At 41.4% G+C, this 144,179-nt stretch overlaps 2 protein-coding genes and 1 pseudogene across 21 annotated transcripts; 2 read left to right on the forward strand and 1 right to left on the reverse strand.

The window, feature by feature from the left end:
• Positions 1-636: 636 nt before the first annotated feature.
• Pabir3 (PABIR family member 3) lies at positions 637-64,269 on the forward strand. Of its 11 annotated transcripts, XR_005498084.1 has the most exons (12): positions 638-748; positions 4,910-5,111; positions 9,684-9,762; positions 21,153-21,209; positions 22,038-22,081; positions 22,182-22,236; positions 30,976-31,071; positions 34,004-34,056; positions 55,594-55,665; positions 56,468-56,517; positions 59,055-59,105; positions 64,152-64,269. XR_005498084.1 is itself a non-coding variant. In XM_008773644.3 (9 exons), the coding sequence occupies exons 2-8, from the start codon at positions 4,927-4,929 to the stop codon at positions 34,028-34,030; spliced, it is 543 nt and encodes a 180-aa protein (XP_008771866.1). In that variant the 5' UTR covers positions 638-748; positions 4,910-4,926; the 3' UTR covers positions 34,031-34,056; positions 64,152-64,269. The 11 variants fall into 11 exon arrangements, 6 of the variants coding, with proteins under 6 accessions (XP_038956070.1, XP_008771866.1, XP_006257713.1 ...); XR_005498083.1 differs by lacking the exon at positions 59,055-59,105; XR_005498085.1 differs by lacking the exon at positions 34,004-34,056.
• Positions 64,270-80,665: 16,396 nt separating this feature from the next.
• On the reverse strand, positions 80,666-108,422 carry Mospd1 (motile sperm domain containing 1). 10 transcript variants are annotated; one of them, NM_001014107.1, is made up of 7 exons: positions 108,299-108,320; positions 103,417-103,455; positions 94,946-95,199; positions 94,783-94,858; positions 92,925-93,142; positions 83,795-83,956; positions 80,666-82,094 (listed from the first exon to the last, which is right to left on the reverse strand). In NM_001014107.1, the coding sequence occupies exons 3-7, from the start codon at positions 95,097-95,099 to the stop codon at positions 82,063-82,065; spliced, it is 642 nt and encodes a 213-aa protein (NP_001014129.1). In that variant the 5' UTR covers positions 95,100-95,199; positions 103,417-103,455; positions 108,299-108,320; the 3' UTR covers positions 80,666-82,062. The 10 variants fall into 10 exon arrangements, with proteins under 10 accessions (NP_001014129.1, XP_063136110.1, XP_063136107.1 ...); XM_063280040.1 differs by having other exon boundaries at positions 80,669-82,094; positions 83,904-83,956; positions 108,299-108,399; XM_063280037.1 differs by lacking the exon at positions 103,417-103,455 and adding an exon at positions 106,899-106,965 and having other exon boundaries at positions 80,669-82,094; positions 108,299-108,364.
• Snrpe-ps1 (small nuclear ribonucleoprotein polypeptide E, pseudogene 1) lies at positions 143,604-144,030 on the forward strand (annotated as a pseudogene).

A 144,179-nucleotide genomic window follows, 5' to 3' on the forward strand; every position in this document is an offset into this window, starting at 1 on the left:
ACTGCACATGTACAATTCTATTGTACCAGTGAGCATATCTTGCCAGGCAGAACATTACTGTACTCCACATGGTTCTCTGTTGGGTAGAAATAATGATTATATTTCTCTCCTAGTAATCTTCATAGCACCTTTCAGCACTATGAAAACTTGTACCAGATCGACTGCCCCATGTTATTTGATTCTAGTATGTAGTTTTTTTCAAAATTAGGATCTTACCATCAAGTTCTGGAGAGTAAGTAGGAGTGAGCAATGGCAATAGTTTATAATGTTTGAGATTTAGTGTGTGTGTGTGTGTGTGTGTGTGTGTGTGTGTGTGTGTGTGTGTTTTCATGTGTCTGAGAAGGCCAGAGATATCTGTTCCCTCAGGGCTTAAGCTACAGATAGTTGTGACCAGCCTGATGTCAGTGTTAGGAACTGAACTTAGAGCAGTACAGGCTTTTAACAGCTGAGACTTCTCTCTAGTCCCCATGTCCAGTTTTATTCATACCATCAGTGTCTACCTAATTTTTGTTGCCTTTCATGTGAATCGTTTAAGAGGTATGGGTTATTTGTGGTTGGTGACCAAGGATTTACTTGGCTTGCTCTTGTGGGAGCTAAAGGTTGAAATGTTACTTTAAGGTTGCTGTGACAACCCACCAAATAAAGAGCTGTTTATGACACGTCTGTGGGACAGCTTTATCAGATGAGGCAATTGGCATATGGGCAGCAGACTGGGACATACGAAGAAAAAGATAGTATAAGTTTTAAGGTAAAGGTCCAAGCAAATCATTGATCTGAGACCATGGCCTATTGTAGAAGAGAAACCACTGAGGGCGAGGATACTAATGTGTAGGCAGAGGTGTAAAGAAGTAAGACTAATCTCTTTAAATATTTTTGTTGGCTGTAATAGGGTACTGTGTTTCTTTGGCTTTGTAGTACTTGATCCTTTTGATAGTCTCACCTGAGGATGTACTGGGGCCTGTTTGTGTCTTTATAGGCTTTCAATTTCTAACGTGAAAATCTTCTCTTGAGAAAGAGAATTCTTCTTTTGAGTAATAGAATTAATGTCTTCTCATATAGTCAGTCATTTTCTATTTCTTTGCCATCCCTTTCTTTTTCTATTTTTAAGCATAATGTCTTTTTATTATTTGAGAATTTCATACATATATAAAATGTACTTTTATTATTCTCATACCCTAATCCTTCCCCCAACTCTTTTCATGTCTTCCATACCACTTCAGCTTCCCACCTCCTATCCCCTTCAACTTCACTTTCTTAATTTTTAAAACCTATAGAGTCCAGTTCAGACTCTGGTGTGGGGCCAACCACTAATGTATGGCCAATCTACTAGGGATCACATCCCTAAAGACAATGGACTCTCCCTCAGCCACCAACTGTCAGTAGCTTTTCAGTTAGGAGTAGGTGATTGCTATCCCTTCCCTCCTGCTGGAATGTGGACTGGCTCAATCTTTAGGTAGGCAATCACATCTGCTTAATTTCAAAAGTCTATCAATCCTGTCCTGTCTAGGAAACACTTTCACTCAAGCCCTTCCAAGGTGCTGGTACTTAAAACTGCCACACCTCTTTCCCAATGTTCTTTAAGGCTTGGGTTGAGGGGTACGGTATAGATGTCCACTTTATGTCTGAGCACTTAAAAAACACTTAAATCTCTACATTTGGACCAGTTGCAAGTTTCCACATTAATTGTTGTTCACTGTACAAAAATGTTTCTCTAATGAGAATGGAGAGTACTGATTACATACCAAGAAACCATATTTAATGGGTAGTTTATTTAATTAAATATAGCAAGTTCACCCCTGACATCTATGAGCTCCACAGACATGGGTTCTTGGTCAGAATTACAACATATGGCATGGATTTCCTCTTGCAGAATGGGCCTTAAATCCAATTAGAAAGGAATGGGTAATACCCACAGCATTCATGCCACTATTGTACCCAGGAGCATATCTTGACAGACCAAACATTACTGTGGGTCATACCATTCACAGTTAGGTAAGAGTGTTCATGACTTTTATTTTTTAAACCTTAGCAGTCTATATAGCATGTTCTAGCACTATGAAGCCTACCCAGTGGGCCTGAAGCTTCTCAGTCAGGATCAGCTTCATTCCTCTATGTACTGTGACAGAGGGTGTGGTATTTTCATCAACAGGGTCTTAACATCAAGTTCTGGTAGGAAAGAAGAAGCAATGTGTACAACACCTTTTTTTCATAGAAACATAGTTTCTGTTACATTTTCCTTGTTGTTGCTTCATGTTTGTTTCTTAGTGTTATTGAATTTAGATATTTAAAAACTGTGAAATGCAAAGGTATATGAAATTTTGTCTATTTATTCAAAATACAGTCATTAAAACATATTAACTCCAAGGATATTAATATACAACACGAAAATTAAGATAGAGGCAGAAACTTTTGTTCATAGTTTGGTTACACAGTTTTATCTTGACCTATTCTGTCTTTAAGCACCACACTTTTCCTATAATCTCTGATTACTCATTTTTTTGTTTTTTATTCTTTTTTTAAGATTTATTTATTTATATGTATATGAGTACACTGTAGCTGTCTTCAGACACACCAGAAGAGGGCATCAGATCTCATTACAGATGGTTGTGAGCCACCATGTGGTTGCTGGGAATTGAACTCAGGACCTCTGGAAGAGCGGTCAGTGCTCTTAACCTCTGAGCCATCTCTCCAGCCCTCATTACTCAACTTTAAATAATCATTTTTTTACAAACTTTCCAAATACTCTGGGAATTTTCACAATGCCTTTCAGATCATGAGTGGTAAACCGGATTTTACTGGTTTAATCTTTTGGGATCTGAATGAACTGTTAAAAAGTAGTAGTGCATATGTTTTGCAAGACAACTATGAAGCATAGATTATTTAAATTTGCATGTATGTATTCATATAACAACTTAATAAATATGTATTGAATGCTTATTAGTATAGAAATCCTGTTTAGACAAACATTCAGAGGTGCCTCGTCTATGTTTTTACCTTACCAGAAAGGCACAAGAATCTTGTCTTTGCTACTCAGTAATTGGAATTTGAATAACCTCTCTGATCTTTGGCTTCCTCCTTTGAAATATAGGCATTGCAATGGTGCCTACCTCACAGAATTATTGTAAGCTTTAAATGTGACCACATATTTAAAGTGATTAGGATAGTACCAGGCACATAAGTGCCCAATAAATGGTAGCTATTATTAACCTGTCTTACATCAGGAGTGGAGACTCCAAATCATCCTCATGTCTGGGATTTAGATAATTTAATTCTGCTGAACATAATCAAGTTTTTCTTCTTCTATTCCCAGAATGAATGAAAAATAAGAGATTATGATCTTACATGTCATAACTTTTCACAAACTATCTCAAGACAATTCCATTAGTTTAAACTCACCACTGATTAGCTGAGCAAGGCTGATGACTGAACCAATTGAGACATATGAAAACATTTTATAAACTCTAAAATGATATTCAAATATTACAGCTATTTTAATTTTTAAAAAATCCCATTTCACTAGGTTTATTTACTTTTTTGGCCAATTCTGTTTATGTTTCCTAAAATGTGCAGCTATATATTATTAACATGCTGAAGTTATACCTTAGCAGTGAAGCCTTTTCCTAGTGTCATGCTCTAGGTTCAGTCCCCAGTATTCCCTCCTTATCCACACACACTCAAACACAGAATTAATTGTGGACATGGTGGCTTACGCTGCTAAACACTCTTGAGGCTAAGTAGGAGCATTGCTACAAGTTCAGGATCAGCCTGTGCTACAGGGTAAATCCCCAGTGAAATTGGGCTACAGTGTGAGACACTGTCTCGATAATCAAAGAAACTTCCCCTAATATTACTAGCATGAAGTTAGGATTTTAGCACTGGATAGGAGTCATTACATGATGCTGAACAAGTCTAGATGAAAAGTTAAATGTGAGATGCAGAAGCAATGCTGAAATGAACACAGCATCAATAATACATAAAATGAAACACTGATTTCGATGTATTCTGAGATTTTTGTTTTAAGAAAAAAAATAAGCTTCGCTATGTTATATCTGTAAATCAGCCGAGGACTTGGGCCAACAGTCAGTTCTAATACACTGTAAATATTCATATCAGATTATTGTAAAAAAAATAGTTACAAAACGATGATTTATCTGCACATTTGGTTCACTTGGTAAAGCAATTTATCAAAGCCATAAACACTTAGCATTTTGCTCTTTTCTCTTTCTGGACTTGAGTTGTGCTTTCTAATTACAGAGGTGTAGTTTGTTATAGGAAACACACATGCATGTCATTAAGCAAGTTTGTTGGTTTCAGAAAGGTAAGAGATCAGTCCTGGAAAAACTGAAATATGGGGCAAAAAGCAAAGAATTCTTCATAACACACACCTCTGAACTCTTTCCTGAATGCCATAGTCAGCATGGGAACAGATAAATGACCTTAGCACAGCACTAGGAAGAACACAGAAGAAAGGAGTCATGGACGGACTGTTCCTAGACTGCACATGTGCTACTCTGCTACTCTGGTCTTGAGCCATAAAGGATGGTAATTGCTTTCGTAGATAGTGTGTATCATCTTGTATCATCTGACTTGACAACAGACATTGGTGGAGGCAAAACTGCCCTGTTTCCTCAGGACGGTAAATCTGTAGGGTTTTTTTTTTTTTTTTGACAGTTACTTGTTGCCATGGCTTAGAAAAGGGAGAATTTACTCAGTCATTTGTATTAGTGATTTAGACTTTTTTGGCAATTAGGGGTTCAGGTGAGAACTAGGAGATTTTAAGGGGGTTCTGTCCAGATTTATGTCCATCGGTATAAGGGACACCAGGGCTTCAAAGGTGAGTGGCCCTACTCACCTAATGGCTTCTGCCACAATTTTCTCACTCTTCTGCCATTGGTTATTTTCTTTACAGCGTCTTACCACCAAGACATGTCCTTAAATGAGCAGGAACCAGATACCATCCAAAATTTCCAACTTGGCAGAGGCTTTATCCTCAACACTGATGTGACTCAGGAGACTATGGAAGTGGATTTAGGCCTGGTACCAGCTTCCAGCACCGTAGAAAACATTCACCTTAGAAGATCCACTAGCATCCCTTTGGTCAACGGATTTGGGTGAGCATTATGTACCCGAGGGCAAAGGTGGGGGGTGCTGGATACAATGACATCCAATAGAATTTCCTCCCATATCCCTGGTGTCTAAAGACCCCACCTCAGCCTAGTAGAGGAGAGGGTGTGGATGGGGCAAACTGAGGGGCAGCATTCACCCCATCTTTACCCATCCTTAGCTTAACACATGTCTGAACCTCACCATTCTCTTTTGATGGGTCTATATGGACCCAACTGTAGACACCAGTTGGTGTGGAACACTACATTCTCGAGATTTCACTTTATCCCTCAGCTACTCCTCTGAAGAAGCTGACCAACCCTCCACTCACACTGCTTTTTCATTCTCTCAGCTCACTTGTTACCTTTGTTTGACCTTCACCTCCTGCACACTGAAGATGGAAATTGTTGTCAAGAAAATAAACCTGGACGTTTTTAAATACCTAGCTGTTTTTTTTTTAAATTTAGATCCTACAGAAAGTTGACCTCTTAAATTACGCAATCTCAGTGGGTAATACCCCCCGTGCATGCGCGCATGAAGCACAGGTATACATGTGATATATGAGCAGATAAGCAGCACATAGGTTGTTGTCTTAGTTCTTTCCTATTGCTGGGATAAAGCACCATGACCACGGCAACTTAAAAAGGAAACATTTGAGGCTGGCTGTTTCATATTTGAGAGTCCATGACTATCCTCTCAGGAATCGTGCCAGCAGCCAGGCAAGCCTGACACTGGAGCAGAGCTGAAAGCTCACATGGAGACATTCCCCAAAGCAGAATGAAAGAGACACTGGGGATTGCTCCAGCCTTGACACCTCAAAACTGGCCTGCAGCAACACATCTCCTTCAACAAAGCAGTATCTCTTAGTCCTCCCCAAACAATCCCACCAACTAGGTACTAAGTGTCCAAACTAGTAGCCTGTGGGGCCATGCTCATTCAAACCATCACAAGGTCATTAAAGTTTTCTCTCAGGGCTGGAAAGATAGTTCAATGGGTAAACTGCTTGGTACACAGACATGAAGATCTGAGTTCAGATCTCCAGAGCCCACAATAAAAGCCAGGCTTGGCACTTAGACCCTGTAATGCTAGCTAGCACTTAGGGTCCATAAACAGGTAGATCCCAGGGACTTGCTAGCCAAGCAGACAGATTAGCTTAAATGATAAGCTTTGTAGCTTTAATTCTTACTAGATAAATTGCCATTAACTCAATTTTCTATACAAATGTTACTTCATGCAATAAGACCTTGAGTGATGGAATTTATCTCAAATTGCATATTGATATTAAATAAAACCCTTTAATCCTGTGCATGACAAAGGAGACTATGGAGAAATACCCCCCCTCTCTTTGTGTATGTGTGTGTGTGTGTGTGTGTGTGTGTGTGTGTGTGTGTGTGTGTGTGTGTGTGTGTGTGTTGGTGTTGGATATCTTGCTCTATCTCTCTCCACTTTGCTTTTTAAAACAGGGCCTCTCACTGAATTGGGAGCTCGCCATTTCACTTAGCCAAAACTTTTGACCTTGGTATTTTTACTAATAAATGATGTTCATAAAGCATGGCAGGATGTTTGACTTGTTTGTTTTGAGAGTCCCAGGAATGAAAACTAGAGCCTGTAACATACTAGGTAAACTCAATACCACTGAACAATTTCCTCAGCCCAGGAAATTCGCTTCTGTAAATAATGCTTCCAGAAAGATATACTTTTCTATAAACAGAATTCGATGCAAAATTAGACAATCACTTGGAATCCATGTGGCAGTGTTGAGCAAACTGAAGATAGAATTGTTCACTGTTAGGTGTAGCTTAGAGAGTAGGAGGACACTAAGAATTTGAGGCATGAGTAAAGGAATATAGTGCATATGCAACTGGAAATCTAAGACAGGGAAATGAATTTGACTAAGGCTCAGTACGGTCCTGCTTTAGACCAATTGTCCCTTCAGAGTAAGACTCTGACTTCACCCTAGTTCATAAATATGCCATAAACAACAAAAAGTCCTCACGTAAGCAAGTCTCTGACTTCGTGCATGTCAGACGTGATTCTTATGGTGTGTCAAATGCTTTGGTAGCTGAGTGAGGTGTCTCATACTTGTATTCCCACACTTGGAAGGCTGGGGCAGAAGGATCCTCATGAGTTCTTTATACCTTCAATCTCCACTTACTTAATTTCTAATGTCAAAACTTTGGGCAGAGTGTTACAGAACAGGCTGTGTTTAAACTGATGATCTATTCCCTCCACCACCTAAGTGTTGGGATTAGAGATAAACACCCCCATACCCAGCAGATAAGGTAGTTTTTCAACACTACACTTAAGGTGGCTTTTCAATACTATATTGGAAAGTAAGGTTTTTAAATAACCTCTTTTCTGGCCCTTATTTTAAAGCTTAGACGGTCGGAGAGGGGAATGACTCCCCAGCAGAGTACTCACCTAGCATGTATGAGAACCTGGGATCGACTGCCAGGATTACACACAGGCAAACGAAAACACAAACCTACCCAAGCTGCAAAGTGAGGCCAAACCAGCCCAGGCAACTCAGGGAATAGAAAGAGGGCTGAAAATAGAGCTCAACAGTAGATCCCTTGGCTAGCATGTTCTAGGTACTGGGTTCAATCCCACAATCTAAGTATAATAATAAATAATTAAACTTGTGGTCAATAATATTTAAAAGAATTAATTACTATTAATTGTACATATTTGTTGGCTACAAAATCATTCAATATTTGTGGATGATATGTAATAATCAAATCAAGGTAGTTGCTATTTGTATTTCCTTAAAAATTTTAAGTTTAGATTAACACAAATAATTGCATTTTCAGACTATATATATGTATATGTATATATGTATGTATATTATGTGTGTGTGCTGGTCAAATAAGACTAATATTCTGCACTCTTGGCTACTTTGTGTCTGTAGCCTCTAAGCTCCTCTCTTGTAGTTGGTTCAAAACTACAGACTAGGTGGTTGTGAACTCTGCTCACTTCACTGTGCTATACCCGGCAAAAGAAAAACAGAGAATCTATGTTTATGTCTACATTTTGTTCGGAAATTCTCCTAGCCCCTGAAATCCTGAAGTCTGTAGCCAGAGTGTGGAGGGCTTTGAAAGTCATAATAAAGACCTGAGTGTGGCAGATAATAGCCACTGGAAATTGTGAGCTAGAGAGCAAGCTGTTCTTTAGGAAGGTGACCCTGGCAGTCTGCTAAATAGCTTGGAATAGGGAAAGAACAGAGGTGAGGAGGCCAAAGAGACTATTGTGCAGTTTGTGTATAAGGAAAAATGTTTTGAAGTGTTTTTGGCTACAATCCTAAAAAAGAATAAGATGGATAGAAAATAGAGTTTATGGGTACGGCGTAAAAGACACTTGATTGGATATAAACAGCAAGCAGGAAGTGTTACAGTTTTTGTTTTTTTGGTTTTTGTTTTCTTTTTTGGGGGGGAGAGAGAGGCAGAGAGACAGAGACAGACAGACAGACAGACAGACAGACAGACAGACAGACAGAGACTGAGACAGAGACAGAGAAGGTTTCATGTAGGTTCAAATTCAGTATGTAGCTGAGACTGGCATTGGATTACTGATTCTTACTGATTCTCCTGCCTTTACTTCCCAAGTGCTGGGATTATAGGCATGTATTACCAGTCCTGGCTAAAGACTAAATTATTTGTAGTCAGTGGAGAAACCTGGATAAAGAGTACATGGGAACCATCTGTATTCTTTTGTGACTTCTTTGGAGTTAAACTGAAAAGCTATGATAAAAAAGAAACATAAAAAGTAAAAGATGACTTCTTCGGGGTGACAGGGTCAAATAGGATTGAGGCCACCTGTGAAGGCAACAGTCAAGCTGGGAACATAGGCTCCATTTTCAGTGGGCAGTAGTTGGCTGCTCAACTTGTCTGCTCTTGTTTGCAGTGTGGGAATGTGGCCCGGGGTTGAACAAACTTGCAAATTTTCTATTGAAGACAGAGATATTGAGTCTGGATTTTTTCATGTGAAATCTTTTAGAGTACACAATGAATTTAAAACCATTTTAATACCCTAGGGCAAAGTTTACCTGCAGACAATGGCAGACCCTGTGAGCCCTGCTATTGGTTATGGTTCTTTTTTGGAACAGTTCAGATATTAAGAGAGAATTTGTGCTTGTACATTGTAGCACTGATCATAAAATTAAATCAGTTACAGGTTTACACACACACACACACACACACACACACAAATGACATATTTCCAAGGTTACAGTAAATTATGCTTATTCTCAGGAGAACAATTAGAGGTAAAATGGCATCTCTGAGAAATTCTTACCTTACAAGGAAACTTGTTTAAGCTTAGCTGAATAAGTCCCTTCTCTCCTCTCTCTCTCTCTCTCTCTCTCTCTCTCTCTCTCTCTCTCTCTCTCTTTCTCTCTCTCTCTCTCTCTCTCTCTCTCTCTCTCTCTCTCTCTGTGTGTGTGTGTGTGTGTGTGTGAACATCTGCACAGCTATCTCCACCAAGATGTCATTTACAGTCATAGTGTTCCTCTTTAATTATAAGATATACTTGTTTAAAACATTGGTAATGGACTTTATATAGCAAAATGTTTTCTTTTGTCTTAGTGATAATTCACAGGGACTCCTTCTTAACCCCACAAGAATGAGAAGGAACAGCTCACCATTTGCGAATCAGCATAGTTTGGTAAGAAAATGCTTACTATCCCTAAGTAAGACACACCTCTTGGTCTTCAGTGGTGGCTCTCAGACTTGAGTGTAGAATATGGAAGGCTAGATCTCACCCTGCAAAGTTTGTGACTTACAATGTCTAGGATGAAGCCCGAGAATGTACCAGAATGTTCTAGAAAATTTTGGCTTTGAGAAACAACTTCTCTCAACATTACTAAGGGAAAGCAAACACATTCAATATACTTATATTATATAAAAATATATTGGGCTGGAGAGATGGCTCAGCGGTTAAGAGCACTGGCTGCTCTTCCAGAGGTCCTGAGTTCAATTCCCAGCAACCACATGGTGGCTCACAACCATCTGTCATGGGATCTGATGCCCTCTTCTGGTGTGTCTGAAGACAGCGACAGTGTACTCACATACATAAAATAAATAAATCTTTAAAAAAAAATATAATTATTTTTCTGCAGCTGCAACTGAATTAGCTTTTAAATTCCTTATGTAAATCCATCTAGTTTCCACCTCAGGCTCTCTTAAAAGTTGTTTTTAGTCCTTTTTAGTTCAACTTCTCTCTCACATTCATCTGAGATTGTAGTTAAAAATTCCAATTTGTGGTGTTACCATACAATCTCTAAATTATAACTCCTTTTCTGATAATTAAAGCTAGGAAAATAGAAAACATTCTTATAGGTCACTAAGTCAAAAGAATAAATGATTCATCATATAAAAAAATTCTAGATGATGTAAATTGTTGTTCACACAACACTCAATGAGCTATTTTAGGGAAGCTGTGAGCCATTCAGTGCATTCACCCTGTGTTTGAATCACCCTCTCTCTAGTTTCAACAAGTGCATATCTTTGTCTCACTGATGGAATGGTGGGCGGCCTTTTAGTATTCCACCCTGGACTAATCTATGAAGGGCCTTTGTCATGCTAAGGAAGTTCCCGGCTACTCCCACCTGTTTGAATTGTTGTACTTTTTCTGCATCATTTGAAATAATTGTGTGTTCTTCCCCTTTGTGCTATTAATAGGGTATCTTATGCAGATTATCTCATATTGAATCACCTTGAGATTCCTGGGATAAATCTTCTGTCATTAGTCTACAGTTTTCTTTTCCCCCTTCCCCCTCCCCCTACAGTTTTCTTGTGATAGTTCTACTGGTTGGGGTATCTCAGGAATGCTAGCCTCATAAAACATTGGCAAGCTAGTGATTCTTCTTTGCTTTTCCTAGACCCCTAATGCCCCATCCCCCCTCTCATCTCCTCTTCCCTTTCCTCCACATATGCCTTCGTCACTTACCTCCTCTTCCTTGCTCTTTTGCTCTCTCCTACCCTTCTTCTCTTTTCACTCTTCCTTTCCTCGTCCTCTTCTGCATCCTAAAACCTCCTATTCCCCTCCTCATTTCCTTTCTCCTCACTTTCCTTCCTGGTCTCCACTCTTCACCCTCCTCTCCTTCCAATGCCCATCCACTCTCCTTCCTCTCACTTTTCCTTCCTTTCTAGCCTACCTCCTCTCTTCCTCATCCCATCCCTTCTCCATGTTCCTCTCCTTTCTGCTTCTTCCCCTCATCTCCTCTCCCCACTTCTCCATTCCCCCTCCTCTTTTCCAGTCCCCAACCCACCCCTCCTGTTCTCTCTCTCTCTGCCCCCCTGTTCTTCCCAATTCTACACTCCCTGATCTTCTACATCCTCCCCTTTCTCCTCCTTCATCCTTTTATCTCTCCTCCTTCCTTCCCTTTCCTCTCTTTGCTTTCCCATTCTCTAGTACACCTCTCCTCCCCCTCTTTCTCCCTTTTTCGTTCACTCTCCTGTCCCCATTTTCCCTCCCCTTTTCTCTGGCCCCATCCCATCTCCTCCTTTTCCTCCACCTTTCCTCATTTTTCTCTTGATTTCTTCCTTCCCCTCACCATCTCCCTTTCTGTCATCCTCTCTCCCATCTCCCTTGTTTTTCCCACTCAACTTCTCCCTCCTTTCCCTTCTCCTCCGTATACCCTCCTCCCCTTCTCCTCTCCTCCCTGGCTCCCTCTCTTTCTGCTCCTCAACCTCTCCCCCCTGCTTCTCCATACCTCTTCCACTCTGCTTCTTCTTTTCCCTTCCCCTTTCCCTGATTCTCCTCACCTTTTCCCCTCATCCCCTTTGTCTTTCTCTCCCCTACCCACTTCTACCCTACACCTCTTGTCTTTTCTCTTTCCCCTCCACTCCGCTCTATTTCTTCTTTCTACTCTCTTCTCTCCCCCCTCGCTCTTCCTATCTCCCCTCATCTTCTCCCCTTCCCTCCCCTTCTGCTTCCTTCCCTTTCTACTTCCCTAGTCTCTTAGTCTCCAGAGTCTGTCATCCTGCGACCCTAGGACTGAGGAAGGGCAGAACTGACTCTGAAAGTTTTTCTTTGACCTTAAGATTCTTGTGCAATGGGATACACCCACACACATACACAAATAACAAATTAACAATTAACCATTGAAGAAATAGAGGCCATGAATTTGAAAGAGAGTAAGGGCATATATGAGAAAAATTGGAGGGAAGAAGGGAAAGAGAAAAACAATGTAATTATATTTTAATTTCCAAAAAGAAAATATTTAAAAAATTACGAAAAAGGAAAAAAGCGTATTTGGTGAGCTAGAAGTAAAATATGTGGAGACAAGAGCATATGAACAGCTTTGGAAAGAGTACTCTGTAGGTAGAACGCCTGGAAGGTGGGAAGACATGGGAACCAGTAGACTTAGCATAAGATCTTATAGATTGAGGTGTGGTAGCACATGCCTGGAATTCCAGTTTGTCGGTGCCTAAAGTAGAAAGATTGGGAGTTTAAGGGCAAACTGGGATCTATAGCAAGGTCAAGCTGAATTATACTGTAAGATTTTGTCTTAAAACACACACACATGCATGCATGCATACATGCACACATACTTCTAACCAACAAAACGACAACACAGGACCTTTTTGTTGCATTGCACTCTAAATATTCTATATCTTATTTTATGCTCAATGAGAAATCATTGAAAAGTTCTATGATCAAATTCGCAATTAAAAACCTCACCCTGGGGGCTGGGTGGTGGTACACACCTTTAATTCCTGCAATGGGGAAGCAGATCCAGGTGGGTCTCTGAATTCCAAGCAGGCTTGGTCTACAGAGCAAATTCCAGGACAACTAAGGCTCCAAAGGCAAACTGTCTCAACACAACAAACAGACAAACCAAAATTCTCCTGGGGGCTGGATAGAGATAGCTTGGAGGTTAAGAGAACTTGCTGCTCTTTCAGAGGATTGAAGTTCCTAGTACCCATATTTCATTCCCAACACAACTCCTGTTCTTGGGGGTCTAACATCTTCTGGCCTCAAATGGGGAACTATACTGACATGCACAAGCACACACACACACACACACACACACACACACACACACACACACACACAGAGAGAGAGAGAGAGACAGAGAGACAGAGAGACAGAGAGAGACAGAGACAGAGAGACAGGGAGAGAGAGAGAGAGAGAGAGAGAGAGGTTGGAGGTATAGAGTGCTAGCCCAGCACATACATAGCCCTCAGTTTGATCCTCAGCACCCTATAAACTGGGTATCATGATTCCTACCTGGAATCACAAAGCTTGGGAGGTGAAGCAGAAAGATCAGAAGCTCCAAGTCTTCAGTCATGTGCTCAGCAAGTTCAATGCTAGTGCAGACTGCATGAGATTCTTCCTCAAAATAAGTAACATATATTAAAAAAATGTTTAAATTACCTTGCCTTTAGACTCAAAGGTAGAGTAGAAGGCAGCAAAGATAGATGGGAGCATATCTAGCATCTTCAATAGGAGGGCACTTCTATAGTAACTATGGCAAGCTGGTTGATGGTGAGGCTCGAGAGATGTCTCAGTGGTTAAGAGCACTTGCTGTCTGGCAGAGGACCTGGGTTTAGTTGGGAAATCAATTTCATTGCAGAAAAGTGTGAGATTCAATGAAGACAGATTGGATTCTGTTGAAGGATGGAAAGTAAGGACACAAATAACACTGACTGGGTAGTGGTGGCATATGCCTTTAAGCCCTGCCCTTGGGCGGCAAAGGCAAGCAGATCTGTAAGTTCAAGGCCAGTTTGCTCTATGGGGTGAGTTCTAAGACAACCAAGGCTGCACAGAGAAACTGTCTCTAAAAACCAAACCAATCAAACAAACAAACAAATAACTCTATGCATATGAACTCAGTTCAACTGTTTGGGGTCAAATTACCTTTTCTAAGCCTTAATTACATCATCTATAAGATGAGAATATGACAACATTGACATTATAGGCTTTCTGATAATTACATCGAACTTAACAAAGCATTTTGCATAGCACTCGCACATACTGAAAAGTCAATAAGTATTAGACGGTGTTTGTGTTTACAAGGGTGCATGTATAGGTGCATGTACTAGTGTGTATACATAATTGGGGAGGGCAATGTTTGATATCAGTTGCCTTCCTCAATCCTTCTTCACCCTCTTTATGGGAGACATGATCTCTTGCTGAACCTGGAGCTCACCAAGTCAGTTAGAATGGCTGACAAGCATGTTCCAGGGATCTCTCTGCCTCTGTCTTTCCAGCTCTGGGATGACAGGTGCACACTATCACTCCGGACTCTAGCCACCATGTGGTCGCTGGGAATTGAACTCAGGACCTCTGGAAGAGCAGTGAGTGCTCTTAACTGCTGAGCCATCTCTCCAGCCCATCACTCCGGACTCTAATGCACAGGCTAAGGAACTGTACTCATGCTTCTATAGAAAATACTACAAATTGATCCATCTTTTCAGTCCCAAGATGTTTTTACTGGTTTACTGGTAGTGTGTGTAGACAGTCACCATGTGGCCAACATTTTAATGCAAATCCGTAGGGATTATAGATTCTTAATTTACATAAGGTTCAGCTTAATATAATGTGCATTTAAAATAAACCATCGTATATAATGGATCCTCATTGCAAAGAATTAAAGTCATCTAACTTATTTAATGATGGGGATTTCAAGGCTGATGGATTTAGCTTGCTATGATAACACAAGGCATATGTTTTTATTGTGTCAAGGTATCAATTCATTATTAGTATAAGACATATGCAAGTATATGTTTACATTAGTACAGAAATGCTGTTATCTAAGAGAATGACATGATTAATTACAGGGCTATAGGCAGAAGCAGCAAAATCCAATTAGAAGAGGCTTAGCCTATAAGATGTCAGATGATAGAAGAGGTTCCAGGATTGGCTAATTCAATCGTTCAGTGATGTCATTAGAGACCACATTCCTTCCATCTCTGCACTCTCCTTTCCTCAGTAGTCTCACTAACAATCTATATCTCCAGCACTTAGACCCTGGCTCAAGATTGTATATAACAAAGGGTTGGGGATTTAGCTCAGTGGTAGAGCGCTTGCCTAGGAAGCGCAAGGCCCTGGGTTCGGTCCCCAGCTCCGAAAAAAAAAAAAGGAAAAAGAAAAAAAAAAAGAAAAGATTGTATATAACATGATCATATATGTGTTTATCAAACTGTTCTTAGTAGCTGTCTCTGGAACATACCATCAAAAGACAAATTTAACTTCTACTTTCTACATTTCTATAGTATCTAAATGTTTTATCTGCCTTTTCCCAGACTCTCACAACCCTATTCTTTCCATGTTCATGGATTCTCACTATGTAGCCTAAGATGGCTTCCAACTTGTGATCCTTCTGCCTCTGCCTCACTAATTTTTTTATTTCCTCTGATAAAACATAGGTCTAATGTGTGACTAGACATTTTGTAGAGACCTTCAAACTTTGGGGTTGCGGATTTAGCTCAGTGGTATTGCGCTTGCCTAGGAAGCGCAAGGCCCTCGGTTCGGTCCCCAGCTCCGGAAAAAAAAAAAAAAAAAAAAGAACAACAAACTTTGGTCATAGACCTAAAATCTCCTGGTTTCACAGTATAACAAACCCTTTGTGAAATGAGCATGATTTTCTAATCATCCTATCCATTTTCTTCTTCTTTTCTTTTTTCCCATTTTTGTCTTCAAACTTGAGATCTTTGGGCAAATGTTGGAATTGCAGGCTTGTGCTACAAGAGAGGACTCAAACATTTTAACTATATGATCCTTAATACCTATCTGATCATCAGCTTTATACATTGGTGGCCACAAGTTCCAAATCGGTTTATGCCCCCTTAATAGCAAGTGCACCATGCCATTTCTACCAGCATTCTGTGTTCTGTCTATCCAGCCTACATTACTTCCTGTACAAGCTGTCTTGAGTCATCATTTCTGGAACCAGGCAGAGTGATCTTAAGCATAGCCCACAAACAATCCTTCCTTCAGGATTATCTAAGCATTTCATCTGTGACAACTGTAATAGGAAATGGGTTAAAAATCGTGAAACTAGAATATTTCTAAATTAATTAATTTTTAAAATATCCATTCACTTTAGGTTTTATTTTCCATCTATATTTCTTATTTCCATGTATAGGATGAACTCAAAGTCAAGACCCTGCCCCAACCTCTAGAGTGCTGGGATTCATAGGCCATCATATCCAGCTGTGCTTTTCAGAAAACAAATCCAGACTTCCTTAATTTCTCCAGTGAAATGCACTCTTTGGGAATGAGTTTTAACTAGCACATCCTCCAATCCCTTCCCCCTCCACTTCCCTTAAACATCCATAAGCATGCACATACTCCGCCCTCCTGACCTCATTTCTTGGCACTGGAACTCTTGCTTCCTTCCAAGGACTAGGAGAAAAAGACACAGTAAGAATTTACACAAAAGACACTCCGGAAGTCAATCAATATCTCAGATAATGACTGAAAACTGAACTTAGAGCCCTGAGCATGCTAACCAAGACTTCTTAACCACTGAGCTTCACAGCCCAGTTCTGTTCCGACTTCTGTTCCACATAAGAAAACACAAAGCACTTTCCTTGCCAACATCACCAGCAGTTTCTTTGAGGGAAACTTGCTCCCACCCCGCCCCGCTGGAAGTAAGAAAATCTCTGGTTTTCCACTACTAAAAGAAGCTGCCAATCAAATAATTGAGCTACATGTATCCAATTTAAAAGTCTTCCAGTGGCTTATGGTTCTGTAAGTCTACTTTAGTCCCACTCAACACAGTGGGATTCATTTCAGTCGCACTGTCCTCTCATGATTTCCTGGACAACATTTTCCAATAGGAAATTTTAGATCTTTGTCTCAAACAAAACTGTCTCTTCACCACCTATTTGGTATCAATTTAAAATATGCAATTGAAAAAATTTGCATAATGACTTTAGAACATTTTGCCACCTCACTCACTCAATCACTCACACATACTAACATGTAATGAAAACTCAGCTAATGCAAAGTTTTCTAAATAGAAAATATGTATATATTTACGTTCATGTTACCACAACTTTTCAATTTGATTATAAATATCATAAACATTAATGTTTCACTCTATATATTGAGAACTGTGTTATAATTTGAATTACAAAAACATGACTGTGTGTAAGCTTTTTGTAAAATTGGGCATCAGGAAACTAGCAAATGGGCCACTAAGATGACTGAGGAGGTAAAAACCAGGCTTAACAGTGCATGCATATAATCTCAGCACTCAGAAAGCAGAAGGTAAATCTCTGCGAGGTCAAGGCCAGCCTGATCCCTTTAATAAGTTCCAGGCTACCTAGTGAGAACTATTTCCAAAAATCTGTCTCGGTCTCTGCCTCTCTGGTCTCTTTGTCTCTCTGTGTCTCTCCTCCTCTGTATGTCTCTCTTTTTCTTCCACACACACACACAAACACACACACACACACACACACACACACACACACACACACACACACACACACACACTAACAATGTTGTTGAAACATCAGGCCAAAACCAAGACTAAAAAAGACTGGCCCTCTGGCTAGAAACTATAGCCTGCTCAGAGCTGACCCTCTGCTCATGTTCATCCCAAAGCCAATAAGGAGTGCTTCTGGATATAACCTGCTGCTTGCTCCTGTCCTGTATTTACCGGACTCAATCATTTTTCTGCACATAAAAATCTGAGTGCAACTTATAAACTCTCCATCTTCTTAAACTCTTTTGGCATCAGAGCCTTGTCTTCTTTCCCTCCCTTCCTGGATGCACAACGGGTTAGTAGTCTTACCTAAAATAGAGCAAACACTTTCACATTTCTGTGGGCTATGCTACCAAATTCCTAACTCCACAAGGCCCAACTCAAATCAAATACTACCTTAAGCCGTTCTCCCTGTCTCCTACTCTGCTGCACATCCTCTCACCTTTGTGTGTTCTCTTATCCCATTCTGCTTCCCTTACATTTGACATTTACTTCTTGTCTCTTTTTGTTCTTTTTGTGTGTGTAAATGTTTTTTGATGTATGTGTTTTTTAAACATTTACTTTACTTTTTTAAGTGTGTGTGTGCCTGTGTGTGTGTGTGTGTGTGTGTGCGTGTGTGTGCACATGTTTGTGAATACTCAAGGGGTTCAGAAAACAGTGTTGAATCCCCTGGATCTGGAGTTGCAGGCAGTTGTGAACCATATATCCTGGGTGCTGGGAACTGAACTCAGGTCCTCAGCAAGAGCAGTGCACACTCATGACTGCTGAACTCTCTCTCCTGTCTCATTCTAAATGACTCTATTTGAAGAAAGTATTTGCACTGGGTAAGACTTTATTTTCTTCACTCCAAAAGAAAACAGCACGATGGGAACAAACTTTGTTTCAGATGGAGTTCTATATTTCCCCAGGGTCCTACTGTGTGTTCCAGGTTATTCTGAAACTCGCATCCTCCTGCTTTAGGTGCCGAGTTGGTGATGCAGGTGTACATCATCATGGCCAATAGTCCTTGTGGTTTTGTTTTTTGTTTGTTTGTTTGTTTGTTTGTTTGTAGTATTTGCTTCCATTGTTGGTTTCCTAAAGGAATCATAAGGTTAATATCTATAGCTTATAAGCTGCTGTTTTAATCTCTTCTCTTTCTTTCCGATAAGAAACACAACTCCTTAAATATAATAAGGGTATGACAAATACTAAAATGTATGAGTTAGCCATACTTGTACAATGGAGCACTATGGTGAAACAGTGATGCTAATCTTCACATGTAATTTCGGTGGGAACTCAAAAGAGTTCCCTTTAAAAGAAAAAATTCTTGGTGAGACAGGGTTTCTCTGTATAGCCCTGGCTGTCCTGGAACTCACTCTGTAGATCAGGCTAGCCTTGAACTCAGAGATCCTCCTGCCTCTACCTCCCAAGTGCTGGGACTAAAGGGATGTGCCACCACATCTGGTATCACCAGAAATTTCTATGTTTTGAATTTGCAATTCATATATGACTGTTGTGTTGTCGTTTTTAACACTGTTCTTCCAGCTTTGGACAAATTACCACTAAGTGAAGTAATGTGCTCCTGCAAAGGTCACATGGTAACATTTGAAAACCTAGTAAAACATGAAATCATCTTTCATAAAAGCATACATTTATTTGACACGTATTCATCTTCCCTCTTTTTCTTGGCCACAGTATGCCTATGATTTTCCACTTTGAGCCTTCGGCTGATCTCATCATTCCAACCCATTCCTGTCATCCCAAGACCCCTTTTTAACATTTAGACCACGGACAATTTTTTTAGATCCTTCTTCTTTCACACGAAGCTTTCCCCACATACTGCTGCTACCTTTTTCTCTCACCTTTCACAGCACACAGAACCCGTTCATCTTAAAGACCGATAAGATTTAGGAATGCTGACAAGCCTATACTTTCTTTTCTATTGAGAACAAAGGCTAAATTCCAAAATTTAAATTACAATTCAATTTCAGCCACTTTTCATCTAATTTATTTTCTGCCAACTCCTCCCAGTATGTTTTCAATACCTTAAGCTTGTCTGGGTCTTAGACACGGACCTCGACCTGACTTGTTTTCCCAGTCACTGGAATACCTTCTGTACACAGTAAGAATTCCTACCCCAGGCTGCAGTGTTGCTGCAGTGGTTAAGAGCAGTTGCTTCTCTTGCCCCCACATGGGGGCTTGCAGCTTCTGACCTTGAAGGGCACCAGGCACACGTGTAGACTCATATACACATGCAGATGAAACATTCAGACAGAAGTAATAAATCTAAAGACAAAAAGAATTTCTGTCTACTCTGTGAGGCTCTGACACTTACCTGGCCTTATTTATTGTTGTTGTTTGTTTGAGAGCCTCCGGTCCTAGCAAGTGCTGGAACACATAGTAGGTTCTCACTAAGTATTTTTTAAGTGCTCCACTTAATATATGTTCTTAATATATGCATACATATACTTAATATATGTATATGTACATATATTGTCTACATACTTAATATATGTTATTACTATATAATGAGGCTGGGTTGTAGCTCAGTGGTAGGACACATGTCTATCTTACACAAAACCTTAGGTTTGAGTCTCCAGCACTACAGATAAAATCAGAATGTGAAAGCCAGATATGATAAATTCAGTCGCAAGCATTTCAGGAAACAGCCAGGCTTGTTATCTAGTCTAGATAAATTCCTAGGGTAATTTAAGCTTTGTGTCCATACTTAGCTTTAAATCCCCTCATTGTTTCATTCTCCTCTTACACGGGCTTTCATAAGCTTTGAGACAAGACAAAAAAGGAGAAAGTAGCTCTGAAAAAGAGAAAGGACCTAGGCAACAAGTATCTTAGCAACGAAGAGGAAAATGTTGTAAACTACTTGAAAGTGTTTGCCTTAAGTCAACCCATATTATGAAAATTAGTTGTCACCGGCAACCTTCTAAGATATTTGATGAAATTATTCTGTTCATGTTTTCTTTGTATGTGAGGCAGCCTGGCTGCTGATTTAATAACTGTTTGAGCTTTTTGCTCTGGTAACACCTCTCAGTAAGCTTTAGTGCTTGGCTAAAACCTGCAGGAAAACTGAGGTCTAGTATCTTAGGAAAGGAAAGTTGGGGATGGGGCTGGATGGGGTAGTGTACTTGAGATCCAGGCATGCAGGAGTGGAGGGGCTTCCCTGTATAAGGAATTTGAGGCCAGCCTGGTCTACATGAGACTCTATGTCAAAAACAGATTAACTTCAGAGGTAAATAAAACATTGTATTGATGATTTGTCTCGTGTTTCTTCTGTTACCAAGTGTAATTTATTCATTTATTCGTTTATTTTTGATTTTGGTTGTGGTTTTCTGAGACAGTTTCTCTGTATAGCTCTAGCTATCCTGAAATTCTCTATATAAACCAACCTGGCCTTGAACTCACAGAGATCCACCCACCTTTGCCCCTCCAAGTACTGGCATTAAAGGCATGTGCCACTGTTGCCAAAACCCAATTTTAGTTTTGGAAGCTTTGAAGTTAGCAGATGCCATTGCTGCTGTACACTCAATAAGTATTTTAGACAGTATAACATAACTTCCTATTTTAAATTATTAATCAAAAACATTACCATAAATCTGACTCATATTTCAATTTTTAGTTGTTTCTACCTTCCCGCAGTCGTACATCTGCCAACCGGATTTTCCAAATCAAACAGGTTAGATAATTTTCAAAATTAAGTTGCCCATTTTAAATTAAGTTTGTGTGGATTTATTTATTTATTGGAATGTGTGTATGCATGCATAAGTGTGTGTGTTTGTGTGTGTGTGTGTTTGTGTGTGTGTTTGTGTGTGTGTGTGTTTGTGTGTGTGTGTTTGTGTGTGTGTGTGTTTGTGTGTGTGTGTTTGTGTGTGTGTGTGTGTGTGTGTTTGTGTGTGTGTGTTTGTGTGTGTGTGTGTGTGTGTGTGTGTGTGGGTGTGTGTGTGCATGCCATGGCATGTGTGTGACTATCAGAAGACAACATGTAGAACCTAATAGTCTCCTTCCTCTTTGTACTTCCTGACAATCAAATAGGTCATCATCAGGAGGCTTGGAGCCAAGCATCTTCCACCAATGCACCAGCTCACCAGCCCCACTATTACTATTGTTGTTGTTATTATTATTATCATTATCATTATCATTATTGTTATTATATCTGTTTTTATAATGCATTACTACTTTTTTTGGGGGAAAGTAGCTACGGTGTGGGAAAAAATAATAAATAAAAAACAAAGTTTTCTTTAAGCTAAAAAGAAGAGCAACATGTAAGTGTGTCAGATAAATCAAGGACAAAGAAATAATAATGTGGAGCACTTTGTAGGGTAACAAAGAGAGACAGACACTTGTATAAAGGTTTGTTTATAAGGAAACAATGTAGCTCTTCCATAGCCTGGAGAATTACAATAAAGTGCATTTTAGTGGAAATCTGAAACTCCCAACCCAAGTGCAATTTCGTAGAACAGTAGTCGATTGGCACTTGGTTTACTATGTTTTCCCTGCCTTCTAGGAAGAAGGGATGGATATAGCCATCAGAGAAGCAATGCATGAACGGTGAGCACTATACCTTCAGTTACTATTTTCATCATTTGTATATTCAGTTTCATGTTTTCCTTCAGATGGGCTGACTACTGTATTAATTTCTCTTCTTCAGGGACATGCACACTGCAATGCAGATAAGTCAGAGTTGGGAAGAGTGTCTAAATCTGGTACAGTATTCACATTTTATTTTATTTTATTTTTTTTATTAACTTGAGTATTTCTTATATACATTTCGAGTGTTATTCCCTTTCCCGGTTTCCGGGCAAACATCCCCCTCCCCCCTCCCCTTCCTTATGGGTGTTCCCCTCCCAACCCTCCCCCCATTGCCGCCCTCCCCCCATAGACTAGTTCACTGTGGGTTCAGTCTTAGCAGGACCCAGGGCTTCCCCTTCCACTGGTGCTCTTACTAGGATATTCATTGCTACCTATGGGGTCAGAGTCCAGGGTCAGTCCATGTATAGTCTTTAGGTAGTGGCTTAGTCCCTGGAAGCTCTGGTTGCTTGGCATTGTTGTACTTTTGGGGTCTCGAGCCCCTTCAAGCTCTTCCAGTTCTTTCTCTGATTCCTTCAATAGGGGACCTATTCTCAGTTCAGTGGTTTGCTGCTGGCATTCGCCTCTATATTTGCTGTATTCTGGCTGTGTCTCTCAGGAGCGATCTACATCCGGCTCCTGTCGGTCTGCACTTCTTTGCTTCATCCATCTTGTCTAATTGGGTGGCTGTATATGTATGGGCCACATGTGGGGCAGGCTCTGAATGGGTGTTCCTTCAGTCTCTGTTTTAATCTTTGCCTCTCCCTTCCCTGCCAAGGGTATTCTTTTTCCTCATTTAAAGAAGGAGTGAAGCATTCACATTTTGATCATCCGTCTTGAGTTTCGTTTGTTCTAGGGATCTAGGGTAATTCAAGCATTTGGGCTAATAGCCACTTATCAATGAGTGCATACCATGTATGTCTTTCTGTGATTGGGTTAGCTCACTCAGGATGATATTTTCCAGTTCCAACCATTTGCCTACGAATTTCATAAACTCGTTGTTTTTGATAGCTGAGTAATATTCCATTGTGTAGATGTACCACATTTTCTGTATCCATTCCTCTGTTGAAGGGCATCTGGGTTCTTTCCAGCTTCTGGCTATTATAAATAAGGCTGCGATGAACATAGTGGAGCACGTGTCTCTTTTATATGTTGAGGCATCTTTTGGGTATATGCCCAAGAGAGGTATAGCTGGATCCTCAGGCAGTTCAATGTCCAATTTTCTGAGGAACCTCCAGACTGATTTCCAGAATGGTTTTACCAGTCTGCAATCCCACCAACAATGGAGGAGTGTTCCTCTTTCTCCACATCCTCGCCAGCATCTGCTGTCACCTGAGTTTTTGATCTTAGCCAATCGCACTGGTGTGAGGTGAAATCTCAGGGTTGTTTTGATTTGCATTTCCCTTATGACTAAAGATGTTGAACATTTCTTTAGGTGTTTCTCAGCCATTCGGCATTCCTCAGCTGTGAATTCTTTGTTTAGCTCTGAACCCCATTTTTTAATAGGGTTATTTGTTTCCCTGCGGTCTAACTTCTTGAGTTCTTTGTATATTTTGGAAATAAGGCCTCTATCTGTTGTAGGATTGGTAAAGATCTTTTCCCAATCTGTTGGTTGCCGTTTTGTCCTAACCACAGTGTCCTTTGCCTTACAGAAGCTTTGCAGTTTTATGAGATCCCATTTGTCGATTCTTGATCTTAGAGCATAAGCCATTGGTGTTTTGTTCAGGAAATTTTTTCCAGTGCCCATGTGTTCCAGATGCTTCCCTAGTTTTTCTTCTATTAGTTTGAGTGTGTCTGGTTTGATGTGGAGGTCCTTGATCCACTTGGACTTAAGCTTTGTACAGGGTGATAAGGATGGATCGATCTGCATTCTTCTACATGTTGCCCTCCAGTTGAACCAGCACCATTTGCTGAAAATACTATCTTTTTTCCATTGGATGGTTTTGGCTCCTTTGTCAAAAATCAAGTGACCATAGGTGTGTGGGTTCATTTCTGGGTCTTCAATTCTATTCCATTGGTCTATCTGTCTGTCTCTGTACCAATACCATGCAGTTTTTATCACTATTGCTCTGTAATACTGCTTGAGTTCAGGGATAGTGATTCCCCCTGAAGTCCTTTTATTGTTGAGGATAGCTTTAGCTATCCTAGGTTTTTTGTTATTCCAGATGAATTTGCAAATTGTTCTGTCTAACTCTTTGAAGAATTGGATTGGTATTTTGATGGGGATTGCATTGAATCTGTAGATTGCTTTTGGTAAAATGGCCATTTTTACCATATTAATCCTGCCAATCCATGAGCATGGGAGATCTTTCCATCTTCTGAGGTCTTCTTCAATTTCTTTCCTCAGTGTCTTGAAGTTCTTATTGTACAGATCTTTTACTTGCTTGGTTAAAGTCACACCGAGGTACTTTATATTATTTGGGTCTATTATGAAGGGTGTCGTTTCCCTAATTTCTTTCTCGGCTTGTTTCTCTTTTGTATAGAGGAAGGCAACTGATTTATTTGAGTTAATTTTATACCCAGCCACTTTGCTGAAGTTGTTTATCAGCTTTAGTAGTTCTCTGGTGGAACTTTTGGGATCACTTAAATATACTATCATGTCATCTGCAAATAGTGATATTTTGACCTCTTCTTTTCCGATCTGTATCCCTTTGATCTCCTTTTGTTGTCTGATTGCTCTGGCTAGAACTTCAAGAACTATATTGAATAAGTAGGGAGAGAGTGGGCAGCCTTGTCTAGTCCCTGATTTTAGTGGGATTGCTTCAAGTTTCTCTCCATTTAGTTTAATGTTAGCAACTGGTTTGCTGTATATGGCTTTTACTATGTTTAGGTATGGGCCTTGAATTCCTATTCTTTCCAGGACTTTTATCATGAAGGGGTGTTGAATTTTGTCAAATGCTTTCTCAGCATCTAATGAAATGATCATGTGGTTCTGTTCTTTCAGTTTGTTTATATAATGGATCACGTTGATGGTTTTCCGTATATTAAACCATCCCTGCATGCCTGGGATGAAGCCTACTTGATCATGGTGGATGATTGTTTTGATGTGCTCTTGAATTCGGTTTGCCAGAATTTTATTGAGTATTTTTGCGTCGATATTCATAAGGGAAATTGGTCTGAAGTTCTCTTTCTTTGTTGTGTCTTTGTGTGGTTTAGGTATAAGAGTAATTGTGGCTTCATAGAAGGAATTCGGTAGGGCTCCATCTGTTTCAATTTTGTGGAATAGTTTGGATAATATTGGTATGAGGTCTTCTATGAAGGTTTGATAGAATTCTGCACTAAACCCGTCTGGACCTGGGCTCTTTTTGGTTGGGAGACCTTTAATGACTGCTTCTATTTCCTTAGGAGTTATGGGGTTGTTTAACTGGTTTATCTGTTCCTGATTTAACTTCGATACCTGGTATCTGTCTAGGAAATTGTCCATTTCCTGAAGATTTTCAAATTTTGTTGAATATAGGTTTTTATAGTAAGATCTGATGATTTTTTGAATTTCCTCCGAATCTGTAGTTATGTCTCCCTTTTCATTTCTGATTTTGTTAATTTGGACACACTCTCTGTGTCCTCTCGTTAGTCTGGCTAAGGGTTTATCTATCCTGTTGATTTTCTCAAAGAACCAACTTTTGGTTCTGTTGATTCTTTCTATGGTCCTTTTTGTTTCTACTTGGTTGATTTCAGCTCTGAGTTTGATTATTTCCTGCCTTCTACTCCTCCTGGGTGTATTTGCTTCTTTTTGTTCTAGAGCTTTTAGGTGTGCTGTCAAGCTGCTGACATATGCTCTTTCCTGTTTCTTTCTGCAGGCACTCAGCGCTATGAGTTTTCCTCTTAGCACAGCTTTCATTGTGTCCCATAAGTTTGAGTATGTTGTATCTTCATTTTCATTAAATTGTAAAAAGTTTTTAATTTCTTTCTTTATTTCTTCCTTGACCAGGTTATCATTGAGTAGAGCATTGTTCAATTTCCACGTATATGTGGGCATTCTTCCCTTATTGTTATTGAAGACCAGTTTTAGGCCGTGGTGGTCCGATAGCACGCATGGGATTATTTCTATCTTTCTGTACCTTTTGAGGCCCGTTTTTTGACCAATTATATGGTCAATTTTGGAGAAAGTACCATGAGGAGCTGAGAAGAAGGTATATCCTTTTGCTTTAGGATAGAATGTTCTATAAATATCCGTTAAGTCCATTTGGCTCATGACTTCTCTTAGTCTGTCTACATCACTGTTTAATTTCTGTTTCCATGATCTGTCCATTGATGAGAGTGGGGTGTTGAAATCTCCCACTATTATTGTGTGAGGTGCAATGTGTGTTTTGAGCTTTAGTAAGGTTTCTTTTACATATGTAGGTGCCCTTGTATTTGGGGCATAGATATTTAGGATTGAGAATTCATCTTGGTGGATTTTTCCTTTGATGAATATGAAGTGTCCTTCCTTATCTTTTTTGATGACTTTTAGTTGGAAATTGATTTTATTTGATATTAGAATGGCTACTCCAGCTTGCTTCTTCTGACCATTTGCTTGGAAAGTTGTTTTCCAGCCTTTCACTCTGAGGTAGTGTCTGTCTTTGTCTCTGAGGTGTGTTTCCTGTAGGCAGCAGAATGCAGGGTCCTCGTTGCGTATCCAGTTTGTTAATCTATGTCTTTTTATTGGGGAGTTGAGGCCATTGATATTGAGAGATATTAAGGAATAGTGATTATTGCTTCCCGTTATATTCATATTTGATGTGAGGTTATGTTTGTGTGCTTTCATTCTCTTTGTTTTGTTGCCAAGACGATTAGTTTCTTGCTTCTTCTAGGGTATAGCTTGCCTCCTTATGTTGGGCTTTACCATTTATTATCCTTTGTAGTGCTGGATTTGTAGAAAGATATTGTGTAAATTTGGTTTTGTCATGGAATATCTTGGTTTCTCCATCAATGTTAATTGAGAGTTTTGCTGGATACAGTAATCTGGGCTGGCATTTGTGTTCTCTTAGGGTCTGTATAACATCAGTCCAGGATCTTCTGGCCTTCATAGTTTCTGGCGAGAAGTCTGGTGTGATTCTGATAGGTCTCCCTTTATATGTTACTTGACCTTTTTCCCTTACTGCTTTTAATATTCTTTCTTTATTTTGTGCGTTTGGTGTTTTGACAATTATGTGACGGGAGGTGTTTCTTTTCTGGTCCAATCTATTTGGAGTTCTGTAGGCTTCCTGTATGTCTATGGGTATCTCTTTTTTTAGGTTAGGGAAGTTTTCTTCTATGATTTTGTTGAAGATATTTACTGGTCCTTTGAGCTGGGAGTCTTCACTCTCTTCTATACCTATTATCCTTAGGTTTGATCTTCTCATTGAGTCCTGGATTTCCTGTATGTTTTGGACCAGTAGCTTTTTCTGCTTTACATTATCTTTGACAGTTGAGTCAATGATTTCTATGGAATCTTCTGCTCCTGAGATTCTCTCTTCCATCTCTTGTATTCTGTTGGTGAAGCTTGTATCTACAGCTCCTTGTCTCTTCTTTTGGTTTTCTATATCCAGGGTTGTTTCCATGTGTTCTTTCTTGATTGCTTCTATTTCCATTTTTAATTCCTTCAACTGTTTGATTGTGTTTTCCTGGAATTCTTTCAGGGATTTTTGCGATTCCTCTCTGTAGGCTTTTACTTGTTTATTAATGTTTTCCTGTGCTTCCCTAAGTGTGTTCAGGTCTTTCCTGAAGTCCTCCAGCATCATGATCAAATATGATTTTGAAACTAGATCTTGCTTTTCTGGTGTGTTTGGATATTCCATGTTTGTTTTGGTGGGAGAATTGGGCTCCGATGATGGCATGTAGTCTTGGTTTCTGTTGCTTGGGTTCCTGCGCTTGCCTCTCGCCATCAGATTATCTCTAGTGTTACTTTGTTCTGCTATTTCTGACAGTGGCTAGACTGTCCTATAAGCCTGTGTGTCAGGAGTGCTGTAGACCTGTTTTCCTCTCTTTCAGTCAGTTATGGGGACAGAGTGTTCTGCTTTCGGGCGTGTAGTTTTTCCTCTCTACAGGTCTTCAGCTGTTCCTGTGGGCCTGTGTCTTGAGTTCACCAGGCAGCTTTCTTGCAGCAGAAAATTTGGCCTTACCTGTGGTCCCGAGGCTCAGGTTTGCTCGTGGGGTGCTGTCCAGGGGCTCTCTGCAGCGGCAGCAACCAGGAAGACCTGTGCCGCCGTTTCCGGGAGCTTCAGTGCACCAGGGTTCCAGATGGTCTTTGGCTTTTTCCTCTGGCGTCCGAGATGTGTGTGTAGAGAGCAGTCTCTTCTGGTTTCCCAGGCTTGTCTGCCTCTCTGAAGGTTCAGCTCTCCCTCCCACGGGATTTGGGTGCAGAGAACTGTTTATCCGGTCTGTTTCCTTCTGGTTCTGGTGGTGTCTTAGGCACAGGGGTCCTGCCGCTCCTGGGCCCTCCCCCACGGGAGCCCAGAGGCCTTATACAGTTTCCTCTTGGGCCAGGGATGTGGGCAGGGGTGAGCAGTGTTGGTGGTCTCTTCCGCTCTGCAGCCTCAGGAGTGCCCACCTGACCAGGCGGTTGGGTCTCTCTCTCACCGGGTCTGGGAGCAGAGAGCTGCTGCGGGCCGGGATCCGCGGGTGTGGGACTTCCGGTAAACACAGAACGTGCCCGGTTCTAGAGAAATTCTGCTTCCGTGTGTCCCAAGCTCACCAGGCAGCTTTCTTGCAGCAGAAAATTTGGTCTTACCTGTGGTCCCGAGGCTCAAGTTCGCTCGTGGGGTGCTGCCCAGGGGCTCTCTGCAGCGGCAGCAACCAGGAAGCAGTATTCACATTTTAATTTGGTAGAAAATTGTTATTTTCACAAACATAGTGTTGTGCTAACAGCACCCACATGGCAGCATACAACCTCCCGTGATGGCAGTCCAGTGGCTCTGTCACCTTCTGACCTCTCTGGGTTCTTGCACACATGTGATTCACAGAAACTCACTCAGGCTTCCACAAATACACATTTTAAAAAGATATTTAAAAAGAAACAGTTTGTGATTTCACCATAAAAACAAAATGTCACTATGTGAAAGAGGGGTTGAAATAACATGGTTTTCTGACCCTACGTTATAGATGTTCCTGGGAATTATAAAGTGCCTCGATAGATGTAGTCGACAGTGGAAAAGCAGAGACAGAAGGATTCCTTGAGCTTAGAAATAGCAGGCCAGCAGACAGCATAGTAGGAGGGAGAGAAGAGGGATGGAGGGAGGAGACAGGGAGGGGGTGGGGAGATCCAAGGCCCGAGAGATACACAGATGACACAGAGAGATCCAGAGACACAAAGACAGAGAGACACAGAGAGGAACAGAGTCAGAGAGATTGATTGAGGTTAATTCTGTTGTGGACCAGTGGACCAACTTGCTCTCTGTTCTGGCTAACCTAAGAAAAGTTCAGTTGTTGCCAACACTGGGTAGGTAAAGACTGGAGGATCAGGAGTTCAAGGTTATCCTTGACTATAAATTTGAAGCTAGCCTGGATACATGAGGCTCTATTTTGTTCAGAAACTATAGATTAGCACGTTAAGGGGTAGATTTACTGGGCTTTATTCAATAATTTAGAATTTTTCCACTAATATTTTGATGTTTAGGCTATAGGTATAGCCTTACTTTATGTTTTTAAATGTCTGCAAACATTATGGTTACTTAGTTGTGATTGTTACATGACTTTTACTCTTCTTTTCTGTGAACATCTGTGATCAAACAAGAGTTACTCTAAAATTTGAATGGGATTGATTCCGGCTAATGTCAACAACGTCTAGATTTGGGAGTCAGTAGATGCGGAAATATGTTGTTGGCAGAAGACATCATTTCCTTTCAAAGATGTGTCAGATGGGCACCTGGCCCTCATTTCAGGGTAGCCTTTGAAGACAGTGAGTTGCATGTTGTTCAGAGCTAGATCATATAGTATAGTCAGGCTTTGGAGCAGGGAAATAGCTACTGTGTGGGAAAATGATAAATAAAAAACAAGGTTTTTCTTTAAGCTAAAAAGAAGAGCAACATGTGTGTCAGATAAGTCAAGGACAAGCAATAATAATGTGAACCCTGTGAGCCCTGACTTTCATTGCCATTTATAGCCACAAGGAGAAGACAGCCTGTCCTTATGTCCCTTGACTTTATCTAACTGAGCTCTGTGGGAACTGAAAACAAAACAAAGCAAAAACAAACAAACAAAACAACAGCAGCAACAACCTCCCCAAACCAAAAACCAAAACAAAATAAAAAAAACAAACAAACAAAAACCAAACAAACCCGGAGTCTGGGTCCTTCTCAGACTTCACAGTAATTTAGTTAGTGGATTCTGTTAAGAGTTCTTTAATGGAGCAGATTCTAATTACTTCAGGGATTGGTCTGAATGAGTAAGAGAACCTGAATGTTGGGTTGGGGGAGTGGAAGAGAACACATACTGTACAAGTATAAGTTTACCCTAGATGGAAAAGAATATATTTTAAAATGTTGAGGCATGGGAGTAATTCTTTGCAGGAAAGGACCAAAAAATATTAGCTAAGATATAAGAACTAAGATATAAATGAAATATTGGAAGTAAATGTGTTTATTACCTTATAGTTTTCAGTAGTATAGAAGTAAGTACAACCATAGGAAAACACTAATTTAGAGCCTGAGTATATTATATATATTGCTCAGTATTGACTGTTCACAATGTCTTTCTGGGGCACTAGGTAAACACCACATAGTTCTCACTTTTAGAAGACCAAGTGTGCCATTGTTTTATCTACATGAACCTTGTCCCCCCCACTTGCTTCATAGCAAGACATCCTCACTGTAGCACTGTGATCCTGTACTATTTCCCTGTTCATCCAGAGCTATTGGCCCCTAGTCCTTGATTAGTATACAGCTAGTGCTGCAACTGGACACTTCTTTCTCTTTACATAGAATGATGACAACAACACCATGACGTCATCCACTAAAAGGAACACCAATCTAAATCCAGTTTCCCCAGCGGCTTCTCTCGCCAAGAAACCTGGGAAGGTAAGAAAGGAGTGCCTAAAAGTCTATGTTTCTTGTAATGTTAAAGTATATTAATAGTCACCCACTCAAGTCTTTAGGGGAATATATTTGACTATTGTATATCTGAGTCTTTGCGATGGATTCCTGGTGACACTGCCTATAGTCTCAGAAAACTGCCTGTAAACTTGAAAAGTTGAAGCCTGAGAGTCTCAAGTATGAAGCCACATTGGGTTACATAGTGAGACTGTTTCAAAAACAAACATAAAATGACTCATGAAACTTTCTTTTTCTTTTTCTTTTTTTCTTTTTTCTTTTTTTTTTTTCTTTTTTTCGGAGCTGGGGACCGAACCCGGGACCTTGCGCTTGCTAGGCAAGCGCTCTACCACTGAGCTAAATCCCCAACCCCTCAGGAAACTTTCAATTCCAGTTCTTAAACATGTTATGCACAACCAACTAAATTCAGCAGCTTTTAAATGTATAATTAAATTAATTTTGGAATAATGTACATGTCTGTGGCTATAACCATAGTAAAGGTATAGAGCAGTTCTCATGCTAATTTGTTGCAGGATATTTGATCACAGTGTGAACCCCAACATTGTGATATTAACTGAAAAAAACTTTTTCTGATTGTGGTATGGCTCAGCCCTTAACACACATCTCTATCCCTCTGGTTGAAATTTAGACACACGCTTAGTACATACATTTAATCCCAAATGATGAAGGTAAATTTAGTTTGTAGAAGGAAGTACCAGGGTTTGAAAGTGCCGTCTAATTGAATGGCAGACGAAGTGATGAATCAGGGAAATATTTGACAGAATAGGATATGCCCCACTCTCATGAGAAGGGAGAGGAAAGGAACACTACTTGAGGGGCAGTGCAGAGAGAAGGAGGCAGGCATTTTTACTGGGAGGGTTGTACAGAGACAGGTTTTAGAGAGAGAGAACAAGCTAGACACACGTGAAGACAGAACAAGGCAGAAAATGAGAAAGAGACAGAAGATTAGAACAGATTGCTAGAATTAGTTTGAGGCCAAGTGGAGCAATTCAGCTAGAAGGTGAGAGAATCCAGATTGAATCAGTCAGCTTGGAGGGCAGTTTAAGCCAGAACGGCTGTGTTGACCAGCCAGATAGAGATCAGAAAGAACTAAAAAGGGGTAAGTTTATTCAGCAGTAAATCCCAGAGGCTAAAAACATTCTAGGCCTAGATAAGATTGTAGAGAGGCTAGAAGCTTCCAGGAATAGGCCTAGGTTAGCAAACTGAGGCAGAAAGCATCCAAGACGACAATTACATCAGGAGAAAAACAAATTTTCTTTACACTAATTCCCTTTGGATGTTTGGTATTCAGTCTTCTCCCATCATACCTGCATGCCCTAGGAAGCCACTAATTTGTTTTCTGAGAAAAATATTGATTTTAAAATATCTATTCCATTTGGTTTTAACAGTGATTTTTCGCCATCCTTACAAATGTGTGGGAATTGCAGTGGTTTGCCTTCAAGCCTCATTCACAGGTCCATGTGACAATTTTAGCTTTTTTGTTATTGTTATTGTTACTGTTATTGTTATTGCTTGTTTATTCAAAGTCTTTCTTTCTAGACAGGACTTGAACTTGTGGTGATCCTCCAGCCTCGGCCTCCCAAGTGCTGACTCATATATGGCCATTTCTTTTATTTTCTCTCTTCTGCAATGTTTTTATTTTTCCTTTTCTTCCTTCCTTTTTCTTTCTCTTTCTCTTTCTCTCTCTCTCTCTCTCTCTCTCTCTCTCTCTCTCTCTCTCTCCTTCCCTTCCTTTCTTTCTTTCTTTCTCTCTTTCTTTCTTTTTCCTTTCCTTCGTAGAGATGGAACTCAGGGCCCTTGTGCATTCTAGTTCAGCAATCGCCCAGTAAGCTATACCCTTAGAATTTATTTTACTTTTTATTTTGAGACAGTATGTTGCTAAGTCACCCAGGGTGGCCCTGAACTCACTCTGTATGTCATACTGGCCTTTAATCTGTCATCTCCTTGGCTTGATCTCCTGAACAGTTAGAATTGTACAGTTATCAGGCTAAGTGACCATGACAATGTTCAATTTAAGTTTATGTTGTCTGAAAATACTAAATTGCTTGTAGAGTAAATTTCTTTTTCAATGCTAGGGATAAAAGTCAGGCTATTGTGCAGACAGGGCAAGCACTCTAGCACTGAATTTACCTCTGGCCTCCAAGTATTTTGGTGGCTTAACAGAAAGCACAGCTCAACGTTCTGTAAAAACAAGTCATTTCGCTTTAGTTAAATTAAAATGCCATTTGTTTCCAGTTATCATTTCAATTATACTGAAAAGAAGCATCAAGTGATCAACAATATGTGATGAATTCAGTAATTCCTTAACCCTGGTTTGACCATAGTCATCTCTAACAGAATTTGAATTTGTTCTTAAGCATCGACTATCAATAGCTCCTTTTTTATTTTCTTTTAAAACAGGATCTCATATAGTCCATGTTATATCATCAAGCCTAATAGGGTAACGGGAAAAACCTTTAATTTCTGATCATTCAACCTCCACCTCCTAAATCCTGGGATTAAGGGCATGCACTACCATATCTAGTTTATATAGTGCTGAGGATCAAACCCAGAGCATTTACCATGCTGGCTAAACACTCTACCAAGTCACCTATAGCCCCAGCTTTCTAAAGCACTTAACAGAAAAATCCCTGGGGATCTGTAGCTTAGTGGTAGTACTCTGAAGTGGTTGCCTATCATGAGCGAAATCATGGGTTCCATCTCCAGAACTGCAAGAACCTTTTCATCTGTGTTTTTTTTTATCTTATTTCATATTAATGTTTAGAGAAAGGCAACACAGAGATGTGATATTGTATAATACACATAGTTCTCACTCGTAAATAGATTCAATTGTTTATAATGAGTTGATTGATTTTCTTTAAAAGTTTTCTTATAATAATTATGATGGTTTTATTTTTAGAATTCACACGATCGTCAGACCTTTTAGATCAAGTATCCTGGAAACATCAAAAAGTAATGGTACCTTTACATTCTGGCAGATATAACTTTAAATTATATTGTACAATTAGCTAATATTAAATATTATTCATTTTTGTTTTTATTTGGTTATTGTTTTTTGTTCTTTTAGAGTCTGGGTGGTCTGGAACTTATTATGTAGACTAGGCTGGCATCAGACTCATGGAGATCCACCTGCCTTTGCCTCCCAAATTAAAAGCCACCACACCTGGCTAAAAACTTCCTTCTTTCCTTCCTTCTTTCCTTCCTTCCGTCCTTTCTTTACTTACTTAAAATGTTTAATTTTGCAAAAGTTCATACGTGAATACCATATTTACATACTTTCCATCCCTTCCTCTCATGTATATATCCATGGGTGGCTATATGCATGTCTGCAGCTGTCCTCAGAGGCAAGAAGAAAATGTTAGATCTCTTGGAGTTACAGGTGGTTGTAAGCTGCCTGGTGTGGGTGCTGGAACTGAACTGGGGCCTTTGCAACAGCAGTTGTGCTCTCAAACGCCAAGCATCTCTTGAGCCTTCACAAAATTATTTTAAAAGACATCTTTCACTTTATTCCAATAGAAATAATTTTAAAGGGGTTGGAGAGATGACTCAGTGGTGAAGAGCACTGACTGCTCTCCCAGAGGTGCTGAGTTCAATTCCCAGCAACCACATGGTGGCTCACAACCATCTGCAATGGGATCCAATGCCCTCTTCTGGTGTGTCTGACAGCTACAGTGTTCTCATATACATAAAATAAAAATAAATCTTAGAAGTACTTTTAAAGACACATTGACAACTATAGAATTCTATATAACTATGAATTGGAAAATTTAGTATTCATCAGCACACACCACACTCTCCATGCATGACATGAAGCTATGTTCTTCTTCCTTTATAAATATGACTACTGAACTGTGGACTTAGTACAACGTTCAACTACTGTTGAGAGGAGAAAGGGTAAATAGGAAGGAAATTAAAATTGTGTTTGAGAACACTAAATTATGGGAGGGAAAGAGAAGAAAAATATAGGAAAAAGATTGGTACATCTCTCAATAGTTTCTGTATTTTAGATTAATTAATGACATTCTTCCTGACACTGTGTCTCATTTGGGCTTTTTATATTCTAAGAAATAGGTAAAATTGGGCTGTGCATGGTGCCTCACACCCATAATTCCAGCTACTGGGAAGTAGAACCAGAAGGATCTGGATATCAAGGTCATCAATAGCTAGACAGCAAATTTGATGCCAGCTTCGGCTACTGCATGAGACATTGTCTCAAAAAGAAAGGACTAGATAAATTTTGGAAACTGATTCAAATATATAAGCAGTGTAAGAGCTGTAAGTTAAAGTCATTTGTATATTTAAGAGTAAGGAACCGGGGAGTGTGGAGAATTTGGTAAAGTACCTGCCTAGTGTGCAAGAAGCTCTGAGTTCAGTTCCTATCACTGCGAAGACCAAATATGGTAGTGCATGCCTGGGTCCCAGCATAATGGAGGTAGAGGCAAGATCGGAAGTTTAAGGTCTTCTTTGACTATATAGAGACTTTAACGCAATCCTGGGCAACAAATATCATTAATTAATAATTAATTAAAAATAGGCTGTGTCTCAGTAGTGAAGTGCTTCTCTAGCATGCTTCTGGCTCTGGTTTAATTAAATAAATAAACCAATGATGTGTTTAAATTAGAGGCGATTTACTGCATTAGAGTTGGTTTTCCTTTTGCTACAGTTACATACAAAATATCTTATTACATGGTGACATTTTCTTAGAATGTATAAATTAAATTTTTTCTTTGGGTTTGATAGTGTGACTGAGTTGTAGATTCTGGCCCAGCATGCATGAGGCCCTGTGTTCAATCCTTGGCACTGCTTATAACTTTTTATCATTCAGTTTTGGCATAAAAAGCGTGGTCTCTTCCTGGTGACATGCCCTCCTCCTCCCCCTCCTCTACCTCTTCTCCTTCCTCCACCCCTCCTCCTCCCTCTCTCTGTCTCTCTCCCTGTCTGTCTCTCTGTGTCTCTCTCTGTCTGTCTCTCTGTCTCTCACTCACACACAGACACACACACAGACACACACAGACACACACACACACACACACACACACACACACACACACACACACCTGGGTTTCAGCTATCTAGAAGACAGCTGCCTTATTTGTATATCCGTAAGGCAATTCCAAAGTGAATTCTCTGTATACCACTCTCCCTGGCATATCCTATACAAATTTGATAAGAATTCATTGGATCATTAGTGATCAAACTCAATAGCAGGTGAGTTGAAATCTAATCTCATTTAAGTATTTTGGAATATTAACATTCACCTGGGAAACGACCTCTTTCCTATTTGGAGTCCATTAACACAAATGAAAATCAGAGAACAATGGTATAAAAGTAAAAATGAAGATTCTGGTCAGGAAAACTGTTCAAAAGATTGAGGACTCAGAAAACTTTGGGAATATGAAATGAAGATTAGCCTCTCAAGTGTGTGTGATAAGGAGCAATTCAGTCCCGTAGGATAATCAAGAGCTGATGAGGCTTCAATTGGCCAGTCCAAGACATTTGAAGATGCCAGACAGCTGTAAAATACTATCTTTAAACCAATACTAGGATTATCAAAGCATATTTCAAAGTTTCTTTTATAAGGAATGCATTTTTGTTTTTCACGTTTTAATTTTAAATGAAAAGGGGAAAATGGGTCATTTTTTTCTAATAGCAGTCTAAGCTTCATCTGGCAAGGGATGGAGTGCACTGTGTAAGCCATGCTTTTATTATAAGAAGAGCTAGTGAATCTATCTCTTGGGCCCTTTTGTTGTTGTGTTGCTGAGAACTGAACTCATGGCCTTTTCACATGCTAGGCAAATACCATGGAACTACCTACCGCTCCAGGCCTTGGATGATTTTTAAATGGTAGCCCTGATCATTCATCATTCACATATACTCTACTTGAGTATCAGGTTTTTCCCCATGGGCAGCTAGTATTATAAGATGTAAATGGCAAGCATTAATACTTTCATCAAGGTAATGACTATAGCAATTCTGCCTTTACATATATACAACTAGGATTAAACCCAGGGCCTCAGCTCTCCTAGGCTCACAGTGCTGGTTTTTCACAGGCAAATGTTTCTGGTCGGTATTTTGAAATGTGTTTATACAGTTCATTGCGTGCTGTAAGAGAATTTATCTCTTTGGTTATAAATATATGTTTATAACTAATATGTTTAGAAAAATAAAGCTAAGTATAGTGACACGTGTTGATAGATAGATAGATAGATAGATAGATAGATAGATAGATAGATAGATAGATAGATAGATAAAATGTCACATTATGGAATTTGGTTAATAGTAAAAATGGTAGTTTCTTAAAGATAATTCACTTTATTCTAATTAACTCACAAATAGAAAGCATACAGCTAGTTTAAGGTAGCTACTTAAAATACCTGCCTGGTCCCAAATTCTACACATAGAGTTAAAATGGCCATTCTGAAGCAATGGAGTTGTGCTTTAGAATTCACATTTTTCACTATCAAGTATCTACAGGGTAGAGGGGGGGATTTGAAGAGGGGACTATGATTGAGTTGAAACTTTAAATAAAAACCTAGATTTATATCCATTTTCACAACTCGTGTATCCAGAGTTCACATGTTCGATTCCTGGGTGTGCCCTTAACTTCCTTGCAGTAATACTTAATAAATCTCTGCTGAAGATCCAGTTATACACCTTGCAGGCACGAATACCTAGACAATATTTCACTTTCATTTTTTGTCTGTTTGATGCAAAGTCTCGTGTAGCCCAGGCTGGCCTTCATGATCCTCCTGCCTCCACCTCCCAGTTGCTGTGATTACAGGTATGTCCCAACACTACCCCTTGATTTTTTCTTGTTTTATCTGATTTTGTGTGGTTGGAGACAGAGTCCAAGCTTTTGCACCTGCTAGGCAGTAACTCTACTAATGGGCCACATTCTCAGTGCCTTCTTCTGGTTTAAGAACTGAGATCTGGATTTACATATAGGAAGAAATCAATGAAATTATTAAACATAAGACCATAGATTTTTAATGAAGTATAATTGTTCAATTAACCACCAAGGAATATAATATTAAAGTTGCATGCTTAGATCTGGAAGTGCAGCTCAGTGGTAAAGCACTTGCCTAACATGCCTGAGGACCTGTGTTTGATCTCCAGTACTGTAAAAAAAAGATTCTTAATGTCCACACCTGTTTTAAATAATGCTATCAGTAATTGCTAGTTTCCACATAGGATGGAAATGTCATCTATCAAAGCAGTTATGAAAACCAATGCACTTAGTTATCCGCAGATGCAAGGATTGCTTATTTTGCACAGGAATCCTTGGGTGTTTAATTTGTAGGGAAGGTGTAAATAGAGAAACAGCAAGATGAATAAAGCTAATTGAATAGAAAGAAAATCATAAGTAATTGGGGCTTCACTGACCTTGTGTTCAACTGATTAGCCCTGATCAACTTTACATTCTAATTAAGTGTGGGGGGAAAAAAGAAAACATCAACAAACTGTAGCCTTTTACATTTTTATGAATTTTCTTTTGCTCATTTTCATGACTGTCACCAAACTTGATTGAATACACGTTAACTCTATTAGGATTTTTGAAACAAACACAAAACAAAAAAACCAAAAGAACCCCTCATATTTATAGGTGTTCATTAATGGTTTTGTGATTTTTAAACCTCACTTACTTTCTTTAAAAAAAAACCTTAACAATTTGTAAATAGGAAAAACATCATGTTAAAAAATTTAAATCGAAAGTAAATGCTTTAAGTAACTTGATGACAATATTAGCACTTTGAACAGTAGAAATGTACCACCATGAAATGAAGCTGAGAATTTGTTTAAATTGCCCTAGCATATGAAATAGAGAATTGCTTAAAACATTAATGAAAAATGATTTATCTTTAAATGTAATCGAATGATGAAAATCTAATGTAGGCCTGAGGAAATGATTGTGCTGTTGTTTTTGTTTGTTTATTGTTATTTGAGACACCTTCTCACTGTGTTGTGATGGCCTTGAACTCACAACAGATCCACCTGTCTCACCATCCCAAGTGCTAGGATTCTAGGTATTAGCCACCAGGCCTCTTCTGAGAAAATTAAAAAAAAAAAAAAAACAGTGGCCCTGATACATATGAGTATGTTCATCTGTGACACAACTGAATTTTGAAACTTGAATCAAGGGTTTTGCACAAACTAGGCAAGTACTCTACCACTGAACTACATTCCCAGCCTTTTGATTGAGTATGAATGAGGTATGAGACATGATAGTCCCCTGAAATGAGACAGGATCTTATAAATTGGTGAAGGACAAGTGACCAAAATATTTTCTTTGTTACTCAACTTCATTGCTTGCCACATCTTTCATGCACTACTTAAGAACATATGAGGGGATCTTCAAGGAATGAGGTCTGTTTGCCATGGTGTTTCTTCCTAAACAACACACATAAAGGTTCACCCATGCCATTGGCCATTTAGCCCCAAAGAATTTTGTACTATAAAGGATGATAAGTTCAAGTATAAAGACTAGTGCTAAAGGTAAGTAATGGGGACTGACAAGTCAAGCTTGGTGGCATTTACCTGTAATCCTAGGATTTAGGAGCTGAAGGCAGCTTGACGAAGAGTTCAATACCATTCTAAGTTTAAGGTCAGTCTAGACTACATGAGATCTGGTTTCATAACACACAGCTAGGATACAAGGACAACCTGGCTAAGGCCATGCCATTGAGTGCTAGGGCGTATCCAAATAATCTGGCTAGCTAGGTGTGTGTACCCGTCCCTCACTTCTCCTATATTGCACTACTGAAACTATGTGTTTGGACAAAGTATGGAATTCCCCTACAGAGGAGGAGAGGAGGATATAGTCTTTAATCATGGATCCATGCAGCTGTGTTCCCCTGCCATACAACTCTCTCTCTCTCTCTCTCTCTCTCTCTCTCTCTCTCTCTCTCTCTCTCTCTCTCAAAGAGACTAAGAAATGCACAGAGAGACAGAGAGATGCTGGGCTATGAGACCACTTCTGAGTTAGATAAAGTACTTGTCTTGCCAGCAAATAACTATCTCATTCACTTTTATTTCCACTTCCGGCAGATACACTATAACTGTTCCATTCCTTTGGGGGTTTGGTTTAATTTTTGGATCTTTTGAGGCTGATTTTGCTATGTAGCCTTGAACTCTTGAGTCTCTCACTTTAGCATAAGTAATAGGAACATAGTCTTGTGACACATAGCTAGCCAGTTCTGACTGGTTTAGTTAGTTGTACACAAGAATGCCACAACTCATTCTGATATGCTAAGAATCAAAGATAACATGGTGTTTCATGCTCTTTGTACATGGGAAATATTTATTTTCTCTTCCTTTGCTATCCTCTCATTTGTTTTTTCTTTAAATCCTTTTAAATTATTTTAGAGACAGGGTCTCATGTTGCAAAGGTTGACCCCAAACTCACTATGTAGTTGAGGCTTGCCTTGAGTTCCTGTTCCTTCTACCTGCACCTTCTCAAGTGTTAGAATTACTTAACTTCCATTCTTTAAATGATTTTTTTGTTGTTGTTGATTTTCACCTTACAGCAATTGTAATTTTTTCATGATTTGTCTTTTAGTTTTCTTATTTTTAAAAATTGTGCTAAAGCTGTATTTTGTCATCTTAACTGAAATCTTTGTCATCCCAAGAATTGTCATGTTAGTTTTTCACAGTGACCTGTCCCTAGAGATAGTTTGACAATGCACTAGAAGCTAGTTGGCTGTAAATCATGCAAATGAGGGGGACAAGAAGCTAATAAAGGGGATGGATATTATCAAGATGCACTCCACACATGTATGAACATGTTACAATAAAACCTACTATTTTGTGAAGTTAATACATGCTAGTAAAAATGTCTAAAATGGACTGGGAATGTAGCTCAGCCTAACTCAAATATTTCAAAGCATAATGTTTAAGCCTAATATATCATCACATTCTTATCTTACTCATGACTTTATAAATGGATTCCAATCTGTACTTACTCGAGTAACTCGTTGAGATTAAACTAGGAAACTCACTTTATTAAGTTGAATTGCTGGATCAGAAAAAAAAAAAACAGAGTTCTTAAAAAATGTATGATCTCTAGCCAGTCATGCTGGTGCATACCTGGGATCCCAACACTTGGGAGCTAGAAGCAGGAAGATCAGAAGTCAAGCTCATCCTTGGCTATGTATGAAGTTTGAGGATAGTCTAAGCTACCAGAAACCCTGCCTCACAACAAGAACAAACTTTATGATAATTAAACCAAGCAAAGCAGAAATTTGAAGAATTTTCAACAAATACCTGATGATTTTCTGTGAATAATTTTTATACTAAAAATTGTATGATATACAAGGAAGCTTGAGATACTATCCCTATCTTCAGGTAATAAGTATCAATTATTAAGGACATAGGGCATTCTTTAATAACATAAGCTCAAACACATGAATGAAAGCTCTTTATACTTTAAAGGCAGCATAGAAGGGAAATATGAGAGTCCAGCATGTGGTGCTCCCCTGTAATTCTAGCACTCAAGAGACTAAAGCTGTAACGTTGCAAGTTCAAGGTCAGCCTGGGCTATAGAGTGAGACCCAGTCTTGAAAACAAACACAAATGACAAAGCAGAAGAGGAAAGATACAATGGTGATATAACTCATTTCTAGAAAGCTAGAACTGTTTGCATAGACTTTGCAAGGGCTAATAGGAGGGTGGAAGTTATTAGATTATTGAACTCATAAACTCTTTAGAATCTAATTCTTTCTTTATGTAGTTTTCAGTCAGAGTTCCACAATCCTCCTGCCTCCAGCTACTCTTAAAATGGAAGGACTTTGGAAGTGTTTTTAACCAATGTCTCAACAAAGTAAATTTGTAAAAATTCCAGGGAGATACCTAGAACTCAGAGGTCTAAAGAGTGAAGCAGGAGGATAGAGAGTTCCAGGTCAGCCTAAGAAACAGAAGACCTGCATTTAAGGAAAACAAAAACAAAACCAAGCCACAGCAGTAACACATGCTGTTATCCCAGCACTCTAGAGGTGGGCTAAGGATAAGGACTTTCCTCGTTACATAGTAAGTTTGAGGCTAGCCTGGGCTATGTGAGGCTGTCTTCAAAACAAAAGCAACAAAACAAACACAAAAGGAAAGCCAAATTAAATAACATCATCATCATCATCATCAACAACAACAACAACAACAACAACAATCCAATGGATTCCAGAAAGATCCTCTTTCAGCCACAGTTTGAAATCTTCTTATGAGCCAGCTGTCACAGCAGTTAGTTCTCTTGTTAAGCAGCTCTCACAATTAGAAATCTCCAATTTTAAAAACTAGGGATTGGTTTAGGTTTAAAGTTTTGGCTGGGTGGCTTGTTTCATTGGCTCCTTAGTGCCAAGGTAAATCAAGTAAGCTATTAAAAGCACACACGTTAGGATTCTAATCTGCATTAATCTTTGTCCCTGCTCTTTGAATTATTTGTACTCCCACAACAGGATATATTTAATCTCATCGCCTAAATGAAAAATTTTAATTCACCTAGAAGCAACTATATATAAATGCATGATGAAAATGCATCTATGTTATTGGATATCTATGGGGGAAACTAATTATGATTCCCCTCAAGTGTTTTAAATTACTTTAGAATCTTAGAACTTGTGCTTGAAAATTCTATTATACAGATAAATTTTGTTGTCACATAGTTGAAATTGTGCATTTAGAAAAGACCGGGAAGTCATATGAATGCCCCCCCCCCAAAGATAACTTATTTCCTTGATAGTCTATGATTTAAAAGAAATCCAGGCATTGGTAGTAAAGACCTGTAAGCCCAGCCCAGTGGAGGCTGAGGCAGGAGAATGTTCAAGATCAAAGGTCAGCTTGCCCTACACAATGAGTCCTGGTCCTCATAGAAAGATTCTGTCTTAGACAAAGTAAACAACCGATTTCCAAAAGCCTGCAATATGTAAGTACAGAGATTCATCATCCATCATATAGGAATCTCGGAAGTGTGCTCAGCCCCTTTAATAGTAGGAGACTTAATGACCCTGGTCCCTCAGAAACAAAGCATTAAGTGAGTGATGTTACTAGTTGGATCCTTAATGAATTGACCAATAGCTACTTGTATACAAGTTGGAAATCCCTGTGGACTTACTGATGTAAAGGAAACTGGTGACAAAGATCCTATAATCCTTTTGCTGGGAGCGTCCAGCCTGTAACTTTTTGAGATGGGGTCTCAATATCTAGCCCTGGCTAACATAAAACTTGCTTTATAGACAAGGTTGACCTTAAACTCAGGCGCCTGTTTCTTCTGCTTCCTAGGAGCTTGGATTAAAAGCATGCATCTCCATACTCAGTCCAGACTTCTTTTTTTTAATTTTTTGTTTCTTAGTGATTTGCCTGCATGTCTGTATATGCCCCAAATGCATGCTTGGTGCCTCAGGAAGCCAGAAGGCATAGAGTTTCCTGGAACTGGAGTTACAAGTGGTTTCTGGGCCATCATGTAGGTACTAGGATGTGAACCCAGGTCTTCTGCAACAGCAGCAAGTACTCTTAACCTCTGAGCCAACTTTTGCCTCCAGATTATTCTTAAGAAATACAGGAGTCCTGACTTTAGGAGCTCAAGTTCTGCTTGGGGTTCTGAGTGACTTTGAATAGGGTCACCTCAGGTCCCTGGACTTCAGGTGTTTGATCTGTAAAATAGAGTTGGACTGGACATTTATAAGGTCCCTTCTGCCTCTTAAATTTTTATTGAGTCTGTGAAAAATATCTTCCTCCATCTTTGCTAGGATGATAATAAAAGTTGTGATGGGATGAAATTTCAGGACACTTAAAAATATTTAGGAAATTGGACAGCTTTGTTGCGAATGTTTTTATTCTTCTTGGCAACAAGAAACTAATTTTGTTCAGCCTCATCAATAGTCTCCTCTATTCCCTAAATTATGCATGATTTATGATGAAATACAGAAAGCTAATTTCCCCCTGGTTTCTTGTTTTGTGTGAATAAATGGTCCTCTCAGGCTTTCCTTATTAATAACAAGTTCCAATGGACAGAGCACTCGCCATAAAATTTTCTTTGTACTGTAACTACAGCTTGAGACAAAACAAAATAAGAGTTATGTTTGGTACATTTGTTCCAGAGAATCAAGAAAGACATGCCCAAAGTGCCATCAAGTATAAAAATGCTGTCCTGGGAAGCACTAAAGAGGAAGCTAGCAGCAAATGAGCCTTTCCTTCTTCCTCAATAATGACTCTATGGCTAGAAGATAAGCCCTCAAAGGTTAATTTAGTTTATTTCTTGGCATGGGCCTTTGCTTGGTAAGTCTCCATTAAACATGAATAAAAAAGGACACACTTGAAAGTTGCAAACAGCTGGCTTGTGACCGTGCTGAGGGAGGAAATACTTAAAAATGTCATTATCCAGCAGAGGAACCTAATTATACTTTCCATTTCTAGTCCTGCTCTTCTGAAAGGAAGGGTTTGGTGTGCTTCCTTAACTAGACTTGTAGGAAGCTCCTCCTAGCTTTATGTCAAGCCCTGTCCTTGGGTTCTCTTCCCGGAAGAGTGACAGCTTGGAAAAGGCAAAGTACAGGGGCCAGCAAGTCAAAGGCGGTTCAGCTAACACTCCCTTTGGTTAGCTTTGGACTCTACTTCCATGCCCTGTTAATTAGCAGAATTTGTGTTGGTTCATTTTGTTCTGTTTTTAATGTTAAGTAAATGCAAAGCTGTTGGTAATATGGGGAAGGTGCTGCTCAAATTTAGTATGCTGGATTCCTAATGATCTTGCTGGTAGAAGTTTGATATTGCTCAAAACTCTTCAAGCAGTGAACTATTTTTTAACAGTTTCTTCACCACCTCTTCTTCCTTCTCCATAAGCCCTCCTTCCTCATTTCCTCCTTCTCCATAGCTCCTCCTTCATTCACTGCCTATGCTTCTTCTGCTGGTGCTGACAATAAACCTCTGGGATGCCCACACACTAGGAAAGCATTCTACACAATATACAATAGTCCCACTCTTCACTCTCCAATACAGCAAATATAGATCTCTTAGGGAAAAATAAGACTGAGGCTGAGGCTGTAGCTTAGTTGGCAGAGTCCTTGCCTAGCATACAGGAGTCTTGGGTTTGATCTTTGGCACTACATAAACAGAGTGTGGTTGGTGGTCCAACGCTCTAATTCTAGCACTTGGGAGGTGACATAAGAGAAACAGAAATTCAAGGTCATTCTTGGCTATGTATTGAGTTTGAGACCAGCCTGGAATACATGAGAAGCTGTATAAAAAAAGAAAATCATTATAATATTCTTTGTAAATGTGAAAAATTTGAAGATTATTGCCTTCAATGTAAGATGTTGGGTCTCTGGTATACATTGTCTTGGGCTGTTAATCAAAAAGTTGGTGGTTGGAGGCCACCCAGGAATGGCAGCATTCCTTTCCTTCAATCTTTCCATGGGTTCATTTTTTAAATTGTGACCTGGAGATCTTTTAGCTGGCTATGGTGGCCCATGTAGCAGTTGGACGGTGTGAAGGCAAGAAGATTAGGAATTCAAAGTTATCCTTATTACACAGCAAGTTCGAGGCCAGGCTGGAGTTTCATGAGCCCCAGAACACAAAACAAAATACAAACCAACTAAAAAAATCTATATTCAAATAATGATGGTAGGTCATGCAAGCTAATTAAGTGTTGATATAGATGACAACATTGATGAGTCTTGAAACAGTATGTTAAGGAAGATAAAACAGACATAAAGGACCAATATTATATAATTTTAATCATATTAAATAATTCCAAAAACATTAATAATAGCAGAAGGTAGATTACATTAGAGGTCACCAGTGGCTGGGAAGGGGATATGGGACATTATTCTCAATAAACATAGTTTCTGCTTGGGGATAATAAAAACGTTTCAGAAGTAGATAGTACTGGTGATCATCCAATGTTGTAAATGCAATTAGTGTCAGACCTTAAATGGTTAATTAGTTTTAGGTGAAAACACAAAATGAAAACTCCCAATACCTAACACCAGCATCTACTGTCAGTCTAACATTTCTCTAGGTATTTTATAAAACACAAATAAGTCAATATCCTAACAAATTAAGAAGCCACCTATAGGGAGTCTGGGGTCAAGACAGTTCATTCAAGTCAGTTAAACTCACCTCTCTCTGTTTTCTTAACAGAAAGAAAAATGAGTTTAGTACACCACAGACAGGGCAGCTTGGCAGTAACAAAAGTACTGCCTGCAGCCTACACTCCTTTTTGTCATCATGAAAACCTGAGAAAGGGGATGTGGTGTGGAGCATGTTCCAAGTGTCTAACCTATGTCCTTGTTTCTGAGCACCCATTTTCTGGCATCAGTACTACATAGCACACACTTTGCGAAACACCGGGCTAAATAAAGTGCATTTCGTAGAAATCTCCACACATCCTAAGAACGATGCTGCCATCACATACCACTTGTTATAGAAAGAAACTTTGACATGAGAGGATGTTTGTGACTGCAATGTTGCCAAAACACTGTGTCTAATGGAATCTTTTGTTTTAAAAAAAAAGTATATGGATATACTGTATTTTTCCATATTGTGTATAGATAAATATATATGAATGTTTTATGGATGAGGGTGATGACTTTTCTCGAGCTTCCACAAATAGGCTTTCAGACCTCTAGCAATCTGTATCAAATCTATTTTCCTGTGGCTTTGCTACTCCCACTACCATTTCTTTGTGTGTGTGTGCATGTGAGTTCAGGTGCCATAGAGGCCAGAAAGAGGTGTCAGATTCCCTGGGGCTGAAGCTGCAGGTGGTGGTGAGTTGCCCAACATGGCCCCCTGTCATTTTTCTTTGAGACGTCTTCTCTAATAGCTACTTTATTGATATTCTTAAAGTGTGGCACTCATAAATTACCATACTACTCCATGCATTTTGCAAGAAACTACTACCCTTTGTTCTTACAATTCATGTTATATATAAAATTATATATAAGACAATTTGGTACCAATTGTTTTAACCAAGTCTTGCAAAGCATATGTCTGGCTCCACACTTATTTCTGCATTGCCTTTGAATTTCATATCGAGCCCCTTAATGATCTAGTACAATCTAATTCAGCATTTTCTATATAACTATTCTGAATGCTACCCTATGATTATTTGAAAGACATTTGTATATTCACCTTATTTTTCCTCCTTGAGACAGAATTTTGTTATGTAGCCCAGGCTAGCCTCAAACTCCTTACTTCAGTCTCCCTAGTGCTTGGATTAAAGGCATATTACACCACACTCATTATCTACCATTTTTTATTTCTAAAGTTGGTCAACATGTTCCAGCTCCTAACATATTCCCAGTCCAATTCCCTGCATTTACTAAAGTGTTATGAGAATTTTTGTTTTTTTTCAATTGGATATTTTATGTATTTATATTTCAAATGTTATCTCCTTTCCCCTCCCCCTTCTCGCTCCCCCCTCCTCTGCTTTTATGAAGATGCCCCCCCAAAAACAAATTTTAAGACAGAGTCTCACTGTGCAGCCTTGGCTAATTTGGAAAACACAAGATCTGCCTACCTCTGCTTCCAGAGTGCTGGAATTAAAACTTGTGAACTAGCACACTGGGCCCTATGTTATTAGAACTCTTTACCAAACACTGAAAGAAAAGGCAGCTTCCATACTGATGGGGAAGGCAAGGGACTCCCTGCAGCTTGGCCATAGAATTTGGAGTACCTCTTGCCACACACCACTTTGTACTTATTGGTCCTGTCATTGCTATTGGTTTTGTTTGACGTTGGTTCCCACGGAGTTGTTAGATAAAGGCAGGGTACCTAAGGGCAGGCTGTCTTCTCCTTGTGGCTGTATGGGAACGCCAGTGATGGGCAGGGGCAGGGCCACAGTGCTCTGTATTATTATTTCTTGTCCTTGACTTATCTGACACGCTTACATGTTGCTCTTCTTTTTAGCTTAAAGAAAACTTTGTGGTTTTTTTTATTTCTGTTATCATTCTTCCCATACAGTAGCTCCCTGTCCCCTAAAAACCTGTTAAAACTATATGACCTATCTTTAAACGGCGCACAACTCGGGTACTCCCACTAACCCTGTGCACTGAGCTTTTCCAGAGTAGCTGCTTCCTTACGGAAATATGTTTGAATCTTCAACTCCTTAAGTTTTCCAAGCATGCATAGTGGCACATGTTTGTAAATAGAGATCCTGGGAGATGAGGTCACAAGCATCAGGAGTTCAGTTATCCCTGGCTGCACAGTTTGAGGCCAGCCTGGACTCCATGAGAACCTGCCTCAAATAATACAGCGAAACAATTGCGCCAATTTGAAGCTTGCAATCAAAAATGCAGGCCGTTTCCATGGCTACGTAACATGTTCTCTTGGGTTTATCCTCCTGCTTGTCCAGCACTGGCTCTAGGCAACCACTTATCTCTTTTTCATCATGTAGGATCTAATGTATGCAATCATAGTGTATCATTTTTGTATCTGGTTATTTTTATTCAGAATAATAGCCCTGGAATCCATCTGTGTTGCTTCCTGTATCAGTTGCTCGTTATTGTTATTACTGAATCTATGTAGGGTACAATTGGTCTCCATCCAATTTAGAGCTATTACTAGGAGAGCTGCTGTGAACACTGGTATTCAAACCTTTATATGGTTTGAGCTTTTTAAAAAATATTTTTTGCTGTGTGTACCTGTGTATGAGGAAGCAGGGTATTTCTGCAGCAAGGCATGTGCGGAGAGGTCAGAGGAAAACTTGCGGGAGTCATTTTTCTCTATCTACCCTTGTGGTCCCAGGAATTGAACTCAGATCATGAGACTTGGCAGCTTTTACTTACTGAGCCCGATCGCCAGCCCAAGGAAGTATCTTTTGCTTTTTCTTGAGTAAATATGTAGCAGAATGATTATCTGATGAATGTATGTCTAACCTTATAAGGAATTGCCAGTCGATTGTTTTCAATATGATTTTACTGTGCTTTGTTTCCAGCGACAGTGAATGGTCTTTAATATAGTTCATATTGTTTAAACAACAGATTATTATTTTTTTTTTTTTGGTTTTCGTTCGCTTGTTTTGATGTTGTTGTTTTCTTTTATTTTGTTTGGGTATTTTAGAGAGAGTCTTCGTGTGTATTCCTGGCTTGCCTGTAATTCCAGGCTGGCCTCAAACTCCCAGGAACTCTTGCCTTCATCTCCTCAGTGTTAGAATTAGAAGCATTTGCTGGCTAAACAACATTTTTATTCTGAGGTCTAAATTTTAAAAGTTGTTGTGTCCAATATTACTTGGAACTAGAAAATTATCAATGATGACAGAAAAATAGGTTCCAATATATTTACCAGAATTGTTAATCTAATTATATTTTTGGTCAAATTATTTAACTCGCATGCAGTAGGTTTTAGTATTGGGATAAACATAGTTATCCATCACTGCTCCAAAGGACTGGCTAAAGAGCTTTTGGAGTTCATTTGGTTTGGTTTGGGGTTTTGGTTTTATGAGACATAGTATCTCAGGCAGGACTCAAATTGTTGGTTCTTCTGCCTCAGCCTTCCAGATTTAGAATGATTAGCATGTGCCACAGCATACCTGGTTGTATGTTTTTGCTTCTTTGGGGTTTTGGCATGGGATTTTACTATCTACTCTAGGCTGGTTTAAACCTCCCCAATTCTAGGATGACACAATTGCTGCTGAGAGCATACTTACTTCTAAAATCAAAATCCAAGCTGGGGACAATAGGGTTCACTTGTCACTTTAGCACGAGGGAGGCTGAGGCAGGAGAATTGTAAGGTTAAGGCCAGTCTGTGCTACATAAAAGCCCATTTCAAAACAAAAGCGGAAATGCAAGGTAGGTCACATCTAATTAACGAGGACTCAGGACTTGTTGAAGTCCCAGTAACATATTCAGTGTGCACGTGGCTTTCTGAACTCTCTAATTTCCTGGCAAGAAGAGAATCTGACTTCATAGAAAGATACTTGCGAGTGTCTCATTGGTTATCTGGAAAGCTATCAAGTCTAGTATTACCATTTGGGTCTCAGGGACGAGAAGAAAATAAAAGCCAATTAAAACAGTAGATGCACTTGCTCCGTGTTGACCATAGCAAAGATCTAAGGGAACACATGGGACCGAGTGACAAGCCTCTTTTAATCTTGCCTTGCAAATAGAAATGATAACGTAAGTGCCAGGAATGGCTGAGTCTTGTCTGGAGCAGTGCTGAGCAGGAAAAAGAAGCCATTTATGTTCTGGATGGTGTAGTCATGCTCTCAGCAGGTTGGTAACTAAAGGAATCGTGGCCTAGCCTCACTCATATGATGAAATCAGTCTTTGGAGATTTTGATCATAAACTTGTTTTTTTTTCTGTGGTGATATAGGGCCCAGATCATATGCCACATCTGTGGCCGTTAGGCAATACCTCCTCTACCAGAGATTAACCCTTCTACTTTTAGCTTTTCTATTTCAATGGGAAGCTTTTGTTTAGTCTCTTGTTTCATCTGAGCAATTTAAAAATATTTAATCTATGCAAAGGATATCTTTCCCTTTATAAACGGACTGTTGAAGGACTGCATTGAAAATCCCATTTCAGGTTTCCTCCCTTGCATTGAACTTTGGTTGGGAACCTTTAATGAACTCTGGGTGACTCTGGAATTCTAATTATGCAGTGATATGTGGAACCAGGGGGAAACGTACCTCTAGTTAAGAGTCTTTGCTTCAGTGTGGCAAAATCTAATATTAATTTCATGAATGAAAATGACCTTCCTGTAAGATGTTGAACCCATGCCTGTAATCCCAGCACTTGGGAGGTAAAAGTGGGAAGATCAGGAGTTCGAGGCTGGTCGTAGCTGCATAGTAAGTTTAGGGCCAGCCTAGGCACTCATGTAACCTTTAAAAAAGAAAGGGAACTTCTATAAAAATACCCAATAACGAATGATGCACACCATTAAGACCAGCATTTCATGAAACCGATACAGGCAAATCTCTATGAATTCAAGGCCAGCCAGGGATACATAGTGAAATCTTATCTCAAAACAAATGAACTGCCAAAATCTACTAAATGGGGAGGTAGAGACAGGAACGTCGAGAGTTCATGGCCAGTTTCTGCCATATAGTGAGTTCAAGGCCAGCTTGCAGTACGTGAAACCTATCAACAAACAAACTACTCTCCCTCAAAATGAATCTCCTTTTTACCATATCAGGCTGAATTCTCAGGAAATTGAAGAGCAGTACTTAAGCCTTGTGAGAATCATCAGGTAAACAGGACCTCATTCGTGCCTATTTGTCCTCAAAGAACTTGAATTAGAAACAAATGAACAGGACAGTTTATCTTCGGCTTCTCCCTCCCTTCTTCTTTGTTGTTTCTTTCCTTCCAGCCACTCACCCTCCTCCTCAACCAACTAGTATTTATCCCAATCTGGCCTCTCCTCAAAGGAGCCCATGTCTTTCTTCTTCTAATCAAACACCCCATCTAACAAGACTGACATCAGTTTGGACATTCCAAGTAGCCTATTCAAAGGACAATTAAAATGAACAACAAATGTAACTCTATGGGGCGGCATTTGCACTTTCAAGCCATATTCTGGCTCAAATCTCAGCCACTGGGAGACTCAGCGGTTGGATGCAGCAAGTCTCTGTCGTCTACCTCCCCCAGCCCCCACCCTAGAAAGCTTCCCTTAAGCTTGAAAATGGGGCAGGCACTGGCTTCTTCCCTCGATTTTCATTACTATTTCTGTTTGTTTGTTGGAAACAGTAGCAAGGGAAGGTTAAATACAAGCCAGGTTTCTTCCTAAGAAAGCGGGAACAATGAATGATGTTACCTATTTCGTAGGTTATTGTAAAGATGGATTCACGGTCTGTGTGTAAAACAGTAGGCTGCCCAGGACATAATAAACATGCAATTTAGGACGCGTCTGGGATTTACAAAGTGCTCGCCGAGAGGAAGACAATAGACAGCTACCAAGTGTCTCTCCTTGTGTCCCTTCCTAGGCTTTCTTTCATGGCTTATAATTCTAGGTTTTGATTCATGTGACTGTGACGAAGTTCCCTTTAAAATAAATTATGGTAGGAAATTAAAATCTTTAGGTACTAGTATCCAGTCCTATGTACACAGGTTAAAAGATAATAAACGTAAGCAAATGATTATCTGTTTCCTCTTGGAGAATGTGTTCAAATTATGGGTATCGCTCACTGGTACAGATTTGTCTAACAGTGACAAGTCCTTGGTCCTTGGTCCCAGCACACACACATACACACGATCACACATACATGCACACACACAGACAGACAGAGACAGAGACAGAGACAGAGGATGAAATTGTCACAATGATCCTGATCCTGACAGGCACTGTTTGTACTATATTGTCCCTTGCCTGTCACCACTTTCATCCCTGTCTCTACTCTCATTGCTTTTTGTTTGTTTGCTTGTTTGTTTTTGTTACTGTAGTTATTGTTTATTTATGTTTTATTTTGAGTCAGGGTCTCATACTTCATCCCAAGCTGGTCTGGAATTCTATGCAGACATGACCTCAGGCTTATGTCCATTCCCCTGCACATGTGGGAACCAGAGGTTGACACGACATATCATGGTTAATCGCTCTCCACCTTATTTCTTTTAGACAGGACCTTTTAGTGAACAGGGAATCTCATCAATTTGGCTAAGCTGGCTGGACGGTGAGTTCCAGGAATCCATCTGTACCCCACACCCAAAAGTGGGGTTACAGGTGCCTGCCAACATGTCCAGTTTGAGTTTGAGTCTAGCCTGAAGTACATTTTGACTTCCAAAATAGCCTTGGTTACAGGCAAAATAGTATATCAACAACAACATTAAAACTGCAAATACTCATTGATTTTTGTGGTGTTTTTAGACCTTTGCAGCCCACTCATATGCTTGCCCGTGGGCCAAGCTTAAGTCAGAGAATGTGTTGGAGAGTTGCTGCGGTAGCTTTAATCTCTTGTTAGATATCACAAGGACAGGACTCATTATGTGTAGTGAGTACTATTTGCTGTGGAAGGCCATGTAGCTAATATCAATCCAACTTTTTAGATGTCAGGTAGTGTAATTTGTTTTATTTTATCTAATTTTCATAAAACCTGATAAAGAAGTTACTATACCAAATAGTTAATGTTTAGCAGAAAAGAAACTGGACTCAGTCAGAGAAGTTAATTTTCTTAATTTAAGCCAGACAATAAGTAGCAAGGCTTCAATATTCTAAAATGTATTACGACAAAGACTTTGCATATATGATCTAATTTGTAATATATATATATACATATATATAAAATGTGTATATGAGCATAAAAAAACAGAAGAAAACGTGTTTGATTGATGAATGATTGATTAGTTGATGTGGTCGTGGTTTTGTTTTTTTTCTTCTATTTTATGTATTTGTTATCATTTTCTGAGATGGAATCTTACCATGTGCCCAGGCTGACTTTAAACTTCCAATCCTCCTGCACACACCTCACCAATGCTGAGCTTACCATGCCTGGTCTGGTTTCTGAGTTTTGTAGCAAACAGGAAGAGGAAGTGAAGCCAGGAAGCAGATGAGTTACTTGTGTAATTTTAAAGATTGCTAAATCTGAAAAGTCTGGTGGCAAAGTGGTAATTGTTCTTAAGTAAAGAGGAAAAAAGATAGTGGAGAGTGAAGGCTAATCCAGAGGGAAGGGAGATAGATTCTGGAGTTGAGTAAGGGGAAAGCGAAGGAACCTAGTGCCAAAGCTGTAAGGGGCAGGGGTCAACTTGAGCCTCAAATATCCACTTCAGGGAGGCTGGAGGTGGAAAGGTGAAAGGCACAGGTGAGTGGGCAAATGAAAAAGGCCATGACCTAATGACCTGTCTGTTCATTAAAATCCAAAGCTAGGTGCTGGACAGAGGGCTCTGAGGCAAGAGTCAGGTAGTGGATATGAGAAGATAGAAAGAATTTGGAACAATCACTGAGAGAAATGTGATATCGATGTATAAAAGGACCGCCTCGTAGCCCTTGGGGCCCAGCGGGGGCTGGCCGGTCAGGCTTTGTAGTGCAGCCAACTTCCTGACCTTCTCCAGCAATAGCAGGCTGCCTGGGAGAGGGTGATGGCAAGAATGCACACTGTGCTAGGGTTTTCACAAGGCTGGGGATTGGCAGAGCAGGTGCTGCTCAGAGGGGGGAGAGCTAAAATGGCTGGCCATGGGCTGAATTGGAAGTTGCTGAAAGGAAGCCAGGAAGCTACTTATGGCTTCTGGGAAAGGAGAGGAGAGGAAGGGTGGAGTGCTAGCTATGAGGGCCGACCTAGGAGCAGGGGGGTGGAGTTGGGGGTGGCAATAGAAGGCTAAACTCACAGAAACAAGTGTCTCTGAGGTTCAGATGTTGATGTGGGCCACTACAGGACCCCGATAGTAAGTGTGAAGAAACAGGGACAAGGAAGCTTAGGCAGAATTCAAACAAGACTTACCTGAGCGAGGATAACATAGCATTATTTATCAGGATTACACACATTCCATCCATTCAGCAACTCTGCCACAAGGAGCTTTGTCTTACCCACTTGCTTCTGTGCAGGAGGACTGCATAAGAAGAGAAAGACACTGCACCATTGTCTGTAACTGCATCTGATGAGAAACGTCCTGAAGCACAATTGTAGTGCGCTACGTTTAGTCCATAAAGTGGAACACTATATGATGGTAGAAAGGGGTGCATTTTGTGGGCTGAAACAATGGTTGGGTAGTGAGCAGGAGAAGCAAGGCACAGCTGCGTGTGAGTAGTGTGCAGTGCCTTTGACAGTATCGGCATCCAACAGTTGCAGAAGGAGAGACAAATTAATAGTGGTTTCTCCAAAGACGGCTGTTGACAAATGGACTGGAGCTGGGAACTTTGGCCTGGGGACATAGAGGGAATGGGACCTGACACACAGTTAAGAAAAACAAAAAAGCCAGGGGTTTATTATGTAATCATGGCTAGCCTAGGACTGACTCTATAGGCCATGTTGGCAGATCTGTCTGCCCCTGCCTCTTGAGGTTGGGGCGAAAGGTTTGCACCTTTATGTCTGGCTCTTTTTGTAAAGTTATAAAAATTGTGTGTGCATGCTTGCATGTGTGTGTGTGTGTGTGTGTGTGTGTGTGTGTGTGTGTGTGTGTGAACAAACACTACTGAGTATATACCATAGTATATACTTGGAAGGCGAAGGGTAACTTGTGGAACTTGTTGTCTTCTTCGAAATCAGGTCATCAGCCTGGTGAGCAAGCTTTTTTATTCACAGAGCCATTGCATAAAGCCTTCCTTTTCCCTACTTTCTCCTACCTTTTGTATTTTGAGTTCTGTGGATATATTACTTGCTGAGAAAACAATTTAAAACAGATGAATTTAATCCTTCAACTTCAGTTTTATGTACGTAAGTAATTTGTATCTACTTTATAGATATAAATCATTAGAATAAAGGTACAACAAAAACATCCACTAGAATTTTGCTTCAAACCAGTCATTTTGCCAGGATATGTGGTCAGGGTTTGGATGAAATAAAACTGACCATGTGTTGAAGTTAAGCGATGAATACATGGGGATTTATTTTCATTTGAAATATGAAATTGCTTTTTTTTTTTACACAGAGTCTCACTCTGTAGCCCAGACTGGAACTCAAAGGTGGCTTCAAACTCACCTGCCAAGTGCTTTGATAGCAGGTAGGACCTGCTAAAATGGCCATGTTTTGAGAGAGACAGGGTCTCACTATGTAGTCCTGACTGACCTGCTACTCACAGAGATTTGCCGGCCTCTAGCTCCCAAGTACAAGGAAAAACTTAAAGCGGAACAGCAAAATGGTTCAGTGGATAAAGATGCTAAGCCTGGGGGGTTGGGGATTTAGCTCAGTGGTAGAGCGCTTGCCTAGCAAGCGCAAGGCCCTGGGTTCGGTCCCCAGCTCCGGAAAAAAAAGAAAAGGGAAAAAAAAAAAGATGCTAAGCCTGCCAACCTGAGTTCTGTCCCCAGAACCCTCATGGTAGAAGGAGAGAAGCTATTCCCAAAAGTTGTCCTTTGGCCTCCTCAAGTGCACCATGGCACTTTCCTGTGTACACACACACGCGCACACACACACACACACACAAATACAAGTTAAAAAAAAAGAAAACCCTTCCTATCAGGCTCATTCCACAAACATTCATGTCTGATAATTGAATGGAAATTCCCATCCCCCGTTGACTTCTGAGTCAGCATCATTACCTGGCTGATTTCCCTTTATTATGGGGCCTGCTACTGTTCTCAGGATTTTTCCTATTAATCACAATCTCTCCCCATTCTGTTGGGTGTTAATTGGCTACTACCTTATTCTTATTGCTTGCAAAGCTCATCTTGTTCTTGAAAAATCACTTCATTAGTTTTTTCTTTAATGACCACTTGACATTCTCTTTCTGCCCCAGTTTATTATTAGCTAGTCTAACTAATTTATGGTCATTCCCCTAACCTGGTTACCAATATTTATCAATCTAGGGGCTGATATATCTTTGGCATTCAGTTACACATCACAGCAAAGGTCATAGGTAAGCACGCTTGTATTCAATCTTTCAACCTCAAGTTGTTTTGCTTATGACTACCCTTCTTAAGTTACCTCAGAGACCACAGGGCCTCAGCCTGGCTGCTCACAATTTGCTAATCCTTGCCTTGTCTGTCCTCAAGAAGCAAGTGGCTTTCGTCCTCTGCAGGCTCAAGTGTCATCCCTATATCCTAATAGGCCAGTCACCTCTGCACGCATGTCTCACCAGCGCCCAAACCCTTCACAAGCTTTGCCACCTGTTACGGTTTGAGTCCCGAGTGCCCTCCTCCCCCACTCATATTTTGAATGCTTGTTTCCCAGCCGGTGACACTATTTTGGGAGGAGGCTGCTGAAATTTTAAAAGGCGGAGCCAACTAGCAGAAATAGGTCAGTAGGGGTGAGCCTTTAAAAGTGATGTTCTGGCCCTTGGTCCATGGCTCACCATGATGTGAATAGCCTGTTCATCATACTCCTCACAGATGGCACAGAGCTGCCCTGCCTTCCTCTCTGTGCCTGATGGAAATCCTGTCTTACGTTCTTTCTCTCAGGTACTTAGTCATGGAGATGCAAAAATGACTTTTTTTAAAAAGATTTATTTATTATATGTAAGTACACTGTCACTGTCTTCAGACACACCAGAAGAGGGCATCAGATTCTATGACAGAAGGTTGTGAGCCACCATGTGGTTGCTGGGATTTGAACTCAGGACCTCTGGAAGAGCAGTTGGTGCTCTTAACCACTGAGCCATCTCTCCAGCCCCAAAAATGACTTCTGCAGCCAACATAAGCCTCCTCTCTTATTTGTCAATCTTTTTGTTTTAGATGGGGATCCTACTGTGTAGCCCAGGCTCTCTCGGATTTCATGAGATCCTCATTGTCTCTGCCTCCTGTGTGCTGAGATTACAGGGGTGTTCCACCATGCCTGGCCCAAGCTCCCTCCTTATATCTCCTGTAAAGAGCTCCCCTGACGGGGTTGGGGATTTAGCTCAGTGTCAGAGCGCTTGCCTAGGAAGCGCAAGGCCCTGGGTTTGGTCCCCAGCTCCGAAAAAAAAGAACCAAAAAAAAAAAAAAGAGCTCCCCTGACTCCTTTCCCCCAGAAATCTGAGCTTAGCATGCATCCTCAGACTCTCCCATAAGTCTGTACCACATGGTACATACCTGCAGGAGGATACCATGTTTGAGGCCAACCTGAACAACAGAGCAATGACATCACTCAAAAACAATAGAGGAAAGTAAAAAGAAAAGAAGCAATACATTGTATACAACCCAATTTCGTATTCAAATTTTACATGTCTGGTGACCTATATCACTACATCACATATATAGTTGTGTTTCTTTTCATAATACTTCTTAAACCTGGAATGGTCCTCCCCCTGATATTGCCATTTTGGCTGAGTCTAGGCGAATTATTTTGGAGAATGTGCTTCAGTTTGGGGTTGTCTGTTCTGCCCTCCTCATGAGTCAGGCTATTCACATTTGGCAGGAATGGAACACTACAAGGCTGTTGATACTGACGTTCATTCCTTGCCCCAAACTCAGTCTTTTAGGCTGGAAGAGGCAGAGTCTCTTCCAGAACCTTTTCATCTGAGCTCTAAGCAAGCTCCAGCCACTTACCTATCTCCAGCCCTCTTAGACTTGGCATTTCAGGGATGGGCAGCTTGTTTTGAGGGTGTTGTGATCTGAATGCTGGCCCTCACAATTATGACAGGAGCTACTAGTTGCTGAGACAGCTCTCCAGCCCCGGTCTTAATATTTCCTATCAAATTTGAGAGCAGAGAAAGGAATGGAAGACACTCTTGCCTTTCCATTATATGGGGATAAGGAATAGGAAGCAGCCCAGTGTGGAAGCAGATGGCTGAAATCTTAGTACTAGGGATGTTGAAACAGGAGGGTCAAGGGGGTCTGGGCTACATAATGAAGCCCTGTCTCAGAGGAAAAAGGTTCAAGCAAAACTATGAGATTTTTGTTGTTGTTTGATGGGATTGGTGGTGGTGGTGGTTTTTGGGTTTTTAGATGTGAGATGAAGTTCGGGGTTCTTTCTAAGCATTTCTGCTGTTCAGAAGACCACATTAATTAGATCAAAGCACAGTTCTCATGGTGTACTTATGGGCAGGAGGAGAAAAAGGCACCATAACTACACTGAGGGCAGAGGGAAGTATGTGGTAGGGATTGTGTTCTTCCCTGGAATTGCTGTCGCACAGCACTATAATTCCAGTCTTTTTTTAAAAAGATTTATTTATTTACTTACTTACTTACTTACTTATTTATTTTATATGAGTACACTGTAGCTGTTTTCAGACACACCAGAAGGGGGCATCAGATCCCATTACAGATGGATGTGAGCCACCATGTAGTTGCTGGGATTTGAACTCAGGACCTCTGGAAGAACAGTCAGTGCTCTTAACCGCTGAGCCATCTCTCCAGCCCCACACAGCACTATAAACAACAGATATTTATTGGTTCCTATATTTAGAAGCTAGAATATGAAGTGAGCATGTTGGCAGGGCCATACTCTGCATGTTATAAAGGAATTATCCTTTTCCAGCTCCAGGAAGCTCCAGTTGCTCATTCACTAGAAGCTGCACAACTCCAATCTGTGAGTCCATTTGCATGTGACCGCCATCCTTTCTCACTTTATATTATTGTTTGTGGGGTGGCAGTCCTAAATGACTTTTTATACACAGGCTAGGTAACAGATAAGAGCCACCCTAATGACCTTTTCTAACCTTGTCACACTGTCTACATCTGTTGCACTAGTAATTGAACTACTTGTGAATTCTGCATGGTAAGCACTCCATCACTGAATTACACACCCACCTCCTTATTTTTCTTTTAAGAGAGAATCTCATTACATTGTCTAGCCTGCCTTCGAAGTCTCCCTATATCTGAGTAGGCCCTTCACCTTCAACTTGTGATCCTCTTGCCTCAGCCTTCCAAGTACCTGGGTTTATGGGCAGGGACTACCACACCCAGTTTGTAATAGTAATTTTACAGTGGAAAGTCCTTACATGAGTAGATTTCCCCACAGGACTTCGAGCTGTCTTTTAGGGGGAATATTATCCAGTGCATTTGAGAACACAAGTGGAGCTCTGGTCTCTAGAACGCTTAGAGCACTGTAGAAGAAAACTCTAGCTCTGTGTCACATTTAGTCTAGCATACCAGAATTTTTTCTTTCCCACTCATTCTAGTTTTGGTTGGCTTTCCCACAAGTAAAGAAGAAAAACAGTCGGAATATATCTGGTGTACTTGAAATAGACTTAGGACATACATTTCAAATGACAATAGCAGCTATTCACACACCTATTACACAGAGGGCAATCATACAGAACACCCAGAGTCTGCAGAGGTCTCACCCCTGTGGTCCTTCCTATGATTCTAATAATTGTTTTAGAATATAAATAAATGTGTCACCTTTTCACAGATGACATGAGTTCCAGGGACAGAGTGACTTCTTGTAGGCTATACAACTACTGACAGTAAATTGCATGCAAGAGAAGGGACATGTCTGGAGGTTATCAAATATAGTATAGTCATTCACTTATTCAGCCAAGAATATGGACTGAGGCCTGCCACCTCTAGCCAGATGAATGGATAACCAGATTGAATGAATGGATCACTGAAACTTGATCTACACCTCTTGCCTTCATTTCCTGACCCATTCCTCTAGCCACTGTACCTCATGATTGACCATAGGCTAAAGTAAGGGATGCTGAAGTACCAGGGCAAAGGACAGAACATTGGTGGAACTGGATCCATTTGAGATTCTCTTGCTCTATTTGCTAACATCCATCATGACAGTCTTTGAGTTGATTCTCATTCTTGTTCTGTGCCTGTTGAACTGAGCAAGAAGCCATTGTTGTCGAGATATTAAAAATTCTTTGGTTTATGGTTTTATTTGACACATAACATTTGTCTGAAATATCTTTGGACAAAAGGCAGGCTTTATCACATGAACAGTTCTGTCATGACAGTGTATCAAGGAAGCAAAGAATTAAATCTGTTGACTGCAGATGTGGATCAGAGATAGAATGCTCGCCTAGTATTCCTTGGGTTCAATCCCTAGAGCAACAAAAATAAATTAAATATTGAAATAAAATAATTCAGTATGTTCCCTTCATATGTCTGAGATGGGATGTTGGCATCTGTATTAGTTATTTTTCTATTGCTGGGATAAAACACTGTGACCAAGGCAATTTATAGAAGGAAGTGCTTATTTGGGTGTACAGTCCCACAGGGTTGGAGTTTATTGTCATCATGCTGGGGAAGCACAGCAGCAAAGAGGCCGAGAGATTAGCGCAGGAGGCTAAGAGTACATATCTTAAACAGCAGCAGCAAGCAGAGAGAATGGTGTCTTTAGACTCTAAAAGCCCACCTCCAAAGACACACTCCCTCCCGCAAGGTCGCACCTCCTAAGTCCCCCCACACAGTGCCACCAACTGTTGACCAAATATTCAAATGCTGAGAGTATGGGAGACATGTTGTTCAAACTACGACAGCATCCCCTCCTGCATATTCTAGGTTTCCATCAGCAACACTAGAAGGTCCTGTGCATTTTAGCCTTACCAACAAGGCCACAGCAACAAGCTACTGTCTTGGGTTTGATTCTAGGTAACTGGACGACAAAGAATAGAAGCTTCTAGAGGAAAGAGTAATGTGACATCCATTAAAAAAAAAAAAACAGAGAACTGAGCAAGGAGGAAGGTAAATTAGCAACTGTTAGTGCCAAACACTTTGTAAATCCTGTAAGGGCAGGAGTTCCCCTCATTCAACATCTGATGGATAAGCAAAGTGAGGAGCGCAGAGTTTTAAGTCAGAGCTTCTTAATCTTTTACTATGTGGGACTCTTTTTCATCTGAAAAATTTTACAGGAACCTAGGTATATAAAATAAGTATACAAATTAAACATTTCCTGATAATAAATCACAAAGAAAGTGTTTTAAATAATCCCTTGGTAAATATATCATTTTACCATTTATTAAAAAAGAAGGCAAATTTGCATACTAATAAGATGGATGCCTTTGTTTATTTTTACATAAAGAATTAAATCTTGCCTCAATATTTAATATAGTAAGGCATAGAGCATCTTTGGTGTAATAGATGGTTTGATTTTATAATCATCAGTCCTGAGAGAACAAGTTCCCACAAATACATAGAAGTGGCAGAAGTACACTTATGGCAATTTTAGAAGCTGTCCTAGGCTCAGTGGATAGAACTTTTGCCATGCAAACACCACGACCTGAGTTCAAATCCCCGAATTTACATAGAGGTGAAAGGAGAGAACTAACTCCATAAAGCAGTTCTCTGACCTCCACGGATGCATATATGCTCCACTGTCACACACACAAGCATGTCTACACATTCATGTCACACACACACACACACACATTTTAAAAATGTCTTTATTTTAAGAAGTCTGTCCTAATCCCAAGTCAGAAATTCATTTAATTTTTTAAAATATATAGCTCAAGCCAGCAACTCAACCAGCACTTTTTATTTTTATTTATTTAATATTTATTTCTTGCATGTGTGTGTATGTGTATGTATCTTCACATGTGTACAGGTGCACTCAGATGCCAGAATCCTGTTGGATCCCCTGGAGTCAGTTGTGAGATATTTAACTGGGTGCTAGGAACTGAACTCTGGTCTTTCGAAAGAGTGACAAGCACTTTTAGCCAATGAGCCATTTCTCCAGCTCTTCAGACAATTTTAAAACTTAAACATTCTAACATAATTCAATCCAAAAATTTATTAATATGATACTTATATGCTGAAGAATGGTGGAAGAAAATATTTATAGGCGTTTTTCATAATTAAACAAATATCTCCAGTTAAGTGTGGTAGCACTCAGGAGGCAGAAGCAGGCAGAACTCTTGTGAATTCAAAGCTAGTCTGGTCTACACAGTGAGTTTCGTGACAACATAGTGAGACTCTGTCTCAAGAAAACAAAGCTGGGGTTGGGGATTTAGCTCAGTGGTAGAGCGCTTGCCTAGCAAGCGAAAAGGCCCTGGGTTCGGTCCCCAGCTCCGGAAGAAAAACAAAAAACAAAAAAACCCCAAGAAAACAAAGCTGCTATTTTTCTGTAAGAAAATGTATTTAGTAAATCCACAGCAGTCCATAGCTTATAATAGTGTTAGATCAGAGCTAAGGTGTTTCAAGCAGCAGCCAGTGGTGTTGTCTGGAAAGACAGCATACATCTAGCAAAGTGTGCCCTTTGTACACACAGACAGAAGCAAGATTCAGGGAAGTTGCTGATGCAATATAGACAAGTGTTTCCAGACAACTCGAACTCATGGTATGTTTGATTTTGAGCTTGTTTTTCTGTAGAGCCAGGTCTCATGTATCCAAGGATGGCCTCAAATTGTCTGTGTAGCCAAAGATGCCTTTAAACCTCTGCTTCTCCTCCTTTCACCTGGCTATAGTGTTAGGGTTACAGGCCAGTGTCACTGGATCTTATTTTTTAATTAATTTATTACTTACTTTACACCCAAAGCATAGTTTCCTGTACCTCCTCTTTTTCTTCCACCCCCCCCCACCTTTCCTTCCCCAACATATCTACTCTTGTCTTGCTCTGTTTCTCTTCAGAAAAGGGGAGGCCTCCCAGGGATATTAACCTGCCTTGGTATATCAAGTTGGAGTAGGCACATCCTCTCTTATGGAGGCTAGATAAAGCATTCCAGCAGGAGGATAACGGTCCCAAAAGCAGTTGTCAGAGTCAGAGGCAGCCCCTGTCCCCACTGTTAGGAGTCCCACAAGAAGATCAAGCTATGCAATGGTTACATGTTTGCACAGGGCCTAGGTCAGTCTCATGTAGGTTCCCTGGTTGCACTATGCCTCACTTTATGCAGTGCTGGGATCAAAGCCAGGGTTTGTTCTTGGTAGGCGAGCACTCTACCATCTGAGCAGCATTCTGAGCCCCTGGATTCGGATTTTGACAGTTGTATGTTCAGAACCTTTTTACTGTTGCTATTTTCTCCCAAGGCTCACCTTGGGCCATGACTAAGAGTTTAAGAGACCATGGTTTAGACAACTTCTCTAAAACCATACAACTAACAAATGGCAGAATTACTCACATTACCTAAATATGGTACCAGAATATGGCAGAGACAACTTCTATCAACTTCTGGGTTACATCAACCAGGTAAGAGGTGTGGAAGACATTTCAGGGAGGTACATGCAGTGTAGAATATCAAGATGGGGCCTCTGAACGGTAGGGTGTGCCTGGAATCTCACAGCCTGTGACACACATTCCCACTCTACACTCTTTCTAACCTGCACAGTACAACTGAAAGGTTTGGAGACTGTCCATGTCTTCTGGTACACTTGAGGAACTGACCTAGAAAAATAGTTTTGGATTTCTGGCTTCTCCTCAAACTACGTCCTTTTGAGGCTAGATGAGCTGGTATTACTCCAACAGCATTATTTCTGGAGGCAGTCTCCCATGGATCTTGACCTCCCGAACACAGCTGCCTCTGGGCCCAGCTGAACTCCAGGCTTTGCATGGTGGCCTGGTGCGAGTCATCTCAGGACCCTAAGGCTTCCCAGTTCCCTGGCCTGCCCCCTTTTTCCTACCTTATGCTTCTTTTCAGATTGAAGTATTGAAGGAATTTAACCTCTTTCTGCTCTTTTTTTTCTGCCATGGCAGGGAGAAGAGTTGTCTTAATCAGATACAGAATCTTCCCAGTCTGTTCAAGTCACCATCAGCGGATAGTTCCAAACTAAACCACACATTCATAGATTACAATAAAAGAAAGACGCATGCATTCACTGACTGCCCCTTCCCTAGTTCCGGTTTGGGAATTTTGTTTTGTTTTGTGGTATTGGGGGCTGAACACAAGGCATGATATACAAGCACATTAGAACTGTCCCAGTTTCATCTCTGTTGGAGTGATAAAATACTCTGAAAAGAAGCTGAAGTTGGCTCTCTGGTTATGAAACTGGTTACTCCTCCAGAGGACCCATGTTAGATTCTCAGGACCCACATGGTGGTTTTCATCTATCCATAACTCATGTTCCAGGGATCCAACTTCCTTTTTTGGCCTCCAAAGGCACAGTGCATAGACAGACATGCAGGCAAAACATCCATACTGTACTATAAAAGAAACATAAATCTTTAAAAATTAACCAAAAATACTCAGATAAAAGCAACTAAGGAGAGAAAACGTTTACATGTTACAATTTCAGGTTATATCCTGTCACAGTAGGGAAGTTAAGGCAGGAACTTTAAACAGCTGGTCACATCACACCACAATTGAGAGCATAAGGAAATGAATACACACATGCTCACTTGCTTACTTGCTTAGGTTCAGCTTGACTTTTCCACTCATACATTTTATAATTTCCTACCTAGGGAGTGGTGCTGCCTATAGTGGGCTGGGTCTTCCTATATCAATTAACTGAATTAAGATAACTCCCAACAGACACACCCACAGGCCAACCAAGGTTTTCTTTCCGGATGATCTAAGCTAACTATTATACTCCACCTCCTTGTCAAGTCAACAAACAAATAAACCGTAGCCAAAGTCATAGCCTTTCGCTCCTTGTCTCTAGAGTGTCTTTTTCATAATGTAAAATACAGTCCAATATTAAAAGTCCCAAGTGTTTTTTAAAACCACACGTTTCTTAACAGCGAACTCCTATAAAATAAAGTTAAAAGCTATAGACTTACAACATATGCATCTTGAACTCGGAGATCTGCATGCTTCTGTCCCCTGAGTGCTGGAATTGAAGGCATGAACCACCACACCTGGACCTAAGTGGGTTTTTTAACCTTTTCACAAGATCTTTACAAGTTCTGCCTTGCTGCATTGTAGTTCATTACAGATATAGTCAAGTTGACAACCAAGAAGAGCCATCCTAATGCATCCTTTGTCAATTTGACATACAATCATATCTCCTCATGTCCAAATATAAAAAATAAGCAGATCAACACCTAACATAATATAAACTATCCCTTGCTCAACGGCAAACACGTAAACAATAAGTTGGGTCGGGACTTGCCCTGAGGTCACCACTCCCTTCCACACACAAATTTCCCCAACTTCCCTGCAGCTTCCCAAAACCTACTCAGGGCTACACTCTGCCTCCAACAGGGCCGCACCTACTCCAACAAGGCTCCATCACCTAATAATGCAACTTCCCATGGGCCAAGCATATTCAAATCACCACAGACTTCCAACACATAATGGCAACGAGCAATTACACTTGTTTAAAAGTGAAAAGTTAGAGCAACTCAAGAAATGGTCAGATCAAAACAAAGCCAAAGTCTAGCAAGGAAAATACCAAATCGTGTAGCTCTAATGTCCAGCATTTGGGACTCATAATGCAATCTCATCACCAAATGACTTGGATAGCCCCACCCCTCCATATCTACCATGAGCAGTGTACATAGCTTCTCTCTCGGGCTTAAGCTGGCTTCACTTTACACCTGAAGCTTCCCTTAGTGGACATCCCATGACCTGACTTTATCATCTCCAATATCCTGAGTTCTCCAATGAAACTGAGATTTTACCTTTTCAGCCCCCTTCAATAGCTTCTTAAGGCCCTCTCCACAAAGACTCTGACCAGGTCACAGGGTCCAAGGCCTCAAATGTTTTCCACAAGCTCCTCAATCTTGCATCTCTCATGTCTTTAAAACCAGTAACATGTAGACAGTGCTTACATTGCTATGTTCTGCCGCCAGCTTGAGATGGAACCCAGCTTCCTTAGACAACAGTTTCATGAGCTTCTGGATGCTGGTCCTGAGAAAACACGTTTCTGTAGTCCCAGTACTGGAGGTTTCACTTCAGGGATGCTGATCTTCTTGACAATTGCAGCTGTTTATTCATCCCCAGTACACAGAACGTTGGCCAAATTATTGCACAAATAGCCTCTCTTCTTATCCAGACAGGTTACAGACTTAACCCTAAATCCTAGCACTCAGGAGGCAAAAACAAATAGATCTCTGAATTTGAAGCCAGCCCGCCCTACAGAGTGAGTTCCAGGTAAGTCAGGGTTTATGTGCTGACTGTGTTTTGTGTGTATGTGTGTGTGTTATCCATGTGCATCTATCTGTGTGCGCACAGGTTAAACTCATTGATGTGGGTGCATGTGGAAGGCAGAGTTTGATGTCAGGATGTCCTCCTCAATCATATCTTCACTTTATTATTTTTCTTAAATATTTATTTTCATATTTTAATTGCATGTGTTCATGTGTGAGCACAAATGCCCAAAGAATACAAAAGGGGTCACTAGACCCCCTGGAGCTGGATTTGCAATAGCTTGGGAGCCACCCAATGTGGCTGCCAGGAAATAACTCAGCGCCTCTGCTCTTTAAAGTCTGAGTCACCTCTCCGTCCCTTTACCTTAGTTTTTGAGACAGGCCGTGTGACTTAACCTAGAGCTGAAGTGTCTGGCCAGCAAGCTCCCGGTATCCACTGAGCCATCATCCTGCATCCTCTTCTTAACATTTAATCTTGAAATAAAGCATGGATTTCCCAGAAGTTGCCCTTTAACCAGTCTTCCTCATTAAATCCATTGCTCATAATGATGCACACTAAAAATGATAGAACATTTGCCATCGACACAATATGTATCCACTTCTGTCCCATCTTCTTATTACACGTATGCTTTTGTGGACCTACCAATGTAATCAAAATATTAAGCTATTCCCTCACCACAAGGATGTCCCTCATGTCCCTTTATAGCCTTCCCCCACCTTACCTCCATTATCCCAAATTCCTGCTACTACTTTATTCTCAATTTCTACACTTTTGGTACTTTAAAGTAAATTTTCTAGTGAGTTTATACATACCTATCACCCTAGCACTCAGGCTGAACTAGGAGTACAATAAATTTAAGGACAGCATGGGCTACATAATGATATCCTGTTTCAAAACCCCCCTCCTCCCCACACACAAAAATTTAGGTTTCCAAATAATATGGATCAACATACCTAGTTTTACCAGAATCTCAGGATCTCAGGATCTCAGGCTCGGCCTTTCCAGCTATGCACCCAGCCCTTCTGCAATGTACGTGCTGAATGCATAGCCAGCTGCATACACAAATTGCAAGTGTCCTGTCAAGGGAGATGGTCTAAAGAGAAAAACTTCTCTCTCTCTCTCTCTCTCTCTCTCTCTCTCTCTCTCTCTCTCTCTCTCTCTCTCTGTGTGTGTGTGTGTGTGTGTGTGTCAGAGAGAGAGAGAGACAGACAGACAGAGAGAGAGACAGAGAGAGAGACAGAGACAGAGACAGAGACAGAGACAGAGACAGAGAGAATGCAAATTCTCCCAGGAATTTCAGATTTCATGTTAGAATAAAATAATGGATAAGACTTGGGTGCCACCTAGGAAGGGATTTCACACAGTTCTGACAACTTATTCAACCAAAACAGACTGGGGAGAGTCAGCCGAGACAATGAATGAACATTGAACAGGACTACACCTTGATCAAGACTGCTTAATTAGGAATATGTCTTGTCTGGGATTAAACCTAAGCCTTGCATCAGTGCCTTTGAAATCAAGGCTTGTTATTTGTCCTTCTTTCCAGTGTGAGCATACTGAATACATCTTGTTCTGCTTTTCAATATTATTTCTACCTTGAATTGGCATGTTGGGGAAGGGTGACCAAGACTAGTTGGCTGAAGTTAGCATTACCTAGACCTTTACCCTAAAAGCTCTACTTAAAAGCCAGAGCCTGCTCTAACATTCTAGAGTTGTTGGTGAGTTTCACCAAATGTTTAGAGCAAGAACAATCTTCCCGTTCATTTCCTCTGTAATTAGCAAAACCCTTATCTTTATTTAGCTTAACTGTTACAAATGCCTTCCCACATGCCAATACCCTCATCTCACAGAGGCCTGTTGGAACTGGAGTTTAGAGGGACAAAAGCCTGGGATCTGCTAAGCCTCTCCCTTGAAAAACAAACTGGATACAGCCAAGCATCCACAATATGCAAACTAAAGAGATGGGGCATGATGAAAAGTACAGAAAGGGTATTATTCAGGATGGATTAGAAGGAGGAACAGATAAAGGAGTCTAGTGATTTCCAAGCCTGTCTTTGGGGTGGGGTAGGGGGATGTGAGCTTTCAGTTTCCGTAGAGAGCAAAGTGGGACAGGGGGCATGTGGAAGTGAGCTGTCCCAGTCAGGCTGAAGTCTGGTTGATCATTGTCTCAGTTCTGATTCTCCAAGGTGCTCAAAACTCCTACTGCAATCTTGGCTTGAGGGCAGCAATCTGGTCCTTCTGCCCCAGAAGCTCACATCATCAGTAAGAACTGTCCCTAACTACGCAGAGGTCTGTTCTGTAAGTACCGTTTCCTTCTAGAATCCAGAGTCATTAGAGATTTAAGACAAAGCTTTATCTCTGTGACTTCAGCCTGACAGAAACAAAATGAAGGAAGAGGTATCAGGCTTTTATCCAGTATTTGGTTCCCTGTGAGGCTCTCTGAGGAGTGAATGGTGTTTGTTAGTTTGTTTGTAACTTAGTTTCATGTACGTCAAGTTGGCCTGGAACTTAACTATGTAGTCAATGATGACTTGAACTATTGATCCGCCTGCCACCTCCTCCCAGGTGCTAGAGTGGTAGATTTCAGAGTGGGTGTCTGTCAAACAAACGTCATGTCTCCTTTTTCTGTTCCTTTTACCTAGTAGGAAGGTTTGAAGATCAGGAAGCCTGGAAGGCTCACAGGAAATTCCAGAATTCTTTCAAAAAACAGGTAAACTAATCTGGCCTCCAGCAACTGGAGTTTTCCAGAATGACTGACTGTGATACCTGAGGTGACTTGAATTCCCACGTATACTGCTAGCATACTGTCTACCTGACACATACGTACAAGAGTCATCCTCTGAGGTAATCGAAGTAGAACAGCACCTTGTAAGGAATTGTCTGAGTAGGACAGTTTACAGGACACTCTGGAACCCACTGTATCAAAACCAGGAACAGAGCCCAAGTCACGCAAAGATGAGAAGGAGAAGGCCAAAGGGAAGCCCTGGCTGTCCCATGTTTGGAATGAATTTGGATTAACTATCTGCTCTCTCTTGCTTGGGTTTTGTTTTGTTTGTTTGTTTAACATCATTACAGTTAGCCCTACTTTATCTTTCTCATCACAAAGAACTCCAAGGGCACCTTACCTTAACAGCAGTACATACACAAAGCCAGACTCAGAACCTTTAAGATGTGCTGTCCTGGGCTGGAGAAATGGCTCAGTGGTTAGAGCACAGCTGCTCTTCCAAAGGATCTGTTAGCCAGCACTAACATGGTGGCTCTCAGCTGTCTAGACCTCCAATTCCAATGGATCTGACTCCATCTTCTGGCATGTGCTAGTGCTATAGACATGTGCTCACAGAGAGACATAGCTGTAGGCAAAGTGTTAATACACATAGTAAATTTTAAAAATTAAAAAATAAAAGTGGTAGCCTTTAGAAAAAAATGACTCCAGACTAATGGCTCCCTCCACAGCCAGGACCAGAGGTAGAGGAGCCAGTCTCTGCTTCAGAGGAGACTTCGGTCCTGGCCCTCAGGCCCAGTTCCCCACTTTCTCATTAAGAACTCCCTTGCCTTCCAGAACAATGCTTATTTCCTATATCCTTAGCTGCCTTGGTTTATTTGGGATCCCTTGTGTGGCCCTTCCTGTGCTGACATTATAGCCAGTATTACTAGCATGGTCAGCTTGCTGCTGTTGGCTTTGTCCTGCACTTGCTGTGAGGCCCTCTTGTGGAGAGCCAGTGGTATGAATTCTTAGAGCCTTGGTTTCCTTACTTCCAACGATGACAGACATTAACTGCCTTTCTGTCTTTACAAAGATAATCATTATGATTAAAGGGGGAACTTACAACGTCAGTGTAAAGGTTTCAAAGAGAAAATACTGTGATCAGGGCATTGTTAAAATACAATGTTCACAATACTTGGTTTGTAAAGATTTGTTTTAGTTTTAAATGTGGTGCTGTGTGTGCTGTGTGTGTGTGTGCTGTGTGTGTGCTGTGTGTGTGTGTGCTGTGTGTGTGTGTGTGCTGTGTGTGTGTGCTGTGTGTGCTGTGTGCTGTGTGTGTGTGCTGTGTGTGTGCTGTGTGTGTGTGTGCTGTGTGCTGTGTGTGTGTGTGCGCTTGTGTGCTGTGTGTGTGTGTGCTGTGTGTGTGTGTGTGCTGTGTGCTGTGTGTGTGTGTGCGCTGTGTGTGCTGTGTGTGCTGTGTGTGTGTGCTGTGTGTGCTGTGTGCTGTGTGTGTGTGTGCGCTGCGTGTGCTGTGTGTGCTGTGTGTGTGTGCTGTGTGTGCTGTGTGCTGTGTGTGTGTGTGCGCTGTGTGTGCTGTGTGTGTGTGTGTGCGCTGTGTGTGCTGTGTGTGTGTGCTGTGTGTGTGTGTGCTGTGTGTGCTGTGTGCTGGGTGTGTGTGCTGTGTGTGCTGTGTGCTGTGTGTGTGTGTGCGCTGTGTGCTGTGTGCTGTGTGTGTGTGCTGTGTGTGCTGTGTGTTGTGTGTGTGTGCTGTGTGTGCTGTGTGCTGTGTGTGTGTGTGCTGTGTGTGTGTGTGCTGTGTGTGCTGTGTGCTGTGTGTGCTGTGTGCTGTGTGTGTGTGTGTGTGCTGTGTGCTGTGTGTGTGTGTGTGCTGTGTGTGCTGTGTGCTGTGTGTGTGTGCTGTGTGCTGTGTGTGTGTGCTGTGTATGTGTGCTGTGTGTGCTGTGTGTGCTGTGTGTGTGTGTGCTGTGTGCTGTGTGTGTGTGTGTGCTGTGTGCTGTGTGTGTGTGCGCTGTGTGTGCTGTGTGTGTGTGTGCTGTGTGTGTGTGTACTGTGTGCTGTGTGTGTGTGCTGTGTGTGTGTGCTGTGTGTGTGTGCTGTGTGTGCTGTGTGTGTGTGTGCTGTGTGCTGTGTGTGTGTGTGCTGTGTGCTGTGTGTGTGTGTGTGCGCTGTGTGTGCTGTGTGTGTGTGTGCTGTGTGTGTGTGTGTGCTGTGTGCTGTGTGTGTGTGTGCGCTGTGTGTGCTGTGTGTGCTGTGTGTGCTGTGTGCTGTGTGTGTGTGTGTGCGCTGCGTGTGCTGTGTGTGCTGTGTGTGCTGTGTGTGCTGTGTGCTGTGTGTGTGTGCGCTGTGTGTGCTGTGTGTGTGTGTGTGCGCTGTGTGTGCTGTGTGTGTGTGCTGTGTGTGTGTGTGCTGTGTGTGCTGTGTGCTGTGTGTGCTGTGTGCTGTGTGTGTGTGTGCGCTGTGTGCTGTGTGCTGTGTGTGTGTGCTGTGTGTGCTGTGTGTTGTGTGTGTGTGCTGTGTGTGCTGTGTGCTGTGTGTGTGTGCTGTGTGTGTGTGTGCTGTGTGTGCTGTGTGCTGTGTGTGCTGTGTGTTGTGTGTGTGTGTGCTGTGTGTGCTGTGTGCTGTGTGTGTGTGTGTGCTGTGTGTGCTGTGTGCTGTGTGTGTGTGCTGTGTGTGTGTGTGCTGTGTGTGCTGTGTGTGCTGTGTGTGTGTGTGCTGTGTGCTGTGTGTGTGTGTGCTGTGTGCTGTGTGTGTGTGTGCTGTGTGCTGTGTGTGTGTGCGCTGTGTGTGCTGTGTGTGTGTGTGCTGTGTGTGTGTGTGTACTGTGTGCTGTGTGTGTGTGCTGTGTGTGTGTGCTGTGTGTGCTGTGTGTGTGTACTGTGTGCTGTGTGTGTGTGTGCTGTGTGCTGTGTGTGTGTGTGTGCGCTGTGTGTGCTGTGTGTGTGTGTGCTGTGTGTGTGTGTGTGCTGTGTGCTGTGTGTGTGTGTGTGTGCTGTGTGTGTGTGCTGTGTGTGCTGTGTGCTGTGTGTGTGTGCTGTGTGTGTGTGCTGTGTGTGTGTGTGCTGTGTGCTGTGTGTGTGTGTGTGCGCTTGTGTGCTGTGTGTGTGTGTGCTGTGTGTGTGTGTGTGCTGTGTGCTGTGTGTGTGTGTGCGCTGTGTGTGCTGTGTGTGCTGTGTGTGTGTGCTGTGTGTGCTGTGTGCTGTGTGTGTGTGTGCGCTGCGTGTGCTGTGTGTGCTGTGTGTGTGTGCTGTGTGTGCTGTGTGCTGTGTGTGTGTGTGCGCTGTGTGTGCTGTGTGTGTGTGTGTGTGCGCTGTGTGTGCTGTGTGTGTGTGCTGTGTGTGTGTGTGCTGTGTGTGCTGTGTGCTGTGTGTGTGTGCTGTGTGTGCTGTGTGCTGTGTGTGTGTGTGCGCTGTGTGCTGTGTGCTGTGTGTGTGTGCTGTGTGTGCTGTGTGTTGTGTGTGTGTGCTGTGTGTGCTGTGTGCTGTGTGTGTGTGTGCTGTGTGTGTGTGTGCTGTGTGTGCTGTGTGCTGTGTGTGCTGTGTGCTGTGTGTGTGTGTGTGTGCTGTGTGCTGTGTGTGTGTGTGCTGTGTGTGCTGTGTGCTGTGTGTGTGTGCTGTGTGCTGTGTGTGTGTGCTGTGTATGTGTGCTGTGTGTGCTGTGTGTGCTGTGTGTGTGTGTGCTGTGTGCTGTGTGTGCTGTGTGTGCTGTGTGCTGTGTGTGTGTGCGCTGTGTGTGCTGTGTGTGTGTGCTGTGTGTGTGTGTACTGTGTGCTGTGTGTGTGTGCTGTGTGTGTGTGCTGTGTGTGTGTGCTGTGTGTGCTGTGTGTGTGTGTGCTGTGTGCTGTGTGTGTGTGTGCTGTGTGCTGTGTGTGTGTGTGTGCGCTGTGTGTGCTGTGTGTGTGTGTGCTGTGTGTGTGTGTGCTGTGTGCTGTGTGTGTGTGTGCGCTGTGTGTGCTGTGTGTGCTGTGTGTGCTGTGTGCTGTGTGTGTGTGTGTGCGCTGCGTGTGCTGTGTGTGCTGTGTGTGCTGTGTGTGCTGTGTGCTGTGTGTGTGTGCGCTGTGTGTGCTGTGTGTGTGTGTGTGCGCTGTGTGTGCTGTGTGTGTGTGCTGTGTGTGTGTGTGCTGTGTGTGCTGTGTGCTGTGTGTGCTGTGTGCTGTGTGTGTGTGTGCGCTGTGTGCTGTGTGCTGTGTGTGTGTGCTGTGTGTGCTGTGTGTTGTGTGTGTGTGCTGTGTGTGCTGTGTGCTGTGTGTGTGTGCTGTGTGTGTGTGTGCTGTGTGTGCTGTGTGCTGTGTGTGCTGTGTGCTGTGTGTGTGTGTGCTGTGTGTGCTGTGTGCTGTGTGTGTGTGTGTGCTGTGTGTGCTGTGTGCTGTGTGTGTGTGCTGTGTGTGTGTGTGCTGTGTGTGCTGTGTGTGCTGTGTGTGTGTGTGCTGTGTGCTGTGTGTGTGTGTGCTGTGTGCTGTGTGTGTGTGTGCTGTGTGCTGTGTGTGTGTGCGCTGTGTGTGCTGTGTGTGTGTGTGCTGTGTGTGTGTGTGTACTGTGTGCTGTGTGTGTGTGCTGTGTGTGTGTGCTGTGTGTGCTGTGTGTGTGTACTGTGTGCTGTGTGTGTGTGTGCTGTGTGCTGTGTGTGTGTGTGTGCGCTGTGTGTGCTGTGTGTGTGTGTGCTGTGTGTGTGTGTGTGCTGTGTGCTGTGTGTGTGTGTGCTGTGTGTGCTGTGTGTGTGTGTGCTGTGTGCTGTGTGTGTGTGTGCGCGCTGTGTGTGTGTGTGCTGTGTGCTGTGTGTGTGTGCTGTGTGTGTGTGTGTGCATGTGTGTGTGTGCACACGCGCACGCTCACGTGCATGCACTCACATACACAAGCACCAAAGGCGTCAAAGGAGACCAGAAGAAGGTATTATATCCCCTGGAGCTGGACTGACAAGCAGATGTGAGCTGTCCGATGTGGGGGCTGGGCCACAATGCAGTCCCTTACCAAGAACAGAAAGTACTCTTTTTTTCTCCATGTTTGGCTTCTTGGATTTTTAATTAATTAATTTTGAGATCAAGTCTCATCATGTGGCAGTGAACTCAATTCGTAGACCAGGTTGGCTTTGGACTAGCAGAGACCTACCTGCCTCTGACTCCGGATTGCTGGGATTAAAGGTGTTTAGATATTTCACCCTGCCTGAACTTTTATTTAAAAACATGTACTTAATTATTATGTGTGAGTGTCTTGTCTGCATATGCCTGTGTACTGTGTGCATGTCTGGTGCTCACAAAGGCCTGAAGAACGCATTGGATCCCCTGGAACTGGAATTTAAGAATGTCATGGGTTACCGTGGGTAGAAACCCAGCCCTAAGAACAATTAATTACTTTTAATTGCTGAGCCATCTCTCCAGAATTAATAATATACTGAAAAGTAATTCTTCCAGGCCCCTCTGACCTGCGGCCCCTGGGCCACATGCATCCCAGGATAGCTCTGAATCTGGCGCAAAACAATTTAGATGACGCTGGCATACAATAAAAGAGCTGACACTATTTCATTTCGTTTTGTTTTTCTCTGATACAAAGACTCATTCTAGCCCAAGTCCACCTGGAATTCACCATGTAAACAAGTCTGACTTCAAACTAAGGATGCTCTTCTGCCTAAGCCTCCCAAGTGCTTCTGGGAATATCAGCTTGCACCAGCACTCTTACGAAGGCTGCAGTATTTTACCTTAAGGAGTTCTTTGTTGTTAATTTGATTTCATTTGGTTTTGGTGTCCTTTTTCTAGTATGTTGACTTAATTTTTAGTATTGTTCATTATATTTTGAAGTACAGGGAAAAGGCCATACGATATTAATAAATGGATTAAAATGTGGCATCAAATTGTCCAAATAGCCATTTAAATCGCAAAAAGGATACATTAAGAATTTAATTTTGGGCCAGCCAGATGGCTTAGCAAGTACCTGCTGCAAGCCTGACAACCAAAGTTCCGTGTTCAGGACCCACACCTCGGAAGGAGACAATTTGTCCCTGCATGTTGGTCTCTGAGCTCAATACCCATGCATAGGCATGTGTATATGTGCATGGATGTACTCACATGAATATGAACATGCACATACCAAATAATTATAATTTAAAAATAGAATTTCATCTCATGTTGGGAAGAATATCGTGGGTAGAATGCATAGCTAGCATTCAAACAGGACTGAGTTTAATTGCCAGCCATGCATAAAACAAATATGGTGACTTGTGCTTAGTCACAGTGCTAGAGACACAGACATGTAAATGCAGGAAAATAAGGAGTTCCTCGTCAGCCTTAATTCATAGCAAGTTCAAGGCCAGCCTGAACTACATGAGAACCTGTCTTAAAAGGGAAAAAGGAACAGAATCTTATCTCCTTCGTAAGGACACCTAAGCAAGGTGTGGTGTTAAGTTTAAACTATGTAGTGAGACTCTGATGTCTCAAACAAAGTAGGATTCTGGTTTCACAGTCTTAAATTATGTCCAGATTATTTGATTGTAAAAGTCAGAACTGTAAAAGTCAGAACTCTAGTGGTGGCTGGCCTATTACCAGTCCAATTTTCAGAGTTCATCACACAACCAAGCACATGAGAGTGAGTCTGTGTGTGTGTGTGTGTGTGTGTGTGTGTGTGTGTGTGTGTGTGTCCATTCACGCACAAAAGCTGGGATGCTTTTTGAGGGCAGACCACCCGTACTGGGTCCCTTGGGCAGAGAGGTGATGACATCAGAATCCTGCTATAATGTCATTAATAATCACATCAGCTCATTGCAAAATCAAGTGGCCATGCTGATGCACTAATACAGGCCTCCCATGTCATTAGGCATCAAAAGAGAAGGCCCAATCTCCTCCTATGACTAGAAGAGAAAGGTTTCCTGAGATCTAATGAGTTCTTAACCTGGAAGTATGTTCCTAACTCAGTACTTTTTCTGCCTTTTCCAATATATAAATATCCTCCGGACAAATAAAAGGGCCCATTGTTTTGGCTATCCAGGTGGAAGCCTTTCAAATACTCTTCTCCCTATAAAGCAATTTTCAACTGGTTGGAAAACACTGCCATTCAACACATGCCCTTCCTGCCTGTATGATGGCAAATCAGCCTCATAGCCTTTTAAATGCATTTACCAATTATTTAAGTCTATAGCAAATCTTCTCTTTCTTCCTGGAGAGCATGTAGTTGGCAGTTTGATTCATGTTTGGTCAACAGTCACTGGTAAGAGGGACTAACTTTCACAATTGCTCCATTTTTTTTCCTGACCACTGAAATATTTAGCTGTCTACAGGGTCCCATAATAACTGTGCAAAGGCTTCTCAGCAAAGCAAGTGATTGGCAGCCCAATAGCCAATAGTTCAGTTTTCCTCCATTGTGGCTGAGCAGACTGGCTGTTGAGTAGATGTGTTATCATTTTGGTTTCTTTTTTAGAGTTGGCACTGAATTTAACTCACTAACTGGGAGAGGCACGTCATAAATCCTCCATGGGTAGGGTAGACAGATCTAAATTTGTCAACTGTGGGATCCTAGGAAAGTCAAATACTATGTCTCAATGCTAGTCAACATGTTTAATTGTTGGATTTAAATTTATGTAACAGTGTGGGCCTTGAATTGACTATAGCCAAGGATGGCCTTGAACTCTCAAACTGGTGACCTTCTTGCTTCCACACAGCAAGTATTCATTTATATGTGGGCAAATGTCTACGTTGTAGAGTTGCTGCAAGGTTTTTAAAAGACTATGCAGTGTGTGTACTCTGAGAGACAGATGGTGCTTCTCAACTTCTACCACACATCCAAATCCCTTTGGGATGTAGGTGAGATTCTGACTCTGAATGAGATGGTTTAGGAGATCCCCATTGTTAAGTTGCTAGGCAATACACGTGCTGCTGGGACCACACTTGGAATAGCAAGAGTCTTCTTACTTGCTTGTTTCCTTGTTTGCTTGCTTTAAGAGACTGTCTCGTGTAGTCCAGGCTGGTCCTGAACTTGGTATGTAGGAGGATGACCTTGATCTCCCAACCTCCTGCCTCCACTTTCTAGGTGCTAGGATTGTAGGCATGCACAAGCACTCCCAACCCTAGGTAGGTCCTTGTTATCGTTTGAAAGCACCTAACACAGTTAGTGCTTAATAGGCACCACAAAATATTTCAAGCCCACACTTTATTTTTCCAGTGTCTTTCTGCGTATCCTTGGCGACTAGGAACTTACTATTTAGGTTAGATTTACCATGATTTTTCTTTAACCATCCTGTCTTTGATTCCATCTTAAAATTATATTTCCTATGTAGGATTGTTTTGCTAACACGTATACCTGTGTACGATGGATGCAGTACCCACGGAGGCCAGAAGAGGGCACTGTGTCTCCCAGAACTGAAGTTACACATGCTCGCTGGCCACTGTATGAGTACTGAGAATAAACTCGGGTACTTCGGGAAAGCGGCCAGTGCTCTTAATGGCTAAGCTATGTCTCTGCCCCCGTCCCCTTCCCCCAAGCCCATGCTGTTGCCTCTTGTGTCCTGGGATGATAGGTGTTTGCCACAGGTTAAATCACTCATTTGAAAAGTAGCAAGAAGAGAGAGATAAGAGGGTCACTTGAGCCCAGGTGTTCAAGACTGGCTGGAATAGTACAGTGAGGATTTCTATCTCAAAAAAAAAGTAACATGTTTTGTTGTTTGGTTTAAATTTATGAAACAGAGTCGGCCTTGAATTGACTCTATAGCCAAGGATGTCCTTGAACCCTCAAACTCTTGATCTTCTTGCTTCCCCTTCCCCCTCCACCAAGTATAGGTGTGTGCTGCTCTGCCTGGTTTCAAAAACATATTCTTTCAAAAAAGAGTTGTCTCAACATCTGAAAAAAAATCATTCCTAACTCTGATTCCTGAACATAATTTATTGTGGACTTTCATTTGCATGTGTCTGTCTCTGTGTGTGTGTCTCTGTATCTGTGTGTGTGTGTGTGTGTGTGTGTATTCACCTGCACAATTTTGCCATCTATGTTTCATGTCAAGACTTAGCAGTTTCCTCACACATTGGCACAATTTACACTGGGCAGAACTATACTGCCTTTCCCTAACTCAATGAACTACAATCTGCTCACCTCATGAAATAATTTCTTTTCACTTTATTGAAACCCGCCTGTCTGCCATCTACCATGATCACATCCCAAACGCCTGCCACCTCATGTGTTCATTAAGGAGTGAATCACAAAGCAATTACCCAGCTAATTAGAAAATGCATTTAGTGAGCTGGACATTCCCCAAAGCCGCCTCCTTTCCAGTGGGCAGCTTCTATTAAGCACCGAAGCTGTCATAACTCCAAGTAGGTGACTCTTTAATATGTTGAAAATCTTTTGACTAAACAAGCAATCAGCCAATCAGACAAAAATTAAATGAACAAAACAAGGGACACAAGCAGACTTCTAGGGTCCCTTAGACCAGTGTTGTAGCTAATTCCATCTTTCTCTGCCTGTGGCTGACTTAAGGTGCCATTGATAGTGTAACTGGACAAGGTGTCGTCTTAATGTCCCATAGCTGGGTCTACGTCCATGCTGTTTAGTACTTCTCGTGGAGCGTCATGTTCTGCTCTGACATGTTGTTTACCACTCCCAGATTATAGGCGTATCAAATAGCTTCTTAAAGCAATAATCCTAACTTGGCATTCAGTAACTGGAATGCAGCAGCAGCAGCAGCAGCAGCAGCAGCAGCAGCAGCAGCAGCAGCGAGGCTCTGGTGGACTCCTCCATTTTGAATCTTGTATCACAGTCGCACAGTCACAGCACCTCCCCCAACTTTCTTCAGCTCTCTCTAAATGTCAGGGCATTTGGTGCCACTTGCAATCTTCAGTCTTTTTCATAATGGCGATTTCTAAATCCCAGCGCCTGGCTCCATGTGCGCACTCAGGCACCACTATCTCCTCAGAAGCTGCTACCGTCTTCCCACTTCATCGCTTGCTTAAATGAAAACATCTACACCTTGTCCCCAGAATCCTTCTAGAAATCCCAAACTTTATATGCTCACCTTGCACAGTTCATTTTGAAGTGAACTCGGATGACAGGATTCTGCTGGCCTAACAATTCTGAGGTGGCAGACACACCCGCAGTGACAGATAATTGCGAGCACTGCCCTGTGTCATGTTGCAGGTTTCCTGTTTGGTAGCTCCTTTCAGGATGAATCACACTTGTTTTGCCAATGGCGGCTTAGGCTCTTCCTTCACTGAACTTCAGAAACATAAGGCCCCTTGTCTGGCGGGGCCTTGTGCTCACTACTTCATATTCACCTCAAGTCCCTGATGATGAAGCTTTCTTCATAGCACACTGGAATAGTTCACGCATCAGTCTCAACTATCTCCCTAGACAACGTTGCAAAACAACTTCTCAGAGGTTGTGGTGCTCAGCCTGGCCCTTTCTGTGAACCCTTCTCTGTAACCAGACTTAGGCATACAAGACTGGCTGAGGTCCCACTTCTTTGAACACACAATTCTTAATTTTTACCCCAAAACACTAATCTATGTTTTTATTTTTTAAGCATTTTTTTACTCCAGTGCCAGGGGACCCAACCCCCTCTTCTCCATACGCATGCAGATCTGTCTGTTTCTCTCACACACCCACACATAAAAATGTCTGCTTTTACAGAAGACATAGGTTCAATTCCCACATAGCAATTCACAACCATTTGTAACTCTAGTTCCAGGGCATCTGGCATACTCTTTGGCCTATGTGGGTACGAAGCACATGTGTACACATACATGATTTAATTTATACATATAAACCTGAAACGAAATTCTTTTAAAAGACACTCAAGGGCTGGAGAAATGGGTCAGCGGTTAAGAACACTGACTGCTCTTCCAGATGTCTGAGTTCAATTCCCAGCAACCACATGGTGGCTCACAACCATCTGTAAAGGAATCCAGTGATGCCCTCTTCTGGTTTGTCTGAAGACAGCAATGGTGTATTCACAGTCAATTCTCTTAAAATGTCAAGAAACTCAAGAGATTTCTATCTCATTCATTTCAATACTTTTTTTTTCTTTTTGTATGATACTGGTATCTGAAAAATACCAAACTGGGTAACTGAACCCATTTCCGTATTTTTTTTTCTTTTATTTTGCATTATACTGGTAATTGAACCCAGGGCCTCATATATTACCACTGAGTTGCAACCACAGATATTTCAGTTATTATTTTCCATATTTAACTCAAAAAGTATGAACCAACTTGAAGGACAAATAATACTCTGGTGTTCTCCAGGGGAGACAGAAATAAAGTCCTTAAGTAAGGAAAACTCAAGACTCCATTTTTTTTTTCCGGAGCTGGGGACCGAACCCAGGGCCTTGTGCTTGCTAGGCAAGCTCTATCACTGAGCTAAATCCCCAACCCAAGACTCCATTTTCTTTAAGTGTGTTTTTTGTGACATGTTATCACACACGCGTGTGTACACACACCCCCCAATTAAGAAATGAATAGAGAAACAAGGGAGCCTCACAAACATGTTCTTTTTGAGTTCAAAGTAGATTTCATTTATGTGCTTTTCAGTCATTACACAATGTACAGACATGATCCACTGAATAGTTTATGCTCCACACAAATGGTTAAACAATGATTTATGAAATACTAAACAAAAAGCTTCTAGAAGCAGAGTATCGTTTCCTGCCCCCTCCCCCAAAAAAATCAGCTTCAGGCATACATTTGTGTTTATGTCTATTCCTTGAGAATGTTACGTTAGCAGTGCATAAAGTTTATTCCATAAAAAGAGCTACAAGAGAATTCGATTTTCAAGAGACTCGATGCATTGTGCTTTCAGATAAAAATCCCAAGAGGAAGATCAGTTGCTGTGACAACAGTTAAACACACAGACGTGAGACGCCAGAGAACACTGTCAAGAAATGGAAGTCATTGTGCTTAGGGGGCTTTTTTTTTTTTTTTGGTAAATTTACTTGAATAAATAAAAACTTAAAAAACGTCCCAGTGACTGATATAAAATAGACACAGGTATTTAGGGCTTTCTCTACTTGGCTTAAGAGTTTGAAAGTGAAAAAAAAAAAGTCATGTCCTCAGAAACTAATTGTCATCTGACATTCCTAACCAGGGTGAGTCACTTACACTCAGGCAAGCAAGGGACTTGGGAGAAAACCAAAAAGTGATTTTCCCCTTAATACATTAAGGATTAACCAGAAGTAAAACCAGGATGAACCAATTAATTTTAAAAATGCCTACCTTTCTTTAGAACTCTCAGGCCAAATAGGGAAAGCAATCTACTTCTGTGAGGGGCCTGTTCTCTGAACGACAGCCTGTCCTGAAGTTCACGAGATAATTTTAAAACATCTTGTCTTCTGTCACGAGTCCAGGGTAAGCATGATCCCTCAGTAAGTACCTTATGTTTCCAACCCCCTCACACACTGACTATAATATATTCGCTTAAGAAACCTGGCAGCAACTCCTTGTAATGCTAGGAGGAAGTCTATGATTTACATAGTAATGTCGGTGCTTGTGTCTAGGCAATGTCACTTTATGTTCAATCAGCTCAGTTGCTCATATAGGCCTTAAACTTTGAAGGACCCATGACCCTTATCAAAGTGACTTCGAAATCAAAAGAAGAACAATAACATTGAACTAAAGTTATTTGCATAATAGGTATAGAGTTTAAAAGAATGTCTTCAAATAATTTCCTAGATATCAATCGCTCAGAAGTATCTTTGTTGTCTGTAACATAAAGTGCTACAGTCCTTCAAATAAAATTATAGACTAATTGAAAATATATATTATACATTTGCAGTTATTTATAATCATTCCATAATTTGTAGTGTGTTAATGGAGTGGAAGAGATAAAAGGCAGTCCACATTCATATTTTAAGATAAATTTACTTCAGAAGTCAGTTTTAATCCTTGTTCATGTTCTAAGTATAGCCATTGTGATAAGACCTGAAAGGGGAAAAATGAAGGACAGTTAGAGAAATGCATTTTTTAAAATCTTCCATCCAACAAACAATTGTTTGGAACTCAACAAGCAAATAAAATATAGGGCCACAGGCAGGCACTCGACCAAGAGCTCAAAGTCAATTTGGATTTAGGTGATATTATACAGAAGAAATCCAATTTACAACAATAGACAGTCACTGGATAGACTTAATGAAATCACTTATGTCTGGTCATAGCTAATCCTACCATCAAATATACCTCCTACTTTATCCAGTCACATCTGCTGTAATAACAACAGACATGCCATTTTAAAGTGTCTATAAAACCAAAGGGACTTCAACAGCCTATAGTATCAGGACCCTAAGACCAGAAAGACACAGCAATATAGTTCCCACTTTCCCTGAGAATCTTCACATTTAAACCAATAACCATTCAAGAGAGTAAGCATATGTTCCATCCTCTGGTTTGGGTTGTTTGTTTGGTGTGATTTTTTTTTCTTGAGACAAGACCTCCCTCTTTACATAGCTCTGGCTGTTCTAGAATTGACTCAGTACAGTAGCCTAACCTTGAACTCGCCGAGATCAAGTTGCCTCCCAAGCACTGGGATTAAAAGAGTGTGCCACCACACTGGCTTGTGCACACAGTCTTAATAAATGTTGGGGAGGAATTAAAACAGAGCAGTGTAAAGGAAGATGAGTACTTGGGACTGACATGGTCAGAAGAAACACTGTCTCCAAGCATAAAAGCCCAGGCAAACCCCTGAAGATGGGCAGAAAATTTTCAGAAAGAAAGCAGGCATTTCAGGAAAGGCTCTGTTCAAGGATTTATAAAGCAGAAGAGCTAGAGTTTGGCTGAGTGAGGTCTGTAGGACAGCCCCGTTGTAAATGCCAAGCTATGGAGCTCCACTCTATCCCATGGACTTGGGGGACTGAATGGAGATCTTTTAGAGTAGAAAGACATCATGAAACTGAAACAGTAGGGAGATCAACCTCATGGCAATGTGATGGATGGTCTGAGGGGTAAGGTCATAGGGGAAGTGGCGGAGAGACAAGAGACAGAAAGGCAGTTTTGACATTAAGAACAGAAAGCCAGGTGCGATGATGGTACATGCCTGTAATTCTAGCCCTGAGAGGCAGAAACAGGAGGACTCCTGCTGAGTTTGAGGCTAGCCTGGCATACATAACAAGCTGCAGGGCAGCATGGACTGGAGTAAGACCCTGTCTCTAAATGAAAACAACAAATAAACAAGCACATGCATATATTGTACAAATTAAAAAAAAAAAAAGAAAGCCTAGTGTAGCAGTGCATGGTTGTAATCCCAGTTCTGGGGAAGTGAGTACAGAAAGAGCAGGAGGTCAAGGTAATTCTCTGCTATATAGAGTTCAAGGAAAGCCTGGGCTACATGAAATCCTGGCTCAAAAATAAAAAAAAAAAGCACTCCAAGGAACACTGAGCACAAGTACAAGAAAGAATTGGCATCATAGATGGGACAGGAGACAGTCAGTAAAGACTTTTTATTGCAAGACATCTATAGTGGAAGCAGGCCTTAGACTCACTCTGTAGCCAGATGACCTTGCACTGCTAATCCTTTCTCTCCCTCCCACTCACACTTCTACGCCTGACTGTATTTTACACACATTCTGTAACAGTAGAAATCAGTAAGCCCCTACACACGAGCACCAACGCATCTTTAAAACCCTTACCTAAGATATAAGCAGCCACTAATTTTTGATTCACACTTAAGTGGAGGTAGAGAGGCACCAGCGATTCCATATCCCCTAGAGTAGGCAGCATCAGGGCCGCAATACATACCACTCCCAGGAAGACAGTTAGCAAACTAGGTCCTGAAGAGACTGCTCTGTTTTCTGTTAAAAAAAAAAGGACAACAATCTCTGAGCTTCTAAAACCAACGAGTAAGACAAACAGTGGCCAGCAGGCATCAGTGTTCCGCATGTGTGTTCTGCCTCTGTCTTCGCCACCATGCTAATTCCATGAAGACTTACATCCTGCATATACAGAAGTCCATCATGTAAGCTTTAGTCATTATCCACTGGCTTGTTTAAATGGCTATGGGAGGTAGTAAAAGAACAGATTATAAACTCCACACTCTACTGTAGTCTACAGTAGAAAATAGTTTTACAAGTATGTATCACAAATACCTGTAGGATTTCATTTCTTTGGTCTCTATATAGTTCTGGCTGTCCTGGAACTTGCTATGGACACCCAAACTCACAAATATCCACCTGCCTCTGCCTCCCCAGTGCTGGGATTACAGGCATGTGCCACCATACCCAGCATGGATTTCAAGTGTATGCATGACTGCTGGATTAGTTCATACACAGAAGAGAAAGCGTTCAGATAGTTCTAAAAGAATGTGCTTGAAACAAATGGATATCCAACACCCTATTCTTCTTCACCAGTGGATTACTTGGATATCCCAGCAAGTCCTGACTTAAGATGGCTCAACTGTACACTGATATGAATGTAGTAGGTGTTATAGAATCCACACCCCAAGCGCTCCCGGGCTTTACTGACATGTGGTATGATAGGTGGGATACTAGGCTTAAGCAGTGAGCTGGAGCATCCAGTCAGCACAGCAATCACAAGAGAAAAATACCAACACTCTGAAGTAGACTGTGCATTAGATGTGTTCCCCACAGATAATGTGTAATTTATACCTTCCCTGGGCATATACCCAAAAGATGCTCCAACATATAACAAAGACACGTGCTCTACTATATTCATAGCAGCCTTATTTATAATAGCCAGAAACCGGAAAGAACCAAGATGGCCCTCAACAGAGGAATAGATACAGAAAACATGGTACATCTACACAATGGAATATTACTCAGCTATCGAAAACAACGACTTCATGAAATTCATAGGCAAATGGATGGAACTACAAAATGTCATCCTGAGTGAGGTAACCCAATCTCTCACACACACACACACACACACACACACACACACACACACACACACACACACAAATGGCATGCACTCACTGATAAGTGGATATTAGCCCAAAAGCTGGAATTACTCAAGATACAATCCACAGACCACATGAAGCTCAAGAAGGACAACCAAAGTGCAGATATTTTAGTCCTTCTTAAAAGGGGGAGCAAAAATATTCATAGGAGGGGATATGGAGGCAAAGTTTGGAGCAGAGACTAAAGGAATGCTATTCAGAGCCTGCCCCACCTGGGGATCTACTCCATACATATACAGCTACCAAACCCAGACAATATTGCTGATGCCAAGAAGTGCATGCTGACAGAAGCCTGATATAGCTGGCTCCTGAGAGGCTCTGACAGAGCATGACAAATACAGAGGTGAATACTAGCAGCAAACCATTGAGCTGAGAATTGGGTCCCTATTGGAGGAATTACCCATTAGAGGAATTAGAGAAAGGATTGAAGGAGCTGAAGGGGTTTGCAACCCCATAAGAACAACAATGCCAACCAATCAGAGCTCCCAGGGACTAAACCACCATCCAAAGAGTACACATGGACAGACCCATGGCTCCAGCCGCATATGTAGCAGAGGATGGCCTTGTTGAGCACCAATGGGAGAAGACCTTGGTCCTGCCAAGGCTGGACCCTCAGCATAGGGGAATGTCAGGGTGGGGAGGTGGGAAGGGGGGTGGCTGGGGAGGGGGGTCACCCTCATAGAATAAGGGAGAAGGTGGATGGGATAGGGGGTTTATGGATGGGAAAGGGGATAACAATTGAAATGTAAATTTAAAAAAATCCAATAAAGAAAAATAAATAAGTAAATAAAATAATGGGGTAATTGGGACAGACTGGGGACTTAAAACAGTGAAATTCATAGAATCAGAATTGGGGCTTCTAGGACCTGGAAGAAGAACCTAAAATGAGTTTCAATTCAGTTCACACAAGTCTCGGTTATATGAGATTTATATGGCTGTCTAAAGACACACTCTAAACACAGGACCTATATTTAGTGTCTGGTGGCCCACACCTTTAATTCTAGCAGTTGGGAAGTAAAGACAAGTAGATCGCTGTGAGTTTGAAGCCAGAATGATCTACATGGCAAGTTTCACAACATCCAAGCCTACCTAGTACAGCCCTGTGTCAACGACAACAAGAACAACAACAGACTCCAATAATTAAGGCTGAGGTCGGAATATCACAAGTTCAAAACCAGCCTGTCCCAGATAGCAGACTACCTCATGTTGAATATGCTTACAATAAAAAAAAAAAGAATTACAACAAAGCATGGTGGCTCGTATGTGTAACCCCATCTATTCCAAGGAAATGGTGACACAGGTTTGTGATCCCATCTACTTCAAATGTTGAAACTAGGAGGCCAGCTTAAACACTCTAGTGAGGGCCTGTCTCAAAATAATATATAAGGTTAGTGAGATCATTCACTGGGGAAAGTGCTTACTACATAAGCAAGAGGACTTGAATTTGAGCTCAGCACCCATGAAAACTTACCAATACTAAACACACACACACGAAGCAAATCTGTTGTCAAGCAGGCTGGGTGTGTATCTATACGTTACATCTGTCTTCTGAGGAAACCCAGTGTGATGGCTAATCTTGGTTGTCAACTTGACTACACCTGGACGTAACTAAAACCTAAGCTGTTAGGCGCACTGTGAATTGATTTTCTTGGGTGGATTATTTGAGGTGGGAGACCCATTCAAATTCCTGATCACCAAGGTCAGAAAATCCACCCTAAATCTGGGCCAGACCTTCTGGTAGCAGCCCACATAAAAGGACATGGGAGATGGAAGCTTGTCATTTCTGTCTGCTTGCCCTCACTCTTACTGGCAAGCTCATGTATCCCGCCATACTCCTTTGCTGGTATTATAATCTAATTGTTCAGGATTCCAATGTGGACCATAAACTGGCAGCTCTAGGATGTCCCTAGGACTCCAACATCAGATTGTAACAGCTAAGACATCATGTTTCATGGAATGAACAACTACTGGATCCTGGGCTTTTCTGTCAGGAAACAACTATTGCTGCTATACTACTAGGACCACAGCAAGTCACCCTAAGTAATCCTTATGTATATTTTACACTATAGTATATAATAGATCACACATGCACATAAGCATGCACACACACGCACACTCACACATGCGCGCGCGCGCACACACACATTCTTTCTATCAGTTATGCTCCTTAGAGTTCCTTTACTAATCACCTAGTAACAGCATTTTTCTACTGTGTACCTTTCCCCACTAATCTTCCTTTGATTAAAAGGAATAGCCAAGAGCTATACAATTTGTGTTTTATTAATGAAATAATGCTGTTCATTCTATTATTAAGTGGAACTTTTCTAAATTATTAATACCTTAGCTATCGTGAAATTTAATTGGACTTCACCAAAGCCAAATAGGTGAAACAAAGTCAGATTTCCTAGTAATCATTGCATGGGATGAAACAGTAGCATAAATAACTGAAAAATCCATTATGTATATTGTTGCAAGACTGATTTTAAAGAAAAGGACAACTATCCACAAAGAGAATTCCAAAGAGCTGGGGGTGGGGGCACATACCTATAATCCAACCAATTGGGAGGCAGAGGCAGGAAGATGGCTTAAAATTCAAGGCCAGGCTGGGCACTACATAGTGAGTTGCAGGCAGTCTGGGTTTCATACCGAGACTCATAGTTAGCCTTGAAATTCCAAGCTGGGCATGGCAGCCCACAGCATTAATTAGACTTGGGAAACAGAAGGGGCAGGAAATCAGGAGTGCCTTGGGTCTTCTTGTCAAACAAGTTACTCTTGGTAACAGAGTCAAACCTTGTCCTGAAGAAAAAAAATTGTCAAAATAAAATCCTAGAAAACAATCGTCCTCCCTCATGCTCCTACAGAGAGCACTGTTAACAACTTTCAGATCTCATAAATGCCCATATAATCATGTAAACTAGGGGCTGAAATATGGCTTTCTGGATGAAGTTCTTGTTATATCAAGTGTGAGGGCTTGGACTTTGAATCCCCAGAACCTACATGGAACTCGATGCAGCAAACTTGTCTGTAATTCCAACAGCAAGGGAGACCTGGTGAACACAGATGTGATGAACACAGATGTAAGCAAGACATCCTGCCTCCAACAAGGCAGAGTGACCCAAGAGATTGACCTCTACAATGTCATATATTACACCTATATCTGCACCAAAGAACCCGCCCCACACACATCCTACACATGCAAAGATAAAAAAAAAAAGTACCTAAGTTTTAAAATTGCTTCTCCTACTTAGTAATGTACTTAAAACTTTGAAAAAGATTTGATTATTTTTATTTTATGTATATGAGCATTTTGTCTGTGTATATGTCTGGGCACCATGTGTGTGCTTGGTGCCCATGGAGGCCAGGGAAGGTGTCAGATTCCCTGGAATTGGAGCTATAGTCAGTCCTGAGCTGCCATGTGGATGCTGGGGTGTTCTGTAAGAGCAGGAAGTGCTCTTGGCCCACTATCTGAAGCTTTTTTCACTAAGTATACAAACTTCATTCTAACAGAACCTTGTAAATGCCTGCATGGCATCCTATCACATAAGCAGCCATAATCTGGACTGGAGAGATGGCTCAGTGGTTAAGAGCACTGACTGCTCTTTCAGAGGACCTGAGTTCAATTCCCAGCAACCGCATGGTGGCTCACAACCATCTGTAAAGGAATCCAGTGATGCCCTCTTCTGGTCTGTCTAAAGACAGCAATGGTGTACTTATATATAATAAATGAATATTTTTAAAAACCAGTCATAATCTAATCAGTTCCCAATTGGTGGCCTTTCAGATCATTTTCAGCACTTTGATATTACAAACAATAACAAAGAACACAATTTTCCAAAGCCAGAAGGCACAGGCTCAAATGTATGTGACAAAGCCTTTGCAGTTCATTATTGATAGAAGTAATTAAGACAACTCTACCACTATTCAGCTGTCTTCTAAAATATGTCCTTAATAGCCTGGGCTAGTATTTTATAAAAGCACATTTTATGTATTTCTCTTAAATTTAGTTTATTTCTGTTACATGAAAATATTCACAAAATATAAAACTATTTTTATATGCAGGCAATACTTACATTACCCAACTTGTTACGTAAATGAAACTGTAGGTGCTTTTTATTTTCTTTTAAAATTTGTTATTGCTGTGTGGTCTTTGTAGTTTGGGGCTGGGGCAGGTTCTCATGTGGCCCCAGCCTGAATTCCCTACATAACCGAGGATGCCTGTCAGCAAGATGGCTGAGTAGAACTCATGCTTGCTGCCAAGTGTGATGACCTGAGTCATCCTTGGGACTCTCATGGTAGAAGGAGAGAAGCTATTCCCACAACTTGTCCCCTGACCCCTACATATGTGCCTCAGCACTTGAGGTCAATCTCTTCCCAAAGTAATGTAATAGTTTAAATATATAAAAAGCAGATAGGACATTGCTTTGTCTCCCTGGCTGGTGTAACTCTGGAGCTCAGGCTAGCCTGAGGTTGTAATATTCCTCCTATGCCGGCCGGCCTGCCTTCTGAATACTGGGATGATAAGCACATGTCCCCATGCTTGGCCTGCCACATGGTTTCATACATTACGTCTAGACAGTTTCTTATTTTACTCACTTCTATATTTTTGGCACAGGATGTCCCTATTTAGTCGAGGCTGACCTCAAACTCAAGATCCTGTGTACTAGGATTAGAGGTATCCTCTGTGTAGCTTTCAACACATTTTAAAATCCTAACATTTCATGTTGTACTCTTCCACCCATTCCAGCTAACAGTGAGCCACATGGCACTGCTTTACTTAAGTTAGCAGCTTGCAGAATATAACATTTAAAAACTTCCTGGGAAATATTTTTTTTTTAAAGCAAAAAGCCAATCTCAATTTGTTTAACATTTCAGTCTAGTAACAAACCTCATGGATTTGATCCCTACGACCCCACAAACCATTATTTTTACTCTATTTACTGGCACACAGTGAGATAAAGTGGGGTGCCTACCCACCAATGAGTCCACATGTTCTCACGTAACTTCTGTGTGCATAATGCTGAACAAGATCAGAGAGCATCCGGACACAACCAGAGACCACCTTGTATTGTGCCGGCCTTCCTATAACTCACCCACTTGCAGCAAGGTTACAATTAGACAGCTCTGTACTTTAGATGCTAATGTTCATTCTAAAACTAAGACCGAGAGCAGTGGCAACTGCATGTAAAACAGCACCAGGAGGCAGAAGCAGGATGATTAAGAACTCCGAGGCCAGCCCTGTCTACATAGTGAATTCCAAGGCAACTAGGGCTACATTATGAGACCTTGTCTCAAAAAGTAAAACAAAAGTCAAACTCTGTAAACATAAGTCACTAATCAAGTAAGTAATTAAAATATGAATCTAGGAATGGTAGCTCATACCTATAATCCCTGTCCCTGGAAGGCAGAGGCTGGATTGCTATAAATTTCAGGACAGCTTGGGCTACAGAATGAGACACTGTTCCAAACATCCAGCCAGCCATACAGATACACACATAGACACAGACAGGCACACACCGCTATTGTAATTATGTAGCTTTGGTGTATGAGTGTGCATGCACACACTTGTGTGAGTGCAGCTACCCACATGTAATTGTGTGCACAGAAGTCAGAGGATACCTCAGGTATCAACCTTTTGCCTTCCACTTTGTTTGATACAAGGTCTCTTGGTTGTTAACCTTTCTATAGCCTGGGCTAGCCAGCCTGCACGCCTTTAGGACCTGTCCTGTCTGTCTCTCAGCTCACTGTAGGAACATGAAGATTACCAATATACATTATTGTACCTGGCTTTTACATGGCTTTGAGGGATTCGAACTTAGGTTCTGACAATTGTATGGCAAGTGCTTTCCCCACCGAGCCATCTCCCTAGCCAGTCTATCGGCCTGCCCTTGCCTCTCTGTGCAGGTGCGCGTGTGTGTATCTTTAGCCCTTTAGAATGACTTTCACCCAACTTCTAGTGAAGAAATGAAGTTAGGGGATAGAGAGGTGGCTCAGCAGTTAAGTACTGCTCGCTGCTCTTTCAGAGGACAGGATTCAGTTCAGAGGACAGGATTCAGTTCCGAAGACAGGGCAGCCCACAACCGTCTCTTACTCCACTACCCGAGGATCTGATGTGCTCTTGCCTCTATATGTACCAGGCATACATATGGCATACGAACATATACGCAGGCACAATACTGATACATGTAAATAACTATGTAGTAATAACACAATAAAAACGGAAAAATAGCTCAGTGTTTTTTTTTTTTTTTGGTTCTTTTTTTTGGAGCTGGGGACCGAACCCAGGGCCTTGCACTTCCTAGGCAAGCGCTCTACCACTGAGCCAAATCCCCAACCCCAGCTCAGTGTTTTAAATATAAAACTGAACCCCAATGACTTTACTTCTAATTATTCGTTAAGTGTCAAGAAAAAGATATTCAATGGCTTTTCTTGTTCTGGGAGCATTTTCAAGTGGGAATATTTTATCTCATTAAGTAAACACCTTCAAAATATTGATTTGACAAGATGTCATTTCAAAGAGATTCTCCTTTTTTTGATTTTCTTTTGAATTCTGAGGCAGGTTCTCAGTTAGGCCAAGCGGGCCTCCAGCACTATGCAGCCAAGGATCGATTATACTCGCAATCCTGTTGCTGCCACCTCTCACCCCCCAAGGGGTTAGGATTAAAGAGCTGGTGCAGTACCAGTCAAAGTTCTCTTTCATCAAAAGAGAAAATGAAGGTCCTGTCAGTGAATAAGTTCTGCCAGGACGCTAAGGCCTAATCCATACTCCTAGCATTAAGCAGAAAGTCTAGGCACTCCTTGTGTGGACGGGAAAAACTGCAGGACCACACCAGAGATAGCACTTCCTGCCTTCCTAAAATAACCACTTGAAGATAAGCACACCGCTACAGATCCAGTGACAAGAACATTTGCTAAATTTCCCTGACATAAGCTTCAATTGTTTTCCTATTTGTCTTTACTTTACTTTTTACTTTCAACTTCATATGTGTACCATATTTATATAATGTTTTCTTCTTCATTTGTGTTGAGGATGGAGCCTAGGGCCTTTCTCAAGCTAGACACATGCTCTACTGCTGAAGCCTTTCCCTAGCCCCTTTCCTGTTTTGATAGAGTCACATGGCAATCCTCCTGCTTCAGCCTCTAGCATGCTGGGACTACTGGCATGTGCCACCGCTCCTAACTATACATTCTGGTTTCACAGACAGCTGCTATCACATTCAAATATCACACTCTGAAAAGCCCTTTGTTTTTCTATGGAAAGTTTTATCTCGCCACTCTTCTAAGAGAATCAAAGGACAACAATTACAAGTTGGGAGGAAGGAGGAATGATGTCTGAAAGTTGGAGATGAGGAAAGTGTCATTGTTGAAAGTATATATCATAACGATTCTCAAGATCTAAGCAGGAAGGAAATGAGGAATGGAGAGGGATTCAATTAATAGCCCCCAGGGGATATTTTAATCTACTTAGTTTAATTAACTTCAACTTTAATGAGATTTTTTTCAAAATAATATGAATAGCACACTAAGCTTGGCCTATTGCCAAAATGAATTTCTCTCCTCCTTCAAACTAATTAATTGAGAAAGGATATAGGAAAGCCATAGACAGCAGTACATAAGTGTTGAACTGTACTGGTGTTATAGAGTATGGTACCTGCACTCTTTGAGTGTATGTATACAAAGGGTGTTCCTCTCTTCCTTGAAGGCCAGAGGCAGTCAGCCTCTTGCATGTCTCAAGTACCTGTTTCTCTAAGCTCCACTTCGCTGACTAGGATTAATGTCGTTATCGTGTTAGTTGTTAGCTCATGATTAAAGTTGGAGATGTAAGGAGGCTATAAAATCAACACTACCTGGTTGACAGGACTGCTCAAAAAATACACTCTCGGTTAAGTGCTCCTTTATTCTCTTCTCCTCTTCTTCCTTTTGTTGTTCTTTCGCAGATGGGAGAAGAGTAGCAATAACCTCTTTCCTTCCTAAGGCTTTCCTCTGGCTTTGTTCCGAAACCTGGAGACGGAATTTGTCTATCACACCATAGTGACAGGATCGAACATCTCTATGACGAATGACACTGAAAACAGCAGAATAATAATAATGATGATAATGGCAACAACAACAACAACAACAACAATAATAACAAAATCTGTTGAGGTTTCTGGGGCCTATCAAGCAATAATAAAAATAATCTTGCTGACTATAACCTAATACTCAAAATTTGCTAATGACACTCGGGGGAAAAATCGTATTCTAAGAAAATGAACAATTGTGAAATATTAGATGAACACACACAGTCAAAACATATAATAAATGAAAGTCTTCTGTGTGGCTGTGGCTGAGGAGTGAACCCAAAGCTTCAAGCAAGCTAAACAAGCAAGCAGTCTACTATAGAGTTATGGCCTTGGCCCACAATCATAGTCTTCAGTAAAAGAATGGTACAGAACTTTGCCTTTAGCAGTGAATTTCTTCCTGAACATCCGTTAAACATTTCTTTTCTAAATTGAAACATATAAAATAGTTTCTTCCTCACAAACATGTAATACATTCCTATTGTTACTCGTTATTGAAGTAAGACATCTTCACTTTATTGTGCCTGATACTTCTTAGGGAATGCAAAACAATTAGGTCAAGGGTAGTGCATTTACTTAGTAAGACTGCATTTTTTTTTTGTTCTTTTTTCCGGAGCTGGGGACCGAACCCAGGGCCTTGCGCTTCCTAGGCAAGCGCTCTACCACTGAGCTAAATCCCCAGCCCAAGACTGCATTTCTTTGGAATAGTCCTTGCTTACCGTGTACTGAATGACAACAGAAAGAAATGTGCAAAAACTTGTTCTTAAAAGACAATCTATGGCAGTGTTTCTCAACCTTCCAAATGCTGTGACACTTTACCACAGTTCCTTATGTTGTGCTGACCCCCAACACTAAAATTATTGTCATTGCTACTTTAGAACTGTAATTTTGCTACTGTTATAAATCATAATGCAAATATTTTTCACAGATAGACATTTGCTAAAGAGGCTATGACCCGTAGGCTGAGAACCCCTGAATTATGGCTTTGAGCTGAGGAGAAAATAACTCTGCTTCTCATAGAAAACTTTGACAAATGCAGATGACTTAGTAGCTTAAATTAAAGGCTGGCCGGTGGATTCATCTGGTCAGCCCCAGTTCTAAAGTAAAGATTAAATATGAACAGCTTGAGCAAACAACCGTTCATCTGACACTCTAAAATGAAATTATCTGGAAGCACTCAGATAACCTTTTACAGATGAGTAGTTATACACACTTGCTTCCTGTTTAGATTCAATTGCAGGCTTATTAGCTGAATCATTTCAGATGATCTTATACTGCTGTTGTTCTAGAATGTAGTAGTATTTGTTTCACAAATGTCACTATAATAGCAGGATGTCTCAAAGAAAGCTAAATTCTCTATCATAGCCAGAGAAATTTAAAGGAATAACCAGAACTTGACCATACACATCACTGCCTATGTTAGAACAATGAGGAATTATTTTTTAAAAATTCCAGGCACAAATTGTTTAAGTATTTGATTGCCTTATTCTTTCAGAAACTGCTTACATTTTGATAAACGTTGAGCCCCATATCAAAAAGCATAGAAACATTGCTTAGGGCTAGCATTGAGAAGGGAGTGCTTTAAAGTTAAAACATGCATATCCATACACTGAGAATGTGTTACCAGGATGAGACCCTGACTTACATATCCACACAGCACTGTGGCTTCACTGCACCAGCAGCATCAATGACAACATACTTATTTGGAGTCGTACACAAAACTGAAAGAAAAAGTCATAATGTCCATTAGTGTGATTAAATAAAAAATTAGTAGAAAAAGTCAAAACTTTATAAGCTAGAAGACTCACCTTTGAACTTTAAGGCAAACTCATAGGGATTGTACAGAGTCAACACTTGCTTATGTGTTGACTGATCATCTGCATAAAATATTAGCTCCGTGGGAAACACAAAGACAGGAAGATTCCCTTCCACTAACTCTGGTTGTCTTTTTTGTTGATGCATTGGCACTGTATCCCCCTTGCTGCAGCTTCTGTCTTTACAGTCTCAAGTCTATTTTGGACTTTCTTAGATTCAGTTAAAAACTCCAAAGCATTTTGGCAATCTAGAAATGAGAAAAACAAACTGCATGATATTGGTTTTCTGAGATCTCCAGTCACTCCACAAAAACAAACAAACAAAGCACATTTAGGGACCAGCAAGACGGCTCAGTGGGAGCAGATGCTTGGTTCCAGGCCAGGTCTGATGACCCACATTCCATCCACAAGTCCCACAGGGTGAAAGGCAAGAACCAATGGTCCAGACAAGCTGTCCTGACTCCCCCACTCGCTGTGACACACTCACATGTGCACACATGTATGAAAACATGCACACACAGAGACAGATGGAAAGGAAGGAAGGATGGAAGGAAGGAAGGAAGGGAGGGAGGGAGGGAGGGAGGGAGAAAAGAAAGAAAAGAAAGACCAAATAAATAAAAGCAGTCTGGGTGTAGTGGCACATGACTCTAATCCACTCAGAAGGAAGAAGCAGGTTTTTATCGCTTGTGAGTTCCAGGTCAGCCAAGGCTACACAGTTGTGCACTGCCATGGGTGTTGGGAATTAAATCAGGGTTGTCTGGAAGATCAGACATCTCTCCAGCCCCTCCCTCAAGACTGACTGATTGATAGTGTGTGTGTCTGTGTCTGTGTTTGTGTATATATATGGATGTCTGCAGAGGGCAGGTTACCCCCTGGACCTGGAGTTACAGGTAGTTTGTGTGGGTGCTAGGAACCAAACTTGGGTCTGGAGAGACAGCTAGCTCAGCTGTTAAGAGTACTTCCTGCTCTTTTAGAGGGACCAGTGTTTAGCTTCTGGAACCCAACCCATATTAAATGACTCATAACTATCTGTAACTTTTAGCTACAGGGGATCCAATGTCCTCTTCTGGCCTCCTTAGGCATCCCCCACACACTAAACATAAAATCTCTTTTTAAAAACCTAAAAAATTCCATTATTTCTTGTAGAAAAACTTAAGAGTCACTTTTACACTGGTGTTAATAGTGATTTATACAGTGCTCTATGGAAGTGTGAGGAAGATGGTTCTTTTTATTCTACCAAAACATCAAGACTTCTCGGAGCTAAAAGAATGATACTTGCTAAGAAATCCTCAGAGCTTTCTTTGAAAATTTGCGAAGTGCTCTTTGGCACATGTGGCACCATTCCCCCACTTGAATGGCAAGTTACAGAGTCTTCATGAGAGCTGGGATTTTTCCAACTTCAGAGGCTTTTTTGGATTCCTTCTGGGGTTCTTGACTGTGTTCCAGTAGTTGTAGCTGGCAGAAGTCTCCCTGTTCTAATGTGATGTTTGTGTTTTTATTTCCTAACCTCGCTGTAATCAATATTCTTATTTAGCAAACCTCCTAAAAGTAACATAACAGTACATGGTGGAGTGCCTGCCTAGCGCGCACAAAACCCTGGCTTCAATTCCCAGCATTACATAAAACCTGCTATGATCCCAGCATTCAAGAGGCAGAGGCAAGATTAAACTTCAGAATCATTCTTTGCTTTATCAAAAGTTTGAGATCAACATTAGTGACACCACACTATGCCCCCGAAAAGGAACAACAATAAAAATTAACATTGAAGGCTCAATCCCCAGAAACCATGCCCCCAAAATACAAACTTGGGCTAGTCGAGGTGATGCAAACTTGTACTTGTGGTACTTGGGAGCCTAAGGGGAGAGGACTGATTGTAAGTTTGAAGGTCACTGGGGCATCATACCAAAGCTCTTATCTCTAAAACCAACCAACCTAACAAAGTGAAAAGTCTAACACATTCACAAAATGTCTGGTTTCCACTCTGTACTTTTAAAATAGGCTCTAAACCATTACTGTAAGTTGAGTTCCCTATATATTTAAAAGGGAATATAACCAATGAATCCATTATTTAGTTTTATCAGCTGCCAGGTCTCTGATCCTTACTGAGACTTTCTGAACTTTCACCAAAATAGGATATAATAGCATATGTAAAAATGTAGGCGGAAGTCATACACAAGTTCTGCCATCAAGACATTTAATTCAAAGCTGGGCATGGTGGTCCACACCTTCAATCTCAGCCCTCAGAGGGAATAGGCAGGTGGTTCTCTGATTTTGAGGCTAGCCTGGGCTACCTAGCAAGTTCTAGGCTAGGCAGGGCTACATAAATAAGACCCTGTCTCAAAACCAAGCAAGAATAAAAGGAAGGACTAAAGAAAAATTCAACTCTGGAGGTGAGGTGTTCTCTTGTATTCCTGTAAGTCTCAGGCTTTTGAAGGTCGAAGCAAGAGAATCCACAATTGGAAGCTATCCTGGGCTATACCCTGTCTCTGTCTCTGTCTCAAAAAGGAAAACCAGGAAAGTGTGTACATGAGCATTAGGAGGAGGGCACATTGACCAAGAGAGCTTCGTATGAGAAGGATGGAAATCTGAAGGCACACAACCCCAGGCTGCCTCAGATAATATGTCAGACCTCTCTCCACTACTTGGGAGCATGACAATGTTGGATTTGTTCCTGAGCTTGTTTTTCAACATGTTGACCGATCTGTTGACACTTTCATGAGTAACAATATCTAATGTTTGTATAATTCCTAACAGATTACTCAGACTTACATTGACTACATAGACGGAGTGACTGCTAAGCTCTTAGAGTGTTGTAAGGACTATACATAAGTGCTAAGTGTCCCCTCTTATTGGTGGTAATGGTGATCTATTATGAATACATCAGACTGAAATGAACAAGCAAACAAATAACAAAACAGTATCATCAGGATTCCTGCCTAAATTAGCCCAGTATTCCTTCCACTATACAAAAATATTTCTGCAAGAGAAAGAATATTTTGAAAAGCATCTGACTTAAGTTATTCTAATTTAATACATTTTCTGATTTATTTTTTATTCCCATCCATTCTTCTCTGCCCCTCCCCCAAGCCCTTCCCCCTGTTTTCCTGACAAGGTATCTGGTCAATCTGTTCCCAATTGCACAGCAATTCTCCCAAGTACTGAGACTCTAGGAATAAGCCACCACACAGGGCTTTGAATTACTTTCTTTTGCTCCAAGACACACATATTTCTATTCGGATAATGCACTTTCAGAAGTTTACTATATTTTTTATAAAGAAAACAAGAAGCTCTATAATTTGATTCTTAAGAAACTTTGCTATTAAACAGATCCAAATTTGACATCATTAAATGCTATGCTGTGACTCAATTGTAAAGGTTGGTTCTGAGGGAAGGAGTTTATGATTAAAAGGTTGCAGCTCTGATTTACAGAAGACATAACCGGTAAGTACTGGTCAAGCTGGGGAGCTGTCTAGAAAATAATAAAGTTGAATTTAAGCATTTACCTCCTAAACCATGGGCAATTCCAAACAGATTAAAACTTTGAATGTTAAAAGGGGAAAGAAAAGCCATCAAGACAGTAGAAAAAAAACCCAGAAAAATGAAAAAAATTCTCTCAGGCTAACAATGACATAAAACTAAATCCTGACACATTTAGCTACATAAATTACACATGGCTGGCCTGTAATCTAAACACTTGTGAAACAGAGGCAAGAGGCTCAGAAGTTTAAACTTAGCCTTATGTCTATAGCAATACATAAACGAAGCCCTACCAGCTTGGACTACAGGAGAGCTTGTCACACACAGAAAAGCAAATAGTTTTTATAGGAAAGGGACTTATCTTACAAAAGGCCATTTAACCTCACAAGACAAATACAAATTACATACAATACAACACATGCTAGGATAGGTTTTAAAGGATACCAGATTAGTAAAAAATAAACAAAACCATAAACAAAATAACTTGATACAATGCACAGTAAGAGAAATCAGGCATACTATTATATTACTGATGGGGATATATATTGGAACAATGAGCTTCCTGCCTGGATGAGGTGCTCATATCCTCAAAGCAACAGATTTTACTTTTAGAGTATTTCTGGAACATATACCATCATCATCATCATCATCATCATCATCACCCTTCTCTACCACCACCACTGTGTGTGAAGTTACATGTGTGAACTTTATATGTGAAAGTTTTTGTATGAAGTGCTGAGGACTAAAGGAAATGATTTATGTGAAGCTCGCTGAAAAGACCTTGCTACTCAATATAAGCCAGTTGTTCATAGCAAAAGAATGGAAACAGCCCAGCTCTTCATTAATAGGGGATTTATTAAAGTCTGGTGTATCCATTCATTGGGATACGAGATACCTGTCAAAGCAATAGAGAATGCTCTTTGTATAGCTGGACATGAATAGAGCCTCCCAAGGAAAAATAAAGCTGAAGCTGCTGACATAGGCCAAGGCCAATAATCCCAGCTACTTAGGAAGTTAGAACAAGATGATATCAAATTCAAGGTCTGTCTGGATATCTAGACTCTGTATCAAAACTAAAGTGAACTGGGCTATAGAACACTTACCTAGCACGTGTGCAGGCTCAATCTCTAGTAACAAATAAGACTATATAGCCACAAACAAGAAACAGGTAAAATTAGGTTCAAGCTTGACCATGCTTTTCCCCATTCCAAAACAAAACTGAGAAAAGGAGCACTTTAAAGATAAAAGCATGAAAGATAACCCTGGGTGAGGTGATATACACCTGTTATCCCAGCATTTCAGAATTCGAGGCAAGATTAGGCATTCAAGGCCAGCCTCAGCTACACAGTGAGTTCTAGACCAGCATGGGTTACACGAGACCCCACTTCAAACAAATACATAAACAAATACTAAAATACATACTTTTCAAGTCCTTTTTTTTCAATCCAAATTGTTATTTATTCTAAAACTGGAACTATTGTGTCTACATTTTTTTGCCAGAATGGTGTAATGAGAACAGGGTAAGAGTTACATACGTAAATAATGACACAGTTACATTTTTAAAAATTGAACCCCTCCCCACCCCACCCCCCCCTTTTTTTTTTTACTGGCCACTTCCAAGAATGCTTTACAGGTTGTGCAAAAAACATTTACAGGCTCCATGTGGTATTTGTTTGTTTGTTTTTTTAGACAAGCTTTTCCAACTACAACGACAACAGACATCTGATAAAACACTAAACAACTCTTCTAAGGAAAACAAAACCAGGGATTCCTCTTAATACCATAATCTACACCCCACACCTGCCCCAATAACATTTCTTTTCATAATAAAAACAGAAGACAGAAACAAAATGCAGGCATCCACTTTGATGCAGGAGACCTCCTGAACAAATCCAACAAGGATGTGGCTGTGGTGGCAAATGCCATCCGAGTAGGGAAACTGAGGCAAGAGGACTACAGAATGAAACTATCCTAAACAAAAAAAGGAATGAGATAGCTTACAAATCTTACTATGAAGTAAAAATAAATAACCACACAGATAAGTGCCAGGCTTGTTCTAACTTTAAGGAGAATTTTGTTGGCACAGGTCAGAGTAGGAATTTTATTAGCTTGGGATACAGGCTTAGAAGACAGTTTTATCCTCTGCATCCTGAGGCTTTCTTTCTCTTTGAGAGTTAAAGATGTACTTCTTGCCCCATGGATCACAAACAGGCCATGTCACTGTCAGCATTAAAGAAGGGTTTAATTGCTTTTGGGCAGTTTGCTGTTTCTTTTCATTATCCTTTTCCCCATTCACCACCTATCTTGGTTAAGATAGAAGTTGCCTCCTCAACTCCAACCAGGGAGTTCCAATAAAGTTACAATTAGCACCAGGTCAGCAGAGTAGCATTAGCTTTGTCAACAAGAATCTAGAAGCACAACACTCACCTGTGGTTGCTGGGTTTTTGGAGACTAATGCTTTCTCTTTTCCCTACTCCGTATTACAAAATGATCAAGTGCAAAATTTCAGGGGAAAGGCTATATACTAAGCTGGTTAAAACAACAAAAGTCCTTAAGGCAGATCAGTTGCCCCAAAGTCTAGTGTGTACCAAGTCAAAGTGTGTTAGCATCTCCCAGATAAGGGAAGCAGGCCCAGGCTAAGACATTTTCCCAGACTTGCTCAGGGTATTAGGGAGAGAAATGTATTGTCTACTCCCACTCTTCTATACATCTCAGTTAGAAGGTCCTACCCCTGTTACTGTGCTGTAGCTACATTAGTTTCAATTAGCCTGACCCAAACTTTAAATTTATCATTATTGTTTCATTTTCCTGTGCTGGATATTGAACCCAGAGCCTTGTACATGGACTGTATTTTTTTATGAGACGGTGTCTCACATAGCCCAGGATAGCCTTTAAGTCCTAATCTTCCTTCCTCTCCCTCTCAGGTGCTACCATTACAGGCTGTGCTACTACGCCTGGCATTAATGTTGTATTTTTAATGTTCTTGGTGTCCTAATGTCACATTATTCTCTTGTTTTACATTCATGATAGACCCAAGTTCAGTGCAGGCACTTGGAAGACACTGGGCTCATTGGTTTTCCTCCAGGTGTCTACTAATAGTCAGCTCTTTCATCAGCAGGCATGTGTACTCGATAGGTGAATGGCTGTTTCCATAAAAGGAGCTAAAGGTTACTGCATACAGATAGGCGGCTGCTGGTCATAGGCTAGGATGAGAGGAGGGGTGATGGGATCATTATTAATTCTCTCCCTGCCTTCTGCTTCCCTTCCATCTCCTCTGAGTCAATCTGGGGCAGAAGTGTTTATAAACCACAAGGCTCCAACATGCCCCTGACCATAAAGGCAGGCAGTCCCACTGAGAAAAGATATGGGAAACAGCCTTGTTCCTGACCCTGTTCCTTAAAGTACAGAACATTCCTAATTAAAATGAGAAAGAAAACCTTATGTGTGAACACCACCTTGCGACTGATTTACAAACTATTCTCCCACAGGAAGCAATGTAAACACTGGATGGTTTATCCTGATTGTCTGAGGCAGGGGCTTGCTGTCCAGCCCATGCTAGGTTCCAACTACAGGTCCTCCCTGAATGCGGGGATCACAGGTGGATGGCACCACATCGGCTGTTGGTCCTTGCACACGGCTGTGATATTTGCTGTTTTCCTCACTTTGCATTGAACAGAGAAAGGATAAGATTCTGGGATGAGCAGGGGAGTTCGCTATAGACTTCAACACTACAGATTTAGAACATCGGGACTATTATTTATCAAGCCAGGAATCTATATTGAAGTATATTCTTCCTCCTCTCCTTTTTGGAAAATGAAGCCTGTAAGGAGGGAATAAGTAGGTGCTTCTGGATTCTTGTACTAACTACTATGGTTCAAAATGTAAAAATAGTTGAGAATGGGGCTAGAGAGATGACTCACAGGTTAAGAGCACTCACTACTCTTGCACGGCTCCAGTTCAGTTGTCAGCACCAACATCCAGTGTCTCAAAACAACCTGGAATTCCAGTCATCATGAGAGCCCATGTCCTCTTCTGGCTTCTATGGGCCCCAGCACACACGTAGTGTGTATGCATATACAACACACAGGCACACACAAATAAATGTTTAAACAAAACAGCTAAGCCTTGTTCAAAGTTTAGCCTCCACAGGAATTAGTGACCCATCTGCTTAGCCACATAGGGCCAGCTACTAAGACTCCATATCTTTGGCTCTAGATAGTGATTCCGTTTTTCAGCCACACCTTTAGTCCAGGCCCCTTTTTATCTAAGTGCAGGAGCTATCTTGGTCTTCCACCACTGGGTAAAGTCTTTGCTTAAAACCAAGAAAATGCAAATTAGGAAAGAGCAAGAAGTTTTACTGCTTTAGACTCTAGTATAAAAGCCCTTTCTCTGTCAAGCTGAAAACCCAGCAGCAAAGTATAAATTCCAGTATCATCTATTAGAGTTAATGGTTGATCACCTAGGCCACAAATTATATCATAATGTTCATTTTATACTTTAGTGTCCATTATTCAAGAATGGGTAATTTTTTAGGTTTTTGGTATGTGTTATGTTTCTGGAGCTGACTATCACAAAACATACAGAGTGATAAATTAATCCACATTCAACAAATAAAAGTTGACTCCATGCTCTAAGATTTTAAAAGAACACCACAGTTAGGAGCAGTGGAATGGGCCTGTAATTCTAGCATCTTAGGGAGCTGGGATAGGAAGGCCACAGGTTTAAGGACAATCTGGGCTACATAGCAAGGACCCATATCAAAATAAAATTAGTGCCCCGGCATGGTGTATAATGCCTATAATCCCAGAACTTGAGATGCACAGACAAGTAAAATTCCGTGGGTTCAAGGCTACCCTGGTCTACATAGCAGTTTAGGCCAACCATGGCTACAAAGTAAGATCCTGTCTCAAAAATAAGTAAAATTAGTGATATAAACTTATAGTCCCAACACTAAGCCGAGGGAATAGAATGGTGAATTCAAGGCTTACCTGTGCTACATAGTGAGTTCACTGGGCTATATTGAAACCCTGTCTCAAAAAAGCAAATAAACAAACATATAAGCAAGCAAAACCTTTAAAAAAGGAGCTTGGTGGTAGAGAACTTGCCGAGCATGCACCACACAAAAATGAATGTCTTATAGAAATGTCTTTTTGTAACTGTATAGTTGGGTGTGGTGGCACATGCCTGCAATCCCAGCACTTGGTAGATAGATATAGAAGGGTTACTACAAAGTTTGTGGTCAGCCTGGTCTACACAGTGAGTTCTAGACCAGCCAGAGTTACATAGCAAGACCCTGCCTCAAACAAACAAACACACAAACAAAAAACATGCTGGGTGTGATGGTGTACTCCTCTAATTCTAGAACTCAAGAAGCAGAGACAGCAGCTCTCTGTTAGAGGGCAGCATGGTCCACACATGAGTTTTAGGTCTGCTAAGCCTATATTGTGAAACCCTATTTCAAAACAAAACCAAACACACAGACACACATACACACACACACACACACACACATACACACACACACACCAAAATATCCTGTAAAACAAAACTATCTTTACTTCCCCATTTTAATTAAGGCATTACTTCCACAATTTAAAACATTCTAGTATCTTTTTTATTACAAGACATGCAAAAAATCTGTATTAATTCACTGTATAAAATCTGTATGCTGCTACATGTAGCACACGGAGTTTTTAAGTCTTTTATTCCAATCTTGTTGGAACACATCTTTAAGCCTGGTACTCAGGAGGCAGAGGCAGGAGGATTTCTGAATCAGGGTAGCTTGATCTACAAAGCTAGTACCAGGTCAGCCAGAGCTACATAGTGGCCCTAGTGACCCTCTGTCAAAACAAAACAATAATCTTTTTAATTTATTCATCATATAGTTAGCCATAGATAGAGAGAGAGAGAGATAGATACATAAATACATAGATAAATAGGGCAGGAACTATGGAAAGGATCAAAATAGTATTTTCACCCTTCAGAAACCTGGCCTAGCCAAAAAAAATCATACAGCAACCATAAAATATGATATTGAGATGTTAGGACATATATTGAAATGTCAGTTAACATGGTGGGTTTTTGTTTTGTTTTGCTTTGCTTTTGGAGCATAAAATGGCAGCCCACACCAGGAGTGGAAGGTGGTGAATTGCAAAAAGGATGTGCTGAGGTATAAAAGGGGTACCCATCATGAGTGCTGGCACTGAATATGATTTAAATATGTATATGGGCAGAGTAACAAGTAAGACTGGGAAGGTAAGTTGGAGGTAGACTGTGGAAAGCCAAATTAATTTCCCTATGCTTAGAGACTGTCAGAAATGGAAAATTTTTTTTCTTCTTCTTTTTTTCGGAGCTGGGGACTGAACCCAGGGCCTTGCACTCCCTAGGCAAGCGCTCTACCACTGAGCTAAATCCCCAACCCCAGAAATGGAAATTCTTAGTTCTTTCCCCAGACACACTGAATCAAGAGGGTGGGAGTAGGGTCTGGCCCTGTTTTTAGCAAGCTATCTGGGTAATTCTCGGATGCACCAACTTCAAGAGCTACTGCCACAGGCAATGTGAAACCTCTGAAGGATTTTAAGGAACAGAAACTGACCTGATGAGTTTGGAGGTAGGTGAGTGGTGGCCATTGATTGATTCTCCAAGTCCAACACCTGACTGCAGGATAGTTACAAGGGAAAAAAAAACTGCTGGGTGACTATGGTTTGAGAAGGTGATGTAAGCAGAGGCTGAGGCAGTAGGAATGGAGTTAGATGTAAGAGATGTTTTAAGTGACCAAAGGTCAGCCAGGTGACTAAAGTCCAGTCATACAAATGTGTCAGTGGATCTTACATAAAAGCTGTCGTCCTGTTGAATCTGTCAATCGATAGACCCCAGAAAAAGGGAGGAGGCGAGCACTTTCTTTGTGTTTTAGTCAAGAGCAAAGGTTGTCTTAGTTTGTACATGACGCTTCTGGAATACTTGGTTTTTCTGCCTCTCACTGTTAAGCCAGTAGGTTGACATATTAACATATTCATATTTTCTGAGTTAAGGTGGTGAGGATCAGTCTCTGAGACTGATTATATCAGGATGTGCTGACACAAACAAGTTCTGAACATGAAAAAGCTGCAAGCCAAGCACTGGTTCAGACGATCAAAGCCAGGCACAGTCAAAGTGAGGTTACTGACTCACCCCCTTTCTAATCTTGTCACTAAAATCGCAGAATCTGCTTAATTCTGGAAGAGGTTTGAACCAAATTGAAAGAATTATTGGGCTACACGCTGAAGGTCAAGAAAGCCTAGTAGATCTTTTATTTCTAATTTGAGAGGTATGATTTAGCTGGAACCATCTTCAATTACCTGATGTAAAGCAAGGCAGGTGCAGGTCAACCCACATGACTATTTTACATCCTGAGAATCATTTTGTTTTGAGACAGAGTTTCAGTATGTATCCTAGGTGGTTTGAGCCTCACAATGTAGACTAGGCTAGCCCCCAAATCACACAAGCCACTTGCCACAAGACTCTTCTATGATATAACTTGTACACTGTACACTTTACAGGCATGGTGCCTCACACCTCTACTCCCAACATGTGGAAGCTTCGGGCAGATAGAATGTCTAGACTTTGAAGCTGGCCTGGGCTACTAGTAAGACTGTCTCAACTCCCATCCCTACCCCCACCCAAACTGTATACTTTTAGGTAACCTGAGGGCTACAGAGGTCCATAGAGATTAAAACAAAAGCCAAATAATAGACATGAGGAAATTGTGGACATTTAAGAAATAAATCACTTAAGATATTTATTGTGATTCAAGATTCTCCGGACTGTTAAGGGGTGATAAGACAGTCTTTAGAATATCACTCATAATCTTCCTTGCCAGCTTTTAGGAAAGATTATAAAATGTTCTCAATTTCCTATCTTAAATCTTTTTTTTTTTTTTGCTTTTGTGCATGCATGCATGTACATATGTTTCTGAGACAAAAGTCTCTGTTTTGTAGCGTTGGCTGTACTGGAACCATATGCAGAACTCGGGACGGAGTCTACCCAGCTTATCTTAAACCATTTTTTTAAAGGTGGGAGAAGGGTAGCAATATTTTGAAACATCTCATTATGTAGGCCTGGCTGGCTTAGAACTCTCTATGAAGATCAGGCTAGCCTAGAACTCAGAAATTCACCTTCCTACTTCTGACACCCGAGTGCTGAGATTAAAGTGCCATGCCAGTACACTCAGCCCATAAATGTCTGTATTAGGCTTAAGGAAGGAATGGGATGCATTTTGTAGTTTCTTGCTATGTTTTCAAACAGTGAATTTGCATATAAATCCTCTATGAGAAAAAAATATAACATAGCTGACAATAAACATGACTTTGCCTTTAAAGGGATTACTACTCTACCATAGAATATTAATATCGCATATTCCACTCGAATGTATATTACAAGTAAAAGGGGTCTTTCACAGATTTGAAAAATTCTAAAATTTTAAGTATCTCACCCATCAGGAAACCTATGTTGCTCTGTGAGTTCTATGTATCCTTCAGAAACCAGTTTAATCTCACATCCTGTTTAAGAATACAGATGAACAACTTTAAAGACACATTTGGTCACATTTCCTGGTCTCCAAACTTACCACTGATCTGTACCAAATACATGACATATATGTGTAATTGTAATTGAAAAGCCGACTGTCTACCCCTTACTCAATTTCCTGAAAGTAGCATTTTATAGACAAAGAGATTTCCAAATACTTACAGGAAGTGTGGACAAGATTTTCGTCACTAGGAATGTATTAAACCCCATATGTGCCTTTCCCGAAAAAGTAGACTTTCTCCTTCTGTCTGGAATTCCCATTAAGAACAAAAAGTGTTCCAAAAGAACAGGACTGCCTTTTAGGCAAAATTTAGGAACTTGAATTTTTCAGGGTTACTTTCTCTAATGATTTTCTTAAAGGACAGAAGACTAGGACCCTTTGCACTTCTTATGTGCCCTGTGGCTTTCCCAAATGAAGTTTCCTTCTGGGACAGCAATGCTACTTCAGTGGGAGAAAGACAAATGTCAGTTACTTTCCTCAGAGGGAAACAACAGAAGATTAGGGGCTGAGGTCTAGGGAGGGGCTAAAACCTTCCTCCGTAAGATTTCTGCCCCACCTGCTTGGGGCCCAGCCTTTACAGCTCTATCGCCACACTACCCGGCTCCATGTGAAACTGGTCATGTGAGCCTGTTTACAGCTGAGCAGCTGGTGCAACCATCAGGAGCCGTGCAGAGGTCCAGGGAGGAGTTAGGATACAGGCCACTTACCTCCTTTCTCCCCTATATAATTCCAAGAAGATACTTGCTTCGACCACCATCCTCCCTCCCGGTTTCTCCACCTTTTTTCAGACCCCTTGAGGCAAAGCCATCCTGGGACGCCTAGCTCCAGCCGCCCCCCGCCCCGTTTCCGTCCAGTTGCTCGCGGAGGGGACCGGCTGAACTGCAGGAAGGGCGAGGGCAGAGTCACCCCGAACTGGGGAGTCGACTGACTTCCCTCCCATAGCCCTCCAGGCAATGTCCGCCAAAGAGTTGTCCCTGGAGCTGCATTCCCAAGGCAACTGAACTATGTCAGGCAGGCAGCTGGAGGCTTCAGAGGCTGCCTTCGCCCAGGCAGGGGCAGCTATACAGTTCTGCTGGCCCTGGAGACCCCGCGGAAGGGCCACCAGCAGTCCGAGAACGGTGGATCCGTTGCCTGGTCCCCGCCACCCACCTCAGCCCGGCACTGAGCAGCTCTGCTGTCAGTCACAGAGCCAAGCACTGGCTACGGGTACTTGGCATTGTCTACATCGGGGGTCTCAGCACGTAAGTTCCACGTTTTCCCTCAAGTCAGAGGAAGTGGGTGACGGGACACTGAGGGACTCTCACCTCAGCAACACTGGCTCCTCGGAAAGCAGCTGCGACTGCTCCCTGCTCCTTTGTCAGAGTCTCCAGACTGCACTGCCTGCTGGGATATGGGAGGACTCAACTGCCACCTCTCCCCGCCCCGGAGGATGAGTCGCAACTAGGGGTGGGTGAGGAGAGGGAGGAAAGGCGGGCCCGGGGGTGGGGTCTAGCCAAGGGCGGGGCTTCTGTGTTGCCACCTGGCTTCTGGGGTTTCTTCTCAGCGCTTCGCTTCGAACTACTTCCTTTGTCCTATGGCCACCCCTCCTTTTCCTCTGCCTCCTATCCGCCCCCTGAGGATTAGAGGCTTTCTCTGAGTGCAATCTCTTTGCACTCATTTGGTGGTGACCTTTGACATCTGCCTCATTCACTCCTCTCCCTAACTCAGAATGCATTCAATGAATACCCAAGACTCTCTTCCTCTCAGAAGGCTGTCTTAAGGACCAGCCTTCTTTCTCCACTCTATCATCGGCAAAAACAGACTGTTTAGGATTTGTTCATGCTGCTACAGTAGCTTCCTATTTGGAGTCATTCTTTCTACTATTACTTTGTCTAAACCATTGCCCAGACAGCAACCTAATTGGATCAGTCTAAGCTGTGTGTGTGTGTGTGTGTGTGTGTGTGTGTGTGTGTGTGTGTGTGTGTGTGTGTGTGTGTATCCCTGCTGATCTTTTCAAACCTGGCATGGTGGAACAAGACTATAATCGAAGTATTCAAAGGCTGAGGCAGGAGGATACTGAGTCAAGACCAATTTGGGGTACATAGTGACAACTGACTTTTAAAAGGGGGAAGTCTTTATTCTCAGTAATGTCTGTGGAAAGAGAATCAGTGGATCTGTGAGACTGAGGCCAGCCTGGTTACATGTGAGACCTCATCTCAACACCAACCAAACAACTAGAGAGAAAAGACTTTTCAGCTCGGAATGATGGACAACTGTTGTAAGCCAAGCACCAAAGGGGTAAAGTCAGAAAGATTCCAAGGACTGCATCTCAAAGCAGCCTAGTCTGCCTAGAAAGACACACTGTGGTGGATACAAGACAGCCAGGACTTCATAGAGAGAACCTGTCTTAAAAAAAGGAAAAATAAATGAAAAACACCTCCAAATTCAAACTTACTAAATGTTCAAAAGGGAAAGAATAAGGTGCAAGGTCCCCTCTCCACAAGTCTAAGACCCAAAAACTTCTTCCTGGTTGCTCTACCTAATCAATGGGTCTATAACAGTAGCTAGGCCCTAGGCTCTGATACCTTTACTCACAGACTGTGCAATGCTCTTATCTGTCTTTTGGGATCCAGGGGAAATGTCACTTTCCCAACTAACCTTTCAGATTCCTCCACGAGAATGTCCTGTCTTATTTGTTTGTCTGAAACGTGGCCTATGTGCTAGCTGGACTGACACTCATTATGCAAGCCAATGTGATTCTACCTTGCAGTGATCCCTGTCTCTTTCATGCTGGGATTACACGCATGTGCCACCAAGTCCACCAGATGCTCCCATAAAAGCCATTGACTCCTACTCTGTCAGCAAAGAACACTGCTAATTTTGTTTTGTAATTCTTCCTGACATAGATAACCATGTCCTTTTCCCTCAGCAGAGGCCATAGCTGCTGGCACAATGCCCCTTCCACAACAGATTGGTGTACAATTTAAATGGGATCCTTTGCCTCTGTTGCATCAGAAATCCTAAATAGGCCCTGAAAGGACTCCAAGCAAGGCTTCACACGACAGCCACACTTTGTTCACTAGGACATCTCTCCATCTTGACCTGACCAAGTGTTGTTTTTGCAAATCAACTGGTTAGACAGCCAAACATTGCAAAAGGACCAAAGCTTGCACTCCCCTTGCAGGTCAGACTGGTTTGTGGTAAAATATGTGGTTGTGGAAGACATAACTGATAATGCTTACATGAGAATTCAGTGTAGAAGAAAAACATATGGTGCTATAGACACTGAGTTTCGAAACAGATATACTACTTTTCTTTGGGGAGCTTTGTGGTTCCTATTGGTTCAGGTGCCTTGTCATTTCAAACCTTATGTATTGTCCATGACATAACGTCTTTTGCAAAAGTGGGCATTAAATTAATGAGGAATCATTTTGGATTCAATCGGGAGATTGCTGAGGGGAAACTGGAATATGGTGACAACCCTGCAGCCACCACAGAACAAAGGAAAAGCCTTGCATTTGTAAACTTTAGAAGGGACGTGCTCTCTGAGCTTAGAGGGTAGAGAATCTCTAACTGTAGCAGATTATGGGAAGTATATTAGTCAAGGTTCTCTGGAGTCACAGAACTTATGGAATGCCTCTATATATTAAAGGAAATTATTGGAATGACTTACAGTCTGTAGTCCAATTAACCCAACAATGGGCAGTTGTGCATGGGAAGTCCAAGACTCTAGTAGTTGCCCAGTCCCACACAGCTGGTTGTTTCAGCTGCTCTTCTGTATAAACTGGAATCCTGGAGAGAAGTAGGTTCTGACAGATGTGCTGGCAAGTAAGTGCAAGCAAAACGAAGAAGCACCAACACTTCTTTTTTCGTGGTCCTTATGTAGGCCTCTAGCAGACGGCATGGTCCAGATTAAGGCTATCACCACGACTGGATTTGGAACTTGCTTTGCCCAAGGCTGGCCTTGAATTTAGAGATCTACTTACCTGTGTCCTGGGATTAAAGGTGTATACTACCTTGCCTGGACCTAAGCTTTTCATGGCCACTACACCTCAAGATCTGGATTATAGGTGTGCCCCCCATTTCTGGATTGAAGTTCATTCCAAATGGAGTCAAATTGACCAATAGGAATAGCCATCACATGAACGTACTACTAGATAGGATACCATGACTTAATTTGGGAAGCTGATCCTATTGGTCCTCCCTACTTTGAGGATGCCACATGCTTAACAGTTTAGAGAATAAACTAGATAGAATGTAAGGCATGGCTGATCCCCTCCTGTGATCTAACAGTGAGTGCCTCCGAGTTGTTCTTCCATCATTTAAGGTATGTTGACTTTTTAATTGTATTATAGACTATATTATGACAGATGTTCAGAAAAGTGCTTCCCAAGATAGATAAAAACAACGCCTACCTCCTGCTTATAATGCCCCAATAACAAACCAAAGTATGATTCCACTGAAGTTCAACCTAGAGTATCAAGGACTATGGGGTGTACTTATAAAACATGAGTGAGGGTTTGCCTATGAGTGTATGAGTGACCCCAAAGCAGCCACTCTGGAAAGTCTTCACACACTGAGGCTAAGATAGTTAAGGCAGAATTACATACATATAAATGGCTAGGTGGAATGGCTGGACCTTCAGATAAGGGTCCATTGACTCACCCTGGCCTGTTTTATTTTTCTTTCGAGGGAATGTCAACAGTCTACAAGCCTGATTGTGATGGTTTCTTGCAATGGTTCAGCTGATCTGAGGAAGATAGCAGCTGTTTTGCTCTGAAGACTATGTTCTATAACAAGAAGGTTTCCTTAACCCCAAAACAGGGACACAGATCCTTAGCCCTCATGATTTACAGGCTCCTGGGAGATTCTAATATGGTAACAAGTATAGTGTATACAATTCCGTAAACTGTGTTACACTTTTCAAACATAAAGTCTGCTTTTTTTATTTAAATTCTTTAAATATATTAAAGATTTATTTAGTTTTATTCATGTGTGTGTATATATATGTATGTGTGTGTGCTCTGTGTGCATGCTGCAAAGGCTAGAGGAGGGTGTCAGATACTCTGGAACTGGAGTTACAGGTGTTTGAGAGGCAGTATGTGGGTGCTGGAAATTGAACCCAGGCCCTTTGCAAGAGCATCAAGTGCTCCCAACCACTGAACTGTCTCTCCAGCTCCGTTACTACAATGTTTGATGTTCTACAACTTAGTCATATGTGCTTCAGGATCAAACTGTTTTATTGCAAATTCTTGGGGATGGTACATTTATCATGGGGATATAGATGTTTTGTTTTTAAGGTAAGCATACAAAGTTAAATATTTCGTTATGGCATTTTCCTACATATGTGTATATATCATTCTTTGTTCTAATTTACCCCTTCCCTTCTGCTCTCTCCTCCTGTGGCTGGTTCCCTTTGTCCTCATAAGCAGGCTCCCATACTGCTTTCGTGTCAACTATTCCATTTACCATTTCCCCACTTCCCATGAGATCTCTTTTCCCCCATCATGATCATGATCCATTTTCTAATTTCAGAACACACACTCCTGAGCCTATCCCCCATCTCCCACCCCGACACACACACACGCAAACACACATTTTAGCATATGAGAGAAAACATAGTGTTTATCTTTCTGAGTCTGGCTTATTTCACTAAATATAATCATCTCCAATTGCATCTGTTTTTCCACAGTTGTAATTCCATTTTTTTCTTTATTGCTGAATTAAGCTCCATTGTGCATATGTTCATTTTCTATATCCGACGGTAGTTTAGCTAGGATATATGGTAGTTCCATTTTTTAGGGACAGTGTATTTAGACCATGACTTTACAAATCTGCCTAAGGATAAGAATGACCTTTTAAAAAGCAGATTCCAAACCCTGTGGCAGACCTACTAAATGCAAATTTCTAGGTTAAAAAAAAGGTTAACCAGACAATTGAGAATGATGCCTGATAAATCTTATCCTCAGGCAAGTTAGTCACATATCAATACAAGCTCAATTAGGATTCTTTCTGGAAAAGGCCTTTTAGATGAACAAGGGGAAAACAACTGAAACAGTGCTCGGAAGAAGACTCAAGCCAAATGGTCAAAATTATGCCTACCCCTAGTCTGGATAAAACTTCCTTAAACTTTCTTATCCTTACTTCAAAAGTTCTAGAACCTGGCTTCAGGGGAAATCTGAATTGCGAGTAATTTACCAGGGAAGTCAAATGATTAAATAGGGTCTTAGTTGCCTCAAACTAATTGGTGATATTCCAAAATTTTCTTAGCACTACAACGGCTTTGAGCAACTACTGTTGTTAGATTCTTTGTCCTGAATTCTCTCAGTCCCCAGCCTTCTGTGTTTAAATACTATGCTGTTGTGTTTTTCTGTTTGTCTCTCGGGTGATAAGGGTTAGATCTAGTCTTACCTGCCCTCTTAGATCCAGTGCTTTGCTCTGAGCCCTATATAGTGTATAGTGTACAAGCTCACACAGAGTGGTTATTCAAATTGCCAGCTCATTATGGACTTCACCAAGGCACTAGTAACTTATTAAGGGCAGCCAAAGTGCAACTTCGAACCTTTATGTTCTTAGTCTGATGTCATGCACACATTGTGTTCATGTCATTATTTATGACAGTGTGTGTGTGTGTGTGTGTGTGTGTGTGTGTGTGTGTATTGGTAGCCAAGTTCTGAGCTATATCCCGAGCTGGTAAGGAATACTCTCCACTAATAGCATGGCCATTACCATAGGAATCCCCTGCTTGGTTCTTTTTCCAAACTTACAGAATGGGAACCACAGGAGAAATTGTCCTGTATTTTACAGGCACTACATATCTTTATATAGAAACATAATAAATTATCAGTTAGTTTTTTAAAATAACTTATTAAATTGTCTGCTATACGTTCATACTATATATCTATGACTTTAAATTTTTTTGCTTTATTTCATAAAGAGTAGAACCACTTTCCATGGTCCAGGAGTTGCAGTCATCTTTAGAGATGGCAAGAGGGCCCTATGACTTGAACTGTGTGTTACTTAGAGAGTCTGGGAAGAGCCAAGGATGCTTTTCAATCTCTGTTGTGGCAATTAAGGCACCTGTACTGCTTCATGTCTGACAAATTACAACCCTATTTACACAGGCTCTCAAATTATCCTATTAAAGAAAGCTGATGATGTCAAAATATCTTAGGCGTAGTGCTGAGACAAAAGAGAAAGAAATTGTTTTTCATCTGTTTTGCTTTGTTTTAAAAAAGTTAGATTTATTTATTTTATTCTATGTGTATGTTAGTGGACCGTGTACATGCTTTGTTCCCATGGAGGTCAGAGAAGGGCACTGGACCCCTTAGAACTGGAGCTGTGGGTGGTTACAGCCACTGTGGGTGCTGGGAATGAAACTCTATCCTCTGCCCAAGCAACAAGTATCCATCTCTCAAATCTAAACTTTTTTCTTTTTTCTTTCTTTTTTGGGGGTGTGTGGGGGGAGCATCTCACGATGTAGTCCTCACGGTCCTGGGACTCACTATGTAGACCAGGCTAGCCTTGAATTCACAGAGATTTACCTGTCTCTGACCGTCTGTGTGATAGGATTAAAGATACTACCACACTCAGGGTTTGTTTTGGGTTCTGCTTTTGTCTTTTAAGGCAGGGTTTCACTCTGTGGCCTGGACTGGCTTCAGACTCATGGCAATCATCCTGACTCAGTCACCCACGGCCTTAAACTCCTGATGCCCTTGCTTCTTCTTTTCAAGTGCTGAGATTGCAGGTAAGCACCACCTCTCCTAGTTTGGAATTCTCGCTGGGTGTTCAAGATGGCCATGAAGCATGAGAAGCACATGGACTTTCAGAAAACCATGGACTAATGACCTCTGAAAACTAGGGTAAATTGCTTAACTCATTCCAGCTAGGGAATAATGTATGTTTGTATAGAGATGAGAACATAGAAAGCTGTCAGTCCATTTTACTACTAAACAGAATCCAAGATGTTAAAGAGGGTCCAAGGTTACAGAAACTGGTTAATGTTTACACCATCAGGGAGGTTGGGGGTGCTGGAGATGTAGCTCAGTTTTGTAGACTGCTTGCATGAAGCTCTGGGTTCAATCCCCAGTACTTTGTAAAATAACAAAGGCATGGTTACAGCATGCCTAGGGTCCTCACACTTGGGCGGCTGAAGTATATGGACCACTTGAAATTCTAAGCCATCTAGGGCTATAGAATGAGTTCTAGGTCAGTTTTAGAGACCCTGTCTTAAAAGAAAATATGTCAACACTAATTACATTGTGGCTCAAATGCTATTTTAGGTCAACTCCAAATTCCAGCTCATATGTTAGTAATATACACAGGGTTTCCAGGTTATACTTCCTCATATTTCAGTGTTACCCTGCTCTTGGACATCTGTACATGTAATTTTGGTTCTGTTTTATATATAATATATATCAGATTCTAAGTTTTGCCATTTTCTACAAAAAGTCTAGACATACTCATCACTTTCTATATTAGATAACTATCTCAACATTTTTTTGAGACAGGGTCTCATTATGTATCTCTGACTGACCTAGAAATCACTAAATGGACCAAGCTGGCCATAAGTTCACAGAAATCCATCCTGCCTTTGGGGTTAAAGGTGTATACCACCACACCAACTCATTTTTACCTCAATTTGTAAGTGGTTATTGGAGAGATCCCACTTTGCATTTTAAACCAGTTTCTACTATTTTTGAAGGGCAGGGAGAGTCAGGCTGGCTTTGAGTCCTGAATCAGTCTTCCAGGTATAAGGACTACAGATGTTAGCTACCACGCCCTGCTTTATACCTTGGATGCGTCTTGAAATTTTCTATAGTGTGTTCCAATAGGCTCAGTACAAACGTGAGCCTTAGGATAAATTGATTTTATTGAATGCCATCTAAATTTCTTGATAGAAAATTTGGGGTTAGTCTGATGGACCTGCCAAGTAGGAGAAAGTCAATAGGGTAACTGTGACGGGCAAGGTCCCAGGTGAAACAGGCTTTAGAAAGGAACAGAGTAAAACAAGGGAGAAACCAAGATAGTACAGTTGAAACCGTCTGGTCAGAAGAGATAGCTCAGTGGTTAAGAGTACATCCTGCTATTACAAAGGACCCAAGTTCCCAGCACTCATTTTGCACAGCTTGCAAATGGCTGTAACTTCAGCTACAAGAAGACCCAACATCTTTTAGCCTCCAAAGGCTCATACATTCATTCATGCACACACCAATTGAAAATATTGAAAAAGTAAACATCCTTAAATATCACACTTACCCACGTCTCCATTTCCTTCATGAGTGAACTTGGAAGACAAATAGAACTCATATATCCATAAGCCCGAGGAGGGGGGAGAGACAACAAACAAATGTATTTTAAAAGAAAGCACAGATGGTGTCGAACATCTGGAGTGCTTCTTCACAGAGGCCCAGCTGACTTTGCTGACTGAGATGAGTAAGGCAGGCAGGGAGAACTTCAGTAACACATACTTAAGATGTAGCTTGTGTATAATTATACTCCACTTCAGCCCGTGTGATTTCATACTTCAAAGTGGCCAGCCCTATAATCCAGTTGTATTGTTCCCAAAAGTGCATGGCAGGAGGCAGGAGTCCTGAACTGCAGTGACTGATGAAGAGCTTGGAGAAGATGCATTCAGCTCCGGGTTACCACTACCTCATTGACACATTCTAGCCATGTATGTGACTGTAGTCAAGTTTGCCCTTTGCAGCCCTGGTTTTCTTATTTATAAATCAGAGATGAGCTTAGTATAGTGTCTTTATGTGTAATTCCATCTCTTGGGAAGCTATGTGGCTCAGGATCAGCCCAAGAAACCTTGTAGCACATAAATATGTTTTTTATCAATGACCTGGGGTTGAATGCCTAGGACCCATGGGGTAGAAGGAGAAAACCAACTTCCAAAAATTGTCTGCTGATTTTTACTGTCTTATGTCATGTGCACCTCACAATGCACACAAATAAATGTAATAAGTTTTAAAGGCAGCTAAAATTCTAAAATAGATAAATAAATGCCAAACAGGCTGAGCCATCGCTCCAGCCCTATACCTCTCCAGAGATATGAAAGGCTATGCAGACATAGTAGTGCACACCTGTAGTCCTACAACAAGAGGTCTAGTCAGGAGGTTTAAGCTCTAAGATCAAGAATCGACAAATGGAATCTCATAAAACTGCAAAGCTTCTGTAAGGCAAAGGACACTGTGATTAGGACAAAATGGCAACCAACAGATTGGGAAAAGATCTTTACCAATCCTACAACAGATAGAGGGCTTATATCCAAAATATACAAAGAACTCAAGAAGTTGGACCACAGGGAGACGAATAACCCTATTAAAAAATGGGGTTCAGAGCTAAACAGAGAATTCACAGCTGAGGAATGCCGAATGGCCTAGAAACACCTAAAGAAATGTTCAACATCTTTAGTCATAAGGGAAATGCAAATCAAAACAACCCTGAGATTTCACCTCACACCAGTGAGAATGGCTAAGATCAAAAACTCAGGTGACAGCAAATGCTGGCGAGGATGTGGAGAAAGAGGAACACTCCTCCATTGTTGGTGGGTTTGCAGACTGGTACAACCATTCTGAAAAATCAGTCTGGAGGTTCCTCAGAAAATTGGACATTGAACTACCTGAGGACCCAGCTATACCTCTCTTGGGCATATACCCAAAAGATGCCCCAACATATAAAAAAGACACGTGCTCCACTATGTTCATAGCAGCCTTATTTATAATAGCCAGAAGCTGGAAAGAACCCAGATGCCCTTCAACAGAGGAATGGATACAGAAAATGTGGTACATCTACACAATGGAATATTACTCAGCTATCAAAAACAATGCCTTTATGAAATTCGTAGGCAAATGGTCGGAACTGGAAAATATCATCCTGAGTGAGGTAACCCAATCACAGAAAAACACACATGGTATGCACTCATTGATAAGTGGCTATTAGCCCAAATGCTTGAATTACCCTAGATGAACAGAACACATGAAACTCAAGACGGATGATCAAATGTGGATGCTTCACTCCTTCTTTAAAAGGGGAACAAGAATACCCTTGGCAGGGAATAGAGAGGCAAATATTAAAACAGAGACTGAAGGAACACCCATTCAGAGCCTGCCCCACATGTGGCCCATACATATACAGTCACCCAATTAGACAAGATGGATGAAGCAAAGAAGTGCAGGCTGACAGGAACCGGATGTAGAGCTCTCCTGAGAGACACAGCCAGAATACAGCAAATACAGAGGCGAATGCCAGCAGCAAACCACTGAACTGAGAACAGGAACCCTGTTGAAGAATCAGAGAGAGGACTGAAAGAGCTTGAAGGGGCTCCAGACCCCTTATGAACAACAATGCCAACCAACCAGAGCTTCCAGGGACTAAGCCACTACCCAAAGACTATACATGGACTGACCCTGGACTCTGACCTCATAGGTAGCAATGAATATCCTAGTAAGAGCACCAGTGGAAGGGGAAACCCTTGGTCCTGCCAAGACTGCACCCCCTGATTCAATCAGGTGAACACGTGATTGTTGGGGGGAGGGCGGTAATGGGGAGAGGATGGGGAGGGGAACACCCATATAGAAGGGGAGGGGAAGGGGTTAGGGGGATGTTGGCCTGGAAACCGGGAAAGGGAATAACATTCTAAATGTAAATAAGAAATACTCAAGTTAATAAAGAAATAAAGAAAAAAAAAGACTCCAGGTTTATTCTTGGCTCCAGGCTGGACTATGTGAAACCTGTCTCAAACCAAAGCAACCAAAGAACAAAGATCTAGCTAGATGTGTTGGGTCACACAGACAATTTCACACATTGAAAGTAAGGGCAGAAAAATCTTTGTAACTTTGAGACTTGCCTAGTCAATATAGTGAGTTCCCAGCCAACCAGTGCTATGTAATAAGCTATTTTAAACCAAATAAGACCCTCAAACAAAAATAGGAGGCATGAAATCAGTTAGAGTCCATGTAACTCAGCAGGGGTCAAGCCCCAGGGTCATCACCAGGACCACTGGAAAAATATAGTTCTGCACACTCCTTTTAGGAATGGTACCTATGATATGAGTGAGCTCACTGAAGTGTCCTGTAGTTTAACAATTGCCAAAGTCATCAACTCTCATCCCTTCCTGTCCCTGCTGCTCACAGGACCATAGGACTTGATACTTTCATGCCCTTTTTCTTTAAGACAAGGTCTCACTCACACTATAGGCCTGGAACTCAGAAATCCACCTACCTCTGCCTCCTGGATATTGGGATTAAAGGTGCGCACTGCCACATCCTGCTTCAAGGATTTCTTTGTTTGTTCGTTTGTTTGTTGTTTGTGAGACCTTAGCTGCAATCTGGAGGCAGGCCCAAGTCTGCTCCTTAGAGACTAGTTACATATGTCCTTCCTTCCCATCCTCAAGTGAGCTTTGCATTCTAATGCCTGCACCTCAAAGCTGAGTTTAAGACACTGCTTCTTGCCAGTTATGGCAACAGACACCTGCAATCCCAGTACCTACAACTACCTACTTAAGAGGTAGAGGAAGGGTGATACCCAGCTGAAGACCATCCTGGGCTATAGAGTGAGTTCAAGGCTAGGCTAGGCAACAGTGAGAAATGCTCTCAAAATGAAAGTTCAAGGAGGGCTAAGGATACAGAGCAGTTGACTAGCCTTGACAAGGCTCCTAGTTCAAACCCCAAGATCTTGGGGGATAAAAATTGAAGCGCAAACACACTAGAGAAACAAAACGATCTTGTTGCTTCCATCATTTATAAATCTCGCTTTCCCAATTCCTACATATTTCTTCTAACTTCCAGACTCACAGCTAGCCCTTGGATGTCTCCACTTGAACATCATGAATGCATTTCACTCACCACATCCTAAATTAGGCTTAGCAAACCAGGTCCTCCCTTAGTGGTACTTACCCTAAGGAATGCTGCACCACCTATCTCATTATGCAAGACAGCACCCTAAGAGTCATGGTTTTCCTGTGCAGTTTCTCGACCCACTATGTTCAATCAATTCAGCTCTACTGGTCTATTTCTTCAGCCCATTTTCAATTTGTTGCCCAATGCTGCCCAGTGCTCATCTGGACTATTGCTATATCCTCTCTGCTTCTCCCAGTTATCATCCCATTTCCCACAAGAATCTAAAGACTTTCCTTCTCTCCCTTTTCCTTTCTCCCTTCTTTCTCTCCCTCCTCTCTCTCTCTCTCTCTCTCTCTCTCTCTCTCTCTCTCTCTCCCTCCCCCCCCGTGGTAATGTGGCATATGTATACACAAATGTGGTTAATGTGTGGAAGCCACAGATAGATGTAAGATGTCTGCCTCTGTTGCTCATACCTTATTTTTCTTAAGATAGGTTCTCTTACTGAACTTAGAGCCCACTAACTGGCTAAACCAGTTAGTTAGTCAGCAAGCCCCAAGGAGCCTCTTGTCTTCCTTCCCCTGTTTCTGGATTTATAAGCACACACAGCCTAACCTGTTTTGTTTAAACATGAGCAATGGGGATCTCAACTCAGGTCTTCATGCATGCACTGCAGATAATTTACCAAGTGAGCCAGCTCTTCAGGCCACTAAAGATTTTTTTTAATGTGGTAGAGATCAAACCCAGGATCTGGCCTTCTACAACTGAACAACATTTCCCAGCCCTGAGAGATTTTTTTCAAATGTTTATGTAGTTTGCATTACCCCAACAGTAGCCCCAATCCTATGTTCTACTCTCAGCTATGAAGTCCTACAAAATAAAGCTTTTATGATGTGACTTTACCAATACAGCACTAAAGCTTTGTAGCTATTTTGAAGGGGTTTTGGTTATCAAGATGCTTATTTTCAACCAAATGCCCTGACAGCCAGAGAATGCATGCTTATACAGAAAATCTGACCCATTTACTCATACAACGAATTTATGTCTCCGCTCTCCCTCCACTACCTTTAAAATAAATACATAAGAACTGTTTACAATCAAGGAAATAAGGCCAGTAATCTTGAAAAAGAACAAAACAAAACAAAACAAAGAGACTGGCTCATTTCAAAGTGAAAGAGAACACTTAAATGCAGCCAAAGGCTGACAAGGACAGGAAGATTGGGCATACCACAGGAGCTTGCCTCAGTGCCTACGAAGGAAGGCAGGCTCTGCAAGACACTCAGGCCCTTCCCACTACTTCACTCCTCCCGTTAGCCCCCAGTATGAACATCACTGGTTCATTACACATCATCCATGAAACACCCCTCACCTCATCCCTGCCCTGGCCCTCCCACCCCATATGACTGGCTCACCCTGTGCTGGCCCTACCTTGCTCCTGAGACTTCCCACTTTTAGCAGTTGGGGCCAGATGGGTAGCAGAGACACATTCGGACACCACACGTGTCAAATAAAATTTGGTTCCATTTTAAGGGTCAAAGCTGTCATTTTAAAAAGTAACAAAGTGAGAGGCTTTTTAAAACAACTTTTGAAACACACACACACACACACACACACACACACACACACACACACACACACACAGGTCTACAGATGCCAGCAAAAGGCATTGGATTCCCTGGAACTTGAATTATAGGCAATTGTGAGCCACCTGAAGTTGGTTCTGGAAACTAAGCTCAGGTTCTTTGGAAGAGCAGCAAGGGCCCTTAACCACGAAGCTATCTCTATTCAACCCTATTATTATTATCATTATTATTATTATTGTTATTGTTATTGTTATTGTTATTGTTATTATTTTCTTTTGAGTTCTTACTCTGTAGCAAAACCCAAGCTTGGCACAAAAGTTATTTTGTAGTCCAGCTTGGCTCGAAATTCACAACAACTCTTCTGCTTCAGTGTCTTGAGTGCTGATAATACAAACCTGATCTACCATGTGTAGCTCAAATATGGCGCAGCTTTGTTTCAACCCCTTCAGTAGATTCTCATGCCCTTAGAATACAGACTATATTTGTTAGGTTCTCCTGGTCCCTTCCAGCCCACGCCTTTTATCCCACAGTTCACATTCCCAGGCCCCATATGCTGCCCTTTCACTTTTCCAAAGAACATCTCATCCTCTGTTTCGTTGTTTTGAAATAAAGTTTGGCTATGCAGCTCAGGCTCACCTCACACTCATAAAAATCCTCCTGTCTCAGCCTCTTGAGTGCTGGAAGTGAACACTTGGCTCACTTCTCAACTTCTATGTACTTTATTTTGACTGCTGTTTATTGCCTGTCTCCCCTTTTGGAATGGCAGCTCCATGAGACTAGAAATCTCTAGGTTTTCTTTCTTCTTCTTCTTCTTTTTTTAATGACAGACTCTCACACAATTCAGACTGCCTTTAAATTCCTAATCTTCCTGCTTCCACCTCTCTGAATGCTGTAATGACAGGCTTTTGCTACTATGCCTGTCTCAAGAAGTCACCAGTCTGAAAGCCAAAGAGAGAATTCCCCAATAGAAACTAACCCTTGATCTTAAACGTCCCAGCCTCCAAAACTGGGAGGAAATAAGTCTGTCACCTAAGCCACACAGTGTGTGTGGTACCTTGTTGGTGGGCAGCTGTAGAAACTAATTCAGTCCCAGACACGTAGAACAGCTTTGTGTCTAGTGAGAACTCAGCAGATTTACCAATAGAAGAGATAGGAAGGAAGCCCTACATATTCTTGGCCTACCAGCCCTCTGCAGACTTGTTTCCTTGCAATGATTCTCTTTGATCTCTCAACCTGATCCCAAAATGACTTTTCTGAAGTCAAGTATGTCCTAGTCTTCCCCAGCACAGAACCTTTGCACAGTACACTCACTGCCTGGACTGTTCTCCCCTCACCCTGGGCTCATAATTTCCTCCTATTTGTCCTTAAGATCTCAAATGAAATAGAAAAAAAAGCTTGTAATTATATTATTTAGGGTGGAATTGACCAGCACAAATTACACTTGTTTAAAGCTCCAACTGATGCATCTTGATGCATGCAACATTTATGAGGCCAAAGTAATCAAGAGAGTGAACATACATCAACCCGAGAAGTTTCTCGGTGCCTCTTTGCCATTGTCACCCTCATCCATTGATGACATGCTTTCTGTAGTTATGGAGCAGTGTGAACTTTCTAGATTATATACACATATGACAATAAACGATGCTTCTGCTGTGAGTTTGCCTTCCTAAACTGAGAATGATTACTGTTAGGTCAATCTAAGTCTCTGTGTGCATCATGGTTCAACCCTCCTCCTCTTTGGAGATAATCCCAGCTTGGACTTGAGTTTGCAAGTTTCCCATCTCATTCACCAAAGAGCTTGGATTACAGGTGTGCATGACCAGGCCCAAGTAATAGCCTCCCTTTATGACTAGAAATTATTTCATTCTATAGGTATATCACAGGGTGATGGGCATTTGTGCTGATTTGGATTTGCAGCAATTACAAATACAACCAGGAAGGTTTGTTTCTGTAATTAAAAAACAGTGGTTGAGACAACTTGTTGCTTTTGAAGAGGACCACTGTTCATTTCCCAGTACACACATAGCAGCTATCACCTGGAGCTTCTAGAGGATTTCTCTCTCTCTCTCTCTCTCTCTCTCTCTCTCTCACACACACACACACACACACACACACACACACACACACACACACACACACATACACATACACACACACACACACACACACACACACACACACACACACACACACACCCCTCACTAGCCTCTGCAGGAACTGCAAACACATTGGCAAAACATCTGTATGCATAAAAAAATCCTTAAAAAAACACTACTATGATAGGCTGGGTGTAATGCCAGCACTCAAGAGACAGAAGCAGTTTGATGTCAACATTAGCTACATAGTTGGTTTGAGACATCCTGGCCTACACCTAGACTCTTAAAACCCCTAAATCACCACGTAAAGCCAAAACTATGATCATTTATGTAGAGTGACTTTTAATTCTATGACTTTGCCAGAGGATCTTTTGTTTATGTTGGTTTTTGTTTTATTGCTGATGATTAAGCACTGTGCCATCAGACATGGTATGGGCTAAATTGCTATCCCTATTTGTCTTGAGACAGGCCTTCAAGCTATAACTATGTCTGACCTTGAGCTCACAGGCTGCCAGGTGTTAGAATTACAGGTGCACCATCAGCCCAAGCCCTTTATATTTCATTTCGTGGCAAGGTCTTGCCTGGGCTATTTCTTTGTAACCGTAGCCAGTGTTGGAAAGAATGCAGTCCTACTTCCATTTTCCAAGTTCTGATAGTACACACCCAAACCACCAAAACTGGCTCAGGGAAAAGCTTTCAGGCTTCCTTATTAGCTTAGGTCCTCCTGTCCTGTCATCCTATCTGTTCATCTCTTCTCTATCTGGACGTGTGTGTTCCATGTAGATGGGTTTGTATCAAGATAGACCAATAGTGAGACAAAGACTTTGTCTCTTCCTCCTTCTCTCCTCTTCCTCCTACTTCTACTTCTTGAGTAATAAGTGGAAGGAGAAAGACCCAGAGTGGTGGATGCCTGAAATCCCTGCACTTGAAATATGGAGGCAGGAGGATCAGGAGTTCAGTCATTCTTGGCTACACAGAGAATTCAAGGCCAGCCTGGGCTACATGAAATGTTGTCTTAAAAAAGAAGACGAGAACATAATCCTTTGATTATTTTAATATAATTTAGCAATAGAAGAATAGAAGAATGATTGTGTGTTGGACTGGGCTGCTATCATGCCTGCCTGAAATGTACAGAAGACAAACAAAGACACTTTTGCTCAAGCATATTTTGAGACAGTGCCTCACTGTATACCTGTGGCTGGCCTAGAACTCCCTTTATAGACCAGGCTGCCATAGAACTCAAAGAAATCCACTTGTGCCCACTTCTGCCTCCTGAGTGCTGGCATTAAAGCTATGTGCTACAACACTTAGTCCATTTTGTTGGTCTTGACAGTCCTACTCTGTGGCCTAGGACAGCCTGCACTTATTATATATCTCCCAGAATGGTCTTTGACAATTATCTTAACTCAGCCTCCAGAGTGTTGGGATTACAAGCATGAGGTGACACATCTAGCATTTTTATTTATTTATTATTATCGGGGATTGAATCTCGGTCTGATATTTTCTTTTTTTTTCTTTTTTTCTTTTTTTTTTATTAACTTGAGTATTTCTTATATACATTTCAAGTGTTATTCCCTTTCCCGGTTTCCAGGCAAACATGCCCCTCCCCCCTCCCCTTCCTTATGGGTGTTCCCCTCCCCACCCTCCCCCCATTGCCGCCCTCCCCCCAACAGTCTAGTTCACTGGGGGTTCAGTCTTAGCAGGACCCAGGGCTTCCCCTTCCACTGGTGCTCTTACTAGGATATTCATTGCTACCTATGAGGTCAGAGTCCAGGGTCAGTCCATGTATAGTCTTTAGGTAGTGGCTTAGTCCCTGGAAGCTCTGGTTGCTTGGCATTGTTGTACATATGGGGTCTCGAGCCCCTTCAAGCTCTTCCAGTTCTTTCTCTGATTCCTTCAACGGGGGTCCTATTCTCAGTTCAGTGGTTTGCTGCTGGCATTCGCCTCTGTATTTGCTGTATTCTGGCTGTGTCTCTCAGGAGCGATCTACATCCTGCTCCTGTCGGTCTGCACTTCTTTGCTTCATCCATCTTGTCTAATTGGGTGACTGTATATGTATGGGCCACATGTGGGGCAGGCTCTGAATGGGTGTTCCTTCAGTCTCTGTTTTAATATTTGCCTCTCTATTCCCTGCCAAGGGTATTCTTGTTCCCCTTTTAAAGAAGGAGTGAAGCATTCACATTTTGATCATCTGTCTTGAGTTTCATTTGTTCTAGGCATCTAGGGTAATTCAAGCATTTGGGCTAATAGCCACTTATCAATGAGTGCATACCATGTATGTCTTTCTGTGATTGGGTTAGGTCACTCAGGATGATATTTTCCAGTTCCGACCATTTGCCTACGAATTTCATAAAGTCATTGTTTTTGATAGCTGAGTAATATTCCATTGTGTAGATGTACCACATTTTCTGTATCCATTCCTCTGTTGAAGGGGATCTGGGTTCTTTCCAGCTTCTGGCTATTATAAATAAGGCTGCGATGAACATAGTGGAGCACGTGTCTTTTTTATATGTTGGGGCATCTTTTGGGTTTATGCCCAAGAGAGGTATAGCTGGATCCTCAGGCAGTTCAACGTCCAATTTTCTGAGGAACCTCCAGACTGATTTCCAGAATGGTTGTGTCCGTCTGCAACCCCACCAACAATGGAGGAGTGTTCCTCTTTCTCCACATCCTCGCCAGCATTTGCTGTCACCTGAGTTTTTGATCGTAGCCATTCTCACTGGTGTGCGGTGAAATCTCAGGGTTGTTTTGATTTGCATTTCCCTTATGACTAAAGATGTTGAACATTTCTCTAGGTGTTTCTAGGCCATTCGGCATTCCTCAGCTGTGAATTCTCTGTTTAGCTCTGAACCCCATTTTTTAATAGGGTTATTCGTCTCCCTGTGGTCCAACTTCTTGAATTCTTTGTATATTTTGGATATAAGCCCTCTATCTGTTGTAGGATTGGTAAAGATCTTTTCCCAATCTGTTGGTTGCCATTTTGTCCTAACCACAGTGTCCTTTGCCTTACAGAAGCTTTGCAGTTTTATGAGATCCCATTTGTCGATTCTTGATCTTAGAGCATAAGCCATTGGTGTTTTGTTCAGGAAATTTTTTCCAGTGCCCATGTGTTCCAGATGCTTCCCTAGTTTTTCTTCTATTAGTTTGAGTGTGTCTGGTTTGATGTGGAGGTCCTTGATCCACTTGGACTTAAGCTTTGTACAGGGTGATAAGCATGGATCGATCTGCATTCTTCTACATGTTGACCTCCAGTTGAACCAGCACCATTTGCTGAAAATGCTATCTTTTTTCCATTGGATGGTTTTGGCTCCTTTGTCAAAAATCAAGTGACCATAGGTGTGTGGGTTCATTTCTGGGTCTTCAATTCTATTCCATTGGTCTATCTGTCTGTCTCTGTACCAATACCATGCAGTTTTTATCACTATTGCTCTGTAATACTGCTTGAGTTCAGGGATAGTGATTCCCCCTGAAGTCCTTTTAGTGTTGAGGATAATTTTAGCTATCCTGGGTTTTTTGTTATTCCAGATGAATTTGCAAATTCTGTCTAACTCTTTGAAGAATTGTATTGGTATTTTGATGGGGATTGCATTGAATCTGTAGATCGCTTTTGGTAGAATGGCCATTTTTATTATATTAATCCTGCCAATCCATGAGCATGGGAGATCTTTCCATCTTCTGAGGACTTCTTCAATTTCTTTCTTCTGTGTCTTGAGGTTCTTATTGTACAAATCTTTTACTTGCTTGGTTAAAGTCACACCGAGGTACTTTATATTATTTGGGTCTATTATGAAGGGTGTCGTTTCCCTAATTTCTTTCTCGGCTTGTTTCTCTTTTGTGTAGAGGAAGGCTACTGATTTATTTGAGTTAATTTTATACCCAGCCACTTTGCTGAAGTTGTTTATCAGCTTTAGTAGTTTTCTGGTGGAACTTTTGGGATCACTTAAATATACTATCATATCATCTGCAAATAGTGATATTTTGACTTCTTCTTTTCCCATCTGTATCCCCTTGACCTCCTTTTGTTGTCTGATTGCTGTGGCTAGAACTTCAAGAACTATATTGAATAAGTAGGGAGAGAGTGGGCAGCCTTGTCTAGTCCCTGATTTTAGTGGGATTGCTTCAAGTTTCTCTCCATTTAGTTTAATGTTAGCAAGTGGTTTGCTGTATATGGCTTTTACTATGTTTAGGTATGGGCCTTGAATTCCTATTCTTTCCAGGACTTTTATCATGAAGGGGTGTTGAATTTTGTCAAATGCTTTCTCAGCATCTAATGAAATATCATGTGGTTTTGTTCTTTCAGTTTGTTTATATAATGGATCAGGTTGATGGTTTTCCGTATAATAAACCATCCCTGCATGCCTGGGATGAAGCCTACTTGATCATGGTGGATGATTGTTTTGATGTGCTCTTGGATTCGGTTTGGAAGAATTTTATTGAGTATTTTTGCGTCGATATTCATAAGGGAAATTGGTCTAAAGTTCTCTTTCTTTGTTGGGTCTTTGTGTGGTTTAGGTATAAGAGTAATTGTGGCTTCATAGAAGGAATTCGGTAGTGCTCCATCTGTTTCGATTTTGTGGAATAGTTTGGATAATATTGGTATGAGGTCTTCTATGAAGGTCTGATAGAATTCTGCACTAAACCCATCTGGACCTGGGCTCTTTTTGGTTGGGGGACCTTTAATGACTGCTTCTATTTCCTTAGGAGTTATGGGGTTGTTTAACTGGTTTATCTGTTCCTGATTTAACTCGGTACCTGGTATCTGTCTAGGAAATTGTCCATTTCCTGCAGATTTTCAAGTTTGTTGAATCTATATTTTATAGTAAGATCTGATGATTTTTTGAATTTCCTCTGAATCTGTAGTTATGTCTCCCTTTTCATTTCTGATTTTGTTAATTTGGACACACTCTCTGTGTCCTCTCGTTAGTCTGGCTAAGGGTTTATCTATCTTGTTGATTTTCTCAAAGAACCAACTTTGGTTCTGTTGATTCTTTCTATGGTCCTTTTTGTTTCTACTTGGTTGATTTCAGCTCTGAGTTTGATTATTTCCTGCCTTCTACTCCTCCTGGGTGTATTTGCTTCTTTTTGTTCTAGAGCTTTTAGGTGTGCTGTCAAGCTGCTGACATATGCTCTTTCCTGTTTCTTTCTGCAGGCACTCAGCGCTATGGGTTTTCCTCTTAGCACAGTTTTTATTGTGTCCCATAAGTTTGGGTATGTTGTACCTTCATTTTCATTAAATTCTAAAAAGTTTTTAATTTCTTTCTTTATTTCTTCCTTGACCAGGTTATCATTGAGTAGGGCATTGTTCAATTTCCACGTATATGTGGGCTTTCTTCCCTTATTGTTACTGAAGCTAGAGGCCGTGGTGGTCTGATAGCATGCATGGGATCATTTCTATCTTTCTGTACCTGTTGAGGCCCGTTTTTTGACCAATTATATGGTCAATTTTGTAGAAAGTACCATGAGGAGCTGAGAAGAAGGTATATCCTTTTGCTTTAGGATAGAATGTTCTATAAATATCTGTTAAGTCCATTTGGCTCATGACTTCTCTTAGTCTGTCTACATCTCTGTTTAATTTCTGTTTCCATGATCTGTCCATTGATGAGAGCGGGGTGTTGAAATCTCCTACTATTATTGTGTGAGGTGCAATGTGTGTTTTGAGCTTTAGTAAGGTTTCTTTTACTTATGTAGGTGCCCTTGTATTTGGGGCATAGATATTTAGGATTGAGAGTTCATCTTGGTGGATTTTTCCTTTGATGAATATGAAGTGTCCTTCCTTATCTTTTTTGATGACTTTTAGTTGAAAATTGATTTTATTTGATATTAGAATGGCTACTCCAGCTTGCTTCTTCTGACCATTTGCTTGGAAAGTTGTTTTCCAGCCTTTCACTCTGAAGTAGTGTCTGTCTTTGTCTCTGAGGTGTGTTTCCTGTAGGCAGCAGAATGCAGGGTCCTCGTTGCGTATCCAGTTTGTTAATCTATGTCTTTTTATTGGGGAGTTGAGGCCATTGATGTTGAGAGATATTAAGGAATAGTGATTATTGCTTCCTGTTATATTCATATTTGAATGTGAGGTTATTTTTGTGTGCTTTTCTTCTCATTGTTTTGTTGCCAAGATGATTAGTTTCTTGCTTCTTCTAGGGTATAGCTTGCCTCCTTATGTTGGGCTTTACCATTTATTATCGTTTGTAGTGCTTGATTTGTAGAAAGATATTGTGTAAATTTGGTTTTGTCATGGAATATCTTGGTTTCTCCATCTATGTTAATTGAGAGTTTTGCAGGATACAGTAACGTGGGCTGGCATTTGTGTTCTCTTAGGGTCTGTATGAATCAGTCCAGGATCTTCTGGCCTTCATAGTTTCTGGCGAAAAGTCTGGTGTGATTCTGATAGGTCTGCCTTTATATGTTACTTGACCTTTTTCCCTTACTGCTTTTAATATTCTTTCTTTATTTTGTGCGTTTGGTGTTTTGACTATTATGTGACGGGAGGTGTTTCTTTTCTGGTCCAATCTATTTGGAGTTCTGTAGGCTTCTTGTATGCCTATGGGTATCTCTTTTTTTAGGTTAGGAAAGTTTTCTTCTATGATTTTGTTGAACATATTTACTGGTCCTTTGAGCTGGGAGTCTTCACTCTCTTCTATACCTATTATCCTTAGGTTTGATCTTCTCATTGAGTCCTGGATTTCCTGTATGTTTTGGACCAGTAGCTTTTTCTGCTTTACATTATCTTTGACAGTTGAGTCAATGATTTCTATGGAATCTTCTGCTCCTGAGATTCTCTCTTCCATCTCTTGTATTCTGTTGGTGAAGCTTGTATCTACAGCTCCTTGTCTCTTCTTTTGGTTTTCTGTATCCAGGGTTGTTTCCATGTGTTCTTTCTTGATTGCTTCTATATCCATTTTTAATTCCTTCAACTGTTTGATTGTGTTTTCCTGGAATTCTTTCAGGGATTTTTGTGACTCCTCTCTATGGGCTTCTACTCGTTTATTTATGATTTCCTGGAATTCTTTCAGGGATTTTTGCGATTCCTCTCTGTAGGCTTCTACTTGTTCTCTAAGGGAGTTCTTCACGTCTTTCTTGAAGTCCTCCAGCATCATGATCAAATATGATTTTGAAACTAGATCTTGCTTTTCTGGTGTGTTTGGATATTCCATGTTTGTTTTGATGGGAGAATTGGGCTCCGATGTTGCCATGTAGTCTTGGTTTCTGTTGCTTGGGTTCCTGCGCTTGCCTCTCGCCATCAGATTATCTCTAGTGTTACTTTGTTCTGCTATTTCTAAGAGTGGCTAGACTGTCCTATAAGCCTGTGTGTCAGGAGTGCTGTAGACCTGTTTTCCTGTTTTCTTTCAGCCTGTTATGGGGACAGAGTGTTCTGCTTTCGGGCTTGTAGTTTTTCCTCTCTACAGGTCTTCAGCTATTTCTGTGGGCCTGTGTCTTGAGTTCACCAGGCAGGTCACTTGCAGCAGAAAAGTTGGTCTTACCTGTGGTCCCAAGGCTCAAGTTTGCTCGTGGGGTGCTCCCCATGAGTTCTCTGGGGCAGCAGCCACCAGGAAGATCTGCGCCGCCATTTCCGGGAGCTTCAGTGCACCAGGGTTCCAGATGGCGTTTTGTGTTTTACTCTGGAATCAGTAATGTGTGCAGAGTGCAGTCTCTTCTGGTTTCCCAGGCGTGTCTGCCTCTCTGAAGGTTTAGCTCTCCCTCCCTCGGGATTTGGGTGCAGAGAACTGTTTATCCGGTCTGTTCCTTCAGGTTCTGGCGGTGTCTCAGGTGCAGGGGTCCTGCCGCTCCTGGGCCCTCCCCCACGGGAACCCAGAGGCCTTTAACAGTTTCCTCTTGGGCCAGGGATGTGGGCAGGGGTGGGCAGTGTTGGTGGTCTCTTCTGCTCTGCAGCCTCAGGAGTGCCCACCTGACCAGGCGGTGAGGTCTCTCTCCCATGGGGTCTGGGAGCAGAGAGCTAATGCGGGCCGGGATCTGAGGGTGTGGGACTCCCGGTAAACACAGGGAGTGCCCGGTCCTAGAGGAATTCTGCCTCTCTGTGTCCCGAGTTCACCAGGCAGGTCACTTGCAGCAGACAAGTTGGTCTTACCTGTGGTCCCAAGGCTCAAGTTTGCTCCTGGGGTGCTGCCCATGAGCTCTCTGCGGCAGCAGCAACCAGGAAGATCTGCGCCGCCGTTTCCGGGATCTTCTGTGCACCAGGGTTCCAGATGGCGTTTTGTGTTTTCCTCTGGAATCAGTAATGTGTGCAGAGTGCAGTCTCTTCTGGTTTCCCAGGCGTGTCTGCCTCTCTGAAGGTTTAGCTCTCCCTCCCATGTGATTTGGGTGCAGAGAACTGTTTATCCGGTCTGTTCCTTCAGGTTCCAGCGGTGTCTGGTCTGATATTTTCTAAGTAAGTGCTCTACCATTATGCTCTATCCTCTTTCTTTTCTTTCATTCCTTTTGAGACAGTGTCTATGTCATGGACTTTTCACCATCCACTTTGGCGTGTTAAAATCCAGGACCTTATGTGTGATGGTCAGAAAACCTGCCATTGGGAAATATACCTCTTCTCATTGTGAAACAGTCTCAGAAAGATGCCAAGCCTGAACTCCTCCTGTGGCCCAGGAAATCAGCATTCTCAATCTTCTTCCCCCAGTTTCCCTAGTAGCTAGGATTACAGACTTGTGCTGTTAGGCCTGGTCAACTCTTTCACTCAACTCTCTCTCTCTCTCTCTCTCTCTTTCCCTCCCTCCCCTCCCTCTGTCCATCTGTCCGTCTGTCTGTCTGTCTGTCTGTCTGTCTGTCTCTCTCTCTCTCTCTCTCTCTCTGTGTGTGTGTGTGTGTGTGTGTGTGTGTGTGTGTGTGTGTGTGTGTTTTACAGTGCTGAGGATCAAACCCATAGCCTTGTACAGCAGGCAAATATTCTCCATTTTTATTCTCAACCCCAATACCATTTTGAAATAAGTCTTTGGCTGCAATTTGTTTATTGTCTGGTCCTGTCATTTATGAAATTTGCCTGCGTCTTGCCTTTATCCTTTTACTTTGTACCCGCTAGGTAAAATCTTGCACACACACACTCCCTAAACAAGCACACATTCCTTCCTCTGATCCAGGCTGTTCTCATAGCTCTGTCTGCCACGGTGACATTCTATCTAGCAGCCCAGACCAAGCCCAAGGAAGGTGAAAGACCCACCAAGCAGCCTGGCTCAAGTTCCAGGCATACAGAGCTGGCTTTCCAATCCTGCTAGACCTAAAAATACACCAACCGTTGGCAGGTGGCTGGGCTATTTTCAACCTTGGGGGCCTCAGGAATCAAGAGACTCATTCCAAGCCAGGAAGCAAATAAGCAAGCCCTTGTCGGTGGGCCTTAGATAACATCCGCTGTCACCAGGCATGTGCTCCGTGGATTCCCAGCTGCTTGTTTGTACTGCCTTCTCTCTTTTTCTGTCTCCCTTTATGGGCTCAATCCCATTTCCAGCTCTCAAATATGAACCTGGATCAGTAGATGCAGACATTAGCAGGGCAGAGTAGGGGGCAGAGGAACATCTTTTTGCAACTTGCCTAATCTCATGTAGTTCTCAAGTTACAGAGGAGTTGTGAAGTGACACTGAGTGACTTCTAGTTTCTCTAGAGTTTCACCCTTAAACATTGACATGTCGAGAAAGTAGGTCATGATGCCTATTTCTGCTAGCTGTGTTAGTTTAATTTTGAGACATGGTCTCACTAGGTAGCTCGGGCTGTTCTGGAACTCACTCTATAGACCAGGCTGGCCTTGAAATTTCAGAGATCCACCTGCCTTTGCCTCTTGTGTTGGAACTAAAGGTGTCTACCAACATACCAGCTGCCTGGATTTTGAAATATTTATTTATTTATTTATTTATTTCATCTGAGTGCATGCTATAAGGTATATGTGATGGTCAAAGGACAACCCAAAGGAATTGGTTCTTTCCTTCCATCATTCGAGTCCCAGGGATTGAACTCAGGTTGACAGGCTTGCTAGTAGGTGCCCTTTCCATAGACCACCACAGTGACCTTGTTGGCAAAATTAAAATGCATTATTTTCCTCCCAATTTTATAGAGGACATAATCTGAGTAACATAGAGGTTAGCCAGGGCACAATTTCAGATCTGTCAGACTCAAACACTTGTGTTCTTCTTCACCTGTGAGTCAGAAACAGTTATCCTCCCATTGTATCCCAGGACAATCAACTCAGAACCTCTAACTGACATGCAAAGATAGCAACAGAATTTGCATCTCTTTTTATAATCCTAACAGTGTCAAAGAGTACTATTTTGGATCCACAAGAAAAGAACAGAGGTCAACCCCCATGCATAAATGTTTACCCTTCAAGACGGCAGATAATATTCTATTGATTTAAAGGAAATGTTTTTTTTTAAGTGCAATAGTAATATTCACGTTGAAAAATGGGATTTTCTTTTGACAAATCAATGCCATCTGTCATACTAACTGAATATTGATAATTCAATGGGTATTGACTCTTCAATTTATTTACATTTAACATGCAAAATCCTTCTGGTATTACAATTGTCTAATGGCATGAAGCAGAAGGAGTTTATGTCTCATTTTATGATGTGATAGTTAGTGCTAAACTAAAGCATCAACACTAAGGTGCTGAAAGAGAGGGCCACACATTGCTCATATCTGAGAAGCGCCTACAAAGGCCATTGGGCTGTAAAGAGCTGCGTGAATGCTTAGAGATTCTTACTGGGACCTTGTTTGTGTTGCCATTATTACCTTGGTGATATTTCAAGGGTTCAAGGTGACCCTGGCCTTCTTCCAAGCCCTGGCGCACATAAAGCTTTGAATCTTTGGCATTCCACAAACACTCAGGGTACTTAATCCACACCAGTCATTTGTGCTTCACGCTGCTGCTAATAGCTTGTGGCATTTCTCCGTTGTATTTTTTTTTTTAAAGATAAAAGCACTAGGAGTTGAGGCAAGGCAAAACAGAACAAGTTCATTTTCTTTCACATCCTCCAAATTGCACATCATTTCCTTTCTATTTTTTTGTCTCCTTTCAACCCTGCATGTCATTATGACATCTGCAGCTACTTGGAAGTCAGAGGCCGGAGGATTGCTGTGAATTTTCAGTCACCGCTGGCTGCATAGTGAGTACCTGAGTAGCCATAGCTGCATATAGCAAAGTTTTCTTTAAAAATGAGTAGGGAGATCGCTGAAGATGAAGCTAAGCAGGAGTTTGCTTGCTTAGTATGCAAAAGATCCTATGTTCAGTTCTCAGTACCCCACCCCAAGCAAGCAAACAAGCAAGCAAGCAATCAGACAGAAAAGAATTGTGCATGCCCTTTATTCTGCCAAAATTCAAACAGAGGGGATGAAATTATCAATCCCATGAGTAGAGCAAAATTTGGGGACAATATAGAAAAAGCCTCGGTTTCTTTCAATGCAGAATGAAGACAAGATATCTTTAATCTCAGGAGGGTCAGAATCAAGCTGAACACAAATGGCGTTATAACGTGTATGTATCAACTGGATAGTGTCTGTCACTGAAGTGGTGCTCAAAAAAAAAGTCATTTCAGGGTATAATGGCATGTGCCTTTAATCTTAGCACTCAGAAGGTAGCAACAAAGTGAGTTGAGGCCACATTTGGACTTCAGGCCAACCAAGGCTACATCAGACTACATAGAAAGATCCAGTCTCAAAACAAAACAGAAGCTAGGTGTGGTGGTGTATGCCTTTAATGCCAGCACTTAGGGGTATGAGGCAGACACATCCCAAGTTCATGGCCTGCTTAACCTACCAAGTGAATTTAAGGTCAACCTGGAAAGGTTAGTCAGACTGTCACAAAATGAAGTGAAAGGAGAGCCAGTCATTAGTAGTCCAGTGATAGAACACTTGCCGAGCATGCGCAAGTCTCCCGGTTTAAGTCCTAGTACTGGGGTGTGTGGGGAGGAGGGGAAATGACCATCCTGTTCATCTCACAGAAAAGTACACATTAAATATTTCAGTGAGGCAGAACAAAAGAGCTATAAATGTATTATTAAATTATAATCTGCATTAAGAAGACTTACTGAAAATGTCCCTCAGCCTCTTTACTGCACTGTAAGGAGGAAATATTCAGAACACTTTGAAGTATTCGTGCTTGTCAAACATAAAATAAAAGGCAACTTGGCAATGTATGCTTCAATATGTGAATCTAATAGCGTTATTGTAGAAAGCATGATCCATGAATTGATTAGAAATTCCAAAAATAATTTATCAACAAATTATATCCCAAGCTTTTCCATTTGAATTTGTTTCTGGTTTTGTAAAGGGTTTACTTTTTATACTCCTTTGCACATGTATTCGAGTGTGTGTGTGTGTGTGTGTGTGTGTGTGTGTGTGTGTGTGTGTGTTTTAAGAAAGAGAGGGGGAGGGAGGAAGGGAGGGAGGGAGGGAGGGAGGGAGGGAGAGAGAGAGAGAGAGAGAGAGAGAGAGAGAGAGAGAGAGAGAGAGAGAGAGAGAGGGAGAGAGAGATATGACATGTGTGTGAGTGGCCATGGAGGCCAGAAGAGGAAGTCAGAAACCCTAGAGCTGAAGTTACACACAGCGGTGGCTGGGAATGAAATTTTGTTCTTCTGTAAGAGCAGCAAATGTTCTTCACCCCGGAGCCATCTCTCCACTTCCCTTTTGTGTTTGTTTTCAGACAGGGTCTCGCCATGTGACCCATGTTGGCCCAGGACTTGAGATCCTCCTGCCTCTGCCTTCTGAGTGCTGGGATCACAGGCATGTGCTTCCGTGCCTGGTGCAACTCTGAAAGTTGTCTCTGGAAGTTTTTGGGTGCGTACTGAAGTAGTTCAGTGTTCTCACTTTACAGATCAGAAGCATGGGCTCAGTTTGGGATGTAACTGGCTTGGGTCGTATTTGTATTTCTATTTCTCAATATCTTTTAAAACAGATTCCTTTTACTTCTTCCTTATGTATATGTGAGCACCGTGCTTCTTTCTACATGAGTGCAGATGCCTGAAGAGGGCAGAGGTGATGCCCTTGCAGCTGGAGTGGCAAGCAGTTGGGAGCTCCCCAATGCAGCTGTTGGAAACTGAACTCCAGTCCCCTACAAGAGCAATATACTGTTTTAACTACTGAATCATTTCTCTGGCCCCATAGTCCTACTGGACTGAATTCCCACTATACTGGGAATGGTGTAATGGTGTAATATCTATAACACTGGGACTCCAACTCCTCATTATCAAGGGCTACAAATAACATCCAATCGCTGCTAAGTCTAAGCTATCATGATGTCAGCTGATTGCAAATGGTTGCCTATTGCAAATGTGTGCTTTGGTTGTATTTTGAAGTGATTTTAGGGTGTAGGGGTTGGATTGACCATGAATTGAGCACTTCAAAGAGCAAACCGGCCAGGTCGATTCACTATTAGCAAGGATTACCTTTCTCTTTTTGATTCAAGTGCTGATTATGTTGAGAAGTATTGAGTGAAAGTGTTAAGGGGTGATTCTGGAAAAGGGAAGACAGTGTATTGTAAGAAGGGGGCATGCCCAGGCCCCTCAACCAAGTAATAAGGGAGATTCTGGTTTGATCTATGAGGGCTGGGTTAGGAAATTTGTGGTACCAAATGAGGATGATGTAGGGCCAATGAACATTCCAGGTCATAATCCTAAAGAAAGCATGAGCATAGATTTTCTCTCTTTGATTTTTGGGGACAACTTCTGGCAGAATTTGACAGAAAAGACAAATTTATGTGCCCATCAAATGAATGAAGAAATGCCAAACTATTATTATTCCAAGAACTTAAAGGATGATTCTGTTGATGAAATGAAATCTTTTATTGGACTCAGGATATACATGAGTACTAGTATGTAAAACCAAGCTATCAGATTATCAGTCAAGTGAGGGAACTTCCTTGCAGGAAGTAAACATTGATAAAATGGACACAAGAGCTGAAGATTGGCATTAGAAGCAAGGTAGGCCTATTTTCTACAATGTCTCCAAGTTTTACCTAAACCTAACCACTTCTAAGCAGTTTTCTAACATATCTACATTTTTTTCAAAATTTTGCCCAGGAGGCCAGGCATGGAGGTTAAGTACACCCAGGGGCTCAGGTCTGGAAAAGATATCGCTCAACACCTTTATCTTACTCCCTTAGCATTCAAACTGCTTCAACATGCTTTCCAGTGTCTCAGGTTTCTGTGTGCAACCTGGGTATAATTATAGGGACTGCTTCATTCAAGGGTGCTGTGTATAACCTACCATTCTGGAAGTATTAGCTATTATTATTTTTATTGTGGTACTTTCCATCTCATGGAATCTTTTCCACAGCCTTTGAAGGCAGGCATCATAGGCCTTTGCAATGCCTTTATCTGGGAGCACGTGAAAAGACAAAGGGGACTAAATGTCTCATCTGCTACATAAGCAGTTCGGACACATCTGGACCTAAGATAATCTGTACTCAGGGAAAAATCAATACTTTCAGGACCCTTAACAATAAAATTCTATGGTTTCTCTTTAAAGGAGCCTCAGAGTCAGGTGTTGGAAAACCTTTTGCCTATTTTGTCTTGAAGGACAAGAAAGAGAGAAGTGTTCACACTGGATGACACCGAAGGGAGCACATGTCTTCCACCTGAGCCCACTTTGTTCATGTCACAGTATGAGGGAGACTGGATTCTTTAACCCGAAGATCAGACGTAAGGATGTTTATGGGATGGACAGCTGGGTGTGGTGGTGCATGCTTATACTCTCAGCACTTGGGAGGTAGATGCAGAAAGAATAAGAGTTCTATGTCATCCATGGCTACATAGAGAGCTTAACACCAGCCAATCATATTACATGAAACCCTTTATTTTCATAAAAGAAGTAGAGTGATCAACCATGAGGAAAGGTAGTTAAAGGTAGTCAGCAGTCTATGCACACAGAATCAAAGTTCGTGGCTCTTCATGGGATATATGCTCAGAAAGTGGCAGCGTTAACACGATGTCAGGGTGAACATTCTTCTGTCATCAAGAAGTCACCAACTGCACATGTGAGGAGTTTGTGGCTTTTAACAAAAATGGCCTTCAAGTCCATGAAGAGTCACCTAGTAAAACTTTATCCCATAAGTCCGAGGTGTTATCTGTTGCAAAGCTCTATCAAGCTAGTGGAAGGCAGCTCAGCTGCATTAGTTCCAGAATTAGTGAACTTTAAAGGCACACATATAATCCCAGCATTTGGGAGGCAAAGGCAACAAACAGGCTTAGGAGTGTAAGAGCATCAAGATCATCTTGAGGTACATAATAAGATTGAGGCCAGTCTGTGATACATGACGCCCTGATTTAAAAGGAAAAATGCTCGTTCAGTCTAAAGCAGTTCCCCCCAAATGACAGTCATGACAATGTCCTAAACAGAAGGACTTTGACTGGGCAAACAGAGGACTTAAAGGCCAGTTTCTGTTTAGTAGGAACTTCCATTAATCCACCAACAACCTTAATCTGCCTAAAGGTCAATTGTGGAATGGAACTATTTAGTACACTCCTGCGCATACACACATACACACAATTAAAATGCAAATGCATTTAAAGAGCCAGAGCCCAGACCTTTCTCCAGGTGATAAGAATTATCTAGTGCTGTAACTTGGCATTTGCCTAGTCTCCTAGAGGTAAAGTAATGTCCTCTCCACCTTGTGTTTTTTAAATTTTAATTTATTTATTTAATGAGTATGGGTGTTTTGTCTGTATATGTATGTGTGCCTGGTGCCCAGGGATACCAGAAGATTATCCCCTGGAACTGAATTTACAGACAGTTGTGAACTGTCATGTGGGTTCTGGGATTCAAACCTGAGTCCTCCGGAAGTGACCTTAAACCACTTAGCCAGTCCTCTCTGCCTTGTATCAATAAAGGAGTGTATGCATTGGTGAGCTCGTGTAAGTCAAATTTCTTTGCTTCCTGTATTAAATTCAGGTAGCATCTATGGCTCCCAGGATTGATGAATGTTTGAAGTCAGCTTGTTTGACCTAGTAAGTTCCAGAACTACAGAATTAGGTCCTGTTTCAAAAAAAAAAGAAAGAAAGAAAGAGAAAAAGAAAAAGAAAGAAAGAAAGAAAGAAAGAAAGAAAGAAAGAAAGAAAGAAAGAAAGAAAGAAAGAATGAAGGAAAGAAAGAAAATGAATACTGAGGCAGGGGAATTGTTCGGAATTCCGAAAACAAACAAATAAGATCTGAAGCTTTTGTTGTGGGGGTTTCTATTTGTAACCTGGACATGCCAGGCACTTGTCTTGTAGAGAGGTGGTGATGTTCTGCTGCATCCCAAGTGGTAGGATTATGGTCCTGCACCACCAAAGTCACCAACATAGAATATCTGCTGATTTCAAAGGTCATTTTAACTGCAGAATAGGCTATTGGAAGCCAGCATAGAAGATTTAACAAATATCCAAATTCAAGAGAATGTGCATTGAAATGATGTGTGGCAGCAGAATGAAGAGATTAGCTAGGATGGCTTCAAAAAAATCGAGTGCTTAGCTGATAGCAAGCTTAGTCCTAGATGATGGGGAAATTGCAATGACTGAAACAAATTTCTGCTCTGGCAGAGCTCACATTCTAGTGTAAATTAGAAAGTAGTAAGCCCAGAATATTTGGGACTTTAGGTTCAATTAGCAGGACTGAAACAAACAGACAAACCCAAAAGAAGCAACTTCATGGCGGTAGAGAGATCGCTCTGTGGGTCAAAGTACTTGCTACTTTTCCGGAGGGCCTGATTTTGATTTCCTGTACTCACTTCAAGCCGCTCACAAGTACAAGTAACTCGAGCTCCAGGAGATCTGATGCCCTCTTCAGGTCTCCATAGGTACTTACTCATATGTGACAGACAATCACAAACACATACACACGTGTGAGAGAACATGCATACACATAAATACATAAATAAATACCTTAAAAAAGAAACATCAACCATGATGTATGACACCATGATAAATGCTAAGCAGAAAATAAAATAAGGGGGATATGGAATGGGACGGAGGCCTGCCATTGTGTGTGTGTGTGTGTGTGTGTGTGTGTGTGTGTGTGTGTGTTGGCCTCTCACTAGATAGCCATTACTGGCCTGGAATTCACTCTGTAGACCAGGCTGGCCTCAAACTTTCAGAGATTTGATCGTCTCCCCCACCCTTTAAAGGCATGTGTCACTGTGCCCAGTCATATGATAATACTGAAAGCAGTACAGATTGAAGGAAGAGAGAAATAGTGCCACAGTCTGGGGAAACAACATCACAGATACTAAAAACAGTAAGGGTAAAGGCCCTGATATATACAGAACCTTTGAGAATATGGTTCAGTGTGTTATTTACTAAGGAGACATTGAATCAGGTTGGTTCTGTAATCTATACTGTAAGAGATAAAGTACTTTTTAGGCAAATAATCAGTGAAAGAAATTCTGAGATGATAATGCTGGTTCAGAAGAGTAAGAAGAGTATGAGGGACCTAGATTCTAGAAAGTGGGAGGGCTTTTATCCTAGGTAATTCCAATCTTGTCAAGTTGACAGCACTAACCATCACACCAAACATCTGTGCATAAGGTGTTAAAAGGTCAAGCAGAATAAGATTTAGGTGCGTGTCTTAGTCAGGGTTCCTATTCCTGCACAAACATCATGACCAAGAAGCAAGCAAGCAGGGGAGGAAAGGGTTTATTCAGCTTACACTTCCACATTGCTGTTCATCACCAAAGGAATTCAGGACTGGAACTCAAGCAGGACAGGAATCAGGAGCTCATGCAGAGGCCATGGAGGGATGTTACTTACTGGTTTGCTTCCCCAAGCTTGCCCAGCTTGCTCTCTTATAGAATCAAGACTACCAGCCCAGGGACAGCATCACCCACAATGGGCTGGGTCCTCCTCCCTTGATCACCAGTTGAGAAAATGCCTTACAGCTGGATCTCTAGCTTGTGTCAAGTTGGCACACAAAACCAGGCAGTATATTAGGACATGTTGGGTATGTATTTTAGTCAGTACAATGCTTGCACTAGCATGCATGAAACTCCAACTTTGATCCCTAGCACTGCATAAACTGGGCATGGTGATACATGCTTGTAAGGACACCTACATATTTCCAGACCAGTCTGAGCTACATGACAGTCTGTCTCAAAAATAAGGAAAAAAACACTAGCCTAGGGAAATGGCTCAGTGGTTAATAGTTCATATTGCTCTTGCAGGAGACCTAAAGTTTGATTCCCAGAACACAGGTTGAGTAGTTCACAAAGAGTAACTACAGTTGCAGGGAATCTGATGCTCCCTTCTAGCTTGCATGGGTACTGCATGCACATGGTGTACATACAGATAAGCAGGCACACATACATACACATACATACACATACGTGTTTTTAAAATGTTAATGTTGTTGTTTGAGACAGGGTCTCTCTACATAGCCTTGGCTGTCCTGGAACTCACTATGTATACCTAGGCTGGCCTCAAACTCACAGAGATCTGGCTGTTTCTGTCTCCCAAGTACTGGGATTAATGACATGTACTACCACACCTGGCACTAAAATTACCTTTCTTAAACAAAGAAAAACAAGTGTTCTGTGTCTGAAATCCCAGGTCTAGATAGGAAAGTCAGGAGTTCAAGGTCATTCTTACCTATACAGCTAGCTTGGCCTTCATGAGACCCTGCTCCAACAAAAAGTTAGATGGAATGTATCTTGTCCATTAATCAGTGACCTTTTTGAGATTTGGCTTCTGAGTTTTTCAGGTGGGACCAATATAATCACAAGGGTCCTTCTGAGTAAAAGGAATCAGGAGAGTCTGTCATTGTGATTCAATATAAAAGGGCTTAGCCTACTTCTCTCACAAGAAAGGAAGAAGGTTGTGAGCCAAGGAATGTAGGGGCCTTCAGAAGTTGGACAAAGCAAGGAAATGGACTCTTCTGGCACTTCTACAAGGAAATGAAGCTCTGTACCTTGAAATGGATCAACAAAAATAAATATAGCTTAGAAAAGAGAAGATCAAAGGCTCACTCTCTGGCTTCAAATTAGTCATCAGTAAAATGGTGGGGGTTTTTGTTTTGTTTTGTTTTGTTTTTGTTTTGTTTTGCTTTAATTAAGTCAGTGATGTTCAAACCTGTTTTAGACATTGTGATGGTAAACGTTATATGTTAACGTGGCTGGGCTTCAGGGTCAAGAATGTTTGACCAAACATTATTCTAGATTTGTCTGTGTGGGTGTTTTGGCATGAGATTACTATTTTAATTAATTGACTGAGTAAAGCAGGTTATTCTCTGTAATGTGGGTGGCCTTATCTAGTGAGTTAAATGCTTACAAAGAAAAAAGGAGGTTGAACTTTCCTCACACAAGAGAGAATTCTTCTTGTCTAGTGGTCTTTGAAGTTGCATGTTGGCTTTGCTCCTGCCTTTGAGTTAGAACTAAAACATTTTTTGAGTTCCCAGCTCACCACTTCATCCCACATATTATCGTCACTTGTCAGCCTCAGTGATCCTAAGGACCAATTTATTGAATAAGCCTCTTTCTCTCTATAGTTACATCCTCTTGGTTTTGTTTCTCTGGAGTGCCCCAATGAATACAGTCAGCAATGCTGAAAGTACCATAAAAACAGTGAAAACATTTGAGTTGTCGATCAATCAGTCAGCCTCTCTCCCTCCCTCCCTCCCTCCCTCCCTCCCTCCCTCCCTCCCTCCCTCCCCACTCCCCTTCTTCCTCCCATCTGTGCTTCAGACCTTTAATGAAGCTATCCATATACAGTCATCACTTAGCTTTTGACTCTGTAACTGTTTCCTTATCCCTCAATCAGAGCACAGGGTGGGGGAGACAGCCTAGTGGGGAAAGATGCTTGCTGCCAAGCCCAGCAACTGGAATTTGATCCTTGGAATCTCTATGGTGGAAGGAGAGAAGATGCTTCTAAAAATTAGCCTCTGAGAGCGACTATTTGACAGCTGCTGGAAGAGGGAGAGTCTCCTTTGTTTGGGCAGCCACTCGATTGCACAGCCCCTAGAGGATGAATCCACATCTGCACACATATGGGCAAAATCAACTGGACTCGGTGGTTATTTTTTAAAAAAGAAAGAGGACATGAATTTGGGATAGGAATATGTGGGCTCTAGGGTGTTAAGAAAGGGAGTGGGCATGGGTATAATTAAGATACATTATGAGTCGCTTGCTGAGGCGGTCTTCCTATTCGTGTGGTCTTTGTGACTTCCACCATGGCCTACTGCGGCCAGGGCCAGAAGGTGCAGAAGGTGATGGTGCAGCCCATCAACCTTATCTTCAGATACTTGCAAAATAGATCTCGAATTCAGGTGTGGCTGTATGAACAAGTGAATATTCGGATAAAGGGTTGTATTATTGGCTTTGATGAGTACATGAACCTCGTATTAGATGATGCAGAAGAAATTCATTCTAAAACAAAGTCAAGAAAACAACTGGGTCGGATCATGCTAAAAGGAGATAATATTACTCTGCTCCAAAGTGTTTCCAACTAGCAATGGTCAAGCATGGGAGAGGTTGAGAAGGGGGTTCAGGGGCCAGCTGGTGACTACATTTACTCATCCTGTTTCACTTGTACATTACCATTGGGGTAAAAATAAATGTGAGCTTGTTTTTGTTACAAAAAAAGATACATTGTAAATATGTTTGGAATTATCAAAGAATATATTAAAATATTAAAGTATCCTATGATTGTCACAGTCATGCTGTGACATACATGTGAAACACACGCATGCACACACACACAGTAGGTAAATGTAAAAATATTTTCACGATAG

Source organism: Rattus norvegicus, chromosome X (assembly GCF_036323735.1).
Source record: "Rattus norvegicus strain BN/NHsdMcwi chromosome X, GRCr8, whole genome shotgun sequence".
NCBI classification, from domain to species: domain Eukaryota; kingdom Metazoa; phylum Chordata; class Mammalia; order Rodentia; family Muridae; genus Rattus; species Rattus norvegicus.

Coding starts and splice junctions, on each gene's coding strand:
- Pabir3 (XM_008773644.3), top strand. CDS start 4,927: ATGTCCTTAAATGAGCAGGAACCAGATACCATCCAAAATTTCCAACTT. Junction 22,082..22,181: donor AGAGAAGCAATGCATGAACG/GTGAGCACTATA, acceptor TCTCTTCTTCAG/GGACATGCACACTGCAATGC. Junction 31,072..34,003: donor TCGCCAAGAAACCTGGGAAG/GTAAGAAAGGAG, acceptor TTTTATTTTTAG/AATTCACACGATCGTCAGAC.
- Mospd1 (XM_063280036.1), bottom strand. CDS start 95,099: ATGCATCAACAAAAAAGACAACCAGAGTTAGTGGAAGGGAATCTTCCT. Junction 94,859..94,945: donor GTTTGCCTTAAAGTTCAAAG/GTGAGTCTTCTA, acceptor TTTTTCTTTCAG/TTTTGTGTACGACTCCAAAT. Junction 83,957..92,924: donor TGAGCAGTCCTGTCAACCAG/GTAGTGTTGATT, acceptor TTTTTTTAACAG/AAAACAGAGCAGTCTCTTCA.